The sequence below is a fragment of the Embiotoca jacksoni genome, unplaced genomic scaffold, assembly GCF_022577435.1.
Source record: "Embiotoca jacksoni isolate LCO1_2020_lvr unplaced genomic scaffold, fEmbJac1.0.p SCAF_6, whole genome shotgun sequence".
NCBI lineage: Eukaryota > Metazoa > Chordata > Actinopteri > Embiotocidae > Embiotoca > Embiotoca jacksoni.
The window spans coordinates 15,723,356-15,865,414 of NW_027185414.1; the positions used below are offsets into that span (position 1 = coordinate 15,723,356).

Sequence of the window (142,059 nt, forward strand, 5' to 3'; positions counted from 1 at the left end):
ACAAATGAGAAAGAAAGTAATTGAGATCTATCAGTCTGGAAAAGGTTATAAAGCCATTTCTAAAGCTTTGGGACTCCAGGGCCATGTGGGTTTGGATTTTTTTTTCTCCCTTAATAATAAAAACCTTCATTTAAAAACTGCATTTTGTGTTTACTTGTGTTATCTTTGACTAATATTTAAATTTGTTTGATGATCTGAAACATTTAAGTGTGACAAACATGCAAAAAAAAGAAATCAGGAAGGGGGGAAATACTTTTTCACACCACTGTATACAGAAAAGTGTATTAAAAGCTGCTCTGAAAGAAAGGAAATGGGATGACATTTGGTGATGCTACAGGAAAGGTCAAGTGATCACTAAAAACAATTCATTCTCTGGGGCCATGAATGTCCACTACAAATGTTATGGAAAGTTTCCATTAGATTTTGAAAGGTCAGATGGTCAGCGAACTCATTAGGAAGCCTCTGGGGACTATTCATAACTCTGACTACACTCACGCAGATGCAACCAGTAGTTGTTGAGATAGATTTCTGGACAGGATGGACGAGTGAGCAATCAGCTTCTAAAATTAGAGTGTAAAGACAGAGTCGGAAATGTGGTCAAAGTGATTAAGTGTTTACATCATGTATGCTTGTCAGAATAGACTCAAACGTCCTCTCCTAGTTGACTCGTAAACCACTTGGAAATTTGTGTGGCAGACTGGGAGGTTTGAGACCGATGTCGATGAACTTCGGTGCATCCTGTGGCATTTTGAAGTAAAAACACTGAATCCCTACCAGTTTCTAAACCGATGCTAACCCTGTGCCTGGCTGGAAGATAAGAGCAGTGAAATTGAGTCTCCCTAACAGGATCTATATAGTTTCACTAGTGAGTCTACAATACAACCCTTCTTGTTCTGTTGTGGTGGAGGCCTCTCTCCGATGGTTTTCAATATCCACCAGGAAAACGAAAAGTAGATGAAAAGTTAGGCATGATAGATAATAGCAAATATTATGATAACCTAACATCATTAGATGACAAGTAAAAAGCACAGAATAATAAAAATTTGCCCCACAACATTTCATAATCATGACTTGGACATTTGAGTCAATGTTGTGAAATTAAGGGTCACAATTAAAAGATCGAAAAATAAATTCTGATATGTCAGTCAAAGTTATGACACACTACAATTTAGACTTATTATGTCATTTAATATTAGACTTGTTTTATTTATTTATACAGTCTATGAATAGTTTGGCAAGTTAGGCAAAAATACCAAACTGAGATACAAATTAAATGTATTAGAGTAATTCCAATGTTTACTTGCCGTCTCATAATGTTGAATTAATAGGTCAAGCTTTTGTCCCATTACTTTCCTACCTGTACAGAGAGATGGGCTTTAATCGTTTCCTGCTTTACACAAGTGACCTTGAACTGTGCCTGACACAAATTTAAAAAAAAGTGGATATACAGAGAATATTTTGAGTCGGTCAAGAATCCTTCATTTGTCCCCGGACATCTCCATCCATTTGTTTCAGTAGTTTTACAGTTAATTATTATTAATATTATCTGATCATTATAAGTGATTGTTTTTTTTTCTGCCTGGGAAGTTACCTCATCGTCCCGTTCGGCCGTCACTCATTACAAACGCATCACAGCACTCCTTTAAACTGAAGCGCACACGTTATGCCAAGACGAGGTTGCGAAATGTTCCAGGGTGTTTTTTTTTTGTTTTTTTTTTCCTGCACGGTGACGTCGGCAGGGTGGGAAGATGACGTCGCGACAGCCCCCCACACAAAAAGCAGCTTCCGCATGACGTAGACGAACAGTCAGCATTCTTTCTTCACCGTAACCGGTAGCTAACACATCGGAGTCGTCGTGGTTCTGCTGGTTTCAACAAAAATAACAAAACCTCGCAGGTTTTAACTCGGCTTTTTGAGCTCTTATTTCCATTATCTCTATTTTTTTAATCTTTTGATTGACAAGACAACAGCTACGCTGACGTTCTTTTTGTAAAGGTAAGCTGATGCGTTTGTTTTCCACGTCCGGCTAACGTTAGCTAACCCAACCGGTCGGGGAGGAACTTCCGTTTTTGGTTGATTATGTTTCACACGAAGCGGAAAAAAACAAAACAAAATCACAATCGGGACTTTCTTGTTTCGAGGTAATTGATGTCGTTGACATTGTAAAAGCTGCGCTGAACCGGTTTTATGTTGAGCAAAAAAAAAAAAAAAAAAACCCGACCGGGAGCTGAGAGTTGTTTACAGCTTGTTAGCTTACCGGCGGCCTGCTCCACAAAACCTCCCAAGATGTCGCTGTTTGGACATCCGGTGTTTGAACAAAGACCTCATAAAACCAGCTGATGGGATTTCCCCTCCGGATTTACAACAAATACATTAATTTTTTTACATCGGATTTGATGCGGATGTCCTCGGATGATGTGAGAAGTACGTTGGTGAAATAACTGGTTTTAACGGTGTTTTAGCTTTTTTTTTTTTTTTTTTTTTTTTTTTTTTTTTTTTTTTTTTCGGCGGCTCTTAAAATATCAACATTTGAGAAGAAATCGGCCGCTCACGGACACGCAAAGTGTGTTATTTGATTTAATCTCGAGACGTTCGTGACGGATCGAGTTTATATTTCGCCTAAATTGGTGTCGAAATATTTTCGGCCTCGAGTCGAAATGTCGGACTTCTTTTCCTGCCGCGCAGCCATCCGTGATTTGGCTACGAAGCTAACTGGGTCACTTAGATAAAAGTAATCTGGGAGAGAGGGGGCAACGATATTTATTTATTTTTTGCGGTGAGGAGTGTCGGGGAGAAACGAGTGGTTTTACTGTAAAGGGAAAGTAAACGGGAGATTACGGCAACCTCACGACGACGCATCGTCGTCACCGTACCGGGCTAGCATCGCCACCGCTATCGCTTCGCGGACACACGGGAGGGGGGGGGGGGGGGGGGCACGTGTCGGCGTTCACGTGCTCAACAAATTCTCCGAAATCCACTCCGCAGTAAATGAACCGTGTTTATGTCGGGTATTATTACGTTGTGCTCGACGGTAATAACCTTCGTGTGTGTGTGTGTGTGTGCGGAGGTTCACTCGGAGCTAATCGACGTGCGTTTGTCTCGTCTGTTCTTCTTCTTCCAGGTCGCTTTTTTTTTTTCCTGCTCCATTCCCAGAACTCAATTCTTTTCAGGTATTCTTTGTCAAGCCGCCAAAGTGGAGAGTGTCGTTGCACCAGGGGGTCCTTCTCGTTTCAGGTATTCAGCATGACGACGTCAACATCTATTTACACCGACCACACTCTCAAATAGCACACACTAAAACCTAGGCTCGCATTTATGTTAAGTTAAAAACCGTTCTCCCTTTTTTTTTTTTTTTTTTTGGATCACAGTGTAGGGGGAGGAGGTGGGGGTGCACCTCAGCACTATCCCAAGACTGTCGGCAACAGGTGATTTTTATTTATTTTTTAATTTTATTTATGTTTTTAAACTCATCCTTTCACCTAAACATATTCAGTAATCTTAATTACACCGCAGATATATAAACCTCTCCATCGGGCCTTTAATCACACACCCAGATATGTAGTGTTCTTTGGCATTATCACAGAGTCGTCTAAAGTATATGACTTCTTTAGCATCTGAATCAGGTAGTCGCACTTTACTCCAAATGTCACTCATCAATGCACGAGTCAACAGGGAAAAGGCATGCTGTGAGAATTTCAGCTCCTAATAATCAATTGTGACCCTGCAAATACCACAGATTATACCACAGTGCCATTGAAAACAAAACTTAAGACAAGTTACTATATTTGAGCAGTGTTGCAAGGTTACTTTTGAAATGTAAAAGGATGCAGATTACTTGTTACCCTTTTTAAAAATGTAATTTGTAATGTAACTATTTTGATGACTCAAAGTAATGACTCGTTATAGGGGATTACTTTTGTAACAATTGTTTTAAACTGGACAATAAAGCTGAAAACCCCTGAAACTAAAGATAAACAAGGCAGTACAAACCTCCCAGCAGAACTCGACACTTATTACTGTCACACTTTAATTAAAAGTTCTACAGTAGAATTAAAGGTTAAAATGTTTTGATTTTATGTATGTCGATCACAACTGACTGCAGGGAGGGAAATTTTTTCCCATAACATCAAACTAAATCCACATTCATGTCGCCTTCATGCTGAGTGACTATAGGACTCATAACAGGGATACTGGTCTGGTTCTGACTTTTTTTAATCTCATGGTTTGAAACAACATCAACCGCCTGAGCACGGTGGTTTAGAGTAGTGCACATTGATTTGATCGGCAGACGACAGGCTGTGCAAATTGAAACAGAACCCATCGCAAACAATTGTCAAATTTGAGAACACACTGCCAAATAAAAGGTGTCTGTTTAAACATGGACAGAAAATATCAAAATCAACATGATGAATATTACATTCTACATAAAAGCGCTTTACCGAAAAGCATATATTCAGTTGTAACCCATTTGTGATCACCCAACACTTGGAATAGTAACTGTGAATTCATTATATATTGTTTGACAGTAACTGATTACCAATGCATGTAAAACATGTAACTAGTTATTCCCCAACTCTGTATTTGAGTTTCTAAACAGCAACCAATAGTGTCACATGCTGAAAAGTTGACAACACTGTGAACGCTTTTTTTCACATGCTTTAACAAGGCCTTATTTTTACTCAACCACCATCAATCAGAGCCAGATACCTGCGATATAAGACTATCTGTTCCTGGTTAATATTCCTGTATTGTACCACTGACGATGTTTTGTGTGCATTGCAGCGAGTCCCTGGGGAAAACCCCAGGTTCTAGCGTTCAGAGATGGGTACCTTCTCGAAGCACTAGACGAGATGCCAACTCCTCCATCGAGAAAGGGCAAAATGACGGAATCTTCAGGAAAGTGAGAGGGTATGTTTCCGTTTAAATCCATGTGTACTTCATTTACGCAGATTGGGTAAAAATGTTCACGGTACTATTTAGATGGTAAGCCAGGACCTGAATGTGCCATAAGAGATTGTTGATGGTGTAGTTGGTATATTGTCATTTAATGTGTGCTGTTTTGTTTTTTTTGCCCTTCCTCCTCTTCATCAGCATACTGAATAAGCTGACTCCTGAGAAGTTTGACAAACTATGCCTGGAGCTCCTCAATTCAGGTGTAGATTCGAAACTTGTCTTAAAAGGAATCATCTTGTTGGTGAGTACTCTCTTCAGCTGTGTTTTGTGTTTTATTCGTGTAACCTGTTAAAATGGGCTCCTAATTTCTTACTTTCCATTTTTCCCCTCTTAAGATTGTTGACAAAGCCCTCGAAGAGCCCAAGTATAGCCAGTTGTACGCTCAACTATGTCTACGCTTGGCAGAGGATGCACCAAACTTTGAAGGCCCATCAACAGAAAACCTAGCAACACAAAAGCAGAATACTGTAAGATATCTTTTCACAATAAAATGTACATTTTACTACTCTTGTGTGTTTCCTGTCTGGATTTTGAACAATTTCTGTTTTACAGACCTTCAGACGGCTTCTGATTTCTAAGCTTCAAGATGAGTTTGAGAACCGCGCCAGGAATGTTGAACGTGAGTGAATTCGATTTAAACCATGTGGTCAGTTACAAAATACAGTTTGGTCACGAGTTGTTCCTTGGAGTCATTTTCCTTTTTCCCCTTGTAGTCTTTGACAAACATGACAACCCACTCACCTCTGAGGAGGAGGAGCAGCGTGCTATTGCAAAGATCAAGATGCTGGGAAACATCAAATTCATCGGTGAACTTGGCAAACTCAATCTTATCCACGAATCAATCCTTCACAAGTGCATCAAAACGGTACGTTTGTTTTAATAGCTTAACATGGTTAATTGTACTCATTCATTTTACTTTAATTCTTAAGTTGTATGACCCCAAAATCAAATTGTCACGCCAACAGTTGTGTTGAAAATTCGATTGTATTAAATGCTGTTGGGTTTTTTTTTCAGCTCTTGGAGAAGAAGAAGAGAGTCCAACTTAAGGATATGGGTGAAGATTTGGAATGCCTCTGTCAGATAATGAAAACTGTGGGACCTAAACTTGATCATGAAAAGGCTAGGGTGAGTACATGGAAACAAAGGTGATAGATAATAGTCTTGTCTATAAATTATTTTGCCCTGTTAAATAACATATATTTTCCTTCCAGTCTTTGATGGATCAATACTTTGGCCGCATGCGATCCTTAACGAACAACAAGGAACTGCCAGCGAGAATTCGTTTTCTGCTGCAGAACACGGTGGAGCTGCGAGACAACAACTGGGTTCCTCGCAAAGCTTACATTGACAACGGACCAAAGACGATCAACCAAGTTCGTCAGGATGCAGTAAAGGTTAGTTTCGCGGATCCACTTCAGAAAGTGCCGTCTGTCTGTTTATAATGGAGGGATAAGAACAATGAATAACATCTATAATAATAATAATAATAATAATGGGTGCTGGTCCAGTAGGCTGTGTCCACACATTCTTACAGGAGTTTGTGCTTTGCAGGATTTGGGTGTTTTCATTCCTCCTTCAAATGATGCAATGAGGAATGAGTTCTTCATGGACAACTCCTCCTTCCTACCAACAAGGATCAAGTTCGACAGGGAAACTCTTGGTGGGCTGGCTGATATGTTTGGACAGATGCCTGGTATGTCGCAGCTTTTCCCCTTTTTATAAAAGTAATTGCTTTCAAGATGCATTAAATAAGTATTCCTCCTTACTAGCAATGTTTTGCTGTCTTGGTTTGGATAGGCAGTGGCATTGGTACAGGTCCAGGAGTAATCCAGGACCACTATTCTCCGACCATGGGTCGTCACCGTACCAACCCGCTTTATAATGGCCACAATGGAAACGGCAACGCTTCACACCAGCCTCAGTTTGAAGCAGGAAACAAGACTTTCATCAAACCAAACCAGGTACATGTGATTATTGTAGTTGTTCATATTTCTGGCATGTTAAATTTCTGCACTGATCATTGATAACAATAATTCTGTAACTCTTTCAAAGGGGCAAAGTTCTCCAGTTTTCAACCACAAACAGAATCACTCGGCACAGATACAGTCAAAGGACATGGCTCCCCGCTTCAGCAAGAAAGGGAAACTCAATGTTGATGAGGTACAAACTCTTACTTTTGGCTATTTGAGTTTTGCATGTTGGATTACCAAGGTTCCATTTAAATTGTATTGTATGGTTTGAAAATAAATGTGAATGGCTTTATATTCTAGCTGTGTGACATTGGTGTCTGTGTTTTTGCCTTTCCAGATCAGTCTGAGGCCAGCACAGTCCTTCATTTTGAATAAAAACCAAGTGCCAAAGCTGCAGCCTCAGATGATGATGATGCCTCAAACAGGTCCCCCAATGGGACAGGTAACATTTTTAGATCTACAGCAAATACACTGAGCTCATATGGTATTTACAGATTTCCAGAAAAAAACATGCTCATCTTTTGTTTTCTTTGTGACTCCACAGCTTGGCCTCAAAACTAATCCTCCTCCAATTCAGGAAAAACCTGCAAAGTCCAATAAAAAAGCTCCTCCTACAAAGGAAGAGTTGCATAAAATGACAGTGAGTTCTTTGAGCTGCTTATTTGATTTCCTTCCTGCAAAACATACTCCGTCAAGCTTACTGAATCTGATGATCTTTTTTTTTTTTAGGAGACATTAGTGTCCGACTATCTGAACAGCAAAAACATCGATGAGGCAGTCAATGCTGCGAAGGAGATGAAGCCTCCGAAACACTTTCTGTCTGAGATGCTGAACAAGATCCTGATCTATTCCCTTGATCGAGCAGACGAGGATAAGGAACATGCAAGCACCCTGATCTGTGCACTCTGCACAGAGGGCCTCGTCACTGGTGATAACCTAATGCAGGCGAGTGTTTTTACGGTTCTTTAAAATGTGCAGGATTCACCATCTGAATAGGAATATTAGTTCTTATTCACACCACATTCCTTTTCAATAGGCCTTCCTGAGTGTTCTGGACCAGTGTCCTAAGATCGAGGAAGAAGTCCCACTGGTGAAGTCGTACCTGGCACAGTTTGCAGCTCGAGCGATCATTGCCGACCTGGTCAGCGTTGCCGATTTGGCCCATCAGCTGGAGAACGGTGCTCATTTCCCTCTGTTCCTGCTCTGCCTGCAGCAGATGGTCAAACTGAAGGACCGCGAGTGGCTGACTGATCTGTTCCAGCAGAGCAAGGTCAACATGCAGAAGATGCTACCTGGTATGTCCAAGACCCCTTTGACCCTAAATTTAAACCCAACGTCATTTAAAAAAAACCAAAGTTCAATGCAAATCTGCTTCTGAATACAAAATGAAGTCTTTGGCTATTTCTGACGGGTCGTTATTTCTACTCCTGTAGAAATTGACCAGAACAAGGACAGGATGCTGGAGATTCTGGAGGGCAAAGGTCTGAGCTTTTTGTTCCCTCTGATGAAACTGGAGAAGGAGCTGCTGAAGCAGATCAAAGTAGATCCTTCTCCACAGTCCATCTACAAGTGGATCAAAGACAACATCTCTCCTAAACTCCACACTGACAGAGGGTTTGTCAACATCCTCATGACCAGGTACAGCAGTGTTTCTAATGATGATATAAAACAAGAATAATAATAATAATGCCTATTAGTTATTCTGATACCACACCGTATATCATGCTCTTAAGCGTATTAAAGTAAATGGTCCTCTTGTCTGCAGCTTCTTGCAGTACATTGCTTATGAGATCAACCCCGATGACGATGAAGAGCAGCTTGCAGTGCCCAGTAAAGAACAGCTGGATGAAGAGAAGCAGCTGATGCTGGTGTTCAAACCAGTAATGCAAAAATTCCTACACGATCACATTGACCTGCAAGTCAGTGCGTTGTATGCCCTGCAGGTCCACTGCAATACCAAGGCTTTCCCCAAAGGTAGGTCACGGTTGTGGTTCAGCGCAGCACCTTCTGTCCGTTTCTATTTGGAAACGTTGCTTAACTTTTGGTTTTGAAGCTTTCAGATGTGTAATGGTTGCTCTCTCTTTTTTTCCTTTTACTTGTAGGCATGTTGCTGCGCTACTTTGTGAACCTTTATGACATGGAAATAATTGAAGAAGAGGCCTTTCTTTCATGGAAGGAAGATGTCACCCAAGAGTATCCTGGGAAAGGAAAAGCATTATTTCAGGTAATTTTATGTACCCTAATTATTGTTGATTTTTGACATTTTTTCCAAAATCAGCTGTTTATTTGTGTTGTACTTCCACATAGCGACCGGTTGATCATAAGTAACTTGGATGTATTGTGGTTCTGGTGCAGGTGAACCAGTGGCTGACCTGGCTGGAGACCGCAGAGGAAGAGGAGTCAGAAGAAGAAGATTACTGAGGAACAGGCCAAAGCCATGTGTTATCAGGATGCAATGAGTGATTCTCTTTTCTCTTTTTTTTTTTCTTCTTCTTCTTCTTCTATTTTTTTTCTTCACGTGTCCTCCCCTGTCTAAATCTTCCCCCTCTTCTTGTAACCACTGTTACAGTTCATTCCACTATAACATGTTTTTGCCAGATCAATTGAGCATCGCCACCATCTTTATTGTATTTATGCTTTGTCAAATTTTCTATCTTCTTTGATGTCCTACAGCAGATGTTTTATACATTTCAATCATCATGGGTTATGTTTTCTTCTAACAGTTGGCAGTATTTTGCAGCAAATTGCACCAGAACTTTGACCCATTTTATCACCTTTAAAATCTGGTAGGAGTCACCAAGTGCTGCCATAACTATTTACTTAAAAACTGTTTACAAATGAGAAAAGACTCCCAACGTGTTGCTTGGAGACTTTACTCAATGTTTAAATTGCATTTGTTAATCAGTTTTTAAATGCACTTTGCTCAACACCATGAGTCGTTGCAATAGTAAAATATACTTTCCTTGATTTGTTAAAACAATCGTGAGCTGCAGTTGTTGGCTGCATGATTATAATGGGGTTTCTTGTGCTCGAAAATAGACCATTTTGTCTGAAAATTCTTAAATCCGGATTCGATTATATCTCTAGAAGTAGTGGCCTATTTTACTTGCACAGTATAATTTCGGTTACCCACATTTAGTTTGATAAATCAAGAGCTTTTTTATGTATGAAACGTTTGTGCTGTTAGGAATGAATCTGTGTGGCCTTTTTTAATTTATCAGTTCATATGGATATACCTCTAATGTATCTCGGACTATACTTGAATGTCTCGGTTTTGACATTGAGACAGCCAAAGCTTAGTTTTCCTTTGCTACGGTTGTTCACCACTCGTGGAAATTTTACGTCTGTTTGCCATATTTGTCAAGTTCTTAAATGGTCTTTTTATCTTCATGAAATTACAAAGAATGTACTGTATGTGTACACTTTGACCTTCTTTTGGAGCGCAAGCGCATGAAGTTGAGTGTACAACTACAGATCAACCTTGAATAAAGTTTAACAGTTCATTTCTGTCTGGAAGATTTGTTTTTCTGTGGCCAGAGGCCTCGTGTTCGTTCTCCAGTTGTTTGTCCCGTTCTCTTGGACGGTATCTCTCCCAACACGCTGAGCGAATGTCTTCCAATTTGGCACAAACGTAATCTGCCGAGTTTGAAGAAACGTTGGTCCCGTGAAGGATTTTTTTTTTTCCCCTTAAGCGTTGGCTTTCTCTAGCTCCGTGAGCTCATCGTGGTTGCAGAAGGACCCCTTTCCCTCACAGCTACACAAACCCGGTCATCCTTTGCTTCCTGAAGACGAACCCACGTGAGTTTTGGGGGTCGAAGGTCAAGGTTGCGGTCACCTCACGTCGTCCCACTCTTGTGAATGATATCTCGGAAACGCCTCGAGGGAATTGCTTCAAATGTATCGCAAACGTTCACTGGAGCTCAAGGAGAAACTATTTCTATGTTGGGGGGGGGGGGGGGGGTGAAAGGTTACCGTTATCGCACAAAACACAGTCGTGGCTAAAACTAGAATTTATGTGCTAATTATGACCAAAGTTCACTCGACTCTCTTGGTTTTATAACCCAAAGGTCAACTTCACTGACATCAAAATGGTAATGAAACACTTTTCTTTCCATTATTCAATGCAATACCTCAGGAACAGAAGAGATACGTGTGTTGAAATAGAATCAACTGTGTTGGCCAATTCCCTTCAAAGTTTTCACCACGAGTAGTGAGGCTGGATGTAAACTGCAACTTCACTGGTTTTCTAAAATCTGGTGGTTTTTTTTGTTTGTGGACTATTTGCCCTTTGCTCAGACTAACAGATGGGATGTCTTCCTAAAAGGCTGTTTATTTCCCAAATTTAATCAAACGGCCTGTTGCTCACTGCAAGATGATCTTAAATTCTGGTTTACTCAGATTAGGTAGACTTGAACAAAAGTGTTCATTGAAACCTTCGGAACAGCGATTATCTTGAAGTGCAGCATCCTGTTAGTACAAACTGATGCGCAGCACAACTTTGAAAAGCAACACTTCATACAAAGTTTTGTTTTTGAGACAAATGTCTGTCAGTATTAGAAGGCCCCTTATTCAATTGATCCTATCTTTCTGAAAGGACCCACATCTTAACCCCCCCAGCTTATTAATAGGGATATAAAGTTGTGTATAATGTTGGTGTGACACAGGACCAGAGCCTTACACAATTCTTTGTACTTTTTAATTTTTATTTGACATTTCATTGAAGTATCTTTCATTTTGTGGTCAGTGTCTCATCGGTTACAAGACATTTTTTTCCCGTTTTACTTCAGACCATTTTGTGTATCTTTAACAAAACATTTTCAACAAAGCACAACGTCAGTGAACGAAATTTCCAATAAGACGTGAGAAAATCATCAAAAAGCTGTACCCAAAAAAAAGACACTTTTCTAGACTAATCTGAAATTATTATACGGACAGAAATCTGCTTTAAAAATGAAAAAATGCAGATGGGTTTTCTCAGAGTCTGAGTGATTTGAAGATTTAATCACTGTCATCGTTGTTGGAGCCCTCCGGTTCTGAACCGTTGTCGGACCGGCGCGGGGAACCTTCGTTGTCTGAGCCCGCTTCAGATCCTCTGTTTGACCTTCGGTCTGACCCTCGGTCTGATCCCCGGTCTGACCCCCGGTCTGACCCTCTGTTTGACCCTCGGTCTGATCCTCGGTCTGACCCTCTGTTTGACCCTCGGTCTGACCCTCGGTTTGACCCCCGGTCTGACCCTCGGTTTGACCCTCGGTCTGACGCTGCGGCGGGCGAACCAGCCCTCGACTCGTCGTCGGATCCCGACCGACTCCTCTTGCTCTCGTTGTCCGACTGCTCCGAGTCAGACTGCCGCTGCACTCTCCTCTTCTTCACTGGACGGTCGCTGCCAGACTCGTCGTCCTCAGAGCCGGCAGAGCGCCGAGCGCTTCCCGCCTCGCTGCCCGAGCGTTTCCTCCCGCCATCGGAGTCACTGTCAGACGCGATGCGCTTCCTGTGGCCGCCCTCGTCGTCAGATCCCGAACCACTGTCTCTATTTCTGTGGGAGAAAGGGCATTCATCAACCTTCCTGTTGATTTACTAATGTTCAAGGGTGAAATTTCACTTTAAGCTTTTACCTTTCTTCAGCTATTTTCAGTCCATCTTCATCTGAAGAGGACTCGGAGGAGGAGATGATCGCCTTGGACTTGATCTTTCCTTTAAGAGACGGTGGTAGACGCTCAGGCTGGTGCTGAAATGGAAATGGCGTTAAAATTGTAGAAACTGCACCTGAAACATGTTTTAAAATGATTTTGAGAACGTCAATCAGACAGAAGAGCGAATCAAAGAAAGGACCTTTTCAATCCTCTTGCGGCCGTCTTTGGGTTTACGCTGCTTCTTGGGTCGTGATGCTCCTTCCTCATCATCACTGTCGTCATCTCCTTTAGTAGGTCTGAAACACAGGTCAACATTTTATCTTGGTATCGAAATGCTTTGCTCTGCAGTCAAACTAAACTACATTTGGTATTCACTGCCGCGGACTCACCTCCTCCTCTTCTTTTTCTTTTTCTCTCCATCCTCTCCGTCCTCCTGTTCGCTGCCGCTGCCCCTTCGCTTCCTCCTCTTCTTCATTGGCAGGTCCTCGTCAGAATCGTCATTAACAAACTCATCCATGTCGCCGCCTTTCTTACGCTTTGGGATGAAGAAGAAGTATGTTAGCTACGCCGCATTAAAGTGCAATTTTGAGTCTTCTGTTGACTTCAGCGCAATCAGTGCTGACACTCACACGTCCTCCGCCTCCCGACTTCTTCTTGTCTTTGGACATGTCCTTCGATCCCTCTGCGAAGGTGAGAAGGTTCTTGGTCTTCTCCACGTACAAAGCTCTCTGCTCCAGGAGCTTCTTCTGTTCTTCGACCTCTCTGCTCCGCTTTTCCTCCTAAACAGGGTTTGATGGAGAAAAGCCGATGAACGTGAAGCACTTTATTGGAGATCAAAATTAAATCAAAATCCGATGCAACGCAAAAAAAAAAAAGAAACCTACACGAGGCCAGTTATCACCAAAAAGTGTTTTGTTTTTTGGATGGTAGGATCATCAGTACCTGTTCTTTTAACAACTGCTGGCGCAACAGGTCTCTCTCCTGTTCTTGTTTGGCACGAAGCTCCTTCTCCTCCTCATCCTGCTTTCTGGCTCTTGCCACATGGTACTGAGCCTGACTCAGCAGGTCCGAGCACTGCCTGCGTTGCCACAGCGCAACAACAATCGCAGTTATATCACAACACACTAAATGAAAACAGCGCCAGAACGAGCCCCGTGTAAAAACAAGAAGCACTCAATTAAAAACATTTGATCAAATTGCTGGCAAACTACAAGTATCTGCTGACATCAATGTAAAAAGAAGAAATAAAAGGAACCCCTATTGAAACTGTAATGTTTGAGATTTGTCAAAGAAAAATAATAAGGAAAATCAGCGAGTGTCTGTAAATATTTCTGGTTTAAAAAAAAAAAGGGAGGTTTAGAGGCCGGTGTGGATGGAGCAACAAGTACCAGCTTCATTCATTAAAAACACAAATGCAAAAGTTTTCATAAATTCTTCTGTTATGTAAAAGCAAACAAAAACCTTCGGCATGTATTTTACTGTGATGACAATAAATCAGACTGACCTGGCTTCAGATGCAGCGAGAGCGAGGTCGAACCTCATCTTGTCTCCGGCCTTGCTGAGGTAGCTGAAATACCTGCGTGAGGAGGAGGAGGGTGAGAAGGAGATGAAACTACAGGACGAGGCAGAGGACAGACTGGGGTGGGGGTGGGGGGGCGGGGGCATAAATGAAATCTCTACCTGTGAGCCAGTTCCAGCTCTTTGACAGCACTGAGCACGGCCTTCAGGTTGCTCTTCTCATCTTTCAGCACCAGAGTGGCCAGTCTCTGCAGCACCAGGGCTACGTTGAACATCAGCACGGTGTCGCTGGGCGCCACGTGACGGGCCTTCACACATCAGGTAGACAAAGTTACTCTCCCCTCATGTAGTAAATTAGATTTAAAAAAAAAAAAAAGAAAAAAGCCTTTCATCAGTCTTAACGTACCTTCAGCAGCATCTGCTTGCACTCTTGGAGTTTCCCGCATTTGAAGAGCGCTCTCGCGAGGTACAGCAGCACCTCTGTGTTCTGATACTTGTAAAACTTCTTCAGGCAGTTCTCGTACTGTGGGGCGGAAGAAAAATACCCGACTGTAATGAGGGAAAAAAAAAACGTAAATAAAAGCAGTCCATCGGAAGCGAGGGCCTTACCATCTGCACAGCGCTGATGTATTGCTTCTGTTCCACGTAGATGTGAGCCAGATTCAGCCACACGTCACTGATGTCTGCTGTGGCCTCCCTCACCTGCGCAAACACGTCACGTGCTTCTCTGAAGTAGCCCTTATGGGCGAGGACGGCACCTGGACGAAACAACGGTATGTTCAGTGCGACAAACAAATACAGCGCAACGAATTAAAACAATAGAAGAAAGCTCAACAGACCGATGCCATTGGCAGCGTAGAGGTTCTTGGCATCATTTCGCAGGACCTGTTTGTAAATCGCCAGAGCTCGATCCTGATGTCTCTTTTCCTGTTGGGGCATAAACATTGTTGCTTCATCTGAGAATCTATTATTTCCCTTCAAACACGCACTTAAAAACAACAACCAGTCATCTATTAACTACACTGACTTTAACAGGATATGTCTCAAGATCCATCTGATTTATCTCAGCAGATGATTTATTGCCTCATGTTGAATTTGCAGTTCTTAAGTAGAGCAGCACGTTGCAATGTCACAACAGCTACAGCTGGCCCAGGTGACCCTCATCCATCCCCTTTGCTACGCTGCTATCTGCCTGGGCTGTTGTGGGTCTTCCCATGATGCACTGAGCTCTACTACTGCATGTCCTTAACTTTGTGTCTTTGTGTCTGCAGGTGTCTTCTGGTCTGCTCAACTTTACGATGGTAAGAGCACTGACATGATTTATGTTGTGAAGTAGCGTTCACTGAAGTCTTCTACTGTTTAACTTGTTCTACTGCTGTCCTTTTTCTGTCAGTCAGCTGATTAAAATGAAACATCGGTGTGCACCTTTTCTCGGTCTCTGGTGGGCTGGTGCAGAGTCTGGAGCCACACATTACCCAGCGCAAGCATGGAGTATGTGTCGTTCTGCGTGGACGGCTGCTTCAGAATACGCTCAAACTTCTTTTGACCCGGTCCCCATTCCTGTTTGGCCAAGTGAAGATTTCCTATGAGGGACCAGGCGTCTGGGTGGTCCTGCACCATACAGAACAAATGTCAGACCATGTCGCAGCAAGTTTTGCATCCATATTTGTCTATGAACGTTCACACAGCAGTGGGGGTGTACCTGATTGATCTGCAGAGCTTCTTTGAACCAATCAGAGGCTTCGTAGAAGTTTCCTTTGTCACGAGCCATCGCTCCAAGACGCAAATAACCTGTACGGCAAAAAAAAAACGTTTTAGTCTTTCACAGAGTAGAAACTGTTTCCTTCATGATCTCACTCCTTTCACCGGGTAATGTTGCACGCTTACAGTCAACATAGTTAGGATGCTCTCTGAGGATGTTTTTGTAGAGTTTCTCAGCTTCGTGGAATTCACACATGGCCTCGTACAGACGGGCCAGATTGTAGGAGGTGGTGACAGAAATGGCGTTGTAGTAATGCTCGTCATGCTCTCCCTCGGCTTTGGCTCGCTCCAGAGATGCCAGAAAATATTTCTGTCAGGGGAGGACAAGACCCAAAACCTTGAAGTAGCAGCCAAATACAAAATTCTGCACACTTCATGGCCATTAAATACCTCAGTAAAAAAAAAAAAAAGGGGGAATGGCTGTCTGTCCAATTAATATTCCACAAATCATCTAGAGCTTAGTTGATGAATTCCTACATGCATGTAGCTTCAGTAGGAGGCTGAACTGATTGTACCTTGGCCTCCCCCAGGTTGCCCAGTCTGAAGTGCAGAGCTCCAAGGTTGTTGAGGATCTCGGGGGGGACGTCTGCCTGGACCTTCTCCTGCAGGATGCGGGTGGCCGTGCCGTAAGCGGACAGTGCCCCCTGGATGTCAGTCTGCTCCAGGATCTGAGCCAGCTCGATCCACGCCTCCACATCATCCGGGTACTGCTCTGTCACCTTCTTTAAGTGCCCCTAGGAAACAAAAGCAGTGACATGTATACAGATTTAACATGATCCCTTAAGTTACCATTTAATATATTTCCACTGGCACAATCTTCAGGTCCATGCGATGAGTGAGATGAGGAAGCACAGGATACGTACTTTTGCAATGTCTCTCTTCTCCTGGTCGTCAGATGTCGCATAGAGAGACCCCAGGATTTTCATAGTTTCGTAGTTGTTGGGGTAGGCTTTTAAAACCTTTTCAAAGCACTGTGCTGCATTTTCCTTGTCCCTCCGATATACATACATCTGTCCCAGGCCAAAGAAAGGCAGCACGAAGGTGGACGAGGCGAACTGAGTGGCCTGGTAGTAATACTGAAACGCTTGATCGTAGTCCTCCTGTGGAAAAAGAAAAAGAGCAGACGTGTCACTGGCATAAAGTGACAAGCCAGTAATCACTCTGAGCGGGAACAGGGTTGGGTAGGATCGTACCTGCACGTGAAATGAGCGAGCTAACTGATAGCAGCTCTCCGCCTGCATGGCCTCGACTTCGGTGTTGTGGAAAGCATGCAGGGCGAGATGCTGCACTTTGCTGTAGTCCTGACAGAGAACAGAAAACACAGCAGTTAAATCACACAGGGTTACACTTGGGCCTGCACTTCAAAAGGACAAGTGACAAGTGATTACCTTTTTGAAGAAGAAGTGGTTGGCAAGGTGGTTCAGCACCATGGGGTTGCTGGGGTCGATGGTGTAGGCCCGTGACAGGAGCTGCACTCCGTTCTTGATGGAGTCTGCCTCCTTGCTGTTGAGCTCTAAAACTGCCAAACCCACCAGCGCTCCCACGCATTTCGAATTGAGCTCCAATGCTCGGCCGAAAGCCAAACGAGCCTTCTCCAGTTTGCTGAGTTTGACAAAGCAGTGGCCCATCCCCAGCCTTACCTCCGCTAGACAGAGACACGAGAGCGCGATACAGAAAAGATTAGGAATAATCTGTCTCAAATGTTTGACAAATCCAGCGTTAACTGGAGCACTGCTCATATATCAGCAAAAATTCACTCATCACAGGAGTTTTGCATCAGCGTTGGCAGATATAGAGAAAAAGTTAGGGAACATAAATGTTTTTAAAAAAAAATTGTATGTTTGTCTACTGCTGCTTTTATCCCTTTTTGTTACATTGTATAATTTATATATTAATTGGTGAAACAGGAAGTGTTTAAAGATATTATGTAACTTGTTTACCTGGGCAGCCAGGGTTTGTACGCAGAGCCTTTTTGTAGTACGCCAGAGCTCCTCTGTAATCCTTTTTATTGAAGGAGATGCAGGCCTTACCTGTTGAACAACATCAGTGTTATTATTGCAATCAATCAATCACAGTAGTCAAGATCCATTGTTGTCTTTTTTTATATTCAACTTACCAAGTAAAGCAGGGATGTTGTTGGTGGACTGGTTGAGGACAAAGTGGAACTGAGCATCGGCCTGGTCCATCTTGTCTCCTTCCAGCAGGCAGAAACAGGCTCGTCCCAACAAATGGTTCTGATTGAGACAGCGGCAGGTTATATTCACCAGAAACAGAGGAGTCATAGCAGCTTTCTCTGGTTATCTACTTCTCTGACAGACACGTTTCCTACCTGATCATACATGATGATCTTGTCCGCCATAGTATAGAGCAGCGTGGCCTGCGTGATGAGCTCTTTCTTGGCATCTTTGTTTTTCTCTTTCCGTGCTTGCTGGACATAGTAAGCTGCCAACGTGTCCAAACAGGTCATCTGGTCCTTCTCGTGGTCTCTGTAGTCGAGGTTTCCATCGATGCGCGCCGCCTCTAACAGCTTGACAAAATCCTCCGTTTTGCCCTGTTTGTAATACTCCAACTGAAAAAGACACAAATGGGCCGAATCTCATGGAGCTTAGCATTAATCAGGTTTCATATTGTGGATCGTGTTTTTCGACATGACAGTCAACATCATTAAATGTAGTGCTGAAACAATTAGTCAATTATCAGCTGACAGATCAATAGGTATCAAGTTTGTCAATTATCTTCATAATCACTAAATCATTCAAGACTTGCTGTTTTAAGAATATTAAATGTGGCATTTGTAACCTTCCTAATCTCATTTTTTGTTCTGAGATAAAAAAAATAAAAAAATAAATAAATTTTTAAAAAAAAAATATGTGGCCAAAATCAAACAGAAAGGTGAGAGATCTTCTTTTTTTTTTTTTTTTTTTTTAATTTTATAAACAGACTAATCAATAACTACAGACCTAAAAAATGACAGTCTGAGGTTTCTGTACTAACTCACCGCCAAAGCAATCCAAATGTGCAGCTGCGTGTGTTCTTGCTTCAAAATACTGATGACCTCATCTCCCTCCGGCAGCTGGTCGAAGTCGAGTTCGATAACCTGCACAAAACAATTCAGTGAAGTCGAGATGCATTCAAGGTCTGACAAAAAGTTACCCTGTGTATCACGTCACAGTCTCAGGATACTACCCCGGATCCGTTGACCATCTCCTGGTGCACAGTGGAAACCAACGTTGCAGAACAACTTGCAACACTGACAACACTGTGTTTTTAAGAGATTTTGGCACCGATGTGTAAAAGAGTACGTTGGGTTTGTCTGGTATCTAACTTGGACCGGAGGCAATTCATTCGTCAACAGACAGAAAAATAATGAGCAACCAGCCTGATAATATTGGAATTTTGGACCGTCATTCAAGACATATTTTCTTGGATTCTGCATTTTGACTGGCATATTTTCTTTTTGACATTGTATAGACCAAATGATTGATGCATCCCGGTCTTAATTAAGTAATCAAAAACTAATCAGTGGAGTGACACAGGCATCCCTCAGTCTCAATAGACAATGATGATGAATTGATGCTGAAAATAATAGAAAAAAGTGCAAAAGTAGTTGCATTCTAATTTAATTTGCAGAATTAATCCTGAAGAAAAAAGCCTCTGTTCATTTAATTCAAAAACTTTTCCTGTTAATGTCATAGGAAATATAAAAAGGCTATTTATTATGTACACTTTGCTTGAACTATATAGTCTAAAACAAGAGCCCTGCTGTAACAGATCCTAATTTATACAAAGAAATAATTAAAGTCATAATGTTCCGTGTTTGTTGTGAGTATTTTAGAGAGATTGATCCAACTTTTCAGTCATTTTGGAAGTTATGCTGCGATTATATTTCTAATATTCTGTCCGACATGTTAATATACACAAGACAGTATAAATACTATAAATATTACAACCATCTCAATGTATGCAGAGCAATGCAACTTAACAGCACGCAAACTACAGCCCGGCAACTCGGTGTGCATTGATATCACGAAATTAAAAAATCATATTCAGTTAAAGAAACTTTGAACCGCACATCACCACCGCCGTGAATTCAGATTCAGATGTTTCACTGTTTTAGATGCCATTTTAAGTTGACAAAAAATTAAAACGAGGCAGCAGAAAGTCAAATTAAAAAGTCAAAACCAAATATATGATAAAAGTCATTGTGGACTTTCTTCTTTGATATTATGACAATAAGTGACCTACACTTTGCACATGAGCCTCAGTTATTAAGTTCACCCACGACAACACGTCTGTAATGATCGTTTACAATTTAGATGGACTTGCAATATGCAACATTAAACTCCACATTAATCCTCGCTGAGGAGTCTCCAGACACACATTAGCTCACGCTAGCTGGGTTTAGCACTCGCGGCTAGTTGCACAGCGAGGTTCACTACGTCAGTAAAGAGTCCTAATAAATCATGTTAGACGACTTTTACCTCATCTGTGTCCCGTAAAGGGATCTCGATAGATCCTCGAGACATCTTGGATGAGCAGGGGAAAAAGTTTAATTTATAAAAAAAAAAAAAAAACAATACAAAATCTCCTGCTCGTTGTTTGTTGGTAGCTACTTCATGCTTCCGATAGGAAACAAACACACGGATGGTGCTACTGGAATTATGTTCGACCAGACTGAGCAGCCGAAAACTTTGGTTCCTTCAGACGCCCTGATGGAAACGCGTTGGTACGCAGTAATAACAACAAACCAAACAATTGCGTGAAAAGATATATTTAGGATCTTTAGGAATACTTTATTGGGGTTTTAGTAAGCCTCGTGGTATTCGGTTTCAACTGGCTTAAAACCCAAACCAAACATGTCAATTAGATTAAGAGAGCCACGAGTTTCAGTACAGTGTGCTAAATTCAACCAATTCAACGTTGAAAAAGTGGGGGGAATGCTGGTCAGACTGTGCATTTGATGGGTTAAAGCGGTGAATTTAAATTAAAATCCTGTGGGTCACAGACCTCTGCACGGCAGCGTTTTGCCAGATACGGGAGGAAGTGGGAGAGGAGAGGGGAAGGAGCGGGGGAGAGGGGGGATGTCAGCTGGTTTTGATGTGAAGCAGTGAAAACAAGCACAAGAGCATCTTGAAGACTTCATGCAACATCACAGTGAGTCAGAGAAAGGCTTGAAAAATAATCATTAAAATTAAAGTCCTAATTTAACATTTGACAAAATATTTTTCTTTGCAGAGGAACTGTCTGGATTGAAAAGTAAGAATCAATTTTTCTAACTTGCTTCTGTTTTTGTTATGTTTGATGGCTAAGTGACTGTAAGGTCATTAAATGGTCCTTGTATATTTAACTCATAAAATATGATGCTGCAGAGGTGGACATTTGATTTGATTTAGATTTTTTAGTTTTGCTAGAAAACATTTAAATCTTTTTTGTGTTTCAGAGAGGCAATTTCTCAACCTCATTGTTGGATTACAATTAGAGATAATTTGACAAGATCAACCTGCATACATTTAAACATGAAAAACAGTCAGATTTGGAGAGGAGCTGGTAAAATCATACGTGTTTTTACTTTCCATTTTTGATATTACTGGATCCTAATTAATGGTTCAATTTTAATTTTAATTTCTACTGTGAGTTTTGGCCTCTTGACATAAAGAAGGTAAAGATGTCTTCATGTATTAAATTATTAGATCATGTAGGAAGGTGACAGCACATTTACTCTCCGGGGCTTCCAGGGGAAACAAGCACAATGTCCGACGGCAATGACGGTAAGTGTTGTAGTTTGTTCTTTCATCGAAGTATCAAAGAAATGTGTGCAGTGTTCTTCCTCATGCGCATGAGTGTCCCTTAACTTTTGTCTATCTCTGCATACAAAGTGTGGGAGTCGTCCGGCTGTGGGACGAAGGACGTGCTTGAGGACAATGAACACACAAGTGGATTCTCTGAACATGAACTGCTTGATATCATGTATAATGCCTGTAATACCAGCAACACAGGTACAAAGACTAACTGCACATGATTTCAACATAATTAAGTAATAGTGTAAACTCTTGAGTCGCCCTTCTCCTGCTTCCTTCTCGTTGTTCAGGAGAGGTGTTGGCCTCCACCATCGTACAGTACCTGCAGAACATGACTGCTCAGAGCCCGCAGCAGGACAGACTGGCTGCCCTGCGGCAGCTGCTCGACCCCGACAGTCTGAACCCACACGTGAGCAGAGAGACTTTCCACTCCGCCATGAGGGAGTGGATCGCCCAGTGCAGCCAGGACAGGTGAGAGACGAGGGATCCAGATGAGCACGGTTACAGGTGTCATGCAGTGATTTATTAAAGCTTTACAATGAATCAAATATATTGTGATATATTAAAATAGCCAACAGTATGTGAAGTCATATTCAGTTTTTAAAATAAGCTCAATCCTGACTGCATTTAATGTTACCTGTGCATCCTTAAAAGCAGCATAATGGTACGTGTACTTTTGATGCCTTTGCTGGTTGTATTTATGTGGTTTTATTCAATTACAGTTTTGAATGCAGGACTTTTATTTGGAACAGGGTTTTTTTTGTTTTTTTTTACTGTTGCTTTTACTGACTGCACCTAAAACACAGTGGGCTATGTCAACTTAAATTTAGTTTCTAATGTGTGTGAGGTTTCTTAAATGTTTCTTTAATCAACGCACTGATGGAACTAAAGTAACTCCCTGACTCCTCCTGTGTTTCAGTGCTGATGTGGAGGCCAGTCATGTATCTTGGCCAGACTCTTCTAAAATGCCTGTAAATGGTGAGTTATCCCTGTTTTGTGCAGACTTCTGAGAAATGTCTTGATCAGATAAAAATCAATTCACTAAACCTGATTTCCTTTCAGGGCTGGATTTATCATTTTCTCAAAGCAAAGCAGCTTCGCCAGAGAGCCACCAGTGCTCCTGGTTAGTTCTGTCACTCCTTTCTTTACTGCTTCTGTTTGCCTCCGTTATTCAGTTTGTTGTCGTACTTCACCACTAACTGTTTGTGTGGCTTCAGTGATGGAAAAGACCTGAGCAGCACAGTGGCTGAACTGAAGCATGCCCACCGCAAGCTGAGCGAGCAGAACAGCAGCCTGCTGAAGACAGTGGCTCAGTGCGAAGACATAAACCTGCAGCTCACTCTGGAGATCACTGAGCTGCGAGGGAAGCTGGTCAGGTGAAGGATCAACCGCCGTCTTCCTCCTTCAACTCCAGTCATAGTATGTAGGATTACACTGTAGTTCCTCACATACGTACAACATTAGCTCGTTTCATTTAATTACTTCCTATGTCACTTCAGTGTGCACGTCTAACACAAAATTTAATACAAAACATAAGCTGAAAACTGTCACAACATAACACACATTTCATGATGAAAAAGGAGCAGAGTGAAAAACAAATATACACGAAGCATCAAAGATCCCACACTTCGGATCTAGGCAGGCTTTGGACATAGTATCATGTCATGTGACACTGAAGCTGCTGGTAGCAACAGTCAACAAATACACCATCAGAGATGGAATCACTTGGATAAAAAAAAGTGTTTAAGTTTGTTCAAAATTATCTTATGCAAATAAAGATTGATAATGAAAACCACGTTAAGGCCTCAAGACCAAGAAATAAATGTTGAATTTATATGAAGGAACGATGAAATCAGTCAAACTGTGATAAAACAACAACACATTTAAATACTTAATTACACAATTTAAATGTGCCATTAATACAGAAATGTGTTTTATGTTCATTAAATTTCTGGAGTTTTTAGAAATTGTAGCTGTAACACTGAAAATGTGTCACTTGGTTTAAAACTTTATTACCCCTGTCATATTGACTGATATCACTTTTTGTATTGCTTTGTTTATTTCATTGTTCCTTCTTTTGTAATATTAAGTTATTACTGGAATGAATTGTGCATCCTTAAGTACTGTGAGTAGTCTGCATAGAGGTTTGTTTCTATTATAGAAAAACTGACTTCACCGTTTCCTTCTGCCACTTTGGATATGAGCAGATATGCATCACGTTGAGCGCATTAACGAGCTCTGATGTTTTCTCGGTGTGTGCAGTGCTCAGCGGTCAGCAGTGAGAGCCAGATCTCTGACAGACGAACTGGAGGAGACACGTCGGGCGTTTAAAGAGGCCCAGGAGAGAGCCAGTCGCACCCAGAGCAGCTGCACCAAACTGGTACATTCAACTCAGCCAGCTCCAAATGAGGCTTCCTTTTAAGTTTGATTTATTTTTCATGGTAACTATTTACATATAAATATTCTTTGGTTTACAGAGCAATGAGGTTGAATGTCTGAAGGTTCATATAGGGAGGCTGGAAGACAAGGTAAAGTAGATCAAGTCCAAATGTGTCTACTTTCCATTAGAGAGCTGAAACTGATGTTCTGTAAATGTAATACAAAGTTATTTATGTTTAAACAGAATGAAAAACTCACCTTTGAAAGGACATGTTCTGAAGATAGCCTCAACAAACTGAGGAAGATCAACGCTGAGCTGAGGGTAGGAACAGATCAGTCCTGTGTTGGTCTTGACGTTATGAGTTTGTATTGTGACTTAAACATCTACATGTTCACAGACTGAACTGGAGGAAACGCTGGTTATGTTGATGCTGAGAGACAGAGACATCACGACGGTCAGTTATGAGTTGAGGAAAACTGTCATTTCCCTTTTTTTATATGGTTTAAACTTTCTTTTGAATATTTTTGTGTAGAAAGACATTCTTATGGACAAGATGAAGACCTCTCATGTGGAGAATCACAAGATGATTGAGGTATGTTTAATGCTCAGTCATAAAGCAAAGGAAATATCTTTAAACCCTAAAGGAACTTTGTTGTTATATTGATATACTGCAAACCAAGAAAGGTCATTGTATCATATTAAATCATGAAATAAACTAATTTCAAAAGTACTGCAATGACTTTGATATTAAGCATTTCAAAGTGGACACAACTGAAGTATTAAAACTAACTCTGTTTAGGTTTTGACTGTTATTTAACACTTTCAAACTGTTGTGGTGTTGCAGGGTCTGCAGGAAGAGCTGATGAGATTACAGGAACATTCACACCAAGTTCTCTTGAGGTATTTTTAATTAATGGCACTTTTATCAAATGGAACATGGAAGTGATTGTTGCTGCACTTCTCAAAAGGTTTCTCCTTGATCAACTTTGGTTTGGACTGTACCTCATGTGTACTTTGCTTGGGATAAAACCCTGTGCTGCAACTATATTTCTGTGCAGTAATCAGAGAGATTATTTATTCTCTGGTAATTCCTATTTCTCAAAGGAGCATGACAGTAGTTCGTGGATAGATCAGTTTGTGTGATAATCTGAATTGTAGTAATTTAGTAAAGCATTGCCATAAAGTTGTGAGACTCACAAAAGACACAGTAGCATCTTTCATTAGCCTGTGTCTCTAGATTTAAACCCCACACCTGCAGTTTTACTTAAAAAAACAGGTTTTCTGTTAAAGTAACAGATATGTTAAATATTTGAAAGAAAAGTTTTGGACTATTTCAATTAAAAATGAATAACAGCAAGTGAGAGGAGTAACAATATAATTTATAAAATATCTTAATATTGTGTATGAACGGCACAAATAATTTAGTGTGTTGAGGTTTGATTCTTCTGCTGCACTCTGACAGGTATGACAGACACTGCATCAGTCCTCAGAGTCTCTACAGCCGAGATCCTCCAAACCACCGCTCTCTGCAGAGCGAGATGCAGGACATGCCGCAGGTAGGTATCACTTGATGTTTGTGGGTGAACTTTTCACTGCACTGATCGTCTGTGTCATCTTGTCCATGTCTCTGTTCTCTTTGTCTGCAGCAGCATCACAAAGGTCTGGACGACATCAGCCTCCCATCCCTCCACAAACACAGCGATGATATTCAGAGCATCATCCACAGGATCAAGAGTGAAGAAATAACTAATCTCCTGCACAATAAATACTCTGAGAGGGTGAGGAGAGAGGATGTACTCGACAGGATGATTGTGATTAAACATGCAGTAAACTGTGCGAGTATAAATCGTATTTCTCTCGTGTCTTCTTTCACACACAGGACTCTGCTCCTCTGGAGATGCAGGAGAAGCCTTTTCCTGTCCACCAGCAGCAACAGGCAAGCATCAAGCAGCAGCTTGTCAATGTGTATGTGAGTTTTTTTTACCTCCCTTTCTCCTGTTATGGTAACAGACTGGCCTTGGTTGATGTTAGTCTCTGTTCTGAGAAGCTAAGCTAATAAAAAAGGTGTCTGGTTTTGACAGTGTATTTATGGGCATCTCCATTACGCAACCCATAACAGTTACTGCGTCTTGTGTGTAAGGCTCTACCAGGGCTAAGTGCAGTTTTAGTGCCCCTAGGTAACTATAGACATCACTGTGTGTAAAGGAGATGTTTATAAAACTGTGGTGGTGGTTTTAGGCTGCAGGAGCTCGAGCTGCACAAGTGTATGTGGGAGGAGAAAGGGGAGAAGGTGGAGGAGCATCGGAGAGCCTGGGTGAAGGAGCAAAAGCAGAGCCAGACTCAGATCCCGGAGGCCAAGAAGGAGGCTGTGGTAAACTGGTGGAAAGCCATCAGCGTAGAGGGGGCTAAGACCCGTACAAAAGAAACCAAGTTGATCCAGGAGCTCTCTGAGACACAAGCAAAGCTCCGGCAAGCTGAGCAGATGATCACTGACATGAGGGAGCAGGTCTGCCACCTGCAAGCCTCTCTACGATCTGCACAGGAGTGTGCCGAGCAAAAACACACCAGTAGAGTTCTTTGTATCGACAAGGGGAGCAACACTGAGAGGAAAGAGGCGGACATAACTGTGGAGAAGGTGGTGAAGGATCAGAGAGATGCAGCCGTGGCCACGGATCCTGTGGACATCACAGGGGGAACAGCTCCAGAGCAGGAACAAGCCAAGCTTCAGGTGACCGCAGACAGCCTTCTGGCGACCCTCAGAAGGATGGAGGTGATGGTCAACAACGCCCTGGAGACCGCCGAGCTGGTGAGGGAGAGCGAGCAGAGGGTGAGTCAGGTGAGAGTGAGGATGGAGAGCATCACTCAGAGGGTGGAGGAGGCGCTGGACCGAGCAGCCCACACTGATGAGCAGCTAAATGATCTGGAGGCCAGCATCACAGCTCCAACTCAGGTTTGTCAGAAAACTGTTTGTTTTACATAAGTAACACTTTATTTATATCTTTATTTATCTAAAATCCACATCATTAAAAAAGCACAAATCTTTCATCTACAAAATGTATTTGAGTTTGTGCATGTCTGTGTGTTCAGTTTTCAAATATACTTAATTTATTTTGCAAATACATGCTTTTGAATTTTGACAATATACTTTTCTTTATTGATCGCTACTTCGGTTACTACTAGGAATTTGTTGTAATTCAGCAGTAAGTCTGCTCTCTCTCTCTCTCTCTCTGTACTTTCCTGAAGTCTCCAGATCTCAGTCCGCCAGCTGATCCTGGAACAGCCACCACAGGCTTTATGGCCGAGGGGGATGTGGAGCCTGAGGACGCAGACAGAGCGCAGCATCCTCCTCCGTCTCCTGCAGTCCCTGAAGTCAGTGAGCCTCCACAGCTACCCATGAATGGTATGGTGACTGCTTTATACAAGTACATCTTCAGTGGTATCGTGGTTCTGGGGTTTTCACTGGGCGATGCTGATGAATTAAAGAGACTTCCTTTTATAATGGCGATCCCAGAGGATGTCTGAAAATAGATTGTGCAGATATTTACATTGCACACAACAGCTGCAGCAGAGCGGAGGAAGAGAGAATAAGCTCTTAGGGAGTGTATGTTATCTATCAAAGGGGGCCAGGGGGAAAATTAGGAGAGACCAGAAATAATCTTTTATGAAAACATACTGAGGGTAAAATATTTTTAGCTACAAACTACTTTTCTTTTTTTTTTTTTAATACTTTTATTCTTTGAGGGTTTTTTTTTTATGGCAAAATCATTCTTTTGGTGAGCCATTCATTCCCTGCTCTCAGAGCCTGTGGTAACGCCTGTTTTATATTCATGTTTGCTTTCCTCTGAATCGCACTGAGAAATCTAAAGTCTGTAGTTTGCAAAGTAACAGTGCAAACTTTTAGTTGCATTTCGTGGGGACTTTACAAAAGTCAAAACTCAATTGTTGATTGTAGCACAATCATTGTGACAGCCAGTTGAGAAATTCTTCGACAGATTTTTATTTGCTTTCTGGATGAGAGTTCGTTGAGAAGACTGCTACTACTTCATGGCTATACAAAAAACATGAAGCCACAGCTGATGTCCAGTCTTTATGCTAAGCTAAGCTAGGTAGCTTTATATGTAAATCATAGGATCATACCATTTGATATTCTCCTTTCACAACAAGAAAGCAATTCATATTCAAAATGTTAATCTACTCCTTTAACACATTTATAAGAATCTTTTAGAATTTTCTAATTTCATCACGTTTTTCAGCATCATGCTGCAAAAAGTGTTTTGGCCGAAGTAAGGTTCAATTTTGTTCCAACTCTTCACTAAAGTTAATGAAAAGTATTTCCACATTCTCCTTCTCCAAGAAAGAATTGTCAGTGAGGCTCAGAGGACCGAGTCTTAACATGTAATGGTTTGTTTGTGATGTAGAGGCTGCAGAGAGCCAGTGGGTGGCCTCAGAGGGGGACATTATATTTGAATTGAACAGGCAATAGTCCTCACCATGTGCTGTTGTTTGTTTATTATATAGTCTTGTGTCTAAAGTTTACATTGTCCACTGCCATTTTGCTTATCAAATGAAGCTCCTCCGTTTGAAGTCCGTTGATGTGGATAGTTTTGTATTAATCCAGTGACTGTCTTTGTGAGACCTTTGTGAGAACACCTTGCAACACCTTGCAATAGCAAAAAACATCAAACAGACGACAAAATAAAACATCACAAGGAGCAACAAAGATGGGCCAATACTAGATAATGCAAAGGTAACATGACACTCACAATACTCACACATTATCACAAACAAGACTGGAGTCCATGCTGGCAGCTCAATCGTGGTGTTCTTTAAGCTAACTGCTAGTTCTCCCAATGACATGCAGTGCTAATATGGTCATTTTAATTTCATACCATTAATCATCCCAGTTTAGTGTTAATATGTTAATATAATAATATGATATAATCATAATAATATGATATAATCAAATGCAGACATTTGAGTATGACTTGTTTAAATTAAAAGCACAAATGTCAAAGTCAACATGATTCCTCCTCTGAGGAACACGAATGTGTGTATAAATATTTATGGTAGTCCACATAATGGTGTTTGAGATATTTCAGATTATAGCACATTGGTGAAGCCAACCACTGCCTGCCATGCTTATCTAAGGAGCTATGCTACTAGCAGCTCTAAGGATAGCAGCATTATGAATCAAATAGCATTACTAACAATAATAAATACTAAGCCATTACTGTCAGTGAGTGCTGCGGTGCCCGCTCTGTTTTCTTTGTATTTTGGATGCCATCTAGGAGCACAGAAGAGAAACCTCTATTAAGGCTTGTGGATCTTTTATATGATCCTTTCACCATCCTCCTTTCACCACTAAAACATTGATATTAAATCAAGTTTAGGTACTGTAACATTTAAAAGAATAAAACCCGCCCTCAGGTTTTATGTTGCTGTTTGAAAAGAGTCACAGTCAGGTTGTGTGTAAAGATCCACTGAATGTAAATAATTTAGAAAAGGTGTCTGTGTGTGTGTGAGTGCGTGTGTGCGTGTGTGTGTGTGTGTGTGTGTGTGTGTGTGTGTGTGTGTGTGTGTGTGTGTGTGTGTGTGTGTGTGTGTGTAAGTGTGATGTCGGGAGGAAAAAGCACACTGCTGCGGGTACTTTTGTTCTCAAAGTAAAACCTGGCTGAGATGCTAGTTTTAGTGTCTGATTTGTGCTTTCCAAGATTCAAAGTTCTTGGAAGTGTCACCATTAAATGAGCGATGTAAAATCCTCTCGTGGGGCTGGTACATTTGTAGTTCTTTAATTAATGACCTTAAAAGTGACATGTTGCTTTTCAGCTGTGATGGTGCTCAATATAACCTCTTACTGTAACTGGTGTTTAGCTCTCGCCTTGTTACCATACTATTACAAACCGTTTCCCGAGAGCCCCTGAAGCAGACGACAAGAGCTTTCAACCAGCGGATCAAGCACCTCGTGTACTCAAGATGGTTGCCAGGTTATTGTTGCCCCTAGTTATAGAGGTGGGATACTTCCTGAAACAAGTAGTTCTGCCAATCAGATGAACATCATGCTGCCAGCTTCAGTCTCGCAGGACAGAAAAACCCAAGTTATTTCTTCCCTGTTTGTCTTCTCTTTCTGTCTCACGCACTCTCTCTTACATTCACACATACACATATGCACTTTTCTTTTTTTAACTGCCCCCATGACATTTGCATTGCACATGCTTTCCTGTTAAATGCAAATCAACTGTTTTCACTGTCTTTCTGTGCTCTGGCTCTGACAGGTGGCACAGGACGAGGCGGCGGCAGCGAGGTAAGGCTCCCTCTCTGTTACTATAAAATACAATATTATTTTGGTATGTAGCAGCAGAACTGAATGCTGAATGTGTTTGTGAATGAGTGTGTTTGTGTGTCTTGGATAGTTTTGGAATTGGCTTGTGTGAAAGGCTCTTTTTGTAGGTAATACAAGTGCGACTACATCTATCATACTCACCATTAATCCATCCACTGTTTGACTTTGTGACTAAGTGAATAACCAGGTACATTAGCTTCAGCATTGTATTTTACTATTATTTTAAGGGACTTTATGTAAGTGTTTCCATTTTATATTACTTAGTATTTCCACTCCACCGCTGTTATATCTTCTCCTATGAAGACAATATATTAATACAACTGTTTTGCTATTTTCTATTATAATAAACATTATCCACTCACAACTGCATTGTAATACACTTATGAATTATAAACCATTCATTATATTATATAGGGCAGTAAAATCTAATCAGTGCTTACCAGGATTTGTAGCTTATGTTGCCTTTCAAAAAACAGCAGTGAATTATTCTCAATTTTCAGATAGCAGTTCCACCAACACATAGATACAAATCATCTCATATTTCACAATAAAGTCAAAGTAGAAAAAAGTCAAACAAATGAAAGCAGGTTTGATGGACAAACTTTGTTTCACTTAATGCAGGATTTTTACTTGTATTTATAGGTTGTTGTAATCGTACTTTAGTAAAGAATCTGAATAACTCTTCCACCAGTTTCTTTAAGTAAAACAATAAGTGTCAAACTAAGTTTAAAGCTGATCTTCCCTCTGATTGAATTAAATAAGAAGAACATCTGACTTGTTGGCACAAATTGCCCCTTTCATCAAGCGAGTCCTTCACACTTAAGATCATCAGCTCATATTAATTCAAATTGTAATGCTGTAATTCGCTGTGAACGTCATCTGTGTTTCTCCAAACAATGTGACTGCTGTGCTCCTTTTTATCCACAAAACTCAAGATAATCACAGCACAGAACACAGAAGCCTCCTCACCACTGAAGAGCAGCACAAAGTGACAGAAGTTCAAACAGAGCAGTTTACCAAACAATAATGGACCTCAAGAGCTCGGAAGTGGATCCATCGATTCATCCACGTCAGCAAAGTAAACACAGATCGGACGTGACACAATCAGTCTCTCACTAACGTGCCCTCGCACACAACAATACACAAAAGAGTCTCCCACACCTCCCTCTGAGAAACAAAATAACAAATAACATACTTCTCTAACTTTCCTCAGGTTTTAGTTGAGGGCTGATCAGATGAGCAGCGCACACACACACACACACACACACACACACACACACACACACACACACACACACACACACACACACACACACACACGCACACTCCACAGCAGCCCAAAGAGGCGCACAGAGCCCTTCTCCTTAAATGGTCAAAGCTCCCAGCAGTGAAAGAGAGGTTGCTGCTGCTGCCGCTGCTGAAAAAAGACAGGGAACAGAGGGGACGGGAGAAGGAAGGAGAAGCCCTGAGGATAGAGGAGTTTTCTGAGGAGAGTGACAGTTTGACTGTGGGAAGTCAGTCTGAGCTGGAGAGAGCAGAGGGAGAGAGTGTGTAGCGGTGGACTCAGGTAATGTGCATGCTCTCTGTGAACAGGTTCAGATGATTGGCTGCGTGGAGCTGAGGGGTCTGTGTGGGTGATGGTTTAGGTGGACACATGCAGGTTCAGCTGTCAGTCCTCTGGCAGTGTCTCTGCTGCTGCTCACACTTGTGGATGAAGCTTTGTGGACAGTCTGACTTGTAACTGCTGTCGTGGGTTCATATATTGTCGTGTTTATGTCTCATCTTTGCTTCTCCTTGATGTGAGATCGTGCATTTTTGCAGTCTGTTGGATTAATCTACTCCGTCTCCTGACTCTACATTTCTCTGTGCATCCATTTCTTTTTCTTTCTCACACTTCCTCTGCCCTTTTATCTCAGATTGCGCCTCTGTGGTAACCACTTCCTCTGTACTCTCTGCTACACACAACCAAATTTTAAACAAATCTGGCAAGAGGGAGTGGCCTTATGTAACAGAGGAGGGGAGGAGGGTGCCGGTTCCCTCGTCTCCCCCTGAGGAAAGACACGGCTGGGCTGAAGTGAAAAGTTAATTCTCAATGTGATGGCTCAGTAGGTCAAATACATTTTCTGTCTTCCTCATTGTGCAGGAACAAGGAACGAGTTGTGTTCACACGGTTATCTGGACTCAGGCTTGTATGTTCTGTCCAGTTCCCCCCACAGGAAATAATCTGAGTGATTCAATTACTCTGCAATATTTATCTCAGTCTCATGGTCCGCTGGGGAAACTCTCTGCACCGCGGGGCCTCCTGCGGTGCAGGTTTGCATCTTTGTTTGGGATGAATCCTCTTCCAGTAGCTTCTCTACGTCTGTCACTGTGTCTCGTGGTCACATGAAAGCAGGATTCGAACAGCAAAAGATGTTTAAACCCGTTGAGCTGCGTTTGTTTGGTTAGTAATAAATTTTCTTAGAAATGGACCAAACAGATAAAAGTCAGAGACACAGTTACGTACTGTTCAGTGATTTCTTCATTTTTCTTCTTCTTCTAAATATTCCGCTCCATATTTGGTGACACAAAATGAAATGGAGTTTCATAAATTTAGTCAGTTGTGAGAAACACAGGTGGTTGTTACCAAAGCTACACTGAACATCAGGGGCAATTAGTTAGACATATTCAGTGACTCACTCTTGTTTTTATGTATGCTGATTTCTTTTGATCTAAATTGATAAATACTAACTGAAGAAGAAGACTGAGAAGTCAGTTCTTACTTTCAGGTGTGAGAATCAGATGAAATTACAAAACATTCATGTTTTGTCTCAACAGAAGGACAATCGACAAATCTATAACTCAATAATCTGAAGTAAAACTGCTTTTTAAAGTATCCACACGTCCGTAATAAAAGCTCCTGCAGACTGAGAAAGAGAAGTGTATTTACTCCTGTATCAGAGTGTTCCTCAAGTCAGGAAATATCCTTGCAGCTCACTGGGAGACAGTTAAACAACCCATTTCCTCCCCAGTGCCTCACAGGCCTCGTGTCCCCTATATGTTCCCAAGAACTTGTCATGTTTGTGATGACATTAAGCAGCACTCTGCATATTTTGGCCCTGAATTCTCCGTACAGTTCATGCCATACTTCTGAAATAACTAATAATTCATCACACCTTTCCCTCCACCATCACTCGTGAATGTGACTGTAAGCTCTGACAATAAGAGCAGCCACACCTGTGGTGGTCATGCATATGTAGATCTCTGTGTTTTTGTTGAAATCAAACAAATGTGCGGTACATTAGCATCCAGCGCACTCACCCCTTGTTCAGATCCAGATAGTACTGCGCTTCATCAAAGGGTTAAATCTACTCTGCAATTAGATTTGCATACATTTGTTACTAAAAAGGGGAAGAGCTGTGCGGTCAGACAATAGTTCAAACAAGTTGCACATGTAATTTTTTATTTAATAAGGTTATATTTTATTTTTGTTTAGCCACGGTGTTGATGGGAAACACAACTTCAAACGACTTAACAGCTGAAAATAATTATTCAGTTTGTCAAATGACAAAAAAAGGAACAATTTTGCTAATGGCAGTAATCACTAAATAATAATTTAAGCAATAACGAGAAATATTTGTCAAAAATATTTGTCTTAATGGGTAACTGAATATCTTTGGGTTCTGGGTCAAACAAATCATTTCAAGACTTTGAACAATAGGAACATTGATGAGATGAGGACTTTTTTTCAATGATTTAATCAATGAGATATTCAGAGGATTAAATTCGGATAATTAAAATAATCTTTACCTGCACCCCTGATACAAATGTATAATGACACAAGCTATGTTTTTCTGTCTTTGACAAATATGAATCTAATATTTCTTTGCAGGGACAGTATGATGAGCTCATTGTGCCTTATTGAAGCTCCATCAGCGCTGATCCTTAATACCAACAATATGTGCAGTCTGCATTATCCTGACTTTAGCTAACAATAGCTCTGCTGATCATTCCCAGCCTCTTTCTTAAGAAAGTTTTGATTTGATTGACGTTTTCTGTCTTCTTCTAACCGAACACTGCTTTATTTTGTTTGCTCTTGGCTTTCCACATGCACAACTCATATTTGTTTGTATCGTTTGCCAATCATCATCATTTTATGCTCTAATCTCTGTTATTATATGAATGTTTCTTCCGCCTTCAACTTTAGTAAATGAAGCTGTAATGAATTCACTATTGCGCTTTTAAGAGGAGAAACATTTGGTGCAGGCTCTACAATAGTTCTCCTCCTCCTCTCACAGTTTTTTTCCATAATTTATCTACAAGCCCCTGTGTTTGTTTTGCGCTGTCCCTCAGGAGCTCATAGCCTCAGTCAGCCTATGAGAGCAAGTTACACTGAATGGAGCCGACTTTTATAACAACCCAGTGCATCCCAGTCAGTGTTTGTGGACAAAACAGTACTGCCTGATGAAAGTCTCAGTGTGGGAAGACAAACACACATGGAAGTTGGGCTCTGCAGGCTCAGTCACGTGTTTTCCTCTCGTGAGTGTCTGTTAAAAAGGATAAAACTGTAGCTTCTTATAACTTCTTGAGTCTTTAAGAATTGAGTTCATAAAACCAAAACACAGAAATCTGACACTTTATTATTGCATTAATTTCTTTTCCATCCTCAGGTTGAAGGAAATATATTTACAAACGTAAATGCGTGTCTCTCACCAGAGTGTGCATTCTTAAAGTTTGATAAATGTGTTAAACGCATTTTCTTCCTCATTCGTCCTTTGTGAAATCTCAGCAACATTTCTGGACTTTTTGTTGTTGTTATTGCTGTTTGTTTTGTTTTTGCGGTGCATTATCAATGTACATCAGTGAAATAGAATGAATCCAACAGTGTGATGTGAACTATGTCGCCAGTGTTTTTTGCATGTGCACAATGAAAAGAAAACATGGAGCGGCTCATACAAACCTTGCTCATTAGCACTACTAGTGGTCAAACCTCCACCAGACACCTTTTAATGAATATTCATATTTTTGCAGTCAACCGCAGATGATACCAAAGAATGAGACCTCGGTCATGTGACAGAACAGAACCCCGCGCCTCACTGATGGCATCTCCCTCTTTAGTTTTGATGTCTACCTTGAACTCGGACTGGAAATGAATGTCCTTTCTTTCAAACATCTAAGTCGTAATTTCAAGGCGGATGTTTTATTCCTGGTCAGTTAGTAACAGTCTGTTGCGAAGATTGTTGCAGAGGAACAGAGAATGAAGCTATTTCTGGGTTTGTTTATGGTTTTATTAGTTCTGGTCCATCGTTTTTTTTTTTAGCTGTGGTTTGGCAGAAAGGACCTTCAGTTCAGTACTAACGATGTGGAAGAGTTCCCCTCAACAGTTACTCATCTAATGCTCGTGTGTCTACTCGTGCTTGAGTACTTGTGATGGAGTCTTGATGTGTTTGTGATCTTGCAGCTTCGGGAAGAGGACGAACCCTCACTGCAGGAATCTCCTCTTGAACAAAGTGACCGTAACTCCAAAGAGTCCTGCGACGCCCCGTGTGCTGCTGAACTACCTTTTATTTTCCCGAGCACCCGCTCTCGCCCCCCGCTGCTGCCGGCCATGCCCACCCTGCCCGAGGAGGAGGAGGAGGACTCTCCCGAGGAGCTGGACAGTTCCTCCAGCTCTCCCAGTGCAGTGAGTGCACACGCTGTCACTTTTTAAAGCTCGTGTTCTGCTTTTAGCAAAAGCGTCCGAGTCCATAATCAGTTTGGCCCCGAGAGAACCATCTCTCAGTGTTCACCTACTGAATATGTCCCTTCTTCCGTCAACATGCTCGTTTTAAATCCGCCAGTCGAAGCTTTTGATTGATCTCGGAGCACAATTTTCCCTATCCGCTTACAGATGCCCCCTGCTGTGAGGGAGGCTTTACTGTGCAGAGAAGATCAGAAAATATAAAACGACAAACCGAAATATTGGCATTTGTACATATTTTACGTTTTGTGCTCTGTACTCATATCTCCCACCAAATGTTTACAAACGTATTTCATGCTTCTGATTCCTGCATGTTTTATGAGTCTTTGAAGGCCACTTTGCTTGGCTTTCATAATAAATCTTCCAGAGAAGAGCCACCACTGAGGTTAATAAAGAGACGTGTGGAATCTTCAGCAGACCTCACTGGAGTGCAGGTTGAAGACAACTGTTTGGTTTGGTTTTTCACAAAGTACTTTTCTGTTATCTGGTAAAATGTCAGCTTTAAATCTTTTCAGACAAATTTTGAATTTTTGTTTTGGGCTAAAAATGTTCCCTTCTGAGGCTAAATAAACAACAAAAAAGACTTTAAGACTAGACTTTAAAGTTAAAGTTGAGTTAACCAAAATTTACAAAAACATGTCTTTTTTTTAGTTTTAGTTACTTTCATTTTTGACTAAAGCCTTTTAATTTAAACAATTTACAGATTAGATTGTTTTTGTTTGTTGTCTGCATCCCCTGTTGTCACCCCAATACAACTAACTCATTGAAAAATTGCATTTGAAAAATGTGTCAAGCTTACTTGAGATAATCCACAGACATCATCGTCAACCACTCTGTAGAACTTTTGACAAGGATACTTGCAACATCGCGACATTTCTCTTGAGCTTTTAAAATGCTATTTTTACTGCTTTGAATCAACAAATGACCCCCCCCCCTCCCACCCACCCACACACACACACACACACACACACACACACACACACACACACACACCCCACCGCTCTGTGAAGGCGAAAGTAAATCCAGAGATGAATATCTCACAACCTGCAGCGGACAAATCCAAACTAAATTCACAGTGACAGAGAGGAAGTTTGTCGTTTACACGAACTGAACATTTAAATTATCAACATCCCCAAGATTAGAAATATAAGTTTATTTTTAGTTCAACAATGCAAAGAGTACAATCTTAAACAGGTCAGATTCGGAATTGGATTTCCTGAACATCCCAGAGACAACACTGTGGTAAACCGGTGGATGTCTGGACCTCGGAGAACATTGTGTCCCGCTGCAGTTCCTCATAAACTCGTACTGTAGATAAGACATCTGTGCAGAATGTAATGAAGCTGTGTAATCTGATCATCAGGGCAACACTATAAAAATATCCACCTTTAGTGGAGCCCGGCCACAGCCGATCTGCAGCCTGTCTGCAGTGTTACCGTCAGAAGATTTCCTTTTATAACAAATCTATTGCAAAGATAAGATTTTAGAGGAGCTCTTAAACAATTAGTGTTGGATGTCAGTCGGTGTTTATTTACACTCTTTACCTTTGATAGTAGGACAAGAATTTCATGCTGTAAAACTGAAGTTGAGTTACCTTTCATTTCAAAAGCTGTGGACCTTTCTAGATACAAATAAAGTATCGTTAAGTATCAGTTTATCAGCACTTGTCCTCATTCATCAACAGGTGACAGACTTCTTTTTTGTTGCATTAAAGACAGACGTAAGATTACATTACACTGAGCAACAAAATCCGGACTTTTTTTGTCCCACAAGCTGCAACCGGTGAATCTAGCGCTTTTCACTCTAAATTTGAATCTGTTTTTAGATTTGTTTCTATCAGACCTGGTTTTTAAGTGACAATGTAAATCACATTTAACTTCATCCTCCTTAAGGCTCGTTGAGAGGGTTTCTGTCAAAATCTATTTTAATACCTTTGTTATGTTATTTGATATTGTGGTTCTGTGTTTATTCCTAAAAAAAAGTTTAAAAAAAAAGTTGTTTTTAATCAAATTACCACAAACAAACTGAGTGCCTTTACTGTAGCCTTGTTCTAACTCAGACACTTCATTGTGTTTCATTTTTTGCACAGTGTGCTTCAGGAGAAAGTCGAGCTGTCGTCATGACTACCCCCACCATCGTCTACTCACAGCAGGCTAATATTGTCCAACAAGATGGATGCCCTCTGGAGCAGGCCAGGTAATCCTTCGCCATAAAATTGGTTTCTCATCTTCAGCTGTAAACAGACAGTGTGTCCGAATCGCTACCGTTTCCTCCCTCAGGCCGCACAGTCCCAGAGCACGCCTGGCCAGAAAGACCTCCGGAGGACCCATCACCACAGTCGGTGGGTACACGCACGCAAACACGCTGCAGCTGCGATTATTGAAAAATAAACAGAGAACTATGAGAACAAATGAGATGTTATCACGAGCACCAAATGGAAGCCACCATTTTTATTCTACGGTGTTTCTCCAGAACTGAACTGGTATTAAGTGCACATCTGCAGCACTGTTAACACTATCAACTACATCTACTTCTCAAAGTGCCTTCTTTATCTACAACATCTTTGGTTAAATTTTATTGAAAGATTTTTTTCCAAGGATGAAATAAAAAAAAAAAAAAAAAAAAAACAGAAGTCTCCTGTAGTTTCAGACGAAGCTTCGCAACATTTAGACTAAGTTTGGTCAACTGCATCCTGACAGATGAATCAGTAGGTGTGTCCGCCCACATGCCTCAAATGCTTTCGCTGCTTTGATTGCTTTTGATGTTTAGCTTGTTGCCCTTTTTAGAGGAGAAGAGATAAAAACACAACTGACCTCACTTGGCCAGAATTCATCACCTGACTTATTGGCTCACATCCATCTTTGAGTTATTCCTCGCTGAGACTTTAGCAGGAGGAATCCCACTTAAATACCCTTTAAGACGGTGCTGACTCCAATCCAGTAGCACTCAGACCTTTTAAATTTCTTGTGCTTTAACATTTTTAAAGATGTAAAAAAAATCTACATATTTCAAAGCCTTATTTTCTGATGTTTTGTTAATATGTGGAAAATGAGGCAACTGTTTGTCTAAAAGTGCATTTTTTTTTATTTTTATTTTTTACATTTTTTAATTACATGCAGAGACATTGAAGAAACACAGAATCTAAAGTGTACTTGAGTACGTGTGTGTGTGTGTGTGTGTGTGTGTGTGTGTGTGCGTGCGTGTGCGTGCATGTGTGTGTGTGTATGTGTGTGTCTTTCTCAGACAGCACCGGTAATTTGATCGACCTGGTGAAAGATCAGCTGCCAGAGCTGCAGCTCTCTGAGGAGGATCGCCAGAAGAACCTGGAGCTGCTCAAACAGGCCAAGAAGGTCAGCGACCGCTTCCTGACGCGCCGCGGCCGCCGATCCAGCAGCAGCCTCAGTGACTCCCCCACAGGTAGCACAAGCACATACACGGCCTACAGTCAGACACTGGAGCAGAGCACATTATTCCATTATTCCTCGTGTTATATAAGTCGCATGTTGTCTTAGTAGGTTTAAATTAGTTTTAAAAATATTTCTAACATACATAGTTCTGGTAAACTTCTATACTTTTAAGACTTTTAATGTGTTTATTGCATAGATATGTTGTTGTTTTTTTCCACAGGTCTTTCTCCACCTCCAACACCATCATCCTCACCATGTTCATCGAGAAGCAGCTCACTGACCGTGGCCCCTCAGACTGGTTTGTACTTCACTCTTTGTCTGGGTTCTTCAAGTGTATTAAATTTATAACTTTTTATTTTTAATTTTTTGACAGTTTGAATCTGTGAGAATGATTTATTTGATGTTTTCTGTAGGACCCTCAGAGGCAGCTCAAGCCAGCTCCCAGTGTGTTGGTCAGGTAAAGAGATTGTTGTTATTGTACATAACAGTTGTCGCTCACAATGCCGTCCAGTGTAATGAAAACATTTCCTGTTGCATGCTCATTTTTCATGATTAAAACAGATGGCATTCATTTAATTTCTGCATTTATTTTGTTTTGAAATATTGCTCTATTTTTTTTTTTTACCTTATGTAAAACACTTTGCCTCACAACCGCATTGTCTTTAAAATACAAACCTACCTTAAGCATTCAAAATCCGCCAAGCCTGATTTTAATCAAATCAATAACTCAGTAATGATTGACCCAAGTAATACTTATTAACACAAGAAAATTGGTATGTTCTCTTATAGCATCTGGAGGTGCCGTCAGTGAGGGAACAGTGTGATGTAGCGAGCCAGGACCAAGAGGTCAGATTAACAGATGACTCACTGCATTTCTTTTTATTAACACAGATATGATAGACTTGTATTGTCTAATGGACACCTGAGAGAGAAGTTTGTCTAAGATGGAAGTCTTGAAAAGTCAATTTAGGCACACGGTCACCTTTTGTTAACACCCTTTGACTTTTCCTCTTCTCACTCCATCATAAGTTCAGAATCCAGATTTGTCCAGGACTTTTAACATGAATTTAAACATCTTAGCGTCATTATTGTGAGCCTGTTGCAAAGCTCGTGTTAGCATTTAGCTTAGAGCACATCTGTGCTAAATGTATTAAGAATCGCCATTATGCTTTTTTAACCTCAGGGCAGGCTGTTGGTGGACTGGAAGCCCACTGAGAAAAGAAAAGTGTCCTCTGGAACTCTAACGCCTCGTTTTGCTGTGCAGAAGGAGAACTGTGATCTTGCTGTGCCTAAGAGTCCTCCTGCAGTCAATAAAGCAGATGAAGTTTCAGGTCGAAACCCAAACCAGGCCCCAGCTACAGGGGTGGCCAAGCCTGTCCCCCGACCACCTACTCAGCAGGCCCCCTGTACAGCAGAGATCAAGACCATCGGGGCCTTTCCTCCACTAATGAGAGCAGTTTCCTGGGATGCTGTAGGCAGCCTTAATTCGAGAAACGGACCACCGACTTTTCCTCCTACAGTCGAGGAAACCTTCTCGGACAAACCCAGGGATGCTGTCTTCAAGTCCTCAGGGTACAAGGACCTCCCCACGCAGCCGGGGAGTGTGCAGAAATTGTCAAAACTCAGAGAGGTAAAGCAGCAGGTGGCACTTTACTGTCATCTTTCCCTCTTTTTGTAGTCAAATATCCGTCTTGTAAGATGTTGTAAGAATAATACAACATATAAAAACGCTTTCTTCGTGTGTGTGTTTGTGTACACAGGAGCACAAGCTGATGCGTAACCAAAGCGTAGTGGGATCCAAGTTACCAGACTTGAGTGAAGCTGCTGAACAGGAAAAAGGTAACAGCCTGTGATTTCCCTCCTGTCATGTACGTAAGACAGAAAGTACTTCCAGCAGTAGATTGAGCAATGTCACCGAGGGTGTGCACATCCTGAATCTCAGGGAAAATCTGTTCCAGTCAGAAAATGATGATGACCAGTTCTTGTGTTTTTTTCCTCTGTCACACATTTACTGGCAATATCATAACTTGGGAAAGAAATGCTGTTTTCATTTTCCATCAGCAGATGGCATGATTGTTAAAGCATGTGAGCCAAACACTGCTGGATGAAATGAGGAAGTTACTCTGTCAAAAGAGACAGAGATGTGTTGCATGAGGTTTTGCTTGGATTTGACTGCTTTGAGAACGGACCTAACTGAGACTTGACCACCCAAAGACTTTACTCAACGTGAGATTTGAAAGCCAATAACTGTATATATGTATTCATATGATACCAGAGTGCAGAGGTAATGAGGCATATCAAGAAAGCCTTTAGAAATGGGTTTTCCTTGCTTATGCTGCTGATATTTCAGTATTTATTATTAACACGTAACTGATATTGAAAGAAATGTGATTTTACATCAACTTGAGCAAAAGGTCTGGAATTACCTGAGACAAACAGACTAGGTAATTCTGTTGAGGCCTGATTTATGCGGCGATGTGTTGGCAGGTCCTTCCCCTTCTCCAAACTCAGCCAGAAGTGAGGCGACGAAGGAGAAGTTGGACGCCATGCCGAACATTTCAGACGTGATGATGAGAAAAATGAAAATTCACCGGGGTCTGCCGGGCTGGTGTGTAGCAAACTTTTACCATTTGAGCCACTTTGTTTTGCCTAATAGTTCACAATGTGCCCTCCTCATGTCTGACTTACTGTTTATGACTATGTACATTACTTACCTTACTAACAGTAATTCTCTGATTTCTTTCCAGTGCTCCGCCACTGACTGAAAAAGAAGTTGAGGTTGGTGTCTGATCTGTGAAGGTTATTTTCTAACATTTAGCTACACATCCACAAAAGCATAAAGCAAATCATTCCCATTCATAATGAAGATTGGAAAGTTGAGGACTTTGTTCATGCGTGCAGTAGTTGATTTTGTTTTCTCTATTTTGATGTGATTGTGTTTGCTTGCAATTTTAAGAGTTTAACATTTTTGCTATTTCAATTGTTTACTTTTTTTTCTTTTTTTTTACCAAGAGTTACATGAGAGGATGGATACCACTGTCATGTCTATCTGTTTATTATGAAGCCCATTAGTTTATCTTAGCATAATGACTGAAAACAAGGAGAAACAGAGAGCCTGGTCTGTCTCTAGGTAACAAAATCCACTTATGCACCTCTTAATTAACATGTTGTATCTCATTTGTTTAATCTGTTTAAACTTGTTGATTCACAAGAAAGCATATAATCAAATGTACAGCTATTTCTTTAATGATTCTTAAGACACTTTCTTACATGTGCTGCAGAAAAACCTGTAAAAGTAGTAAGACACTACTTATTTAACAGTTGAACATTAAACAGTTAAATAGAAAAAAATAGAAATGTCATGTTCTCCTCTCTACAGAAGACATTCCATTATATTCTCTCACATTCAAAAAGATCCACAGTTATTAACTGTACATGAGTTATAATACAAGAAGTCATAAAATTGACTCACAGCAGTAATTTGTTTGTTTTGAACAGTTCAAACAGTGGAAGCAGATGGATTGTTTCTGAACCGGTGCCACACGCAGCCCCATGTTTATAATAACTTGTTCTGTTGCTTAATTACACTGTCGTCAAAAAAAACGCCTGCCTGGGTTTGGCGGTGTTGTGTCAACAGGAAAGTGTTTTTCTGTTCCTGATCAGACCGAAGAGACTCGCAGTGATTTCCTGCGAAGAAAATGCAAACATTCGTGACGCTCTCAGGCTCTCGCTGCAGCCCCTCTCGCTGCTCCCTCTGGGATGCGTCTGGATCAGGACAGTCAGAGGTCATACATTTCCTCTCAGCTGTGTCCCATGTATGTTGGAAAACTGTGCAGACTGGCTTTGATCAACACAGCAAAACATCAGGAGGTCAAATGTCAGACTCACAGCTTGTTCCCCATGCTCGTCTCAGGGCTGCTTTATGCTCCCTCCCACGTGAGCCCATAAATTAAATATTAGTTACTGAAAAGACCTCACTGACTCTCACTGAGCCTCTCATTGTGTGTGTTTGTTGTACCTTGGGGAGGTTTTTAGGATTTATTCCAAGGACCTGGTGTGTTGCCATCCCCAGCAGCTCATCTGCATTTTAATGTGTTGCTTCATGTTCCAATCTGAGTGTTATATTGCTGTAACTTTCCCTCCACAGAATGCATTTGTCCAACTGTCACTGGCATTTCGCAACGACAACTACACTCTGGAGACAAGACTCAAACAGGCAGAGAGGGAGAGGAACCTGACCGAGGAAGACACAGAGAAAGAACTAGAAGAGTTCAAAGGAGCGCTGAAGGTCGGTCCTCGAAAACAGTAGTTGATATTAACTTACCAGAGAAGAAGAGTTCCCTCTGGCTCTTTAGTGCGCATTCATCTGTTTAATGTTTTCCTGGAACTGTCCCACAGTAAATATTTATCTGGTCAGTGTAAGAGTCTAGCACCAGGTACAAAAGGGACGTTGATGTAACCTTTGTTTTCCTGAGATTTTTTAACAAGATCCTGTTATGTTTTTCTGCAGATAACTTCACCACAGTGGCAGAACCTGGAGCAGCGTGAAGCCTATCAGCGCCTCATAGAGACACTAGCAGTGCTGCATCGACTGGCCACACGGCTCTCCAGCAGAGCAGAGATAGTTGGAGCAGTTCGGCAGGTGCACTTACACACACACACACACACACACACACACACACACACACACACAACAATACAAAAGTAGAAAATAAAGCACGGTGCAGGGACAGATGACTGCACAGCAAATTCACATTTTTGGAATAAACTCTCTCCGAGTTCAAATCAACTCTTTTTGCTTGTTACATGTGAGACCATCGAATTCACTCTCAAGCAGTGAAAGGAACTCTTTTCTTGGAGTTAATTTTTAACACTTTTCAGTTGAACCTGAACTCTGGGAGTTAAAACTCAACTCCCATGAAGAGTAAATTTTCCTTTAACCTTGAGTTGTTTGAATATGAAGTCTTTCACAGTGTTAACAGTCAACACTTAAAAGTGTGTATTATTTGACATTTATGGAGTTACAATGTCATCACACTATAAAGGTTTTAGGTAAGACTGACAACAAGATAACAACATACTCATCTCAAATTTGTATTTAACAATTATATGCAGTGTGCAACAATCAATGCTGCATGAAATCTTTGCATAACAAGGTGCAAAGTAATCGTTCCTACCTTGTAAACTTATGGTTTTGAATGATAGCCCCATTTTATTTATCATTATGTCTTCATTGAAATATTAATAAACAGCATGTTTTAACAAAACTAAATATAATTTCTGCCCATCACTTAGATTTAATTTGGTTGCTTTAGATAGAGATAGATAGATAGTTACTTTATTAATCCCACAAGGGGACTTTTTTTTGCTACAGCAGCATTTATAGATACAGGAAATAAATAAAATAACAGTAAAAAACATTAAATATAAAAATACACAGTGTATATAATAAAATAGAATAGAATAATTCAATTAAAACTAACTAAACAATAGTGCAAAGTTTTTTTATATTTTTTTATATTTAAACAACCAAGAAAACAGACAACCAACGGTGTTATTGTTGTGTGATGGATTTTGCCAGAGGTGAGTTATTGTTCAGTCTTGTTGCAGTGGGCAGGAATGATCTCCTGTATCTGTCCTTATGACAGCGTAGCTGGAGGAGTCTTTTGGAGAAAGTGCTCCTCTGTCCCTGCAGCAGGTGGTGGTTTATTCTCAAAAATTACAATGAAATAACTAAGGCATCCTGGGAAATGCTAATACAGCAACAAAGCTGTGCGGTCAACACCGGGAGTCGTGTTGAATCATGGTCCTCAACACTCAGCGAATGAACCCCAAAATATTACACAAGCTGTAGTCTAACTTAGAAAATAAACTCCCAAAATTAAACTCTTTGTTTAACTCCAGGATATTTCACTCCAGAAATGTGCTGTGTGTACTGAGCAAACATACAGGACATCTTAGGGTTAAAAACATGCTGTTATCTTCAGGATGTTTGGGGCCGCTGGATTGCCTGTTAGGCTGCGTTTGAAAAATAATGTCTGGCCTAATGTTGGCCAAAGCAAACCTCAGAAAAAATACAAATCTGCTGTTGCTGCAGTACAAAGGTCTTTAGCTATTTATAACCCTGAACCACTCACATGAATTACTTCGGTCTTTTCTTTGCACAGCTGCCCATCTATTATTAACAATCTAATTATAACGTGCTAGTAATTATAGGCTTTGATCCCTTTGATCCATAGAAGTCTACTGAATGACTTTTAGGTTTTCTTGACAACAAATGTAGAAACATTCATAATGTCAGAGCTGACAATCTGTGCATTCATGTTACGTGTTGTTTTTTTGGTTTGTTTGTTTGATACACTTCTTCAATTTCTTCATTGTGGATCGTATTTGTTGACATACTGTAGGGATATACGAGGAGTTAGGATTGGGTTAAGACCAAACCAAGAAAGTAAATTTGAGAAAAATACAATCAATTGAATTTTTCCAAGCTGTGTCAGTATTTTATGAAGACAATCATAGAAGTAGGGCTTCCATAGCTAAATGCACTATGTTTGTTAGTTGATTCTGTAGCAAGATATTCTTCTTTAAAAATCTGTAAACTGATGGGAAAAGTCAACGATATGTTGGGCAGCTGTAAATTGATAAAGATTTGTAGTAGATATATGCAACCCAATAACTTGTGTATTTTGCTTTAAATATTGTTGCGCTATTCCTGCCTTAAAAATGTCTCTGTTAAAAAGTTGTAGGTTTCAGGTAAAGAAACTCCGGTTCCTGTGCTCATACATTGTAAGCCGGCCTGTATGGACTGTGTATTTATTGTCTAACAGGAGAAACGCATGAACAAGGCCACGGAGGTCATGATGCAATATGTGGAAAATCTGAAGCGGACGTACGAGAAGGACCACGTAGAGCTGATGGAGTTTAAGAAGCTGGCCAACCAGAACTCAAGTCGCTGCTATGGAGGGTCCGTAGACACTGGAGGTAAGACCACACTAATGATCACAAAGCAGGTAAACATGGAGAATTAAACTCAGCCAACCTCACCTTATATTTTCCTCTAAAAGGGTTTCATGCTTTTAACTGTATAACTTTGACTCGAGGCGAGGGTTTGATAAAGCATGTGCTTTTTTTAGCGCCACTGCTGGCTCTCTCGGAGCATATTTTCAGCAAGGAATTTTCCACACTAACTGGAGTATCCTTCTGCTAGATGGGAAAAATACAACATTAACTGAATGGTTTCTGTATTGTGTTGTTCTTTGTTTGTCATCTGTTAAGATGATGGAGTTCCACGGGCATCAAGATCAATGTCACTCACCCTTGGAAAGGTAAGGATTCAAGTTGCTCTTCTTTTTTTTCTCAGTTTCACATGGCTATAATTTGAATATATGTTGACTTTTGACTGTTAGTCAATCAAAACAAGTAATATAAAGTTACAACCATGAACTGGCCATTTGTCACTACAGTCTGCTATTTTAAACAAATAAAGAGATAACAAAAGGTACACGTCCCATCATCCTTCTCCTTACGTATAGTACTCTGAATGACCAAACACCATCACAACAGAACACCTTGCTGTCAGAGTCCAGGTTAGCTTTGGTTCCTAGAGTTTCCAGAGGTAGAAAAGGAGGCAGAGCTCTTAGGCTCCTCTTCAGTGGGACCAGCCCCCGGTTTGGACTCTTGAAGTTTTTGGATTAGCCTTAAAGCTTTCTTATTTTGATGATTTCTTTAGTTAGGGCTGTTGACCCTGTTTTGTGTATTTATCTTATATCTGGACCAAGCATCAACTGCCATGCTAGCAGTTTTTTGCAGCTGTACTTAGGCCCAGCAGAAATTAGAGCTTAATGATCACCAGCTAAAATGTTCACAATGAAAGGGTGTGCTTCAGATACTTTACCATAAATATGAACCTCATAGTGACACCAGTGAGAAAAAAAAAACAGGGGATCTGCAAAGTTGTTAGTTAAATCATCAAATTGCATGATTGTTATCCATTGATCCATCTAACAGTTGCAGAAATAAATCGTCCTAAAAGTGCCCTCGTGCTTTACTGATATTTGTGTACTTTTGTTTCACTTCTTTCACTTTTAAAAGTGTGTAATCTCCCAATATCACCCTCGTGCCTCTGTTGCTGTAAAGGACACTGTTGCATGTTCTGTCTCCTTTTCACCTCTGTAGGCTTTGCCCAGACGCAGGGTGAGCGTAGCGGTGGTGCCTAAGTTCAACCTCCTCAACATCCCGGGTCAGACGCCACCCACAGCTGGCCCGGGCCCCAACGTTGGACCGGCAACTGGTGCCGCTCTTCCTGTACTGGTAAGTCTTCCTGTTCTGTTGTGAACTGATGGGAAATGAGGTATCAAGCATTTGATTCAATGACGCCCACACTCACAAACTGGCTGCTGAATGAAAGTTCATCAATGGGTTGGAAACATATTCAGCTCTTTTTGGACATGAATGGTTTTACAGTGTTATTCCATTGTCCAAAAGTATAAACCTTATAGTATTGCTGTATTTCACTGGTTATCATATGATTAGCTTTGAAAATGTAATGCACTAAAAGCAGAGTCTGGTTGGGGCCCCTTGTCTCGATGTCTGTGCAGCCCAGTATCACAACAAAATGCGTAATACAGTGTCAGTGTAATGTTTTGCCTCACCAAAGTATGAAAACTGCACGCACATATGACCAGGGTCGAAGAGGAGGTCACGTGAAGAAGGTCATGTGACAAAGGTCATTTGAGAAAGAGGCAGGTTGGGGGTGTTCGGATGAAACAAACCCACGACTTCCACCCAGGAGTCTGCTGTCATGGACTGAGCGGTGTATTACATGCTTTGGTGTGATACTGGTTTGGTCTGAGTTGTTATCATTTTTCCCTCTGAATTTCCAAAATGGTTTGATATAAATAACAGCTTGTTTTTCCTGTTTGAGCCTCCAAAATGTAAAAGTTAAAAATATTTCACATCAAAGATTACTTATAATTGTTTGGTTGTTAGAAGACAATAATATTCTTCAAGCTTCTCCTCCTCAGTGTGAAGGGAACGATGTGAAAGCCAGCGCCTCCACAGAGGCCACACAACCAGCAGCAGAATGGTATGTTTTGGGTGCTCATGGTGTTTTGCTCACACACTCAAACACACACACACACACACACACACACACACACACACACACACACACACACACACACACACACACACACACATAATTGACTGCATGTAAGTCACATACCACCGCTTGATTTTCAAGGCCATTCCACGGTTCTGGAAACAATGGGCCAAGAAAAAGCCTGAACCTCTAGTCATTCTTATCCAAAGCATTTTGTGCTGCAGCGGGAACTTTGGCTTGTTTGTGTGACCTTCAGGATGTGTTTTACAGTGCAGAGAAAGCCTCAGTGAGGTAGAAAATAACCCTGAAAGCATGAAAAATAATCAAACCCTGCTGCAGTCCAGGGATACGGTATCCTGGTGCTTAATCTAAACATTAGTCAAAAAGTTTGACAAAGCCCAGGCACAAGGCTCCAATCATATTGTGATTCTTTAGTGAGCCTCAGTAGACCTCTCAAGTGTCTGAGCTAGATGTTCTGTGAGGGGAATGGAAATAACAAATGTTACTTTTTGTACTTTCCGTGCTTCTGGTGGTGTCGGTAATTCACACCCCCAATCAGTCAGCACTGCAGCCTGTCCATTAAAAGACAAACCCACAGTGTTGTGATGGAACCGAACTGTGCACTGTTTAATAATGTCCACTGTGATAGTGGTGGTGGTGGTGGTGGCCAAGGCTGATTGTTCTTTCCTATCTGAAACAATGCAGTGGAAAGAGTGCGTCGGAGCAGGAAAGTGAGCCAGCCAAGCCTGCAGTGAACATGGAGGAGATCAGAGCCGAGATCAGAGCCGAGCTCAAGGCGAAGATCGAGGAGGAGTCGTACAATAAAGGGTGAGGCCTTCTCGCTCTTGTGCATCGTCATGTACACAAACAGACAATGATGACATTATTCGTGGTCATAAATCACCACATTTATTTGATGTCCTGAACATTTCAAATGCAGCTACCAAGAGGGAATGAAGCAATGCAAAGCACTTCAAGACGAGAAGCGAGAAGAGGAGAACGTGGCAGAGAAACTGCTGGAAATCAAAAATAAGGATGAAGAGAGCGGAAAGAAGCTGAAGAGCAGCAGGTAAACTGAATCTGCTCTGTAAAAAAAGAGAAATATGGAGCATTAACTGTATGTTCATCTTTGACAATAAGCACAGCAAATTCCCAGTATTCAAGTTACTTTTAAATGCAATACTTTACTCTCCAAACAGTATTTATCAGTCATCCTGCTTTTTTTGTGATTTTGCCCCCGTTTGCCCCGTGATGATGCTGATTATCAATTAAAGATACTCTCCCCCCCCCCCCTCCCCCCATGTTTTCCATATTGGACACATGTGATCACATGTATGACACATGTTTACCACATGTTGCAACATATGATAACGTGGGGAACATAAGTGGAAAGGTTTTCACATAAGAATCTACACTGGCTTCGCAGATTACAAGGCAAGGCAAGTTTATTTGTAGAGCACATTTTAACAACAAGGTAATTCAAAGTGCTTCACATAAAACCATTAAAAGCATCAAAACATAAGGCAAAAGAAAAGGACATTTAAAAAAAATTAGGAACAATGATTAAAACATTAAAAACAGTGATTAAAACATTAAGCAAGCTAAAAATAGGATAGAAGTTTAAGACAGAAAATACAGTAGTAAAATACACAAATGCAAGAAATGAATCAACATCTTCAAATCAGGTTCAGTGAAAGGCAGAAAACAGAAAAGTCTTCACTCTTGGTCTTGATTTAAAGGACACCATGAAATGTTTCACATGAAACATGTGAAAGTCATGTGGGTTTTCTGTAAGGGCTGCTACTTTTTTATATAAATCGTAAATAGAGGACACAACAACACAAACATTATAAATCATAGAGAAACTTTTTATATACTTATCAATGAATGGTAAAGCATATGACCTAAAGAAAAGGGGTGAAATGAAATTTTAAAAAGTAAAAGTGAGAGATTAATGCTCATACCAATAAATATGAATGATATCACAGTTTAAGTAAAAAAAAAATCAGTCTTCACATGGATCTGCCTTGACTTTTTTGTTTTATTAGTTTGCTGCCACAGTATATATTGAGATATATAAATATACATTATTTAAAGAAACTCGGATATCTTTTTATTTGAATGGAAATGACAGTTTCTCCACGTTCACTCACATTAGAAATGATCATTACATAATTTGGCCTCGATGCTCCAGCCTCATCACTCTCTGCAGATGTTACTACATGGAGATATTAGGGTGCCTGCAGGTGGGTGCTGCGGTGGTGGTGGGGCTGAGAGTTCAAATCAGTACTGATGAAGAGCAGCACAGTCGTCAATAGGGACGACTCTTCCGTCCCTATTTCCCATCTCTTCCTTTGGAAAGAGATGGGAAATGTTGTCAGTTTAAATACACTGGGAGGGTATGTTGGACGATTATGGAGTTTGAGGCATGTCGCATGAAGCAGAGCAGAGCAGCTCCAGTTGACTGCTTTGAACTAGATTGCAAGAATCACTCCGTTAGATTTTGACAGGAATAACATAAACCAATCAATCTTCTGCATACCACAACGTATAAAAGTGCTGCAATGCAACTGTCCGATGTGTACTGTGTACTGTATGAAGTTACTATCTTCACAGGAGGATGGAGGAATTCCTGGCTCTTCTCGGTCGGATTTGTCCCAAGATTTCCATGAGTCGACGGCTTCTTTTGATCTCCCTCACACTGTTTGTGGCGATGTGTGTGGTCATCAGTATTTTCACTTTCTTCAGTGACTACTACAACCGGCGTGAGGACACGTAAAGAGAGACAGGAACTTTGTGGTGAGACGCGATGGAGATCTTTGGACTGAGTGTAGCAGCACAAACAAAGAGCCCCACAACAGAATACCAGAGAGACCAGAGTCACCACGTCTCTGTCAGTTTACCATATCCTCACACTCGGACTCACTTGAATCACATGACCCTGACGCTTGAGGGTCAACGACGGTTTGGGAGGCTTTTTCATGGTGAACAGCCTTAAGTTATAATTTTCTTTAGAATGGAAAGTTTGTTTTCTGCAGCGAGAAATTAGATTTCTTTATAGGGACCAATTATATAGTGTGATGAAATATATATTTAATTAAATTAGATGCATATGTAATGATACATTCTGGTTCTGGTACTTTGGATGAAGAACATGGCACTTTCATTAAACGCCACAGTAGAAAAAGTGTATATTTATCTACACTCTAATGTTAAAGTATAATCTCTCAGATCCAATAGATAGTGAAGCCCATGAGATTTTGTATTCATATTTAAAGGTTGTTTTTATTTGTTGTTTAATTTCTATATAAACGATATTTAAAGACTAAACTATAAGCACATTCCAAAGTAGTTCCTTGAGTGCAATATCTTGCAGCTGATGGTTCTCGTTTGTGTCATGGATTGAGTGTTCAGAGCACTGACAGATTTTCCTCTTGTATGAGAGCACTGTTTAGATGCCATGAGGCTTATCTTTATCTTCTTTGCACATGTGTGCCTGCCTGTGTTATTTGTTCTTTGTGGATTTTATGCTCAGCCACGTCACCTTTAAATAAAAGGTGCCTGAAAATATTCTGTAGTCATTTCATAGGGACAAAGGCGCTAGGAGTGAGCGGTGGATCTGACTTGATCTGATTGGAAACCTGATCCCGCCCACTGAAACCTAACTGCACTACAGGTCTGTCAATTAAGCAGACACACCCCCAAATACGAGGCTTTTTGAGGCCTAATATCTGAGTAATGACAGGATTATTTTCAGATAGACCGCTAGAAAACGAATAAGAAGGAGTGACTTTAGCTAACAACACCAAAATAACTTTATTGACAGTGTATTTAATAAGTAAAGAGAAATGGACGTCAATGGAGCCGGAGGTTTTTTGGAGCCAACCTCTAGTGGCCCTCGGTGGTACTGAAGTTTGTGGCACTTCCACATTGGGCACATTTTTCAGACCAGGAAGCTACATCCACCTTTGTATACAGTCTATGGGTAAAGATTCTTAGTTTCAGGTGATTATACACTAATAAAAACATAATCAGGGATATTATAGTCAGTTTCTGCCAATAAATCCCCCTAAATCCCACACACTGCTCCTTTACTGTCTTCCAGCTGTCACCTCATATTTAGTGTACAAACGGTCAGGAGACTCATCTCACTCTTTGCAAGAAAGAAAATTCAAACTCCAAAATGCTGAAATATTTCTCTGAATTAATTAATCAGATCCACATCAAAGACCTATTGACACGTCACTGTAGGAAAAACACAGGCGTAAATAACAAAACACAAAATATGTCTGAACTCTATTCAGCTGCCTCTGTTTCAGAGTGCTGTCTCACTCTCGTTTTGTCATGTTTTACTGAGACACTTGAGGGAACAGAGCCACTGTTAATGTTATTATGGTACGAGGCTTATCTTTAGTCAAAATGTCTGCTGTGAAAAAAAAAAAATTCCCCCCAAAAACCTCCTCTCATGTCTCAACACATCAAAATCTCAGGAAAACATTTGATGTTAATGTAATTAAACTCCATGATATCTTTATATGACCCCACAGACACACAAACCCCACCCCTAACGAGAAGTCAAATATACATATAAGAAGAGAATAATATCCTTTTCCATAGCTCCACATTGTCGTTTATTATGCCCACTCACCTCATTGACACCTTGCATCTGATAAAAAACACTGCTGCGTCCTCATCAGCAAAGGTGCCTGCGTCATTTCCTGTCGTCAGGGCATGTGGAGAGATGTTTTTGTGGAAGTGGGATGTCGTTGTTTGCCAAGGGCTCATCAGAGGACAGCAGAGATGATAAGCACACTCATGACTGAGTAATGCCCTGAGGGAGGAAGTCATCAGGACAGGGTGTCAGGAACAGTGAAAATCCCTTTATTCAAATGTACAACATCATTATTACTGTAAGCCTTTTATTAAATTACCCTCTGTATCTTTACATCCAATAAATGTCTTGCTCATTACTTGCTAAAGTCAAGGAACATTCCTGGAACATGTGTCCTCTGCATTTTACCTTTTATTGAATTTCTTTGTCTTTGTTGGCGTGTTATATCTCTTCGTCTCCTGGGCCGTGCTCCCAGAACATATGATGGCTCTTGATGTGACCTGTGCACAGTACTTCCTACTTCCTCTTCCTGCACTTTCTGGCACTGACATAGTCCACACATCCCAGTGAACAGAATCACCTCTATTTAACCGTGTCATCTGGCTGACAGACAAATAAACCCTGCAGCACTGGTCATCCTCGGCATTCATCCACCAGTACTCTGACCAGTCATGAATATCATCTGGCTTTGGATCACATCACTGTTGTCTATTACTTCAGTCTTCTCTGATCAAAATATCAACCTCAGCCGCATCAAAGGTAAGTAACTCCAGATGATTTGTAAATGTATATATGTCTACTGTACAGGTGCAGGAGTTGTTTTATCTTTACCAACATGGTAAAGTCCAGTTTACTGTACTAAATCTGAAATTGTTTCACATGCTGTTTCCAGTTTTCCCGGCAGTAAATGAAAGTGTTACTGGAGTATTCCAAGTCAGCTACTTAAATGACCTCAACCAGCCTCAGTATGCCTTCAATGCCTCTGAAGCTCGAAGCCTCTGCTCATTTCTTGGAGTGCACATTGCTTCAAAAGCACAAGTAGAGGTAGCTCTCACTAGAGGTTTAGAAACATGCAGGTAAGACCAGAGAAAAAAAGATGCATTATCACACTTCAGTGGGATCCAATGAAAAATATCTGATGTCACTTTTTGTTTTGGTTTAGGTTTGGATGGATTGATGAACATTTTGCGGTCATTCCCCGCATCCAGGCACTTTCTAACTGTGGCCAAAACCAGACGGGCTTGGTGACATGGCGAGCCTCTGTAAGACAAAAGTTTGATGTGTTTTGCATCAGTGAATCAGGTATGACGCTTGTCATCTGCATTCTACTCTGTTGCTTTAAACTTCACATTAAGAGACAGAGAAATCAAGCATGCTGATCTTCAGGCCTTGATTTTCATTCTTTAAACAAAAAAAAAAAATCTGTTTATTTATATAATACATTTACACACAACATACGGTGACCAAAGTGCTGGACAACATCAGGCAGAATTAAAACAAATAAAAAAGCCATAAAAAACTGAATCAAAAACACAAAATCAATAACTGTATTGTAAGATGTTAAACAATACCAAGCCAAAACAGCACCCACACACCAAAAAGATAAAAAATATTATCTATTTATTCTTATAAAATAAGATAAAAAAAAATAATATTTTGGGCTTAATCTGGAAATCAGATTTTATTAACTCAGATTAATGTGAGCGAATTCTCCCCATGTAAACTTGGATTTGGATTTAGCTGTATTTTTGGGGGAATATCCCACCTTTTTTTGTTAAAAAAACTAAAATTTATTGGAAAATTTTAAAGTAAAAATGCACCAGCAGAGAACATTTAAGGTTTGTTTAAACCTCCTCAATAATGTTTTTGTTTTCTGGACAGGAGTTTTTAGTATTTTCCCATACACATCATAATCAAATGGGAGGCAGCAATAAAGAAATGACTTGCACTTTATAATGTATAACAATTATCTAATCGCTCATGGCCTTCCTGTACATGCACAGATGCAGCGACACAATTGGAGGACACAGCAAATGATAGCCCTCTGAGCAGCGGGTACTCCACAGGGCATCCTCCGCCTCCTTCTCAGACAACAGAGTCTTCCTCCTCCACTGCTGAAACCGTAGTAACTGAGGCAGGGCCAGCCCGCTTTGTCGGCAGTGCAGAAGGCTCCGCCGGAGGTACAGTACGAGACTCCTTGTCGTGTTAGTTCGTACTGTGCAGGAAATAGAGCACAACCAGTAAAAGCAGAAACAACATGCAAGCAAAGACCTATTTTATCATAACTTCTTGGTTTGTTGTTTGATGTGACTAATGTATTTTCCCTCTTGTGTTTTATTGTCTCAGGAAAAACTGTACTCATCACCTGCACCTGCGCTCTTCTCCTAACCGCAACAATCATCCTCGCATACCTGAAACTGTGAGTGGCCTTCAATATAAAGATACAAAATGTAATGCTGAGGTCAGAAAAACAGATTTGTTGTTGGTTAAATTAAACTTTATAGACGTTAGGAGTGGGTGGGGATACACACACAGTAGCAAAGAATCTGACTGTGGGCTGTAGGTTGACTGCTAAAGCAAAGACTATTTCCTTCATGTTAAATTGCAGGTACTACATTACATCATTTTTCTTGTTTCTCTTGGCGCTTACTGTGATTTTATTTCTCTCTGTGAAAAAGGAGAAAGCGGTGCCTGAAGCAGGAGGACGAGTACATCCAGACAGAAGAGTGGACAGTTGTGAAGACTATTCAGGAAACCAAGAAAGCTGTTCAGGAAGATGAGAGGATAGAAGAGGGTGACAGTGCACATTAAACATTTTACTGATGAGATATTTTTGAAGACGCTCAAAAGCTCTGTTACATTATGAAAGTAATGTAACAGAATAGTTGTAAAGTTTATTGTTGCAAGTCATCTAATGTTATTAAATGGTGCATTTTATCCACTAGAGGGCAATGTTTGCATTACAATCCTTTTGACTTTTATTATCAGAACAGTGTTTCAGATCATAAACATGCTTGTAACAGTAACTTTTTGAGTACAATTTCAACCGCTTCAAAGTCTGTATCAGTTCAAACTTGGGTATCTCCCATGTCTTTCAAATACCAATATCCCCCCCCCCAAAAAAAAAATCACTGCAGCCTCCTAAATAAGAGACACAAGAAATGTCTCAGACTACTCATCTCTGTTATCCCAGGCGTCTGTGCAGAACTCTCAATAACAAGTGCTCTTGTGTATGTGGTGTATACAGGTTCAAACAGCTGCTGTGACATACCCCCATCACAACATGGAGTGTAATGTACGATTGCTTATACATAGGGGGTTTGTTAAATGACAAGCGTGTGAATTTATTTCACACGTCTGGCCCTCCGCAGCTTTAGTCTAAACCTTTAAAGACCAAAGTGCCATCAGTCATTCAGTTCTCATTTGACCAAACTCAGTATTGCTCTTTAACTGTTAACATATTGTATTTTTTTACTCAATCATCATAGTCACTCAGTGGCACTTTTCAAAATGACGGTAAATTATATCTTGGAGGGCAGCATGCTTGCGAGGTCCTTTTTATTCGCTCTGAGAATTCATAGCTTCGGACTTCACTGCGTCTACTATGAAGCTAAGTTCATTGCACAGAGTCTCGTGTCTGTAGGCCATGCGGATCTGGGCGACGTTGGTCCGACGGATGTCGTTCCCTTCGGGTCCATCTTTCAGATAGTTCACTCCTATGAAGTGCTTCTTTTCCTTGAAAAGAATAATTAAACAAATTGTTGGAAGACAGGTGGAAGCAATGATGATTCAATTCAATGGAGATTTGTCGATGCTTGGTTTGACAGAACATTTTTAAATAGGGGCATGTCATGGTACCTGGTGGGACAATCCACTCTGTAGCACACTGTTTCTGGCTATTTCACACACATCACAGGTGCTGAGCTTCCAGAGCTGAGCTGCGATGGCGTACTCCTCCATCAGTGGTTCCTAGAATCAGGACACACAAACAATGAATACAAATCATTTACACTGGAGAACTAAATCCATCTAACCCACAGTGTAACACTGAATTAAAGAATGATCCTGACACCCTGAACCATAGAAACGCTGTGTTTCATATTTGTACCTTGGTGTAGTGGAACTGCATGGGGTCGTCTGTGGACAGGGACACACACAGACCTTTGTGCAGGAACTCTCGGAGTGGATTTTTGGAGTATTCCAGGAAGAGGCTGTTGTTGCTGAGTGGCGACATTGCAATTGGCACCTGGGCCAGGTAGTACAGGTACTGCAGCACAGGGCTCTGAGGGAAGTATGAAAAAATAATAAAACTCTGGCTGTCAGATAAACATGTACAGTACAAAGAACCGGAAGGAAGCTCAGCTACTGATATAGATGTCAAATTCTTTCTCCTGATTGAAGAGTTATCATGTCTCCTTGCATAGGAGCATTTCATCTGTTAACATGCTATATACTGTACATGCTAGCTTCCGTTCTGTAGTGGTGATCTGTGTTTTGTCTGCAGGTCATAAGTGAGACATTGTGTAATTAAAAACATTAAATGCAGTTCCAGGTTCGTTGTAATGACCACGACTGGATATTGCCTTATTATATTACAGCGCGTAGGCCTATGTCCACAATGTTGACACTTAGATACAGTAAAAGACAGTTTGATTATGAGTCCGAGGGTTAGCTGGATGAGGAGAGAGTTTTGCTGCTTCAATTAACAAAGAGGAAAATAATATATCTGTACAGTTTAGGTTGTAGATCAATATCAGCGAGTCCATGTCCTCGTCCTTTCTGGCAGTTTCTTTTGGAACACACTGTTCATCCACCAGATATTCAATACTTCAGATTTCCTCTCGTGTTATCAGGTGTTGTGTAATGAACCTCAGCGCAAACTGACACTCGGAAAGACACTGTGAAGGATGAAGCTAAAAAAAAAAAAAACCTGTCTCAAACCAGCAAAGACTTGAAAACAGTCAGAATAAATTTTGTTTTGTTGTTGATTATGTTGCTTTTTGGCCTAAAACCAGTCGAAACAAGGATAAAGAGTAGCAGAGGATGAATGCAAACCTTGTCATATCATTGATCTCTGACTGGGTGTGAGACCACATGTTATCTCCTCTCTACTCTCTCAGGGATCCCTCTCTATCCGTATGGATTCTGCAGACGGCTTCTGAATGTCGTACTGTAACAGTAGGTCTGAAATGACCCCGTCAACCAATCCAACACACCTTCTTCAAGTTGAGTCCATGTGAGATGTTGTCAACGCTGAGAAAGGCAGAAACCAGATGAGTGATTGATCCAGCTTCTCCGCAATGAGGACGGAACTGGAAGGTGCTCAGTCCTTGCTCTCTACAGAGGACACATAGAGACATAATAACAAGTCAGTCAATGTAGGAGCAAATCACAGAACAGCGTTTTAGTCTGTTCATCACTGTTTTCAGCATACTCAGAGTAGTTATCAGTACTACATGGTGAGTATTGAATTCATCAGCTATGAGTGTTCAGTACTTGCAAGCATGTTACTGTCCTGTGATTAATTCATCACTTTTTCTCCTGAGAGATCTACACGGTAAACTGTCCACTCAGTTCTGGACACACAAGACCAGGTCAGGTCCTATAATCAAGTCAAAAGATGGCCTCCATCAATCTCTCGGAGAAACTCTTCCTCCTTTAGGAAGCGTTTCTTTAAGTTGGAAGAAGGCCTTAGCTCCTATTCGTTTACCATTTGTCTGTTGCCTTGTTTTCTGACTGTCCTGTCATTGCAGATGCAGCCACTCCTACCATGTTTCGCACCAGTTAACAGCCGACCCTTCGCCACCTCCTCATCCCCCCTCCCTCCCACCTCCTGTTATCACTCAGCTCATCAGGCCCCTCCTGCTCAGATACTAGCTGTCTATCACTCATACCTCCACAATATTGTCTTTGTGTGCTCACCAGAGCTTTCGATCATAATCAGCCTGATTTTACCTGCTCGCTTTGTCTTGTTTGCGTCACTTTGTCAGTCTCAGTGAATTTCAGGCTGCTTGTGGTGCTTTTGAATCTCTGTCTGAAATGTGACACTTACTTTCTGAGGTTGTTGAGGACCATGATGTTTGCATACATGTGGAAGATGTAGTAGCTGTAGGGGGGGTTGTCATCTCCAGTCCACTGCTCTGGCTTTGGGCTCCTGAAGGAGAACATGTGATCACTGTGTTTGGACTCGTCGTCCACGCTGTCAAAGCCTGACACCTGCATGCACAAAGAAAGGAAATCTGTCATTTTTTTATTGGGATTGCTTTATGAAGTCCAGCAGGTTTTGAGGGTAAATTGTTATTTGTAATTTTGACAGAAACACTTGTTTCTACTTACAACGACCAAGTGTTTATATACTGCAGATAAATGCTAAATATTGGTAAATATAAAGTGTTATCAATTCAACGACATGATTTTTAACTTTGCTCCTACAAAAATACAACGCATCTTACATATTTGAGGAAAACGTGAAGTTCTTTGTGCTCCTGTGGGTTAACAGTGGCCTCAAAAAGAGGGAGGAAAATGTTCTCCAGCATCTTGGCAAAATTCGGTATCAGCTTCTTCGACTTAAAAATATCACTGAAACATAAAATAATATATTTTGTAGTTCACAAAATTTTGCTTCTAAAGCTTAAAGCTTCTAAAATTAGAAGCTTTTCGTTAGTTTTTTTTTTTTTTTACAGATGTGACACTCACTATATCCTGGGCACTTGAATGATCCACCTCATGTTTGGAGAGTGTACTTTGTGTTGTATAAACCACTTCGACAGACTGTCCCACTCATCAGGAGAGCGTCCGTAGATGGACAGTCGTGGCTCTGCATGCTGATACTTACTCTCCTCCAGGTCATGGGCCACTTCCTATTAAAAGGTGAGAGGGAGGTGAGGGAGAGTGTGCCAAACTGTCTCGGTCCTGACTTAAAATGTATGACACGGTACCTTTATGATGCAAGCAAAGTACTCTCCATTAATGAGGTTGTCCCCTTTCAGAAAGATGTCCCGAAGCTCACTGGCTCCGACCGGGTTATACTTGGAATTGAACTGGTCAAACCGGTGGAATGTTTGTCTCCCCTTTAAATATGGTAAATTACAACATATGATTGTGAACACAGAACTATCAGTCATGAAAAAGTACTTGTCATAACAGTGAACTAAAGTGATACAAATTAGAGGCAGAGATAGTGGAGGAATTGTAAGTATCAGAAACGCTACGGCATGAATTTATGCACTTAACCTGCTTGTTACATTCTGATCAAATGAAAAAGAATTGACAAACAAAATCTCAGAAAATTTAATAACTAAAACATGGTGGTATTTTCTTCTTTTCTTACAGCATGGACATCCAGAGAGTCCACAGTAAGGTCATAGGGGTCCATGCTGAGGTTACAGAAAACCTGCTGGAGGGTCAGCTTTTCTCCAGCCTTTTCCACAACGACACGATCCGCATCAGACTTATATGTTTTCTGGATGAAGGTCAGCAGGTGTTTCTGAGACATGCATGCAGCTGCATGAATATGTGTGTCCACCTGGGTGAATAGAAACCGTATGTTCAGCCTACTCAAATTTATTGTTTAAACAAGCACACATTTTTGGTGAAAATGTCAGTCTTTGCTGGGATTTCTTTTAGATCTCACTCTGGCCTGGTGATGGACACACACACACACACACACACTTATTTTAATTGAAAATGCTTCCAAGTGTCTCTCATCCAATGATTTTATGTTAAGCCTCACAGTTGTGGAGCTGTTACTGACTGACTGTTACTACTGGATTACACGCTACAACACTAACCTTCCTAACATTGTAGAAATCTCTGTGAGGGACACTTTTCAGTTCCTTTAGCTCAGCCATCTCATTGAGCATCTCATGGAGGTGGAACTTTGAACTCAAGAAATTTAGTCTTCTGTGACAGTAGGTCTTCCTGAAAATTAGAGTGGAACTCAGTTTATATGCTGAGTAACTCTGACTATTGTAATCAGCACCTGCATAGGTGGTAACAACCGGTTTTTCAACCAGAATTGCTGCGAAGTCTTTTTATTTTGGCAACTTACGTGGGTCCATCTGTAATCATTGCCAGCACGTGACTGAGGTCTATGGCGAAGGTCTCCAAGTCTGGGTAAGGAAGGTCAAGGGGTTGTTGTTTTCTGAGAGCCTCTGCATCATCATACACATTCACTATCCCGTCCTTCATCCTCAGTTCATAGTTCAGGTTCTCTGGGATGTTGTCCATGCTGTAGGGATCCTCCCCATCGACTGGACATGGGCACTGGTCTGGCAGCCACGACATTGTGTTGTTATTGTCATATAAATCACAATAAAACATCTTTTCAAATACCATAATACATATACACTTCATACCTGGCTGAACCTCGTCTTCCTCGCGCCATCTCATGTTCTCAGCACTGCGGAGGAACTTGCTTGTGGTTCTACAGAATCGGTGATAAGCTAGCTTTGAATATTTCTCTCGAATAATTAGCGCTTTAAACAGACTTTTGGCTGCTTGTTCGTAGTCTTCCACTGTGATCTGAGAGGGGAATACACATTACACATAAATTCTGTCTCATCTAAGCCATTTGATAATTGTACAAATATTCCATGTTCTTTAACATGTTTTGAACATGACAATATTTGGATGGAAAGTTATTAAATAGATAACATACAGCTGTGAAAGCATTAATTTCTCTTACTTTGATGCCCTCAAGTTAATGCTTCCGGCCGTAGTACTTACTCCAGCACAATAATCACCACTAATAGTAACCCTCTGGTAATCAGGGCAGTTTTCTGGCACCGATGAGCAGGTGGAGCTGGGAGACAGGAACGGTGTCACTGACACTGAGTGTGTCCAGTCTGCATTGACCGGGATCTGCAGGGACATCGACTGGGAACGAATCATCTTGAAGCTTTTCTTCCTGAAACATTAGCAACACGATTGGCATTTAGTGCAAAGATCATTGAGGCTGCGGTAAGTTTACCCAGAGTCTTGACATAATTATTTCTTTATTGGCATTAGGATCCTTTGTGACATGATACGACTGATGTGTGGTTCTGTTCCAGAGCAAGGGCAGAGCCTACCTCTTGGCACTCTCCACTGACTGTTGCTCTGCCAGCTCCTTAAGGAGCTCATGTTCCTGGGCTTGCTTGAGGCCAATTGGGCAGTCCTCAGGCAAGGTGAACATTGAGGAGGCATCCTTGTTGTCTTCTTCTTTTAACGCTGATGCATATACTTTCTCTACTAGCAGCTGCGTCTCCTCCTCCGCCTCACTCAGAGTTACCTTTGGGAATTGACGAGGCATGTCTGGAAGAAGGCAGAGGCTACGGTGAAGTGAAAGATAACGGTAACGTGTAATCATAGACAACACAGAGAACCTGCCCTCCTCATACAAACTTCACTTGCTCCAACCAGTTTGCACTGTTTGGTAAACAAGAGAATTGACTTGTGTACAGATTTGGGTGCAGGGCATCCAAGAACTGATTATGTAGGCACAAACGACAATAAAGAGGGGGAGTATGTCACTGTTTTTTATAAAGTTGTTTCTCCTTAAAAAAAAAAAAAAATGTCAGTGCCACAAATAGGCCAAGACACAAGATTTTAAGGTTGTGAATGTGATGTAGTCACGTAATAATGCTTATTGTGATGGCCGCAGCCACTGATTTAAAAGTCGATGGCCCTCTGACATTCATACTTACTTCCATTCTTTGTTTTATATTTGTACTTCATTTGTCCTAGTCTAGTTTATTTTGGGCTCAAGACCTTAACAGTAAAACAAATGACATGACATTATTCACCATAATAATAATAATCTATTTAGCCGTTTTTACAGCACATTCGTTCCCTATTGTAGCACGTGAATGTAGTAACACGTTGTGAAGTCAACACGGTGTTTATCTAACGTTTTGAGGAACTGTCCTGTGGTGTAGTGACAGTGATACCTCTTTTGTTTCCAAATAGTCTGATCAGCAATGATCCCCATTGTGTTCTGTTGAGTGAGTTTGGTATGGTCAGTTGAGTTTCATTTAGTTGACCTCTTATTTTATATCTTTCTCATTTTAAGCAAAAACTTGTTTTAAAATGTGCTCCAGCTGTAAAGTCTATTATTATCATCAAATGGCTGTATAGAGATGATGAAATATAAGCACTAGCCAGGCCTGTGGAACATTCATGCAATCACCACTATATTTAAAGCTGGAAGCATTTTGAATTGGGCACTGGTTTAATGACATTAAAATATATATATATATATATTTGAGCTATCCAGATTTGGGACCCTTTCATATGAATGCGTGACTTCCTGAATTATTCTTGACATTATATTATAGTGGCAGTCTCCTCCTCCTGTTTTAACAACAGTACACTACCCTGTTTACAGTCATTCATAAGGCTCACAGACCCATACAGTACAGCAGCTCTGTCAGGCAGATAACTGCTCGTGGAAGGAGGTGACCTGGATGAACCGACCGGGTCTTGTTGATATTCTTAGTGATGCAGGGTACATTTTGATCACTTCAGTGCTGAAGCAACAACAGAGAAAGGCCACGTTGCACGGTGTAATCTAAGTCCGTGTTCCGCTCTGCCAGGGTGCTTCCAGGAAGCTTATCATTCCGGACACACAACACTAACCCGACAACAGCTGTGTGCACCACCGATGTGGAGCTTTATGGGCCCATGTGCACACTGTGGGAAGAGAGCATGACGCTGTATCGATTGGGAATTGATGGCCTCCATCCTCTTACCTAAATCATTTCAATAGAGCCAGTACTTTTATTTCTTATTTTGCTTTTTCACCAGTGTGCGCGCACACGCACGCACACACACACACACATACAGAAAAACAAATCCTTTAAATAAAACGGACTAACGCCATGAGTTGGACCAGACCGGACCGAACGGACCGAACCGGACCAGACCGGACCAGACCAGACCAGACCGGACCGGATCAGATCAGACCGGACCGGACCAGATCAGATCAGACCGGACCGGACCAGACCAGACCGGACCGGATCGGACCGGATCGCAGCACTCACTTCTAGCGGTTAACTCAGACTGCATGTAAACGTTAACTGCAGCTTTTCGTTGTGAATGAAGTTAGATAGTCGTAGTTTTAAACCAAACAGCGTTGGCTAAGTTAACCACAGCATTAACATATATTATAATAATGTATAATAAAATAAAACGTGATGCTAAAATGATACTTGTCGTCGCTAGCTGCTGACCTGGAGTCGTAGCCCTGGTTTTCCGCCGAACATGTTTCATCCTGCCAAACTTCTGCCCCTGATAAGTTTATTTCAGGAGCTCTGACAGCCGTTTGGGTTTATTAGTCTATATAAAATCTTAATTTTTTTTTTTTTTTTTTAGCAGAGACTGTATTTAGTAGAAGTCTTCTCTTCTGAGGTCGGCTAACTTTAATTTTGTTTTCTCTTAGCTTGTAGCAGTATTTGGCGGTAACCATGGCAACAAAGACAGTTTCACGTGGCTGTAAACATGGTTGGGATGAAGACTTTTTTCAAAAACTATGAGCATGATGTCCAAATACTCTTGCACCCAGGTGAAGCCTCACATTTTAGCTGTTGTTTTTTTTCCCAATTAAATAAAATTGTATTTAAATGATGCCAAATCAAAACATAGGTAAGGTCATAGTAAGGTCAACACCTTACAATGCAACTCAGAGATATCATGACAAGGTCCTGAGGCCCATTGTCGTGCAATTTATTCACCACCATTGCCTCATTTGGTGTTACATGTGGCAAGATTAACAACATAGATGCATCACACTCAGAGGCAGGTACTAACTCAAAAACAAGCTTTACTTACAAACTATGGCAATACAAGACTCAAGGAACATAAAATCCAGAGGACCAGGCATAAGGAAAAAAAGTCTTCAAACAGGAGAGGATAGGATGGCGCCCTGACAACCTAAATGCTTGGGGAATGGGGATAATGCAGCCTAACCTGATAGATTGGTCAGAGCCGTTGCAGGTGAGGCAGATTGGGAACTGAAAGCAGGTGAGGTGGGCGTGACAAGCTAGAGACGGCTCTGAGAGTGACTGGGGCTGAGGACCTCTGGTGGGGGCTGAAAAGTCAAAAATCATGACAATTTTGCAGCATAATTACATGGCCCGATGTTGCCCAAGGGTCTGTGCAAAATTCCTGAAGGCTGACAACATCTTAGTTATTGCATGGCCTGTGTGTTTGGGATACTTGGGATTGGCGTTTATAACGGCAGTGTGTTTGAATTCCTGGCAGTATCCAACAACTTCACAGCCGATGAGGAGTGGACCAGCACTCAGCAGGCCAAAGTCAACAATCTGAACACCTCTTTGCGAAGGCGATGTGTCGCAATCCATGAGGCAAATGGTGGTTACACCAGATACACACTGGCTTTCTGCCCCTTTTCCCCTAAGAAAAAAAGTAATATCTTTAGCTGTGGGAAATTGTGCCTAATATTGAAAAAGACAAAAAAAAAATCAAGATAAAACTGTACTTTGCAGAGTGGCCTTTTATTGTGACAGCATCTGGATGTGACACCTGTCAGGTGGATGGATTATTTTGGCAAAGGTGAAGTGATTATTAACATAGATTTAAATACGTTTTTAAACAAAATTTTAGATATGAACTTTTGTGTGCATACAATAAGTCCTGGATCTTTTACTTGAACTTGTGAAAAATGGGAATGTAAACAGAATCTAGACTCTTTTTGGGTGTAAGTTTGCTACTGGTCAACTTCTTTCTATTGATCATGTGCCTTGAATTATAGCAGATATGCAGTGAGAATAGCCTATACTGTACTGTAAGTTGACTTAACAACCAATTGGCTTGTTGTGCTTACCTTCAGTGATGCTCATAGCCATGTCTGAGGGTGTTGTCTTCTTAAATTGGACTCGGAGAAGCACTCCACAGATTTAGTGGTATCTCAGAAGATTCTGTCGGCAATCTGTGACTCTATGGTGGTACACAACTAGTTTTGTTTTCCTGACTGCCCATCTCTCTATTTTAAGGAGCTAACGGCATCATGTTGACAGAGGTACTAATCCTGAGAATATGTCAAAACTGGCTGTCGACAAAGAGAAGGGCCTCGGTCAGAGTAGATGCAGCTTGCTGTTCTACTTTTCTCTCTCAGAGACTCAGGCACAAACACATAGCGCTCCGTCACTCACCTACATACAGTACACTGTGCACACAGAGGGGGAGAGAAGAAAAAACACTACTTCTGTGGCAAAGAGGCATCCCATCAGCTAGTTGTCACAGTTGTCCTTTTTAGTCACTAATTCACGCGCTGCTGTGTTATTTTCTTAAGCAGTTTAAGAATAATGCAAGTGTTTGCCTGTTTATTGTAATTCTTACTGTTCTCTCCTTCATTAGTATTTTATCTGGTTTCTGACCTGTTTTTTTTTTTTTTGTCTGTGCACAATCTGAAAATTAGGCCACACGATACGATGTTATCACAGCACTTAAGTCATGATACAATGCTGTTGTGATTTTAAACATTTTGCGATATGCATTGCATTATTGTAAAAACATTTATTATATTTTTCAATCACTTGCTGTCACTGCACTGTAACAAAGTATAAAACTCAGTCAGTAAAATGATGTTCATACTGTGGGATTCGGGTGCTGTTTAACCAGCGGTTAATAAATGAATATAATAATGGCCTTGCTTAGCTTACTCCCACCATGACCCAAATATTTGGTGGAAGATGGATGGACATTATAATAATGTATGTATAATAATACATGATTTCCTCCTGATTCTCCCAGAATCAACAAATTCTTTGACTATGACTGAATTAAGTTTTTTTTTAAGGTTTTGCTAAACTTTACCAACCAGGCAATGTTTTATATCAGCTTATTTTAAGATAGATAGCCGCAGTATGGCAGTAAGTCAAAAGCACATGCTCCATCTCTGCACGCTTAAATTTCCCAGTGAAGCCATATTTTTATCTTTTAAAATAGATGTAGCTATAAGCACAAATTGCTGTTTATTTCCTCTCGACTTTTGCAGTTTTCACATTTAGGAAACAGATCCTTTAATCATTATGCTGACTCAATATTTGCAATATGAAGATGACAATAAATATGAATGCCCTTGCTAATTTTCCACCCCATACTGTAGTGTGATCAGTCAATCCCTAATAGCATGAATGTTTCTCAGTCTATATTGGGAGCTCTCCAACACTGCACTACAGTAACACTATGTAAAAATATTTCATTCAACATTACAGGAGCCTTTAGATTATCTGGTTTAGGAAACAGTGCTATGGTGTAGGTCTGCACAGAGCAATATTAGGTACTAATGTCAGGAGTATCTTAATGGTGCTCATTCTAGGTTGAGCTAATGTGGGTTTAAGCACCTTTGTGCTTGTGGGTCTGCTTAAATGCTCTGTCATGCGGAAATTTTGAGCTGACCATATATCATCTCCATGGTTACTTTAGAGAATAAGGATCATCATTCATTATTTCCCACTCCCTTTGTAAATCCCATAAGAGGCGTCATGAAGCCATTACTGGACCACTCAAAGCCCTATCGGAAAGTCTTGCTATATTCTGCTGCTTTTATCTTGTCTTTTCTGTCTTCTCTCAGACACCCCCGTGCTGTTATTGGCTGAGCCCCCTGGTCGGCTCTTTGTCAAAGTCATATCAGAGAAAAAGGTCAACAACACAAGAGAAAGCCATTTACCACATTACAGAGTGATAGTGATGAGAGAGGTAAAGAAAGAAGCTCACTCTTTCCCAAGCAAGGACTTGACTGCTGCTTTAAAAGAGGCGTGTCTCCTCTTCTCATCTTTCTTAATATCCAGGGCCTAGAGAAGAGTAAAGACAAAAAGCAAAGGAAGTGCACTCACCCATGAATGCAAACCAACCTCCCTTGCAGATATATTTTTAAATACATGTCTGATACAGTAGGTCTAGATGTGTAATTTTTGATATTGTAACGATGGATAGGTTTAAATCTTGATACACATAAGGTTACACAGTTTCAAAGTCACGGCACATCAGAACTATAAATAACAAGAAAGGTAGAGACATTTGATTGGATATTTGAAGACAGAAAGATACTTAAAGTGATGTTTTCCTCCCATTGTCGGTGATCAGTAGTTATCACTGGTCCTACATTGTTATGTCAAATAAGTCCACTCACCTCTTTAGGCTCCGCTGTCTCTGAAGTGTATACAGACTGTGCACAAGTTCCCTAAGAGAAACATCTACGTCATGCTGTCGTCTTCTTGTGGAGAGAGTATTTGAAATCTCATCCACAGCCCTTTAGCTCACATCACTCCATCTTTAACTCTTTCATGACCACAGTGTGGCACCAGGACAACAGCTGAAATCAAATACTGAAGTCCACCATCATGGTCACTTTGTTGCTTTTCCAGCTACTAAAGAAGGCTGTGGTAATTATGTTCAATGTGGGTTACCATGTAAATCATTCATGTTTTTCCTGCTTTCTCTCTTCTTTCTTGGAGGCTAACCATGTCCTCTTGTGGTGGTTTTGTTCCTTTGCAGGACACTTTGCTCAGCTGTAGCATGAGCAGACTAGAAAGTAATTAGAGCAATGTATAGGTTGCATTGATTAGATAAACAATGAATGTGCAAATAATACAACAGTTTTCACTAACAAGACTAATGTTTTGAAGCCTAAAACCCTGCTCTCACTTTTATATTTGTACTTATAGGTCCTCAACACAGCACAATTGCAGTGCATTCACCCAGATTTACCTCCACGATGGTCACGATCAAGGCAAGAGTAAGTGTTTCTGTTATTTCATGCATTATGTGTACTTTGCAGAGGAACTAAAATTCCAGACTGTCAGTAGCGTCTTCACACTATTTTCTCTGATACCCTTTCAGAGCAGAATAGGCAGCCTTGCAGTACATCATGGTATACTGCACAACTGCATCAGAAAAGGACCCCGATTTACTGCTGTGGCATTAAGAAGCTGGGGGCCCACAGTCCCTGATTTAGCCTGACAGTGTTCGAGATTATGAGGCTAATCCTCTCAGCTCAGGTTATCAGGGTATTTTAGAGTTGGCTTTAGAGGCCTGACTCTTACTCCTGCGCCAGTATCCATTTCTCCTCTCCTCTCCTCTCCTCTCCTCTCCTCTCCTCTCCTCTCCTCTCCTCTCCTCTCCTCTCCTCTCCTCTCCTCTCTTCTCCTCTCCTCTCCTCTCCACTGTGTTTTTTTTACCATCGTTTTGTTACCAGGGTTTTTTGTGTTTTTTTTTTGTTTTTTTTTATAGAAACTTGAATTCCATTGAAATTGTATGAACACATGCAATTTAATCAGCCACTAGATGGCATATTTGTTTTTGTTTTAGATTTGTTCGTGACCTCATGCCATTTAGTCATTTGTGGAGCAGGTCTCATTTTATTGACATTTGGTATCTGCTATATTTGATGTGGATTGAATTTGGGTTATACTCTCTTTTCTCTATGAAACTGTTCCTACTCACGATATAGAATGAGCGTGAAGCAGTATTTGCTTACTGTGTATTTTAAGATGAAGATAAGTTTTAATAAGTATTCATTAATTATGAGCAAATGTTATATAATTATTTTAAAGCACTTGATAGAAAGCTGAGCTGACAAGCAGAACTTAAATTTGTAACCCAGCAAACTAATTCAATGAATATTTCTCACTTATCATTGTTTGTGCTTTTATAAAAAAACAAAAAAAACAAAACATAAATCCGGCTGTCAAATTTACATGAATGGATTATACCAAGAACAAAACTGCAAAATTGTGTTGTTTTACCCATCCAAGCTCTCTAGATGGCAATAGAGAACACATAATTACAGTTCTGACCTTCACTTTGTTTCTGTATAACCTGCTCACAATCATTACAGCAGTTTGAACAGCTGTAATTGGCATTTCTGGTGAATTAAAACCAAAGCAGAAACAGCCTCCAGTCAATAGCTCAAATTACAAGTAGTGTTACTAAGGATCTTTAAATAGATACAAAGTGTTGTGAGCTTTACAATGGCCTAAAGTCATACATAATTTTGTTCCGTTACAGGCATATCTTTCTTTCTTTTTTTTTTATCAACTAATTAACAGTGTCAAACAATTAATAGATTACTTTAATCTGGTTAGTTTGACTTTATACCGTTTAGTTACCTGTTTTTATCTATTGTCGTATTTATGTGTGAAAAAAGTTTACATTTCATTGTAAACTCTGCTCCATATGTTTCAGGTGGTGTGGAAAGAAGGGGTGTTAATGTGTGAAGTGAGTAGATCAGCAGTATTTTAGTGCTGTTCAGTCCTGGGTGTGCTTAAATGTGAGGGCTTTGTTGAAGTAGGTTTTTTCTCTTTTTTTTTTTGTGATACTCTCGCAGGAATGTTAGACCGGAACCCCCTGCATCAGATCTCTGGTGCCCTAACCAGCTCCCATTGAATACAGATGGAGCGAAAGCCTGATGGCTTTAGGGCTGCTCTGTTGTGTGTGATGAGCCAAATATGAGCTGAACCTAGCCGGAATGCGCCTGGCACCTTGTCTGCCCATTTTTGGGGGGTGGGAGGTGGAGGGAGTCATAACTAGGGGAATGTAGTTTGAGGAGGGGAGACTCTAATGAGAACCTGAAATCACTTAACAGAGACCAGGTGCTTTGTGTCTTGCTGCTCAGTGTGCCGCAGACAATGGAACGCCACTTTCAATTTACTAGAGCCACGAAGAAAGGAGGTCTAAACGAAGTCTAGATTTTGTATGCAAAATGTTTATTGAATGACAATGTTATTGCTTCGACACAAATAAAATAGAACACATTTACAAATATATAATATACTTATAAAACAGATATCCTATTACCACAGTTTGCAAAAGAATAATGACAAATAGCTACAATGCCCATATATATTTTTTCTTCCTGTACAAAAATAGTTCTATCTGCATAAGTACTTTAATGTAACCTCTATATAATATTTAAATAAAGGAATTCATATATACACATAACTGTAATAAAAACAAATATAGATTGCACATGTTTTTGTACAAACAACATTTTCAAGTATATTTCAATCCATTGTGGATTGGCACAAATCTCACAGAATCTAAGGCATTTTCCCTTATACAGTGTCCAAAACTTGATATAAACTGAGAGCGTCACAGCTCTGTAGCCTCATACTATACTATGTCACATCATGTTTGGCATTGTTATGAAGATGTCTTTTCCTGATGATTCATTTGACTTTAAGTCCAAATGGAAAAGTGCAAACAAGTACTGACAGTCTGATGGAACCTTATGGTAAAATCCTTGGAGGATAGCCCTTATCAAAGTCCTGACCATGAGGAATACATGTATAAAGTCCCAGAATGTTAGAGGAGAGTTCCCTCTTTAAGCCAGAGGATGTGTCCTCTTTGCCAGGTATTTGCACTCTTCCTTTCCCTCTGCCAAGCAGAGAGCAGCACCGGTAGTTTGCTCCACACTGTGCCATCCAGTGTCTGTAAGCCAGCTGCAGTTGTTTGCAAGCTCTACATCGCTGAGCTGCAAAGATCAGTCTCTAGAGAAACTCAGCCACAGCCAGTCTTCCTCTGACTCAGTCCTCATGCCTGGAACAAATGTGCTGGAGAATACTTGGCTGGAGTCTGAGGCATTTTGAGAATTTAAGAACAGAGCAGTAAGGACACTAACTCTGAGTTACTCCCTCGCTTTTGTTCCCAACTCCACTTGCAAAGTCCCGCTCATGTCCGTCTGAGGAGAGCCTCAAGCTTGTGAATTTGTGAGTCAGTTGTGCTCCACACAGGCCTCAGCCTGCCCTGCTCTAGCCCCAGTGTGACTCTGTGCACTGGGAGAGATCGACGCCTCCGGCCGTATCCCTGTGGCTTGATCTTGTCAATAGGGGCACTCCCGATATTCAACTTGTTGTTGAGTATGTGCAGCCGGTGTGCCAGGTCGTGTATTGTGCAGGTGCCCAGCGAACAACCTTGTCTTCTTGACTGGTTGCCTGAATATTTAGACCTCTTGGTTCGCACATTGATGTCAGTGCTGGAGGACAAAAGGAGAGGACATTAATCCACGCTGTTCATTCCTGAGTTGTAAATGACTTAAATATGTACTTCTCAAAATTATGTTCCCTTTTAATGACAAGCATAATGCATTTAAATGTAAAAAGGTATATGATAACCAATTGGAGACAGTTTATAGATTTTCAGGATTGTGTCATTAAGTATCTTACCTGGAATGTGGCAGCAAAGTATCCCTGGTATCTTCTGGTCTGACAAAGTGCTCAGACTCTGCCGTCCTCTCCACTGATACACTGTCAAGATCCCGTCGCCGTCTGCTCCCTAGCCATATGCTCAGCCTATTAGTGGAGAAAAAAAATACTCCATTAATCTTAGGCAGATAATGCAGTAGACAGGTAACTGCTGTCTCAGACTTAATAGACTATCACACCTTGTATCAGATGAAAACATTTTGACTATTAGATGAGTCACTCCTCAGAAACTCACCTTTTTTTCAACTCGGGATTAACTTCAAGTTCCACACAGTGTGCTACTGTTGCCAGTAGACAGCAATAGAGGAAAGACTGGAAGATCAGTTTCATCTTGACTCCTGTGGAGAGTAGAGAAAACATTTGATAGTTAAATATTTATGCTAAAAAGTAATATTTAACAATTTTTCTACCCTCCTTCTTGCATGTAAAATTCCTTCATACAGTATTCGCTCAAGTGTCACAATTGTGCTTGCTTGCACAAGAGTCCAAAAGCCAAGTTATTTGCACATATCATTCATTTATTTAAAAAGTTAAGTTAAGGTCAGATTTTGCTCCGCTAAGTAAACCTACAACCATGCTTTGGGCTGCTGGCCAGTAATGTGAAGGACACAGCCTGTCAATGACGGGTCCAAAATAGGCTCAGCTCAGTCAAACAAAAACTAGAAGGTTTTTCAACTTAGCCACCTGATTAAAAAGTGCAAAACACAGCAAAATGACTTGCTACTAATATATGATGCACTGCCTCTGTTGGATGCTTTACACCTTGAAGGGAATTCCTTCACAGCCGCACACATTAAGAGCTGAACAGCTTATATAACCAGACAGATACCCTGTCCTTGTGTCTACACTTGTGCCCTGACCTCGAAAAAGCATGGATAAAGCCATCAGCTGGGTACACAGCAAATCACAGCCATGTCATCTTTAAAAGAGAGTGCACATACCTGGTATTCTCTGACAATCAGGTTGGATGAGAAAGCTCTTCTTGTAGAGTCAGCTGTAAAAGAGTACTCCACAGGTTTCTTGAAATTGCCACTAGTTCTGTAAGGCAGCTGTGTCACTCTGCTAATAGTTCCTACACACCAGACAGGGAGCCTTTATACAGAAGGTGGGAGGGGCTCATTGACTGACACACACAGTCTCTCATCCTTTCCCCCCCACCCCATCCAGTGCACTTCTGCTGTGTGCTTCATGTAGTACAATAATAAGTAAAAATATTTTCAAGTAAAATGTGAAGGAAGTGATTGTTTTAGAGCTCACAGAATAAATGCACTGCTGCCAGTGTATCGTGTTTTTATGATTTCACTGAGAGATAGCAAAAACTTTTTTACACCTCAGTTTAAAATTTTTAAATGCTCATAAAAGATTGTTTGTCTTTTTTTTTTACACTATTTGTATATAATGGAAACAAATAGATGGTCATCAGTTGTGTAAGTCAATTACTACACTCGTCCCTGTAAGGGTACAATATGTTCATCTCATATGATTGTGTTTTATAGGGGGTGTTATAGGTCTAAATAATCAGTAAAGAAGCGGTTTAAACATACATTTTGTAATATTTGAACTTCAAGGTCAGTGAGGTATAGTTTTTTGTTAGTTCCTTTCAGTCCAACTGGCTAATTGTATAAAATGAAATTTAAGGAATGTTTCCACAGTCTGCTTTTCAGGGCACTCCCTGATGCAGTAAAGTTCTGTGTTAGCTTGAAAATACACTGGATGATGAATCTGAGATGTGGAAAGAGACAAACATTGAGTAACTGATTAAATATAGTAAGTATGCCCAACTGTGAACACAATATGTTCAATGTATTTGTTTGTACAAAGCAAATATTTGACTCTGGACGTACCATTTAATTTATTTTGATATTTTGATAAATGAGAAATGGAATTTTACAATTATCTAAAAATAAATCTGGAGTCAGAAAATGAACTTGAACAATAATCTATGATGTATGAACAATATTGACTGAGACATTTTTAAAATAACTGATTTCTTGCTGTTACAGTGTATAAGTAATTTGACTTTGCGTTTTGCCTTAGGAATGCACACACAAATCTATTAGGTGATACTGGGAGAGCCATCAAGTCTGTCTGTACCTCCTCACATTATTTCACATTATGTCACTCTCAACCTGCATGCAGCACTTTTTATGTGACCACGCTTTTTCCACGTGTGTTCATATTAAAACAAAACAACCTAAAGCAACACAAAGAATGTAAGATGTGGCAGATGTGAACCATAAGCCCCTTAGAGGAAAAGTCCACAGAAAATGGGATCAGAAATAACTCATTAAGGAGGTCACAACTTTTTGCTTGTCACATTCTTAATTTCACTGATCTTTTAGTGGTGATATATGTTTGTATTTGAGATGAGCATAATGTAATAAAGAGATAATCTAAACCTCAGAAACACTGATGAGGAGATTCCAAAAACATTGAAATCATACACCCTCGCACTCTGTGTATGAAATGTTGTAAATACCAGGAAAAAAACATTTGATTTTATCAGCGAAGAAATTCCAGTTTAGAAATTTCCACGTGGCATGGTGTAAATTAGTTTTACAGAGCAGGCCTAAAGTAATACTTTCTGTTTTGATTTTTGTTTCAGTTTCAATGAAAAGGTGAAACGGTGCCTCTGGTTCTTTCAACATAGTTTTTAGGTGTACTTCACACTTGAAATTCCACCATGGCATATAAGTACGCTATAATTCATATTTTATTATTATTACAAACCCTTCGTGAGTTTATTTATATCTCATGCGACCTCATTCCGCACATGGTGTCATATTTTAAACTCAAAAAATACATAAATGGCAAACACATGTGCTGTAAACCAGCAAATGTTTTGTAAGCACTTTGTAATGATAATTGCCTCCAGCAGACAAGTGATCCCCTTACCAGAGTTTACACCAAGAGATGGTGCAATCATGACAACAAAATTCTTCTGTTGCCTTTTGTCTCCTTATATAGAAATCTTTTGCTCGTCCTCTGTGAAGTCCTTGTCGTTGGATGAGTGACAGTTGTTCTACAATCGTATTTTTTCCGTATATCAGGTACGTGTGGCAGGAAAGCTGAACACCGGATGTCATGTTTGCCAGGAAAAAGAAGCTTTGATCCCCGAAGAAACAAATTCACGATTATTGTAAAACTGTGGTCAACGTAGAAATGTAAGTTGTGTTGTTTAGGGCCACATGACTTTCCCATCATTCTTGTGTTATGATACACAGTACATGCAAACACACGGTCTGTAGTTCATGTTTTGGCACGAGTCCAACTCTTTGAATATTCCTTTTACTAGCAAACAAAACCAGTATGTGGCAAATTAGAAAGACATTGAAAGCACAGATGAGGAGTGAGAGAAAATACTGAGGAAATCACTCGCTGTGTTCCGGCTATTGTTGACAGTGACGGTGGTTTGTGTGTTCTCTCACAAATTAGCTTGAGTACTGATCTCCACGTGCTATAAACTGTGACAGCTTTTCCTGTTTTCATGCAGTTAATATTTCATACTGACCACAAGATTTAAATCATAAGCACATTCAGCACAATATTTAAGACAAAAAACAAAACAAAAACGGGAGAGGGGAAGTTTTTATTGTACCATCAAATTAAAGTTACAAAAAATTGTGCAAGAAATGTGTTTATGGAATAGTCAATTTTAATGTTGCAGTTGGGGCAGCTTTGCAGTATTAAAATAAAACATGCCTTCCTTTGGGTAAGCATTGTGTTTTAATATGATTAGTATTCCATTGTATTGGCGACAGACTTGATTAAAGACTAATTTGTAGTTAAAGTTGAGGACTTGTATGTAACCAAGAGGTGTTGAAGTGTCCCTGGCACTAAATACCTTCGTAGAAGCCGTGTATTGTGATATAGTCATATAGTAACCTCTGCTGATTACAACGCAGGTGCAAATATACTACATTACTTATCTTTGCATTTATTCATAATATTCTGATCTTCCATTTCCGTAATTATGTCTCTTTTATCTTTTTTGAACAGCTTCGGGAGTTCTTGGAAAGCTCCCAGGGAGCCTCCAGCAAATCCAGGAATGTTTCAGGCAGAACTCAGCGTCATATCAGGTCTCCCACTGGGGTATATATATATATATATATATATGTCCTATATATATTCCCTGCAGCTATAGTAATATATGGTATCATTCTAGTGTGGTGGCTGTCTGTTTGTCTGTCTTCGATATAAAAAGACCCTGTGCTGCAGGGCCAAAAAGAGGCTCTGTTGTGACACAGTGCTGTATTTGTAAACTCAAGGGCCCACGCCCATGGATGTATCCCGCTCCGGCACGCAAGCGCAGTGACACTCCTTCTGTCAAACATGGCTGTGCTTTGGGAGAAGGAAAAATGCTGAATTGTGTTGGTATATCTCGGGGAAAGCAGCAGACATGGCTAGATTGGCTGACTATTTTATTGTCGTGGGATACGATCACGAGAAAGCCGGTAAGTGTGTTGTCGCGGTGACTCGCAGATTGACGCGCGGGGCAGAGCTTCGTGTCCAGGCCGTCAGTCAGTGTGTGATGATGTTAATGCTACATAGCTTTGCTCTTAGCCTAACGCTAGCCACACGGCTACCAGGCGAGACTGGAAACCCTTTCTGTTTTCTCATTAACCGGCCACATGCCGAATATCAGGCGGCGGGCGTGTATTTACAGATCAGTCACGCGCCTGGTGTTAAATCAGCAGTGGATGTTTACACAAGACGCTTTGCGATGTTTGACTTGGATCAATTGAAACTTCTCGTGGGTTCAAAATCTATATCCTGTCCATGTCGAGCGTGCTCCTGTCAGGTCCGGGGGGTCATCTCGCTGGAAGCTGATGGCACACAGCAATACAGCTCACATTAGGTCATATAAAAACCCAGCCAGGCTCCTCCTTTATCATATGTGTTTGCTGACTCAAGCCAGGTCAGGATTGGTAGCCAGTGTTTGCATATTTGTGTTGCTTCATGTTGGTAACGGGGGGGGTGGTGTCTTGCACATGGTCTGTCCTCCATGCCCTGTCAAGGGGCTGTTTTTACCCGCTGCAGACTCACTCCTCAATGTTTTGTTGTGTTCAGTTTATTTTTGCCGGTCATGAACAGTCCTCAACCTCTTCATGATGGGCGTAACGTTATACAGCTGCGACGAAAGGCAGTCCGTGTGCACAGCCAGAGCCTCAGCCAGAGCCTCGGCCCTCCTCTCCACTGTTCTGCAGCGGGACAGGAAGCTCCTCATGCTTCCACTTACATGTTCTGCCTCAGGTTCAGCCACACATTCTTTTCATCCAAGACAGGAAACGGCTTTACACACATATCTAAGCATTAGATAAATAGATGAAAACATTTTGGCTCTGCACGGATACACATTTGATGGATGGTACTTTGTAAATAGCTCAAACCTCTGCAATTTATCGCCACTCATGCAATTGTGAAAGTCCAGTAAGAAAGTTGCTTAACGAGCAGCCTGGAGAAAGTCAAAAATATTCTGCTAATCTACCACATGGGAACAAATTAAAGTTCCGAGCCTCTTTCGGTGGCCTCCATCCAGCGCCATGTGTCAAAGAGGGGCCAGAGCAGCTGAATCCTCTCAGTCACCAAAGCTTGCTATGCACAATAGGTAAACAGTGCCTTTCATCAACTCTTTGCACCCCAGCGCAAACTTGACAAATGAAGATTTTGTGCTCCAGGGACAAAATGTTCCTGGTGTCACGAGAACAGTCTGAATGAGTTCACATTCAGACAACCTACCCACAAGAAGGTGCAGGGACATTGACTGAAGTTTTTTTTTTTTCCTCCACTGATGATGATGAACTTGATTGTGGGGAGGTAAGCAGTAAAAGTGTGCCATCTCAGATTGTGGTTGATTAGGGTGCTTTGACAGGCTTATGTCTCATCTACATGTAAGCCTCTAAGGAGGACAAAAATGATCCCCCCCCCGCTCCTCACTCAATTGTATTTGTCTGCTTTAATGATGTTTTGCCGAGTGTAACAAAGCATATCAATTGTTGGTTTGGCCAGCAGCCCTGCAGCGATGCCCTTGTGGGAGTAACTTTCCCAGAACTGGAAAATGAAAATGAAAATGACTTTTCCTGTGATCTTAGATACGCAGGAAAATGATGAAAGACTCCTTTTTATGAGTCTTCAGAGAAAGGCCTTTGCTCAGTAAAGTTGGTCTGCTGAAGGCGATGTATGCTAGTCACACTAACTGTCATCTAGACAACAGATTTTTCCAGTCCTCCTTGGTTGTTAGTTAAACCAGGAATCCCTACGTGGATCATCGGTGAGCCTCCTGCACTGTGCCGGCATTTGGTCCACTTGCCTGGCCCACTTCTCGTTGTTCGATTACTATGGATGGATCAGTTGAAAATAACACTAAGCGTGCAATCTGTTGAGGAACCGACTCAGATCTAATTTGTAGTAAATCAGAATTACTCTGTAAAAACTGCATCAGCCCCCTGTGACTTCTGAGTGTATACTTTTAGCAAACTGGAAGTAAAAGCTGTTAATTTTGAACTTTGTAATAATAAGAAAGCGCTGCTTTTAAAGTAGGACAATGCTTGTGTGCAGCTACAGTCAGAGGAAACAGTTTAGTGGTGATGAAGCTTCTCTCTGGGTGACAGTGGATGGTGTGGAAGTAGGAGTACAGGCACATACAGTACAGTGGGCTTGAAGCTGCAATACCATATAGTAAAGTTGAAAGTACACCACCATAAAATACTGTGCATTGTTGATTCTCTTTAAATGCTGTCATGATTACTTCCTTCAAATTGCAAGACCCAGTTTCATTCACTTGCTAACATTGCTCTTTTCTTTCTTTACTTTGCCACGTGGGAATGAGTAAGGCTTTGTGTCTCCAGAAAGAAAATGTGATATTTTCATTGAGAGACCATTGACCTATTTAGAACATTTTATTGAAAGACACATGTCTAATGGTCAGATAACTGTGCTAGGTGCACCATACAAAAGTCATTTAAAACAATCACCAAAAAGTGGAAGTGGGGCCACGGTTTATTGTAGATGGTTCCACACTGTTTATCATTTAAGTGCGTCAGATATGTGAAAAATAATATGCAGTGGTGAGCAGGATAAAAGGGACTATGACCTGAGAGCTAAATTCCTCTAATAGAAATCTGACCGGAGTCTGGTTCCCCGGGGGCCAATGTCACTACCCACAAACCTTGGAATTATTTTCATGAATAATGTTGGAAAGGGGAAATGCATGGTTTTGATGGATGCATGGTTGAACCCACACTGCATTCTGCATTCTCCTTTTTGCAGTCTTAGGCTGTTTCTCTTTACTGGCAGGAGTTTATATATGGCGTGCTGTTCGGCATAAACTGCAATTTGCCAGGTAAAAAAGTAGAATCTGCCCAGCTGCTTTCCTCAGACAGTTTTTGGATGGATCACTGCTTATTGAATCAAACTGCTTTTGGCATGTCTTTCACAGACACCATGCCCAATCCCTACTCTGTGTGACTTTATGGTCTGGATTTTCTGATGTGGACTTGGAGAACAGCTTATTCAACGTAGCACAATCCTTCAAAATTACAAAAAGATACTTCCAGAGGAGCAAAATACTTCCATCTGCAGATATCTTTTGACTTGACTGATTGTGATGTCACTAGAAGTCTTCCTGTAGAGATACAAGTACATAAGCTTCAGATGTGGAGTAATTTCTTGTTACACCTGTAAGTTTATGAATACCCTTTAAGCATTATCTTAATAGGTGGACCAAGAATGTGTCCATGACCGTTTTTGTCCAAAACTTTCATGAATTGGCTTTTTTGTTACAACTTCTCAAAGAGTGTTTGTTTTTGTGCTGGTTCTCTTGGCACACCCACAAGGAAAGTGCTTTGGCAATAAAACAACCCTTTCTTGAACAAAAACAAAAAAAGTTTTGTCTGCTATTTCTGCTCACTTATTTGACCCTGTTGGAGATGCTATGGAAACAGCACATGTTGGGGCTTCTGTGGTTTGCCTTAATGGCTGTCTCTCTAAACTTGTACGTTTAACTTCGTCATTAGACCATTTCTTGCCTCTCATTGTAGGCCGTAAAGTGGTTTTCAAGTTTGGTGTTGATGTGCACCAGTTGGGGTACATAGTTTCATTTACCGGATCTTTTTTATGAGCTCCATGTACTAAAACTTGAAGACTCCTCATTGTGCCTGCTGCAAATTCCAGACTGCAGAAAATATTGTGCTTTTTCTTGCAACATATTCTGTTTGCAAGTTCTTGAAATCCTTCTTAACTTCCAAAATAAGAAAAAAAAATGACACACTATATGTTACTAAAAACTAATGCTAGAAGATCACCATGCTGTTTAAGAAGTTGCCTGGAACCTTTACCAGAAGGTTACACTTTTATATTTACAAACTCTCTTAACAAATCTTTAACATCTGATAATCAGGTCAAGATCATTTCCAACAACTGTTTATTTATTCTAAGGTGATGGCTGAAAGCCGTATATTAACTTAGCAAGTATTAAATTAGGCAAAATAATTCCATAAAGTAAACATTGTTAGGGTGAAGCTCTTCCAACAGCTGGAGATGTTGATTTCATGTTGTAGATGCCAGATCTTGAAGTGCCGCCATGTGTTGTTGTTGTTGTTGTTGTTGTTGTTTTTGTTTTTAAATCCTTTGTTATTCAAGTCAAGTTGTCTGTTTTGTTTTATCAGCGGTAACATAAACACATGTTAAAGTGGTGGCTGGCTCAGCGTTTATGGGATATGCTTTTGCAAAGTATGTTTTAACCAAATTTGTAGTAAAGTTAAGTGTTAAGAATCATTTATGTCAAAATTAGCAGTTTGCAGTAGTTTTTACCATTTTTCTCAGATAGGTGATAAACAATTTTTGTCTTAACATCACCCCTTATAGCTCAAATAGACTTACCTGTAGAAGCATCTTAAAACTGCAGCTTTGAAAATACATGTGATGTATGTAATTGACTTGTACCTGAGTACATTACAAGACAAGTTGTTAAATGCCTATTTAATCATCTTGCATTTATTGCTCAAACATTGGTAATTGTAGTAAATTTTGGATTACAGTGTAAAGTTTCTGGCAATTGATAATTTATATGAGCTTAAAGTATAGAAATTATGGTAGGAAGCTACACTTTAAATATCTCCCTTTTTTCCTATGTACTTTAGTATTGTGCATAATTGTTCCCCCACATCTATCCAATGAGCTTTAGATGGTTATTGGGATTCAATAGAAAAAGAAGCTCTTCATGCATCCTAAATGTCAGTCTTTGTATTATTTCAGCATCAACTGGTTTGACATGAATGTTGTTCCCCTGAGTAAGTTGGCAGATGTTTCTCTTGTGTTTTACATCTCGGATTGGCTGCCTGCATTGATTGTTTTCTTTTCAACTCCACATTTGGCAGCTTCTCGTTTGGATTCAGACTTTGTGGTGAGAGGCATCCTGACCACAATGGAGGAGTTCCTTCCTCTCTGTTGTAGTTTAAAACTGATATGTAGGGAAACTCCACTGGCTGCTGTTACCATAGTCACGGTCTGTTGACAAGGTGTTACACAGTCAGAGCATTGTGATTTTTGTGGTTATGCAAATTGAGCTAAAGTTCATGGCAGGAAGCATTTTAGTCATAATATTTTAAGAGAAAGCATACTATGACAGATGAAATAGGTTGGTAAGATACAGCTGCAACTAAACTCAGTTGTGTAAAACATAGATCATGAATTTACTTAATCTGATGAGACTTAACGACTGTGTGACTAATATCTATATCTTAAAAACGGAGTATTGAACCTAAATGAACTCAGGCTGGATGTGTTGACATTGTTCTAAAGTCAGACCGTTCTGAATAGGATTAATGGAAGTGGATCTACAGATGTAACCAGGGGTTGTAAAATGAATTGCATCTAATAATCTGCTGAAAGCTGGAAAAAGGCGAGTCATTTTTTGGATGAGCTGTTTGCCACCATATGAACAGGGGCTCACAAGAGGATGGAGGAAGGTTTCAAACCACTGAGTGATGATGACTATGGCATTGATATTAGTGAGCAGCACAGCTTTTGTTTTTCATGAGCTGAATAGAAGAACATGTGGTGAAAAGATGATTTGTTGGTTTATGAAAGGGTTTTAAAGTTGTGGAGACCCACAAGTCTGTGGAATGTCAAAATTAGTCTCATTTATTGTTTTTCGTGGAAAACAAAGCTGCCTATTTCTGAACATCAGCCAAACAGAGGCTGTGTATGTGGATGTATGTTCTTTGAAGCTGCTCTCCTGGCTGATTTTCTTCTCTCCTGCATGCTGCCCTGGGCATGACCTTAGTGCAGTGTCTCTGCTTTTACCCGTTTGTCCTGTGGCTGTATTTGGAGGCTGGAAAACTTCCTGAATTAGATATTAATGACATCATCAGTGGGCTAATCTGTGGTACCTTTCTGCTATGCAAACAACTCCACACCTTATTCCTTTGCATATAACCCACACAGAAAATCCACAACTGTTTAGTTACCTGATGATTTTCCCTCTGGAGATTCGACTCCGTTTCCCTGTTTCAGAAGTGATCCTTAAGAAAAAAAATATGCTCTCTTACAGAATTTAAAGACACATTTACATACTATACAGTTCCGCTATGGTTTGTTAATTTTGAACACATCTGTTCTTAAGATTAACAGTGAGTGAGGGACCAAAGTGATGATACTCTCCATACACAGTGACTGATAGAGCCAGTTAGTAAAGACATCCTTGATGTCTTAATGCTGAATGCAAATTCTGAGTTTGAGTGGATTTTCTCTTTATACTTGGATCTGGTGGAAATTGAATAAGCAATACCTGTGAACTTGTTCCAGAAGATTCCACCTGTGTACATATCAGGGCCAAAATCAGTTTAGAGTCTGACGTGAATGTTACGTAAACTGGCAGAGTTTACTGGTGGCCTGTCCATACATGGTAAAGTAAGCATTTGGAGGATTTAATCAACAGTAACAGCAGTAAGATAAATCAGGAAGATGAATTGAGCTTTTTTTTTCCAAGAGGAGAAACATCTGCTCCAATCAAGAAAGATTAACAACTTTTCCTCTGTGCTTTTTCACTGGTTGTTGAGATCACGCAATTCAGTAATAAATTATTAGGTTAATTCAATCTAAATCAAATGTGTGTGTGTGTGTGTGTGTGTGTGTGTGTGTGTGTGTGTGTGTGTGTGTGTGTGTGTGTGAGTGTGAGTGTGTGTCTACTGATTTACAGTAATGGCTCAAGTCCCACTAAAGGTTGCTCAGAAAGTGAATATTAAATTTTGTAGAGCATCTGCATAAATTTTGAAAATATTTTTATGTTCCACATTTTTACTGGACTGTCTGAACTTTTATTATGTTATTAAAGGAGCAGTGTGTAGGATTTAGTGGCATCTAGCTGTGAGGTTGCGGATTGCAACTACTTGAATACCCTCACCTCCCCCTTACTATCTAAGCATGCAAGAGAGTCAGGTGTCCACAAAACTCACAATACATGCAAAAGGCCCACTCTATTGCCAGTGCTTGGTTATTTAGTATACACTTCAGGGATTACCACAGCTGACTGATTACATTTGTATAAAACATTGTCTTGTTTTACGTTATACGTCTTCATCTCTTATCAAGCGAATCCCTTGGCCTTTTATTCACATGGGACTAAATCACAAGGTAGCCTGATAAAAAGTGTTGAAAACTTAATAATGCAGTTTGAATATTTTATATCTGACTGATATTTTCCCAGTGGTTGTTTTATAAGCTGTTTCATGGCCTAGAACTTGGCACAAACCTGTGGCAGGAATTTGCGGGCATCCTGGTATTAGTTTACGAGATTTACTGATCACTCATACATTTTGTTTCAGCTTTTGTTCAGTAAAAAGAAAACTTTGATAAATCCCACAAAAGTTCACAACTATTTTTGTTTATTCACAAATTAATATAAAATCTGTGCATTCAAGTGTGCATAAAAGAGGCCCAGTGTTCTATTTCTAACAGCACCTATTAAAGGCTGATTAGCAGTAGTTATTGTTCCTAATAAATGCTCCTTAAGATATTTACGAAAAATCTTAAATATGTAGATGTACATCAGAAGACTGAAAAACATTGCTATGTTGCTTTTTCAGTCCTATGGTTCAGCTGTGCCTCATGCACATTGTTGTGTATTGAGCTGGAAATGAACCATTCTATTACTCATTGACACGCGCGCCGAAGGCTCAGACGGGTTTGGTTCTTGTTGTTTCAATAGTTTCTGCCAACAAATAAATAAATAAACCTGAGTTTGGACTTCATTCCCCTGGTGTCGTGCTAGCGGATGTTCAAATTAGCATGTTCCTTTTCAGGCCTGGGTTCTATTATCCTCGCTGATGGGGTTCTTTATAGTTATCAGGGGGGTCGTATTTGAAAGCACGGCTTGTTTTAATACAAGAGTGCTGCCTCGTGGAATGTGTGGAATTCTGTCATTTACTTTCATCCGAGGTTGAAAATTAGAACTTGGAGTACTCGTGACATGTGATTTCAATTAGAGGAGCTGTAAAGACCTCTAGACACGTAACGGTCAAGACAAACTGGTGTTGTACAAGCAGCAGTCTCCGTGCTGTGTCTGGACAGTCACGTACGCCTCTCCAGGTGAACCGAGGCAAAAGTATAATCGGCATCCAGATTTTCTCTCTTAAAATAACATACAATACCGTACAAAGGTTTTAGATACTAAAAATGAAGCGAGGATGCTTTCAGCAGTCATGCCATAGTATTTTTTTTTAGTGTTGTAAATGGAAAAACTTAAATCAAATCAATATTTGCTGTGATCATCCTGTGTCTTTAAATGGTACACGTGCATAAGGCACTCGGCCGAAAGATGATTCCAAGAATGTTGTTCTCCTTTCAAACTGAGGTTAAACCAGCGTTGTACCCATGTTGATTTTATGTTTGAAGGTGTCAGCCCGTGTTTGACCATGGTCAGACAAAGGTCAATTTAACTGTGAATGGCACCTTCCCAGACACTTATAACCAGATAATAATGATGTTATTCCAACAGAAAAGTTTTTTATTTTTTTTATTTTTTTTTAATACAGTACATAACGTAAATGTAGTGAATAAATGACGTTTGAATTATTATGTTTTAAATCAAGAGGCAGATGACCGGAGGGGTGTACTCCGAAGCAAGTTCAACAGACCCAGGCTTTCTTTGTCTGAGCTGGCTCAACAAAGTGGAAATTCGCAGTCAGGGATAATTGGTATATATATCAACTTTTTCTGTTAACTCAGGCTTTCTGCTTTAGGCTCTGAGCACGTACACATAACAGGGGAGGTGTTCATAGCCAATGATCAATCACAAACATAGACAAGTGTATTTACACCAGAGCAACATATTTTACAAACTCAAAGCAAATTATAATAAAAAAATTACAATATGAGGAAGTTAAACAGAAAAACAGAGCTGAAAGCAGCACAGCTGCAGCTGCTGAATGCACAAAGGATTTGCAAAAATAAATCACAGACTGTGAATAAGTTGCCTAAGTTGAGACTTATATTACCTTACCATAAAGTGCATAGGAAGAACTCACTGTAGTTACATGTGCATAATTCATTAGATTTGTGTATTCTTAGATGTATTCTCATGATGTGTATGAACGTTTTAGTCTCATCCTTTCACCTGCAGCCCTAAAGCTGTCAAACAGACTCAGGAGCAAATCAATAAATATAAAAACCTAATTCAAAGGGGTAGGTAGGTTTACTCTCACATCTTATAAGTACAAGTGCAATGCTTTTGTGCTTCAAGCAGTCTCTGTTGTTGGATGATGTCAGTTTAATAACATCTCATATTCATATCTCATAAAAATCACCAGAAAAAGCCATTGAAGTTTGTTTGTCTCTGAACACCGTGCCCCCCGTAGAGGACTGTGTCACTCCGCGCACTGAGCTCCACGGGATCGCCTCTGATTGGTGATGACATTTTCTGAGAGAATTGATTGGTCAGTAGGCAGTGCTTTGGTATGTATATTTCGAACATAACCTGCTCCGCGGTGGGTTAAGTTTGCAGCATAAGTTACCATGGTGATCTAGCCAGGTTAAAAGAGAGCCAGCGTTGAGACACCGACAACTCTGGCTTTAGTCTCAACATACCTCGCTAACCCGCTAATCTCTCTTTGAAGTACACCCCTCGGGATGGTAAGGGACAACCTCGTATATGCAAACATAACAAGGCTGCAAAATACCTCTTAGGTTTGTCATTCATCCAGGTCATGGTCAATCTTAAGTGTTACCAAAAGACAGCTGGACTTGACTGAAATTCTTGACAAAATTTCACCTCTCCGAAAAGCTTCCTTGCGGATCAGTCTTTTGGCCTTTTGATAACACTTAAATAAAGGCTGCTGAAGCAGAGATTCACCTACCGATCTCAAACATTGATAAAAGCAAACGCAAGAAACATTAAAACACAGCAAAAAGTGAATGGACTGACAGTACTATGAACTCTGCAACAGGGTTTTTTGACACAATGCTCTCTCGTTCTAGCCTGCAAGTTGATTGTCTTTCATTTTTATCTGAATTGTCTTGACTAGGGATTAACCCCTGTTGACTGACTTGTTTGAAATTACAAAAAGAAGGGTTGACCATTGGTTGAATAGCCCTGGTCCGACCCCGGTCATTGTTTTGGATACTTTCACAGTTCTTCGGTGGATTTAGACTCGGTTTCCTCTGTTTCTTCACGTGATCCCAAATTGACTCAAAGATGTTGAGATCAGGGCTGTTGAGGCCCTCGCATGTTGCAGGACTCTTTCTGTTGCCAAAGATAGTTTCTTATGACAGTGGCGGCCTATTTCTGTATGAATCTAAAATTTGAAAGTGCCTTAAAAACATCTTCCGGTTCTGTACATACAGTATGCTCCTGAACCAAGGCACATCCCCACTCGAGGCCTGTAGAGCTCATCATGATTGATTAGTCGCTCTCTTCAACAGAGGTTTCAAGGAGTGGTTGACAGCAGGCTTGAGGCACTTTGTGCAGGAGGTCTGCAGACGGAGCACCTCATATCATTCTGATAATGTGGAGCAGTTCATTCTCCTGTGTACTCAAGGGATTCTCCCTCCCTAGTGCCTGGTATCTGACCTCTGGCAACTGTGACATAGTGTCTTCATAAGCTGTCTGCGCAGGAGTGTGCCGAGTCATGACCTCTGCCTGTTTTGAGTTAGAACTGCTGAATAGCAACAATTAATTTAACCCCACCTTTGACCAGCTTCTATCGAGGTTACTCCCCGTTGGTAACGTAGCTGCTGGTAATATTAGCAAGCCTTGAAACGCATCAGTAAAGGGCAATGTTGCACATGAACATGCATGTTCTTCTGTGGCTGTGAAACAACACTTGTATATGCAGATAACTGAGTTATATTCAGAGTGTCATTTGATATTTAGGGTGCACAAACAGAAATGTTTCTCTAAACACAGTAAACAGCTGGGCTACTACTATGTACTGGTTCCTTTCAATGATAAATATTCACCTGGATAGTCTCTTATAGGGAAGGAGAGCTGCTAGCCTATAACTACAACATAGGTACTAGGGATGGGGCATGAATTTCAAATATTCGAATAGTCGTTTTAATCTACAAAATATATATGTATATTCGATTAAAAAAATTAAATAGTAGTTTTGTTTGAAATGCCCATCCCTAATAGGTACACATACACAAACTATCTCAATGGGTCATAATGTGACTGTCAAAAGGCCTTCCGGTCTTTCCAGGGAAAACAGAGCTGGAAAGTTTCTAGTTTTTTTTTTATCTCTGACTTCCACCAGGGCCACAATGCACATATTACTCTTCATGTTTTTCTTGTACAGTGTGTCCTCACACCGTCTGATATACAATACCATTACATGTCAAACACAGTCCCTGTATGCTTTTTTTTTTTTTTTAAATATTTTAATAGTCTTTAGCCAAAGCTATTGGATACAAATTATGTTTAAAAGGCGACACAGCATCTGACAGGGTATGTTGGTTTTCATGTCTCTGATCAATGTAGTGATTTCACACGGTTCTGGAGCTAGCCAGTTCTTACGTCATTCTTTTCAATGAGAGTAAATCCTAAATGCTGTTTAGTTGAGCATCAACTGCCTGCTTTTTTGCCTCGGTGTAAATTTCAAAATATTTGTATGTGTATTGTTTCATAAAAACAGATGATTTAAGTCTAAAAAGATGAGACGATCCACGTCATATGCGACAACAAAAGTAGTAGTTAGTTAGTCTGGTGCGAAACTAAACAATTTCACTGCGTGATTATATCTGGTCTGGCAACCCTCCACAGAGAATCGTTTGCAGACACTCTGTCCTACTGGGCGTAGACCTCAGGTTAGTTTTAACCAATCAGCTCACACTGAAACCGGGTGACACTGCCACCGCTGCAACTATCTACTGTGTCCACCAAAGCATTTTTTCCTGAGCACAGCGTATTTGCCAGAACGTTCAGCATTTTTTTTCCGTTCCCCGAGAGTTCACCAAGACTTATGCTCGTCACTGTCAGCAGCTATCCAATCACAGTGAAGGAATGCAGTTAACCACCAACACTGGTTGCTGATTGGTCCGCCCCTCAGAGTGGCTGTGCAAATGCTAATTTATCACAGCGAAGAAAACTGAAGCTGTGAGCCACAGTCGGCACAGCCAGGCTAGTATTTAGTAGGAATGCTCTGAATTGGGAATTTGGGTTTATATTGATTGCATAAATATAATAACCCCATATTTCTGTTTAGTAATATTAGTTAAATGAATTGCAAGAAATTGGCCATATGTATTCAATTTCTGTCTCACTTGACTCTCTTGACAGGAGGCCATTCTCCTTTGGCTGACAAAAAGAAAGTCTGTCCCAACTGTCAAAAGAATGACCAAGAGTTTAAAATAACGTTGAGATGAAGTCATGGGGTCGGACAATGCATTGTGACAAAGTGCATATTGTGAAACAGACCCAAAAATGCTGTTATTGGCTGTTAAATGAATGGAATCTTTTTTTAATTAGATAAAAATGTCCTTTCTATTCACTTTCAAGATTGCTAAATAAGAATGTTGCAGTCATATATCAACTCTGTATACGTATTCTGTTTGCACTCATGTTGACATGAATTATTACACCTAATTTAGATTTCAGGGTTTTGCAAGACTCGGCCATATGAGATCTTTTGGGAAATCTATGAGGGTGTTTTTTTTCACTGATAAAACTTTTGATGGTCATACTCACTCATCTGTGTGGCTAAATGTGAAGCTCACTACCTCTGCTATAGATCAGTATCCAGCTGTCTCTCAGCTTAGACTACATACTGTAAGGGTGCACTGCATTGATGGTATAATACTTTATTGTAAATGCTGTATCACCATGGTGTATTTTGGCAACTTAGTTCAGTTTAATCAGGAATTTCAGCCTGTTTACTTTACATCACTGTGTATTGTATTTGATTTAAACTACTGACTTTGGTGTGGAGCAGTGAGCATTTTGTAATGCCAATTTGAGTGGACACAATGTCCACTGTATATCTTGTATAATAATTATAATTACCCATGTTTTGTGTGCTTTTTCTTATCATGAATGCATACTGACAAAGAATTTAGGAAATACTCATGAACACAATAGTATGGGACTTGGTTTGATGTTTGATTTGGTCTCAACAGAATAGGCAAGGTACAGACATGGCAGATATCAACGATGTACAAAGATAAAGAAGTGGTGTTTCACGTTTAGTTGAGCTCACACTTGGGTTTTGTGACTAAATGATTGAGGAATGAAGACCTTTCACTTCTTGGTTTCGCTATGAATCGGTCGATCCCTCAAGTATTAGCGAGTATGAGCATTATCACTAAGAAGTGAATGGCTTCCTCGTGTCTGTGATCTGCTTTGTGTTAGTGGTTTAAGTTCAATGGCTCACACTTTTCAGCCACATTCCTCCTAAAATATCCTGAGGTCCTCCGTCCCCACGGGATCTTTCAATTATTCTGGCTAAAATAAAAATGTTACCATCTTTGTCGAAAGGAAATTCTGTGTCCAGCAAAGCATTTTCTGATGTTATTACTGCAGTGATGTCTCCCAAAAAGATTTGCTTTTAGGGCAGCTAGTGTTTACTGACCAAAATTTAAAGGTAAAAACAAATGTAGATAATATTTCATTTAACTTAACTCATTGTCTACTAATTAAAGAACACCTGATTGAGAAGATGCCTTTTGGGCAAAACGTAGCTATTTATTAGGCATTTGTCTGAAGTTGCTTTTTTGAGGCTACTATGTGTTGTTGTTTCACCTTTGATTGTACCTGTGGCTCACAATACTTTTTTTTTTTAAAGATAAATCGTAATGCTCTGAAGAATTGGCTTGCATTGTTCATATTTTTTCATAAATTATGTAGGTTATTGATAAAATTGCAAACTTGGACAATTAAACATTGAACATTGAATAGGCAACAGCACAAAGTCCAGGAGGGGCTGATCTTAGCCAGCCTTAACCTATTTGACTGTTTATTTCAAGTGTCACATTTTATTTTGATTTACTGTCAACAAATTTATGTCTCTCTTCCTTTCAGTTTCAGCTTTTTCAGTTCCTCTTTAGTGAGATTAGCTAAATTTCACCTCTGTCTTAGAAGTCAGTTCATAACCTTTTCAAACAAGAAAACAACAACTAACCGACATGTTGTTGCGCAAACCCTGGATGTTTAAAATCAGAAAGTCAGTACCACATGACATGTAGACACTGACACAGTTTATGCTCCCTCTAGGGGCAGACATCATTCAACAAGACATTATTGTTTGTGAATTTACAAGTATATATTATGTATGTTGCCTTTTGTTTATAGGACAGTGGGTTGTCCCTTTAGTTGTACAAATAGATCTAGAGTATTTCTACTGGCGAAACATAAAGCAATCTGCTGTGGTTATATTTACACTTCACTATATTCAGATGGTCCTTACTTTAGTGAATATGACTGTATCCCAGTTAAGAAAACTCAGTTTTATTTAGTTAATCGTTAATTTATGGCCTGCATGCTCACATGACTGATTGACTTGACCTGGGATCTACACGTGTCAAATTAGTTGTCTGTATGAGGACCTTCTTGGTGACATACTGAACCCTGCCTCATAAAGACATAGTCAAAACATAATTGAACTTAATGAAATGGCTGTTTTTAGGGTACATCTATTGAAATTGTGAAAGTAATTCGAGCCATGTTGACTCTCCCTATTAGATGTAAATGCATGAACTAATTGTCTTGTGTACTGACTGATGTATTTTTTTTTTTTTATCTTCAGGTTCAGGGGAGGGATGTGGAAAGATCATTCAGCGATTCCCCAAGAAAGACTGGGAGGGAACGGCTTTTCATCAGGGGGTGGAGATGGTGAGTTTTAAAAGGCTGCTTCTCAGTCAATATCCCACAAACTGAACAAAGCTATATATTGAAACACAGGATCCCAAAGGTTGCACCCCAGGTAAAACAGAAAAAGACATCTGCTGACACATGGATATATTTTGGTGGTTTAGGATTCAGACTTGCTCCATCTTTGCCAGTTAGCATTGCAGATTTTATGAACAAAACAAACAAGAATTATTGCTTCCTCGTTCGAAAAGTTTCAGAACAATCAACGATTGACTAATCCCTGAGAGACTAATCAGTAAGAATATGCTTTATTTTTATGAGTATTTGGGTCATGTTTTGGAAAAAGTGAGTGTCAAAAAATCAATCACTCCCTTTTTTATTTTTCTACATGAATATTACATTGCACATATTTATTTAAGAAGATTTTGATATTTCACCACTATTCATTCTATTCTGTGTTTAACTTGACTAGTAGAATGTGCTATAAAACTGAAATGATTGACAGACCTGTGAATGGTTGCATCACTATTTAGACTGAGATCTTTCCTGTCGGCAGTACAGAGCAATAACAGTTGTAAGGTGATGTGTGTTTTCTAGTTAGGATCCTTGTTCTAACAGCCTTTACTCATTGCCAGCATCCCGATTTGATGTTAACAAATGTTTTCTTGAGGAAAAAAGCTCAGTCCATTGTAACATCTGAGAATATTTGTCTCAGAAATTTGCTCGTCATTTTCTGTGTTACAAACTGATTCCACGCCAGGGAATTGTTTTTAAAGATCATTTGTAGATGGAGCTTGTGCAGCAGATATTGGCATTTCCTGTTTGAGTTGAATTCATAATGATTGTTTCCTAAAGTTTGTTTTAACCACTTTCCACGTTCACTAATTGGGGAACCTCTTTCCTCACAATCCTTTTTCAAATCATGCCCAGCTCATTATCTGGTTCCCGTTGCTTTCTATCTCCATCTTCCTCCTCAGTAAGGAATAGGGTAATATTCGGGAATAGTCGCTTCTCTCGTTTCCCTCCCTTTCTGCAGGGTGACTTTAAGGGATCCTTGACAGGGGGGCTGTTGTCCCTACATGGACAATGGAATGGATGGACAAATATTTGCTTATCAGGACTGGGAAAAACTGTCAATCTCCAGGGTAACATCAACTTGACAGTATCATACTGCACAGGACATTAGCGCCTGTGTAATATCTGTTTTCGTTCATTTATATTGGCTACTCCAGATAAGCTTTCCGTGACGAAGCAGAAAGGTTTTGGCAGTCGACAAAAAGGGGAAAATAGCAAACTAACTCTAATCCCAACACAGTTCTTGGTCCTTTGAAAGTGCTATCCAGTCCATACTTCTGTAAAATAAAGAACTCTTCAATGCTATGTCATTAATTATATGTAGAATTCCAGCGATCCTTTATCTTTCTGTTCTAGTGAAAACTCGACTTAAATTGAGGCAGTCGAGTGCTGTGAGCGATTGGAAGTGCTCTGCCAAAATATATGTTGCATGTGTTCCACTTTGCAGTTGAAGGTATGTTTTGTGTTTCGTGTTTGGCGGAGGTCATAGGTGTTCAGAGGTCACACCTAGGGGTAGCTCATTTAGGGGCCAAGTGATACAGAGCAGAGCAACAGCAGGTGTAGAGGTCAACAAGTTGCATAATATGGGTCAGATATCTAAGCCAAGATAAATGTAGAGCGCTAATCTAAACATTTAGAAATGACTTACCAACTTTAGATTGATGTGATTTAGATGAGGTCATATCTTTACTTTATAATTTATATTGTACCATATCAGGCTGTTTTGAGTTATTGCTTAAAGTATTACCGATTTAGAAGTATAACTGAAAAAAGCCTTCGGTTTGAGCTTTTTTAGATGATTTGTGAATTAACATTTGCTTGTCTTTTAATAATTGATAAAAGCAGGCCAAGAGTTATTATAACTGCGTTTGAAATCGCTCTGTGCAGACACGGTCAAGAAGACACTATGATTTAATTACTCTTGTTTATATAGCAGCATTTATAAGGCAGTTAATGGGACAAGTCAGGCTGTTATTCCAGTGAAAATAGACAGATTGTGAGTGGGTGGATTGAATGGCATGTAGATGTCTTCCTGTGTAACTCACTGAGTCTGTTGGTGGCCATCAGGAATGTCTTTTTGGGAGTTTACTCAGAAGACATGGAGACGAGCAGCGGTGTGTCATAGTGCAAACATCGTGCCCCTAAAAGCCAACACATGGTAATTATGACTGATGAAACCATGAAGAATTGAAAATAGAAGAATGGTTTGTTCAGACAAAGTGTCTCGACATTTTTTGAGGATGACTTTTTTTGATAATGAGGCTGAAAACCCCTGTTTCCTGTCAGTGACTGATGGATGAACCTTGGTGGGTTAAATATAGAAACACTGCAACAAGTTTAGCTAAATGTATTAGCTTAGTGTTTCCAGATGTCATTGAGGACCTGCATACCATTTTTTGTGACTGGGTGTGTGTGAATATTTGGTATTCCATCTTGCTGAAGTGATCCTACCAGTGTCTTCATCATATGTCAGCTTAGACTGAAATTGAGACATACTGCAATCCCCAGGGAACAACTAAAGCACAAGGGATGATGTTTGTCATTGAAGACGCTGAGCTTCAGATGAAACAAGAGGATGCATTCAATGCAAGGCCTTGTTTTTAGTTCTTTGTGGCAAATGCCAGCATATTTGCTCCACAGATTGTGTTCTTCTGAGATACGTTTGAATGGGCACACTGTTGAATAACATGCTGAATACGTTTCAAATGTTGCAATCTTGAATTGTCTTGATCAAAAAGCACCCAGAGGAATAAGCTAGGACAGGAAAGAGGGGGCTGTTCCAGAAAATTGGTTTTCCTACTATGTGGTGTGTGTGACAAACTTTGGTCACAAGCCAAATGACTGAAATTCCGACTTTGAAGCTTTAATGAAGATACACCATAGTGTTTAACAGACCCAATAAGCAATTTGCATTTTGGCTCTGTTTTGCGCTGGTATGTAAACCATTATTATTTGCACATTTTCTTGACTCTTTTACAAACACTAAGGAACACATCTGTAGAAAACAGTGGATGAAGCGGAGCACGAAAAGCATTTTGCGGTCGCAACAGGCCCCCAGCAAACTAAATAACCACAGATGAGGAATGCACCAAGAAAAAGCGTTTACAACTTGTGCTTGGAAAAATGTGTTTCTAATCTTTCCAGGCAAGTGATGATGATAGGAACCAGCTTAAATCCTCATCTGTTATGGATGAGTATGGTCTGTAGATGGAGGTCAGTATTTGTGCATCTAGTACATTTCCTTCATCTCGCCCTCCCGTATCAAGGCCCAGTTTTTGTGGTACACTATAAATGGACAGAGGTTCTGAGGGCAGTACTACTGTGGGGTCACGTAGGTGTTTTTTTTATGTTTAGATTCAATACAATTTCAGAAAAAAGAATGGCTATTTCAAACTGTTTTACTAACTTAACAGGAGTCACATTCTTTCCTGACTGGCTGAACTTTTTTTTGGTTTCTGCCCACTTCTATCACAACAGTGGTTGGACAAACGTATTCCCTCCACCATCACAAGCAAGGTTTTCAGATTCTAATTCACTTAGTTCTAATTTATCTTTTACTACTTAAGGATTACTGTGAGACTCATGTGCATCACGTAACAGACAAAAGTAGCTGACCTGTGTTTAGCTAAAATGAATAACAAGGTGACAAAAAGGTTAACTTGAACTTGAATATTGTGATACATGAAAAGCAAATTGTGACTTCTGTGTATGATGTATTGATTTTAGGTTATTATACTCAAATGAATATGGTGATCTCTTGCTCTGATAAGTTTTATAGTTATAGTAGCAGACATTAATGAGCCCATTAATGCCTTTAGTTACGGTGTCTCTGGTTAGGTGATCTTAGTCACGCCCTTAGAGATGCTGCGTCATTAATTCTGGAAAAACCCAGAGACATAGAAATTCTCAGTTTCTGCTGTTTTTTTTTTTTTTTTTTGGTCTATTTTTTGTACAATTGAAGGTCAGTGTCTGGATAGAATAGTTATTAAAATGGTGTATTTAATTGTTCTTGTCTTTAGAGGCTGCTGTGTGGGTATATCTTCGTGCCTGCTTTGGACGTGCAACAATATGCATGTCCAAAGCTTTTGGTGATAAAAGCACAAGTTTAATGTCAGTTGGGGCTGACTGCTTGTCATGGCACAGCAGTTTGATTGTCTGTTTTCTAAGTATTGCTAAAGTACCGTCGCCATTCCTTCATAGTTGGTATACAGTAAGTTAGTGTTTCTTTTAAAGAAGAGAGCAGCTGCGGTCACCATGAATGAAGTGGATTATCTTCCTTTTTAAAAAAAACTCCAATGCAAATCGATTTTTAAACTTGTCCATGTGTTGATTTTTATGTTAGGGGACATACAATGAGTGAAATAAGCAGTCAGTTCCATTGCTAAGCGTTTCCACTTTGTTAATGCAGTGACAGTCTCAAAAACATGAACTCACACAGCCGAGGTTTTATACGTCACATACCTGAGGAACCAATCCCATCAACTTGAAGGGGGAGTTTTGCGTTTGATCAAGCTGCCAACCCAAGCAACAGATGAGCGGTGGAGTGTTGGGTGGAGATAGAGGCAGATAGGATTCACATTTTCATAGAGTTACACGTACTGAATGAAGGCAAAGGTGTCGAGTCACATCCGAGCTACTTAAAGGGGTTAGAGGAATTTTTTCACAGAAAAAACTTGTGAGTAACTCAGATAAGTTTAAAGGGTTTAATATATGCGAGGAGAGGGACTTATAAAAGAGAAACTTGATTAAGTTTGTAACACCTCAGTGCTATGGGATAGTGTTATATACTGCAGGGCAGATTATTTCCAGAGTGATTCTCATGGAAAAAAACAGGCATGTGCGCAGTCGGATTATTGTGTGTGTAAAAATATGAACGAGCGCATTATGTCAAATTGTGTAATTTTCTAGTCTTGGATCTGTCCAACATAGTTGTTGCCGCACCACTTTTCCCCCGTAAATGCTCTACTGCACGGTCATCATGCTCTATTTAATAAAACATGTTTTTGGTTTAATTAAAGTTGGACAGTAACAATGTATATTTTGTTATCTAGATTTACCACCAAATATTTCTGGGCTAAGAAATGAAATATGCCAGATAAATGCCAAAAAGAATTTTTGGAATTGCTTTGATGTTCACTGTTTGCTTGTTTGATTCCAAGTACCATGTGTTTAATTCTTGGCGTACGTAACATCCGCTGCTTGCAGACAACATATTGGTATCAAATGTCGTTTTTTGTGCTCCAGACTCGACCATTGTTATTCCCTTTTCCTCCACATGCACTTGTTTGTTTCAGATGTGTTTTCTTGTTTAATGGGCTGTATCATTTCCGCCTCCTGAGGTGTGGGATGGTATTACGACACAAGACGGGCTGGCGCTAGCTGGTTTACTTTAATAATTATCTGTGTTACACAATACATATATGTCTTTGTTAAAACTGTTAATTCTTCACATCAGGTGGATAATTTTAGTTCATTTTTAAATATTTTTAACTAAACATCTGAGACATTGCATCTTAAACTGAAATGGACGTCACCATACACTAAAGATGACCTGAACTGCATACTGAGAAATGGATATGGATGGTTGTTTGTGTTTATGCTTTCAGTCTGTATATGCATGTTGGGTGAAGAGCAATGTCTTGAAAACTGTGCCCGAGAGGTCAAACACATTCCAAAGCACCACAAAGTTCAGTGTATAACACGAGGGTCAGTCCATTACGTGTAGCCTGCAGACAACGGTCTGTCAAAAGACTCATTCCTGCTGTCTCTTCTGTCGTCATAATTCATCGAGAAAACAAAATGAACCTCTGAAGACATTAGTCTCATTCGATCATATTTAAAAAACATAGCGTGCAGTTATGAAGTTAAGACCTCTGTCTGTACAGGAAGTTATAGATGGGAAACTTGTCTTTAATGCCAAAAAGTGAAGGTTTAGTGGTACTTAACTCAGTGCTGAAACAATTATTCAATTTGCATAGAATTTCTCGGTAGCACTTATGATAATTGATTAGTAAAATATGCTTAATTTTATGTGCCGTTATATGTAATGCGTTTTGATTTCTGACCGATTCATCTGAAAGCATCATCTTGGCCTTAATTGGCAATTGTCAGTATTTTCTGATATATTTCTATTGATCAGTTTTGTTAGTGGCTGCTCTAATCTAATTTAGCCTTTATTTGTTGTGTTGAAGCTTTTCACAGCCATAATTGTTTGAGTTGGTGTGTGTCTGAATATTTACTGGTTGTGAGCGTCACACATTTTTTGAAAAAACGCCTCGGTCAGCAGTTTGAGAGTAACAACACAGCAGCGGAAACATCCTCAAAGGATTTGTTGATACAGACACCTTCCATTCGTCTCACCTCCCTGACGTAATTCTTAGTTTGTTTTCAAAGTTTGTACGTGACCTGTCCTCCTCTTTAAAGCCTTGTAGCATTAGGTGTAAAAGGTGTGTGACGGTGAAAACGGCCTCAGCCTACTCAGACTACTGTCCACTGAACAATACTTATTCTGTATCAGTCCACTCCAACGCAGTGTGGGTTTTCTGTTCCACTCAGTCAGTGAGGCAAGTAGGGTTGTTTCTATGACCGCATACCATACTGGTCATTTGCCTTTTTTGTCCCATTACTTACTCGGTCATATACTGGTAGCCATAATTATTACTGAGAGAAAGACATTTACACAAATGGCCCCCATAATAGCCCAAGAATTCAAGCCAATTCAGAAGTTCCTTAAGATGTAGATCCACTAATGGCTACTAGATTCTTCCATCTACATTCTTTTTTTTACCACCAGACATTATGGTCTCCCGAGATAATTTCATCTGTGGTGTGTGTCTTTATGGTCTTGAAAAGTTGAGGTTGATTTTTTTTTTTGTGTGTATGTCAAAGATGTCACCATTCTTTGCCCAATTTTAGAATGATCTAACCCTAATAACTTCCAAGGGGTTGGTCTCTGGTAAACCCCAATTCATGCTTCAAAACAGCCCCAGAAAATGAGGATGAAAACATAGGCGCTACATCTGCGCTTCTCTACTACAGTAATTTAATGAAAGCGTTACTGCATCCTATTGATTATAGCCCTCTTCAGGGGGCTCCAAATTTTATGATATGGAAAATAAGTTTTGGACTCATTGCAACAAGTATGCTTTTAATCTTATTACCTGATTGTAGATATAGATATCTATAGATAGATAGATAGATAGATAGATAGATAGATAGATAGATAGATAGATAGATAGATAGATAGATAGATAGATAGATAGATAGATAGTACGGGGCAAAAAAATTGAATATAATTTTTTACAAAAATGCACATTCTATACAATAAAATAATATTAAATAAACTAAACTAACCTAAACCTAAACAACAGTGCAATGGATTAGAACAAAACAACATACAAGACAGCAGTGCAAGGGTGTCATTGTTGTGTGATGGATTTTGCCAGAGGTGATTTATTGTAAAGTCTTATGATTTGTACCTGTTAACAAACTCTTCCTATTGTCATTACAAATCAGAGCTATTTTCAAGTTTGGCTACTCAGAAACACCATCATTTGGTATGTTTAAAAAAAAAAATGTTGATACAGTTTGATACGTTTGGGGCTTGTTTGAATGTATGTCCACAGGTTTTCAGCACGTTGTATATCAATGGAGGAGATAGTCGTTTTTGTAGAGATATGTCTTTGGTAACTCCAAACAAGTTGCAGCTTTTCATGGATTTTGTCACCCAGTTTTGCTTCATTTTGTTTCCCATTTTTCATTATCATGATAGCTGTTGGTTCAGTCAGTGAGCTGTGGACTTCATCTTCTCGTGGTTTCTGTGCCGATTCATCCTGTTTATCCTCAATTAACATCAGAGAAACTGCTTTCAGTGGAAAGAGAGTGTTGTGTAAAATGAATGCAGCAGTATGTGAATGATCTGCTCTCTGGTTTGAATAAATTTTTATTCTGACAAGTGCTGTAACTTCGAAACATAAAGTTAATCAGGTTTAAAAGCTTAATCATGATATGGAACTGTAACTGCCGCTTTCGGTGATTAGGGAAGGAATGCCGGTAAGTGATTTAGACCCTGCATTTTATTTTATTTATTTTTGGCTTTTTTCATTAGTAGTTCATTTGTGAGTTGTTTCTTAAAATTCACGAGAAGCAGTATTCTAATACACATGGGGCACTCACAGGCCAAACAGCTCTACAATGAGTCCCTCGATAACAGAAAGGAGCTCGGATTGTTGAGAGGAAGGTTGTTGAACTGTGCTGTTTGTAGTAGGCATTGTTTAACAATAGTACATACAGTAAATACACACACATAGACAGTACACACACTAACTGCACAAAAGTGAATATTCTGTGAAAGCATCCTGCATTACAACAGACACTATTATTATGTATTATTTGTTATTTTATATGCAATGCCATCTTACTTGCTTTCTTCTGACAAAAATGTTCAGACATGAAATTTAAAAAAAAAAAATCCAGATGAAGGAATGTGACCTGACTTGACCAGACTGTAAACATTTCTGTCATTTCTCTTGCTTAGAACTTTGACTTCTTGAACTCCTTCCTTTTCCCCCAAATCACTGCTGTAATGTAATGTAATGTAATGTAATCCTGGAAGGATGCTGGAGGTATTCAGAAAATTAGTAAACTGCTGGTGTCATGTGTTGATATGGCTACTGGCCTGGAGTCCAAATGTTGAAATGTTATCAAAAATTCTAATAGAAACCTTTTATTCTCATTGTCTCAGAAAAACACGCCAGTAAGACCTGAGCCTCTGAGGTCAGGTTCAGTTTACTTGAGAGAAGCTGTGAGGAGTTATCTATCTTGCCTTGTTCTCTCAGTAGGTTGGATAAGCAGATCATGACAAAGCTTAACTGCATTGTTCATAATCAGCAGGCCGGGTTCGTCAGATTTCGGCTCCACGCCAAACCACGGACTCCTGAAAGATTGTAGCCTAATTGTTTCACCTAATGGACTGACTCAAGTGACCATAACTCGACATGTCGCATTGCACGTCGGTCCTATGATGTTTGTAAAACTATGAGAGAAAAGCTAAACAGTGCATTCCAGATAGCAGGAAGCCGTTCCAGCCAGGGGGAGAATGGGATCATGTGTTTGTCAGGAAGATCCACAGATGAGTAATCAATGCTTCATGTGCCAGTGAGGCTAAACACATCAGGAAACAAAGCTGGAACTGTCAGGCAAGCAGGACTTTCCATGCTGAAAAGTACTGTGAGCTAACCAGGAAATGGGAATACACAGGATGAAATCAAGCCACAGTGCACATACTCAAACTTTAAGACAGAATACAGTAGAAGCTTTTGGACTTTCCTAATAGACCAAAGTAACTAAATGAAAAGTCCCCCCCCCCCCCCCCCCCCAAACAAACAAAACACAAACGTAATGATGACAAAGGATCAACTCTGGTCCTCGGTGGTGCCGGGAGCTGGGCAAAAACATGTAGTTGTGAAATGGTGCCAGGTGAGCAGACCCAGGAGCAAAATTTTGGGATACCTCGGCTATCCTGTACGTTTCCTCCCTCCCATCTACAGAGCTGTCTGGCTCCAGACATCCTGCTACATGGCTACTGGTGAATACCACAGTTGCTAGTAAAAATGTGCTGACTGCTGCTGACACCAGGGCCTGTGGCTGGTGACATAATTTGCAACCACAAAGTCATTGTTTGTATGAGGTGCATCCACTAATTGCATCTATTTATTTCAGGAGAACTTTTGAGATATACTCTTTTGCCTTCAATTTTACTTTTATCATCGAAATACTGCAGTACTCTATGATATATGCAGTTTTGCAGATTTAGTTTCAGGCATGTGATGAGCTACTTAATCATTTAACAAAGTTTTGTTGCAATGGTTCTCTTTTGTGCTGGTAAAGTAGAGCTATGACCCAAACTGCTGTATGCTAAGCCTATTTAGTGAGCTGAATATCAAATTTTGAGTAAAAAATACTGAGATTCTTTAAGAACAGTCCGCCACTGACAGAATAATGACAGGTTGAAGTAATACAATACATTACATTGCTGTTATTCATTGATGTGTTTAGCCTTGATAGTTCTAAAGAATGTGGAACTCCAAGGATGACAGCGCTGGGTGGTTGTTTGTCTCTTTTAGGGTTTGAAGAGCAGCAGGTCCTGTAGAGGCTGGGTTGCACAGCTTTTAGAGTTATGTCCTTGATTAATACAGTTTCTACGAGAAAACTATATTCTCCTGGAATCTGCCTCTTATTGTCCAAACAAATGCAAACAAAATGCCTGCTGAATATGTTCTGGTATCAAGGAGGATCAGTGTCGCCAGTGATGTGAGGTTGGACATCACATGAAAGGTACGTCACAGATAACATCCCTTGATTATGTTTTAGAACAACACCATATGTGGAGCTCCTGTGGCCAGGTGCCAATAGTACATGTGTGCACATTAACCTTCTCCAGTCAGAGGGCTCGCTGCTCTTGTCCAACCCAATCCAGTAGTAGTAGCTGTTTAGTCTAAAAGAAATGTTTGCCATTATATGGGCAGGTCACCATCCAGTAGTTTGTTGAACAGGAAGTGTTATACACAGGGAAGCTAATTAGACCCTTCTGTGTTCAAACTCACTGACACGTACTTCACAGTTTCACATATACTGTTCACACTACGTTAGTGTATAGCAGGAGAGGAACAGAGGTTGTTTGGGTTTCAACTGAGCTTACTAAGGGCAGAAGTGAGACCTACGGTGAGAACTGTCCTGTTAGCCAGGGCCCCCTCAAGTCGGTGGAGGAAGCACCTGTTCCGTGGTCATTATCTCACTGTGCTGTGAAGGGCTCAGCAGTCTGAGGCAGCACAGCCATTGTACTGATGTACGACGTCGGGACAAAGCTGTTTACGCTGCTCTTTCATTCATCACTCCATGTGCTCAGAAACGTGTTTTGATGTTTCGTGTTTACTTTTTACAGATGAAATAACACAACAACCGTGTTTACCCACCCTCAGCTGATACAGGTTTAAAAAGGGCTGAAGTAATGTGGTCATGATCAGAAGTGATATCAGAAAAATACCAGTGAAAAAATGTCAAAAATACTTTATAAAAAAACAGATGCAAGTCCTAAGAATTCATACTTACAGTATGTTATAATTTAAGCGTCATTGGTGTCGAGGACCATTAGTACCCCCAGTAGTCAAACAAAACACTGGGGCAGACAGGAATGCACACTGCTAACCCCCCCACAGATCTGACCTGGTGACACGGGGGCCATTCAGTCTACGTTAGGTGCCTCTTATTTTACTCTATTCCCCAGTGCATTAGTCACACAGATCCTGTCATATTCATACAGATGCAGGTGAAGTGTCCAAAGGTCAAATTCACATCTGCAGACAGTCTAGGTTCAGAGGCCAGATGTGACCTTGAAGCAGGTCCTGGAGAGACAAATCAGACAGAGACCATTTATTTGTCAAACAGTTTGCTATTATGAGAGACACAAGCACAGAGGTGACTATCGGTGGGTTAATAATTTATCAAAAGAATAAAAAGCCAACCTAATTCATTCAGTTTAATCTGATTGCTGCATTTGCCACACAAATTACTGAAAAGCTGTTTGTATACCAGTGTGAGTCTATACCGAGTAGGACACTCGTGTTTGTGTTGTTCACCACAGCTGTCACAAAATCTGAATCAGAAAAGGTCGTTATGGTCTGTTGATTTCTGTTTTCGTTTGGCCCTCATTGGCATGTGAAACCTGAGAAATCTGACACTGTCTGTAACTCTTTTACATTTCGCTGGCTTTTGGTTTAAATCTTTAATTTTACATTTATGCGGTGTCGGCAGTTACAGCATCTGCCTACCTAGTGCAACATAATAAGTGCTGTACTCAGTCGTCATTGTCTACTATTACTTATTTACAGAGCGAAACCAGCTGCACTAATTTATTTTTATTATAAGACAGCTCAAATGAATTGCGAAACTGTAGTTATTACAAGGCTTTGACATTGAATTATTATTATCTAAAAAGTACGGTGTTGATAAACTGTCAGGCTATGATTAACTGAGTAGTAAAAGCAGGTGTGTTCAGGTCCGTCTTTAGCACAAGTCATGAACTTTTTTTCCCCAAATACCTTAAGATTGACACAATTGATTTTACTGCTTCAGTTTTATCAGATTCCATCCCAGCAAAGGGAAAATGTATTAGATTATGATTGTTTTTATACTGTTCAAGTGATTTCACCATTTGAACCTACGATTAAACAATGTGGGGAAAATCCATGGACTTTTCTTGGATTCTGAAAGGGAATGTTTCTATTCTTGAGTATATTTCACAGAAGACTCTTTCCGCAATTATGATTGACCTCATTTATGCTTGGAAGATACAGTATGGTGTTCATTAACCTACTTTTGACAGGTTCGGGATCCCCTTGTCAACCGTGAAAATCACAGATACTTGAGGTTTAGCTGAAGGAGTAAGGTTTTGAGTCAGGGTGAATTAATCTGACAGTTAAGTGATTTAAGCATAAGAATTTCTAATTCCCCAAAGGATCCTTTTTATTTGCCTCTTTCTACATTTCTGTTTTCAAGTTGCATGTGGTGAACTGGCCGCATGTTTTTAATTTATGCTGTGTTTTTGAATACCCAAAACTATTTGAACAAATCCCCTTAAGGTATGTTGGGGAGACCAATGGGGGGTTCAGCAGAGTTGTCTTTTAAGACATTGATGCTGGACGGTGTGTGTTTGAAAAATTACCCTTTACATTTTTACTAAAAATACATGTTGTTGTAGTTTCTTTTTATGGTGTTACATTTCCTACACATCTGGCATTTATGAAGCTCGAAATGTTGTGTAGAGTATTGTTTGCAATATTTGGTAGATGACTCTTCCTTCCCTGCCTGACTAGACAATTCTTTCAATTTACTGTGGTCCATCATGGTCATCTAAAAATATCTATCTCTAAAATGAACCATATGTGCCTGATATTGCGTAACCGATCAGCAATTGAAACCAGGGAGCAGAGTTTAGGATTAGAAGTGGAGACGAGATGCCACCTCAGAGACTTACGAGATGGAGCTCAGCTTTGATGAGGAAATTAAACTTAATGTAATCACTATCTCTTTAACCATGCCACTGTGGTCATTTTGTTGACAGTTTTGTTTCTTGTTATCATCATGCGGACCTTGATTGTGGGGGTCGTGGTGCAAGCACTCGCATGTTTGTGCACCAAACCTCTCAGCTGGATGCCGGTTGTTTTGTCCGCTGCTCATCCTGCAGACCTGATGATGGTGGAGGGCCAGACAGGCAGCATGCAATTGACCTTCTCACCCCCAGCCAGTCACTCTCTGGCCCGACACCTCGCACTTCACTTTCCGTCATTGTGTTGTCTTCCTGGCATGCGACTCTTGCACGTAAATGGGAAAAGAACAAGGTAGAAGGAAGAGGATGGTGGAAGTACATGGTGTTGCACAGTTTTCCTGACCACATTGTCTTAGGAGTCACTTGACATGCAGGCTTAATAGGTTCACTGTCATTATCTGGAAGTTTGGAAAGTTGTCTGTTTTTTCTCCATTATTTCCTTCTCGTAACACCTGCTCTAAGATTTGTACTTTCAGGTTTGCATTTATTTGTATGTGTATGTTGTATAATTTCTGTGTTGTATGTTATGCTTTATATGTATTGTATACATATTATTTTCCCTCATTTTCGTCACAATAAATTCCCCAAATTGTTTGTTTAAAGCAGAAAAATGTTGTACTGCATATTGTTGTCAGAGGAGTCTTGAAGAAAACATTTTCTTTTTTTACTTATTTAATTAGTCATTTTTGCTGATGCTCAGATTAGAGGAGTCAGCTCAGTCTATGCACATGTTATTGCCATGGAGAAAAAACATGGAAGAACATTGGTGCCTGATTTCATTTAAATTTGTAACTCAACCAAATTATGAAATAATCTCTGAAAGGATTTACGGGCCTGAACTCATTTGTGGTACCACGAGCTCTTTTAAAGGTTTTATGATCCTTCGAAGTCTGTTTATATTTCCCCAAGTACAACACTCTTAAATGTTGTGGTCATAATAAAACACTCTAAACCTCTCCCCAGTCATGCTTCAGCTGCGTCATACCAGAGCAAAACAAAGTTGACTTTATGGAAGGATACCGTTGTCTCTGTCACTTTGTCCTTAGTCATCTTTTGTAATGGCTGCCGCCCCAGTTATAGCTGACCTGAGCAGGCATTAATGCCTTGTCATAGCATAAGAATGTAGGCCTGTCTTGTTCAGGCAAAGCCTGTGTGTTTCTTTTTTTTTCCTCTTGATGGGTGCTGCTCCTCGAGTGCTCTGCTGTGACGATGCTTAGCAGGTCAGACTGCATATCCAGTGTCACCGGCTGAGTTGGTGAATAGTGCGGTCGGGAGTCAGTCATGCCAGGCTGCAGCACATGATGCAGTGATGAGGGTTTAGCTGGAGGGCAGCAGTTTACTCGGCTTTGACATCAATACAGCAAGTGTGTCCCAGAGTTCCTCTGTCACTTGACTGTGGTCTAATTTAAGAATAGGAGATGTCCTTTTCTCTCCGCATGCGTGTATGCGTGGTGTATAAAGGCTATGTTTCGTACGTGTTGACCTTTGCACCTGTTGCACTGCAGTGTATGTCTGTGTCATGCTATAGATGGATATACTGTACAGCTTGTGTCTGAATCTGTCGGTCAGTGCCTTAACTTGTTCCCTCAGCACTGCTGCGTACTGATAATCAGTCCAGAAGGACACAAGTATAATTTCATACAAAACTTTACATAGTTCTCACTGTTTTGCAAACTGACCTTCTGATAGACATCTTTTGATAGAAATGCCTTTGTGTCTCCTTCTTTATAAACATCTTTATCGATTCTGTCTGCTTTGACTAGCCTCTGAAGTGTGGCCATGCATGTTTATATCCACACAGAGTTCTGTGTTTGACTGAATTGCAAATTACATAATTTCTCAACTTGGATGTTTAAACAAATAGCCTAAGCATATTTTCTTTGTTTACACATCACTGTACATAGTTAAATTTAAAATAACATTGGCAAAATGCAGCCCTTCAGAAATCATCACAACACTCAGCCTGCTTCAAATAGTTTATTCACAGTCTAACACCTGTAGGGGGGATGCATAGAACTCACAGGAGATATAAGCAGATAATGTCGCATCAAAAAAATGTTGAAAGCCATTGTAACGTACCACGTGTTTTTAGAAAAAGGTAGGGTTACAAGGAATCAGTATTTTTGACTATGTTCTTATTCATTTCCTTGAACTGCCCCATTTGTGAAGGCTTTATTTGATTAAGCTTCAACATTTACAGTGCATCCAGAAAGTATTCACAGAGCTTCACTTTTTCCACATTTTGTTACGTTACAGCTTTATTCTAAAATGGATTAAATTAGATTTTTCCCTCAAAATTCTACACACAATACCCCATAATGATAACGTAAATTTAAATTTTTGCAAATCTATTAAAAATAAAAAATCCCATGTACATAAGTATTCACAGCCTTTGCCATGACACTCAAAATTGAGCTCAGGTGCATCCAGTTTCCACTGATCATCATATGTTTCTACAACTTGATTGGAGTCCATCTGGTAAATTCAGTTGATTAGACATGATCTGGAAAGGCACACACCGTCTATATAAGATCCCACAGTTGACATGTCAGAGCACAAACCAAGCCATGAAGTCCAAGGAATTGTCTGTAGACCTCCGAGACAGGATTGTATCGAGGCACAGATCTGGGGAAGGGTACAGAAAAATGTCTGCAGCATTGAAGGTCCCAATGAGCACAGTGGCCTCCACCATCTGTAAATGGAAAAAGTTTGGAACCACCAGGACTCTTCCTAGAGTTGGCCGCCCGACCAAACGGAGCGATTGGGGGAGAAGAGCCTTAGTGAGGGAGGTGACCAAGAACCTGATGGTCACTCTGACAGAGCTCCAGCGTTGCTCTGTGAAGAGAGGAGAACCTTCCAGAAGGACAACCATCTCTGCAGCACTCCACCAAGCAGGCCTGTATGGTAGAGTGGCCAGACGGAAGACACTCCTCAGTAAAAGGCTCATGACAGCCCACCTGGAGTTTGACAAAAGGCACCTGAAGGACTCTCAGACCACGAGAAACTAAATTCTCTGGTCTGATGAAACAAAGATTGAACTCTTTGGCTTGAATGCCAAGCATCATGTCTGGAGGAAACCAGGCACCGCTCATCACCTGGCCAATACCATCCCTACAGTGAAGCATGGTGGTGGCAGCATCATGCTGTGGGGATGTTTTTCAGCGGCAGGAACTGGGAGACTAGTCAGGATAGAGGGAAAGATGAATGCAGCAATGTACAGAGACATCCTTGATGAAAACCTGCTCCACAGCGCTCTGGACCTCAGACTGGGGCGAAGGTTCATCTTCCAACAGGACAACGACCCGAAGCACACAGCCAAGATAACAAAGGAGTGTCTTCGGGACAACTCTGTGAATGTCTTTGAGAGGCCCAGGCAGAGCCCAGACTTCAACCGATTGAACATCTCTGGAGAGATCTGAAAATGTCTGTGCACCGACGCTCCCCATCCAACCTGATGGAGCTTGAGAGGTCCTGCAAAGAAGAACGGGAGAAACTGCCCAAAAATAGGTGCCAAGCTTGTAGCATCATACTCAAAAAGACTTGAGGCTGTAACTACTGCCAAAGGTGCTTCAAAAAAGTATTGAGCAAAGGCTGCGAATACTTATGTATGTTATATTTTCCTTCTTTATTTTTAATAGATTTGCAAAAATTGTAAACATTATGAATTATCTGATTATTTGTCATTATGGGGTATTGTGTGTAGAATTTTGAGCAAAAAAAAATTATTTAATCCATTTTGGAATAAGGCTGTAACATAAAAAATGTGGAAAAAGTGAAGCGCTGTGAATACTTTCTGGATGCACTGTAAGCTACGCAGTCATTCCTCTTTCAGTGTGACAGCCATAAGTTTGTAAAACGATGTCAGAAGTCTGTCCGGGTGCATTGGTCCCCGAATACAGTGAAGTTTACTAAACACTGAACTCCCTAAAGTGTCTTTGAACCTGTGCCAGCACTCAGGTGTCTCTGCAGACCTACAGGCAAGATAACGGCTAAAAGGAAAGACTCATTGGATATCATGGAGGTGAATTAATCTCCTCACCATCGTTCCTCCATCTTTTCTGTTTTTCATTGTCCTTTACAATTAGTCCCTCTCTCACACATGCATACACTTCTATGGATACACACACACGCACAGGATGTTATATCTCCTCTGATCTTCTGAGCTATGCAGTCGCAAATGTGTTTATCTCTTTTTTGACAACAATGAATGGCATAGTTGGAATACTTTAGGACAGGATCACAGTTATCCACACTTGTCCTTGGATCCTGTCTGGCCTCAGTGTGCACGCACACACACACACACACACACACACACCTCACTACAATGCAGGTTTAGCAGATTTCCTGTGGACTATTGTATCTGCTGGAAGATGGTGGCATCCTGGTCCAAACCTCCAGCTTGACCTAGCCATATCCCCCTTCCCTCTTTCCTCCCTTAATCTCCATTTTCCTGCTCTTTTCATCTGAAACTCTCTCTTCTCCTTCTCTGTTTCTACTCCTCTTCTTTTTCTGCCCAGGAGACACTACCTTGCCAGTATATTTGTCTTTGGCTGTACACAGATCCATCTATCCGTTGATCCATCTGTTTTTGCCCTCACCCGCCCCTCCTCAATGTAGTCTCCTCTCTTCTTCCATGTGTCTGGTGATCCCCTGTGTAACCCCTCGAGGAGCAGTCTAAACACCATTTTCAGAGCCAGGGCCAGTTGGGCCTCCAGCAAAAACAGAGAGAGACCAGACACAAACACTCGGCCCAGCTGCCTCCCATTTTTTGGCCCTGTGCTTTCTTATGTGCCACTCTCATTTTCAAAGTTTGTCTCTCAAATAATAATTCATCCGTTTCTCCATACCTTGACTGGGTTGATTATTGTCTCAAAAAAAATTATCAAAAGGGTTTATGTGAAAGCAACATTAATAGCAATTAAGTGTCCACCTATAAAATTATTTTGTTGATAAACTGTATAAACAAAACAAAAACATCATCAGAAAAAAAAAAAAATTCACACTGCAGATGTTTTGTGTCAGGACTGGAAATTACTCACAATGTTGCTTTGAGACCTAAAACCTGTTTAAGATGCTTTTTATTATGGTAACAGTGTTTCTGAGTTCCTCTGCCCGCAATTTTCTAAAAATGGCTCAGTTTTGTCATGCATAGAAAATTCTTGATTTGTGTGATTCTCACATCCTCAGTAAACAGTGTTTGGAAATATAAATGATCAGTTTTTCCAGGAAGAATTTGGAAGAAGCAGAATGGAGAATCGTAATACACGTCCGCTTCACTAACTTGTATCCAAAATTCAGCAAGTTTGACTATGAATTTTAAACTGAAACCATCAGAATATGTGAAACCCACAAAGGTCAACCTTTTCACACGTTTTTATTTCTTAATTGGCAAAGAGTACAATTTGGTTATAACAGCAAGATAAATAAACATTGATTTCCAGTTTGACCTTTTTTTTTTTAAGATACTGTCATTAACTATAATCAGTTTTTGTGTTGCTTCATTCCTTAGTATTTTTCCATTGGTTTTTATTGAAGATGATTCTTTTAATAGTCAAAGAGTTCATGAGATGAGGGTTCCTTCATTGTTGAATTTCCTGGAAAAGAAATCGTGAATATGGCACTTCCCACTATGTGCCATGTTCAGTGCATGTAATTGCAACCCTGGAACAGGACATCCTGTATGCCCTCTATGCAGGCATTGGGATTAGCTAGGATTTATTACAGTAATTTGCTGATGCTCTGTGCATTTCATGTTTGAATGGTTTCCCACCTGAAAGTTTCAAGGGACTGTTAAGAAATTCCAGTCCTTGGTAAACAGGGAAATTGTTGTCTCTGAAATGTTTGAATGACTAAAAACATGCTGTTTTACTGAATATCTTTTCAGTTCTGCCAGCCTGGGGGTTGGAGGCTGTCCAGGGATCGGAAAGCACCCACCTTCTTCACCGTTGTGCTGACGGATATTGAATCAGACCGACACTACTGCTCCTGCCTCACGTTCTACGAGGCCGAGGTCAATCTGCAGGTAAGACTTTAGCACTGTCGTTCACACACTCTACCCTTTACTGTATTTGTGTAGGTGAGTTTTCTCCATCGAAAAGAACATAGAAATATCATGTAACATATACAGAGAATGAACAGAGCCGATGCAGCCATGATACAACAGTGCTGAGCCACTGTTTTCGCCTTTTTAATCTTGTTGTAAAATCTGTTATTGCAAATATTTTGCTTTTGCCTCCTTTAGAAATATGTGCTTCACATCACTCTGAGCAGCAGGCATTTTGTCCTCCCTGTAGGGCTCTTCTAAGATCATCACCATGATAATCCTGAGTTTGTGGACTCTGGTTATGACCATGAGGTCACCGTCATCCTTGTGTGCGTCTCATGACTCTTAGAAACCCTCAGGGATATCTCAGTTGGGCAATGTGGTGGTATTCATTTTCTGTTTTCCATTTTAGGCTTATTTATTTGAATATTTTTACGGTCTTTGGCACTTTTTGTAACTTTTAGGAATGCTTGTCGCATGCATGTTGTCTTCCAGAATTTCAGGCATTACAGAAAACAACAGCCTGCTTGGATCCAGCCTAATAAATTGTGGGCAGGCTGAGAGATTCTCTTATAAAGGAAGGAAAGGACCTGTGCTCCCCTCCAGCTTTTTACATTTGATTTATTCATGCAAACAAGATTGTGTTTGATTACAGATTAGTGGTCACAGCACAAATTTTCAAACCCCCCCCATAAATATTGATTACCACAGATTTGTTTGGATGGGATCAGTTTTACTTTTGAGAATGATCTTGTTAATCTCTCTCCTTGCCAAAAGCCCACAGAATACCAAGCTAATTGTTTCACTGTGTTGGCCTTTGTTGGAGCCCTTAAATGACTCCTGCCGCTCTGCCCACTGTGACTTCACATCATTTCACATGTGGAAGGCAGTCGTCACTCACTCTCCAGTTAGATGAGCAAAACATTTTCAAGTTAAGTTTGAAGTGCACTTGTGTGCCGGAAAGGTGACAGGCTTTAAAATGGTGTACAAATCACTGTGGTGGAATGTCCAAGTTGTGCATCCTTTCCTAATTACTTAACCATTTCAGCTTGTTGTGTGACTCAGACCATAATTACACAAACATTCCTGTTTGCATAACCAGGCAAATTATTCTGCCTTGGTTCAAAAGAATCAAAGGAGGAAGGATCTGGGCCTAATTGCCACATCAAAGAAAGAAAATAAGCTAAATTAGCCCAGTTTTTAGTTGTTAGTTATTATTGAGTGTCTTTGAAAGAGCCAATCAACAGTTTTAATTCTCATTGTTTGTCACTGGCTGGTGTTGTCTCATCGTATCAGCTAAGCTCAGTGAAGCTAATGAGTTGTTATTAAGAACAGATTTTGACTTTCACCCACGTTTCATATTTAATATTTATGTTAGGTTTTACGGATAGAAGAAGCTGCTAGGATACTATCTAAAACAAAGTGTAATTGTTGAATGATCGGACTTCTACCGTACATGGAATACTAATTCTACTTGATTAATGTACGTTCATATGTTTCACTTCAATGTGTGTAAACATATGGACAATATGCTCCTGTAATCAAAGTTAACGTTCACAGGATTATTTATCAGGTTGTGAAAGTTACACAGATTTTTTTTTTGAATTTCTTTTACATTTTTAAAGGCCTATAAACTGTTCTGTCAGTCAGACCTGCGACACCAGGAACAGTAAGTTGTACTTAATAGTCAGTACAAACTGCTGGAATTTATGGTCTGTCATGTCAGTGATGCACTACGAGACATACCTGACTATACATCCATTTTTTTAAAGACTGTGTTCACTGGTTTTAAAAGTACGAAAATGTTGAAAAAGAAAAGCTTCCCAATATTAAATCTGTCCAGAGCATTCTGATTTGCATAAGTAATAAAAAATACATTAATACAGCTGTGTTGTTTTTTCTGTTTGTTTTGGGGTATTTTTTTTCTTTTTTGCAGACTTTAGAGACTCGTGTCTCTATTTTGTGTCTTTAACATTTGACCGAGACACGTGGCTACTTAGTGTAGATTACCTACTGTCATTTTTTCCCCATTCACATCACCACCTTACCTTTTTTGTCAGGCTCAAATTAATCATAAGATCAGGCTATATTTGGCCTCATCCAGACATCATGCAAACAAACACACATTCCAGTATTCACTTTATAGCCCTGAAGATCTTCTTGAAACGTGAACATGTTTTGATAATCTTTGCTCTCTAAACTGTCATCCTTATCTGCTCAGCTGGATTTCAGGGAGCGTCCAGACAGGCGGCACAGGAATGTATTTTGTTTAATAATTGAACCAAATCCTAAGAATAATGGAGAAATGTGACCTTCATCTGAATGGGATATTTTGACCCCACACTTCTTGGTCCTGAGATACTTCAGCACTTGTGGCATGTTTTCACTGCCTGGAGAAATATACCGGATTGCGATAAGGGCTTTAGAGAGGAATGAGTGCTGAGAGGCTGGTGTATCTCTGTTGTAATAGAGCTCATGGATCCACAGTAGAGGCAATTAGAACCATATTTGAACCGTAAATTAAATATATCTTGATAAACATAATAGATACTAATATAGCCCAGATATAAGCATCTTTGGTATCATCATTAATGTCTTTGATATTTTGCATCTGCTGTGTCAGTATGTGACTCTGGGAGGGAAGAAGTATTGACTTCCTAAACTCATTCTGGCTTTTCTCTAAGAAAATCCTCTCACATAATCTTTGTCTCTTTTGTAAGCATCTTTATTAATTTTATTGTTATTTATTGTGTTCATGGAATGTCTCCATTGGGATGAGCAACTGTACTGAATCATGACAGATTGGGAAAGGGGATAATTAATATTCTAAACTTTGATAAATGTGTCTCCTCCTCTGTCTCCTCTTAGAAGATACAGGAGCATTTTTAAGATTTTTGGAGGCTGCATCTACGAGTTTCTGATGCAAGACTTTCATCCTGGCTATTTTTTTTTTTTTTTTTTGGAGGAGGAATTCAAGTCACTTACCATTATTTATACTTTGAAGCTTATTTTATTACACACCCTTCCAGGGAAAATGGAAAATGGAGGGTTATAATAATTAAAAAAAATATATAAACCTGTGTGCAATTGGTTTATCAAACTAAATTTCTGCACTTTTTAGCACTAAACACTCTTGATGTTGAAGCACAAGTTATTTCTGTCCTGGAAAACACTCAAATAACGCTTGGTGTATGATACATGGCTGATGTGTGCTGGATGGTGTGATAAGTTTGAAGCACACAATGTATTCACAAGCTAAACCAGGAGCTCAGTGCTGCTGACGTGTTCTGCAGTCTGTAGTCCATGGCACTGTGTTGAACTCTTTGCCCGAAATAGCTTCTTTTTTTAATGTTTCAGGGATCAAAGAATATTGAGGCTGATGGAGATGAAGATGAGGAGGCAGAGGAAGATGGCCTGATCCAGCCAGCTCAAGTGTTTGCACCAAAAAGTCTCATTCTTGTGTCCAGGCTGGATTATCCTGAAATATTCCGGGTAATAAGACACTATATGATTAAATCTTGATTAAAAAATATTTTTCTGTTTGTTCAGATGAAATTCTCTGAATTTTTGTCAAATGATGCTTTCATCTTGCTGTCCTGAAATGATGCTAATCTACTTTGTGCTATCTGCAAAACAGGTACACATAGAGTAGACATAGAAGCAAAACAACCTCTTATCTTTTCATTACACTTTCATTACGGTCAGTTTATGTAGACTCAGAGTCAGCATGCTATATGTGGTAATAGCTGCTCTGCTGCTATAAACTATACTACCAAATGCTACCTAAATGTCACAGACTAATCGAACTAATCCTTTTTATCTTACCACCCAGACAGTGTAAATGCAGACAATGATTAACTATCCTGATGACTTCTACAGTACATACAGAATATCTAGACTCTGTCTGATGTTGTATTCTGCATGTTGTCCTTACAGGGTTGCTTGGGACTGATCTACACAGTGTATATCGATAGTCTGAATTTCCCTTTAGACGGTCTGGTGGCCAACCTCTTCACATTCCAGGTTCCTGTTGCTGGTGGATCCCAGGTAAGTCTGACCTGTGGCCCAGCATGCCCCCAAGTACCACAGTCTGCAAGACACCTCACAGTTCTGCTGCTGGCCTGTTCATCCTAGGGGGCCATAGCCGGTCCAGATCAGATCAGATCAGACCAGATCAGATCAGATCAGACCAGATCAGGCACTAGAAATGGTTCGTGTCAACCTTGCTCTACTGTTAGCCAGTGATTGTATGTGGAAAGGATGGCTGAGGCTCAAAGGTGCAGCTACTAAAAAGATTTATGTTTCCTGCGTAGCCAATCAGGAGCACCGTGTTCATGTTGTGCCAGAGATTGTTGTCCAGCCACAGCAATTAATTTTCTAATAGATCATTTTAATTTTCCCCATCATGTTACTTGGAGCAAAATACCTGTCTGAAATGGGGCAAGACGGCAAAGCTCTTAAACTGTGTATATAGCAGTGTAACCACACACCTCCGTTACCTATGCTGCGGACAGTATTTGAGATGTGGTGTGATGAAGGTGCCAAGGAGAACACATGGTTTTGTTGGATATATTTATTAGTGGACTGTGGATGCTGGGAGCCATGTGCACGGCTGGGAGACGGGGTTGTTCCTTTTGTTCTCCCTGGGAACAAACAAATAGACATGTGCAGTGAGTGACTGATTGAACAGACCTGATTGTGATCATGTCTCATTAGTTATGTGACAGAACAACAGAGTATATAGAATGCCAAGCTAAAGATAAATGTTAATATAAATATTGCAACAACTCACCTCTGCCTGTTTCCTCTTCCCAGGGTGTTCAGACAAAATAGTTCCCCGGGGGCTCAAGCACCCATTTACAGTTCCGGGAAGTATCAACCACAGGAAGCGGGTTTGGGGGAAGTCAAGATATGTGTTGCTCTGCTTATTTAGATAAATTATGTATTGATAATTTCCTTTATTTATAGGACTGTAAATAGTGGTAAATTATTATGGATATCTTTGGGTTGGGGAAATAATGTACATTTATGCTACATATATTGTACCTGTAGATGGTAGGTATGGGCTAATTAGAGGGAGCAGGTGTATATAAGGAGCTCAGTTTGTGTCTGGTGGGTACTGGTGGGAACTGGTGGGGACTGGCAAACCTTTGGTGGACCTTTGGTGTGGTGTTAGAATGTAAAAATAAATGAAGCTTCATCTGAAACCCCTCCTGGACTCCTGATCTGCTCATTTGCCTCCATGGCCGCTCGGGCATGTTAACAAGCAGTTAGGAGGGATATATATTTATTTTATATATCCCATTACATGTCACTACATTAAGATGCCTCATTCTGTAAAAAAGCATTTTGTTTGCTGCAGTTTGGGGGCCAAGTGTCAGAGGTTGAGGCTGTAAATGTAATGAACTCTGGAGTAGATTACACACACCTTTTTTTTTAAAAAAAACTAAAAAAAACCTTGAGCCAAAGTGTGTCCCAATCATTCTGGAAAATCACTGTTTTCATTTGTCTGCGAATACATTCTTATCAGTGAGGTGAAGATCAGATTTTATGTGGTGGTTAATGTGCTGGAAACTGGAAGAATTTGGCCCGTTATCTATTCCCAGCAAGACGCCACTTAAAACCTAAAGTCTTCAAGTGTGCCTTAAGGCAGACCCAAGCAGACTTGTATGTCAAAACACCACCAGGTTAAACAAACCGGTATGTTAAGAATTGTATGACTGGAGACTGTATATTTTTTTCACTTGATTGAAGTACATTAAGAACAATATTATTTTCGACATGTTAAAGAGCTCTTTTAATCACTTTTCCCTTGCCAGCACCCTACAATATGAACAACAATCGCTTTGTGAGACTCAAATATTCAAAGCACAACTGCTGGATCACCAATTTGACTTGACTAATCAAAGTCAAAGCCTATTTCAGCAGTAAACACACATTACGGAAATATGTTTAAAAAAAAAAAAAAATTCTGATCTTTTTAAAGGATTATGTGATATTGCTGCGGCTGTTCATTGTATAAATTATATTTTGGTGCACATATAATTGAGGGTTTTTTTTCGGCTGATGACAAGCGCACGTATTCAGATGGTTAATTCGGTCCTGCAGCTGCAGTGTCTGTGTAGCCCTGAAGAGCATGTGTCTTCTTTATTTGATGCAGCCACAGTGCACTCAGCTATAAATCTGAATAAATGACTGTCAGTTGAAGTACCGCTTAACCCTGTAGACATGATGGTCGTAGAAATTTTCCATGACTGTTTTTTCTGACCTTTACTGCTTTTCTTTACAGAAACTGTTTAGCCTGGGAGCAGGAGACCGGCAGCTCATCCAGACACCTCTGAACGACACATTGCCTGTCACTTGCAAGAGTGTGGCTCTGCTCTTCCAGCAGCTGGGTAGGTCCCTGCACTTTGATAACTACTAACCAGTAATCATCAGTCAGAACATGATTAGTTTATGACTGTATTACTGTATCTCCACTTCTATATATGACAAGCCTAATGACTAAATGTCTTGTCATTTTTTTTTTTTTTGCTAACACAAATCCTGTTGTAGAATTTATTCAGACACCTATAGCTTACTGCCGCAGGTTGTCACATAGTTGCCCATTTAAGTTTAAGAGTGTTTCAAATTCTAATAATCTGACAGCAGACAGTCAAAGAACAATTGTCTGAAAGTATTACTTGCAATATTGTCTTAGTAGATTTAATAAAGCACCTCAATGTGTGTGACGTAATTTACCATTATTCTTATCAGGTTTTTTGAGGCTCTACTTTGTTAATCACATGGTGGTAAACGGCAGTGCTGTACAACTTTTACAGTCAGGAGACTTTTGCAATGAGCCATTCAGAGTTTAGATTAATTCTACACTAAATGTGTCTGAGGCAAGATTATGTGGTTTTTACTGTGTCCCATCAGTGTTTCTGTAATTTTGTTTGGGCTAGAATGAGCACGTGATGGAGCTTTGCTGCAGTTTGTTGGTTTCACGTTGCCGTGTTCGCACAATATCTTCATGGCTCGGACTTAAACGATTTGCACAGGCAATACATGCGTTGTTAAAGATAAAACGTGCCTGATTTACCATGACTCATGCAGTACATGGAGTATTTCAGCCATGTGTGGAGATTCCTATCACTTTCCTCAGCCCTTAAAAATGACACTTTGGCATAAGTCATTAGCTGAGCTATTGTACATTACATTTTAAGACTTTGAGGTCATTTTTTGAAGAACTAGGCTCAATTCACTTTTTGCAGCATACATCTGTGAGCTGAGAGTGAAATTAAATATAATTCACCTGAAATTTTGTTTGTAATGGAAAGTTGGCCCTGATTTAGCCTCATTTGATTAGAAGAATGTGCTTCTAATCAGAGTGGCCTCATACTTCCTAAGTGTATTAACACCATCCTCTTTTTGTTTGGACAGAGTGGAAAACACGCACATGGGGGGTACTTACACGATACATGTGATCGGGGTCATGTGGAAGTTGTGCATTTGGGGCCAATCTGGATACGCAAAGCAAAACAATGTTGAAGTAATATCCAACCACGGCATGTCAGTGTTCATAATCCTGCTTCTATTAATCAACACTACATTATACTGGGCTGTTTGTTCGTGGAGCAGCGATGTGGCTACAATACATGTGTGTTTGAAAGGTGCTCAGTATGTGTTATTGTTTATCTTGTCCAGTTCATGTTAAAGTCATGTCAAAAGTGTAAAATGTTGTAGTGGAGACCTTCAGGCTGTTAAAGGGCGTCACTGACAGGTGTAATGAAACTGAAACTGTGTTTCCACGCTGTAAAAATAAATTTCTGTGACACTGCAGAGACAAGCATGCTGTTTCCCACTGGTTTCAGGCTAAGCTCTGCCAAATGTCTCATGACTCTAAGCCTCATACTTAGTGTACAGACATGGTATTGGTATCATTCCTCTCATTCAACTCTTGGCAAAAAAGTAAGTAATCATATTTCCCAAACTGTTGAACTATCCCTTTAACTGCAATTGTATTCTTCCATCTAGTTATGTTGAATACATATTGCAGAGGCTTAATGTAGGACCATAGACATTGAAGGGCTCAGTTTAACGTCATACAAGTTCAAAAGAAAACAAGTTCAAAACAAGTTGTTTTTGATTGTGGAGCAGCATAAATGTGTAGCATAGAGAAGGAAAGTGACTCACATAGATGTTTGCCGTTTTAATCATTATTTTGTCCTTAAAAACGTATTTGTCGAGAGGCTTGCAGGAAGGTAAATGTCATAAGTCAGCCGAGAACAAGGGTTTAGTTTACTCTTACTAGGTCATCCATATAAGGATCCATTTAAGGATTGGCTGGTAGCCGCACAGACAGGCAGGTCGGCACATCATTCTGTGTGCACAGGTCACCGAGTCACCAGAGAGGAATGTGTGTTAAACATGTCACACTGCACAGGAAGTACATCCCCCCCGGGAAGGAGATAAAACCGGCCATCAACAGCCTTGTTGTTTGTTGCCTGTTGCCTTTGTCTCTTGTGTTGTCCGGGGTTGTTGCTGTCACTTCTTATTTAGGGCTCGGAAATGTGTAGATGTTTCCATTAGATAAGTTAACACCTAAACCTGAGGTGTGATGATGAAACCAGAGCTAGTTTGGTCTCTTAATAGATAAAAAAAAAAAAAAAAAAAAAAAAAAAAAAAATGCCACCAAAAATACATAATTTAGACCCTTCGTGTCTAATCATGCCCATTCACTTTCAAAAGTCAGATTTTGTTGAGGCTCATGGTTCCTGTTTATGACTGAAGTTCTCCACTCAGGCAGCCAAACATCCAGACCCAGCGCCCCCTGTGGTGCGGATATGTCTGCCAGTGTTCCTCTCTCCTTATCACTCCAGTGTGTGATAAATTGGTCTGACAGTTGCTTGATAGGAAACAATAACAGGAACTGTAAACTTAGAATTCTTCCTGATTGTCACATTGGTATTTGAAATATTATTTATACTGCGCGAGAATGTGTAATTTCCTTTGTTTTTCAGAGATGAGTTTTCCCATAGGTTTATATTCAGTGATTAACATAAACTGCCCCACTTGGTTGTGTAAATGTATTATTTTGGTCATCATGAACCAGCAGGTTACATGGCTTAAAGTAGCAGTGGGCAGCTTGCAGATGTGCAGTGATTCTTACCCTTGTTTCTGCAGCTGCTGTGATCGATCTTTTTTATTTTAGATTAAACTTTGTGCAGCTGCAATTAAGAGCTACGCCACCTGTGGCAGAAATCTGAACAATACTGCAAGAGCAAAAGTAATTTGGCAACAATTGAATTAAATGCAAAAACTTTTTTTATTATTATTCTTAATATCACTCATACTGCTCTAGTCTAATTTTAGCTCCATATTCATGTCTACATGTATTTGCCCTGTCCCCTGTGAATCAGAAAGGCAGTGCAATGCCCACACGCCGAACACAAAGACACACTGTGGTGGCTTCATTTACACAGGAAGTTGATTCAATAAAGCGCTAAGGCTTCAGTCAGCTGGGCAGACAAAGTCATGCTCTCTTCTGAAGTAAAGTGAGAGGTCCCATCATAGTTTTAGTCTTCTTCCTCACCAAAGACCTGGCACAACTCAGTGGTTTGGTTGCAACACAGGCGGTAGTCTCTAACAATGCACTTCAGTTTGAGAACAAATATCAGATTGGCGGTAACACATTGTGGAGTCATGCAATACCATCTCCAGCACTGACAAACCAAATTTCAAGAGACTAAACACCCAAACACTTCCACCCAGTCCATACGTAGCTACAACCGTCTATATTACCATTGTCTTGTTTGGCTTGCAAGGAAAAGACGAGTTTGACAGAGTCCTCTATGTTTAGAATTGCAGTAATCAGTCTTGAAGCAGTTTTGGATTTTCACAGAATGGATGTTGTTTGTTATATTCTGTGTTTACGTTTGCAATCCTTCACAAATAGCCGTGAATGTTTGATGAACGATCTGGAACAATGTGGTCGTCCTATTCCAACAAATACCTCATCAGTTTTATCCTCTGTTGTTTGTCTCGTTTCAGGAATCCAAAATGTTCTGAGTCTGTTTTGTGCGGTTCTGACAGAACACAAGGTTTTGTTCCACTCCACCAGCTACCAGAGGCTCGAAGAGGCGTGTCGCGCCCTGGAAGCCCTCATGTTTCCTCTTAAATACAGGTGAGTGAGCGTTTGACCCCACAGATAGGACAGATTCTTATGTGACTTTGCAATAACACTTAACTGATGTTCTGACCTCCATGGTTTGTGATCTGACTGACAATTAACTTTGTTCACTTTATTCATTTCTAGAAATGGCTATAATTATTGCATAAATTCACTCTTTAAAATCACATTTAATCTTGTATATGTAATAACCTCAGAGGATTTTTTTTTTTTTTGTTGCTCATTGCTTCTCAGGATTCACTTCTCTTAGAAATGCCTTTCACTGGTATAGTACTTAACTTCCTTCCCTTTTTTTTTTTTTTTACAACGGATGTATGCATTACTATCTTTTTGTGAAACCAATAGAGTTTAGAAGAAGTTTTTTTTTTTTTGCCAACACTTCATTTTTACAAATCATTTCAAACCACAGCATGACTACATTAATCTTTAAAACAGTTCCCTGTTCTTTTTTTTATCAAGAGTCAAACATAAAATGAGGGACTCAAAAAATCCAGACTAACCCACTAGAAATACAATGAGATAAAAGGCCTTTTTCTCAGAAGACACTTTGATGTCATTGTTGGAACATTATTAACACTTGTGCTTTTTAAATGTGTCATGTGTTTATTATTTATACCTGGGATTTTCCAACTGTGACATGTCAAAATGTCTTTATGTGAAAGTGTTGACTGGGTTAACGGCTTAACTCTTAGGACTGGATGGGTTTGTGTGTAATGTAATTGCATCTAAAAGAAAACAAAGGTAATAATTTAATATAGGGCACAAAATGAGAGAACACATTTAGATGAAATGTGGAGCAGTTGGGGCTGGCACCAGCAGACAGTGCTTTGCTGCCAAAACTGGACAAAGCACCTCCCAAGGGCCTATTTTAAATGTGGCTCGGTGCTGTGGATCGAACCATTTTCCCTGCAATTGAAGGAGAAATGCCCTCCACCTCTTGAGTCACAGCTGTCATGGTATTACTCCATGTAATGACAGTGTAAATTAAGTTTAGTTTATATTTTCCTGCCTCATGTATTGTGCACTTGGGTTTATTTCACCTGTTTGCCCATAGTGACAGTATCAGTACCTTGTGGGTTATCTGCTTGTCTTACCCAATGTAAGTGTTCACTAAACTGTTGTAATCACGAAAATCTTGGTGTAATTTGAAAGTGTCATAAATTGCACAGACGCACGATGGTGTCTTTTTTAAAATTTCATATTTAAAAACGTGCTTTTCAGTGGTAACAGCTGACTGGTATAGTCCTAGTCCTGTGTTGCAGGTATGATTTAGAATACTGTATGTATGAAATACAGTGGGTACAGAAAGTATTCAGACCCCTTTACATTTTTCACTCTTTGTTTCATTGCAGCCATTTGCTAAAATCAAAAAAGTTCATTTTATTTCTCATTAATATACACTCAGCACCCCATCTTGACAGAAAAAAACAGAAATGTAGAAATTTGTGCACATTTATTAAAAAAAGAAAAACTGAAATATCACATGGTCATAAGTATTCAGACCCTTTGCTGTGACACTCATATTTAACTCACATGCTGTCCATTTCTTCTGATCCTCCTTGATATGGTTCTACTCCTTCATTGGAGTCCAGCTGTGTTTAATTAAACTGATTGGACTTGATTAGGAAAGGCACACACCTGTCTATATAAGACCTTACAGCTCACTGCATGTCAGAGCAAATGAGAATCATGAGGTCGAAGGAACTGTCCAAGGAGCTCAGAGACAGAATTGTGGCAAGGCACAGATCTGGCCAAGGTTACAAAATAATTTCTGCAGCACTCAAGGTTCCTAAGAGCACAGTGGCCTCCATAATCCTTAAATGGAAGAAGTTTGGGACGACCAGAACTCTTCCTAGACCTGGCCGTCCAGCCAAACTGAGCAATCGTGGGAGAAGAGCCTTGGTGAGAGAGGTAAAGAAGAACCCAAAGATCACTGTGGCTGAGCTCCAGAGATGCAGTAGGGAGATGGGAGAAAGTTCCACAAAGTCAACCATCACTGCAGCCCTCCACCAGTCGGGGCTTTATGGCAGAGTGGCCCGACGGAAGCCTCTCCTCAGTGCAAGACATATGAAAGCCCGCATAGAGTTTGCCAAAAAACACATGAAGGACTCCCAGACTATGAGAAATAAGATTCTCTGGTCTGATGAGACCAAGATTGAACTTTTTGGCGTTAATTCTAAGCGGTATGTGTGGAGAAAACCAGGCACTGCTCATCACCTGCCCAATACAATCCCAACAGTGAAACATGGTGGTGGCAGCATCATGCTATGGGGGTGTTTTTCAGCTGCAGGGACAGGACGACTGGTTGCAATTGAAGGAAAGATGAATGCGGCCAAGTACAGAGATATCCTGGAAGAAAACCTCTTCCAGAGTGCTCTGGACCTCAGACTGGGCCGAAGGTTCACCTTCCAACAAGACAATGACCCTAAGCACACAGCTAAAATAACAAAGGAGTGGCTTCGGAACAACTCTGTGACCATTCTTGACTGGCCCAGCCAGAGCCCTGACCTAAACCCAATTGAGCATCTCTGGAGAGACCTGAAAATGGCTGTCCACCAACGTTCACCATCCAACCTGACGGAACTGGAGAGGATCTGCAAGGAAGAATGGCAGAGGATCCCCAAATCCAGGTGTGAAAAGCTTGTTGCATCATTCCCAAGAAGACTCATGGCTGTACTAGCTCAAAAGGGTGCTTCTACTCAATACTGAGCAAAGGGTCTGAATACTTATGACCATGTGATATTTCAGTTTTTCTTTTTTAATAAATTTGCACAAATTTCCACATTTCTGTTTTTTTCTGTCAAGATGGGGTGCTGAGTGTACATTAATGAGAAATAAAATGAACTTTTTTGATTTTAGCAAATGGCTGCAATGAAACAAAGAGTGAAAAATTTAAAGGGGTCTGAATACTTTCCGTACCCACTGTACTTTAACTCTCCACAATAAACCGAATAAGAGAATATCCTAAGATGTTAACTTTTCTCCTTCAAGATTTTCATGAGACTTTTTCAAACTTTTAAGTTCATATTACTAAAAGCTGGACGCTCACATTTATCATGTGTGGTGCAGTGTTGTGCACGCATATTTATCTGTTACGCATCACAATGACAGAGCAGTGTTTTAAAAGTGCTCTGAAACATTAACAAAGCAAAAAGTTGAGGAACATCCAAGTTGAAGGAAGGCAGTGAACGATGCGAGCCTGAGGCAGAATAACTTCAACTCCTCACATTCAACACGCAGTTGTTAAAGTTTCTCTGCTGTGAAGAAGACAGGAAGTGCCTCAGCTCTTGATGAGACAACACTGTGATTAGACTAAGGACAGAATAAAAGTTCTGCAAGTCTTCCAATCTGAGCAAATGTAGCCTGAAGTCCCATTCATCTGACTGCCTGTGCATGTTGGCGATTAATTAAACCTGGAGACAGTTTCCTGCAATGAAACAAAGAGTGAAAAATTTAAAGGGGTCTGAATACTTTCCGTACCCACTGTACGTGATGTCCATTACAAAATAATGCAATGTTCCCTGGAGTTTTGTCCATTTCACACAATTTCTGGTAAAAGATGATGAGAAAAGTAAAATTTCCAAAGCGTGTAATGATTTAATTGCTAAATTTAAGAATGTTATCTGAGTTTCACTGGTTTCTTATCTCTCAATATAAATTTCCTCATGCGAGTTTCAATTTCATAAGAACATGCCTGAAAGGAAGTATATTTTAAGCCCTTAGCTGCCCACGCATTTCATAATTCTTACTCATCTGTCTTTTACCAAGTTTGTACATTTTTGTGTATCCATTTTTAATGTCCTCACATGTTTTCAGTTATCCGTACATCCCTATTCTACCTTCACGGCTGCTTGAGGTATTGAGTTCACCCACTCCCTTCATCATCGGAGTACACTCGATGTTTCAGACTGAAATCCAGGATTTGGTGAGTGCAGATGCGTCACAGGCATCCAGCAATCTTTATTAGCAATCTTTATTACTTGCATGCAGAAGTTGAAGATCATAAACAGTTGAATTTTTTCTGACACGTGTGAATTATTAACAAATATTAGCCTTTTAGAGTTTATTTTTATATCCTTTAAGTATTCATGACATATTTTTACAGACCAGGAACATTTGAATTTCACAGGCCTTTAGCTTTCTGGAAGTTTTTACATGTTTATTATTGAAACTGTTTTCAGTTAAATCTCATCAGACATACGGTAGTTGTGCCTCAGTGCTCCCTCCACTTGCAATCCAACCACCTGACCTGTCTGTGTTTTGATCAGTTGGATGTTATTATTGCTGACCTGGATGGAGGAACAATAAAGATTCCTGAGTGCATCCACTTGTCCCTGCTCCCTGAACCTCTGTTGCACCAAACACAGACTACCCTGTCCCTGGTGAGCACAAACACACACTCACATGTGCACACACACACACATCCAGGTGTAACAACACTATTTATATTATGACAATATGACTGAAGACCACGCAAATATAAATACATTCAGGAAATCATTTGACTTTGAACACCAAAAACACATATTCCAGTGTGTCCTTGTTTATCATTAATGCAGACAATCACATTAATACACACCTAAGTTATTACTAAAGTATTTTTTGGGATTCTTATACTCACACTTTTTCAGTTACTGCTGATATAATTGATGCACTTTATTTTCTTTATAAAGTCACTTGGTATGGTTTGCTGTCTTATCTGGTCTCTCATTGTGCACAAGCATTGTTCACTCATGTTGATCTTTGAATTATTGTAAGTTGCTTTACATAAAAGCACAGTTTAAATGAAGACAAATGAATTTGGAGATGAATTCATTTTCAGGTTCTGCACCCTGACTTGGAGATAGCAGACAATGCGTTCCCTCCGCCGCGCACTGCCCCCTCCAACCTCAAACTGTTGGTAAGTCAGCGTCATTATCGCATTGCCTCCCTTCACTCATGATTCTTAGGGTGTCTCATTGTAAGGAGTGATGTCCTCCTCATCCCACATGAGGAGGACAGGCTGTCTTCATCACAACAAGGTTGTTATCGCATAAAGGTTAACGTTGGCCACCAACTGATGGTAACCCATCACCCTAAAGACAAATAACATGTCTGTTGCATAATTAACTTATCAGACTGCATTTGTGGCATAGCTGTTTGATGAGTAATGAGTTAGTGTGTGTGTGTGTGTGTGTGTGTGTGTGTGTGTGTGTGTGTGTGTGTGTGTGTGTGTGTGTGTGTGTGTGTGTGTGTGTTCGTTCGTGTTCCAGGACAAGGAGGTGCGGGCCGTCTTTCTCAGGCTGTTTGCACAACTCTTCCAGGGCTACAGGTCTTGTCTGCAGCTCATCCGCATCCATTCTGAACCTGTTATTCACTTTCACAAGGTACGAAAACAATATTATGGAATTCCTACTGTTAAAATGAAGTTTCATTTTACAATATGTGACCTTCGATTAACTTCCTTAAGCAATTGCTCCTCAGCAAACCCTATTGTTCTTTTAATCTGCCAAGAATGTTTTAGTCAGCAGTGTGGGTGGAATTACACATAAAGATCTGATGGATAAAGTTGTCAGAGGTGCATAACGTGTGTGTTTGTGTGTGCATGTGTGAGTAAGCATGTTGTTTTAAGTGTGTCACAGAGGCTTCATCACTCTTTCGTGATGCTTTCCCTCTGTTTATTTGCAAGCTTCGGACACAGCCTCGTAACCTTGGGCAAAGCCCGGCAATGAGCCATATGAAACGTATTAGGTTTACATTTTTGTTTTGTGCCGGAGATTTAGTTTGTTCGTGTCTGTGGTGTTTCCGTGGTAACCCATCAGCACATCACCCTCAAAGTACCCCACATGGATCACATTATACACAAAAGCTCAGCTTATTTGCCTGGAATTCCTGAGTGGGGAAGGCTTGAGTGAACTGTGTTTTATCTCCTCTACCCACACGCACAAATAATTATGTGTAAAGTAAATTAAATTCATTTGCATGTACTCATTTATAACTAGATTAATATGCTTTTGTGTCCATGATGACGAACTCACCCATGTTTTCAACAATAAAAGGCCCTTTGCAGAGATATTTTTGAAGATTTTGTGATCGTGTTCTAAAAATGGTTGTGATCACGATGCATGTTTTTTAGTCTGTAGTAATTCCATATGAACAAGATTACATTGCTTCCATCTGTGTGGGATTGTAACGGCTCTAATTCTGACATTATCCAGACTGCCTTCCTGGGCCAGCGAGGCCTCATTGAGAATGATTTCCTGACCAAGGTTTTGGATGGCATGGCCTTTGCAGGCTTTGTTTCAGAGAGAGGTCCATCTTACCGAGCCTGCGATCTCTTTGATGAGGTACTGCACCACGATGCCCCACTTAAATCCTTCACTATTTAGTTATGAATAGAGAAGTTCATACCCCACCTCTCTTATAGTGTACATTAATATTTTGTTGCGTTTTATTTGTTTGTTGGTTGTGTGCTTTGTAGCTGGTGGCCTTAGACTTTGACAGCTTTAAGGAAGAGGACATCAGCCCTGCCAAGCTGCAGAAGCATATCAGGGAGCTCTCTGAGCAGCTGTACAAAAACGTAAGGCTTCATGAAAGTAACTACAGCTACGTCTCCTCTGGTGTATTGGTCTTTTGCCGTATAATACAGATGTCCTTATTTTAGCAGGCTCTACATGTGTGTTGCTGTTTGTCCACCATATAGACAGCCGTGTATCCTATTAATACATGTGGTTTCCTGTCGGGTGTGCTATAGGAGAACCCAAACCCCCACATGGCATTCCAGAAAGTGCCTCGGCCATCCGAGGGATCCCACCTGCGCGTACATCAGGTACCCTTCCCCTTGCTGGATGACCAAAAGGTGGAGAAGATGCTGCAGGAGGGTGTAGCAAAATACAGCAGCATACCTCCTTCTACACGACCTGAGAAGAAGTGTGTTGTTCCTGCTGGACCACCTGTTGGTATGAACCACTTAAAATAGCTGTAATGTGCAATACATACTTCCATAATGCCGTGACCATTCATTAAGAGTGTGTACATACCTGCAGTGGTTTGTTTATGTTAAATCTTTCCCATAGTGATGGATTTAACATACCTCATACCTGCGAAATAAGTCATTGTGGCATCTGCCATTTTAACCTGCAGGGATGTCTCTGCTCTTCTGTCTTTCTTGATTCCAGTGTCCATTATGGGTAAGACTGGCTCTGTGTTTAACAGCGCTCGCAGGCTGGAGGTTGTGCGGAGTTGTATTTCCTTCATCTTTGACAACAAGACTCTGGAGACTGAAAAGGTGATGCACACTGTCTTTCATCAGAGCAGCTAATCAACCTTTAAACAAGCTCATTAACCGAAAGGCTTCCTTTTGGGTTACATTACTCCAGCAGGGTGTTGCAGAGCAGCAGATCTCTCCTCAATCTCATCGTCCTAATACCTCCCAGCTGGCACACAGACAGAAATATATCGGGCATTAATCAAACACTCTCTGGATTCGGGTTCCAAGCTGACTTGCTAAGCAATAATATAGTAATTATTACAATAATTTTTGTTCGAACACGGTTCCTGTTCCTGTCTCTTGAGTTTGCCTCTACAAGCATCTCCACTCTTTACTCAGGTTTTTCTTTGCCGTTGTCTGACCCATATGAGGCCCAAGGTGGACAATCTGTCCAATATGTGTCCAGTCTGTTCGAAATGGGATCGTTGCCAGTTACTTGATGTATCCCTCTGGCTTTATATAGGGGGTACATAATCCAGGCTTGCATCTCTGTGCATAATGTCAGAATGCATAACAGGCATCCTCTGAAGCCCAATGAGCCTGTAAATCCTTGACTGCCAAATGGTCAGCTGAACACCATTAGCCACACATCAGATGAAGAAGCTGGACGTTCTGGTACAGTTGGTACAGAGGGTTACAAAAAGTAATGTTAGGAACAATGAAAATGTTTACTTTTCAGCAATACACAATATACATTTGTTGAACCATCTCAAATTGCAATTGCTTTGTTAACCAGCCTCTCTTGTCAGGTCAGTTACTTTATTCATCCTCTTTGTTCACTTTTCTCTTTACAGACGCTGCCGGCTGCCCTGCGCGCTCTGAAAGGTAAGGCAGCCCGCCAGTGTCTGACTGAGGAACTGAGTCTTCATGTCCTGCAGAACCGCTCCATAATGGACCACCAGCAGTTTGACTACATCATTCGTATGATGAACTGTGCCCTTCAGGTTAGTGACGTGCAACACAATCCACAGACCACCGCATCTGTACTTTCAACTGATTCCAAACACGTAGTTATACCACACGTTTTACAATCAGTTAACACATTTTTTTGGTTGATTGAAAATTGGTTAACAATAACTTATCAACAAGTTAATCAACTTCTTGTTTAAATCGTTTATCAAGTGAATCATTGATTTGTTGCAGCTAAGAATGTAAACATCCGCTAAGGCCAATAGTCCATTCTTCTATGATATGAAAATAACTGTGGTGATGTTACAGTTGTACCGGCTCTGGTTCACCCTTGTGAAAGCACGGTTCCTGAGTGCTCCGTAAAGACTGCTTACTGTATTAAATTTAAGCAAGTACATTTGTATGCCAGAAGATTACTGGTACTCGTGAATGAGGACTATGACGTGAAATCATCGTATTTCTAGAATGGCCTACGTTTTGTCAGTCTTGAACTTGACTGCCACCTACTGGATTTTAAGATGTATTAAGATGTAGGACAAATGTTCTATTTCACAAATGTTTGTGAAAGTGAAAAATAATTCACGGATGTGCCTCGTGATTCAGATCTGTAACAAAATGTAATGGGTTCTTCCTTGGTCCAGGCTACATCCATCTACTAGGTTTCATGAAAATCGGGCTGGTAATTTTTCCATAACAAAACATTTCCTCCTTCGCAGAGGTAATAATTATTATTTTTTACTAAAACAAGTTTATCTAAAAATGACAGTGACACATATCTGGTTGAATATGTAAATATTTCAAGTTTCTTCATTTACAACAATCTAGCAGCACGTCATAATACGAAGTTCCAACGATGGCCCTCGCTTATCAGATAGTGTGTTTGTCTGTTCCTGCGTGTCCCTCATGTTCCAGCTACTTGTCAAAGTGAGTAAGTGATGTGTTTTTGTTCAGCTCATAAAGAGTCGGTGAAGCTTTACTCAACCAGAGCAGCCGGGTCTTTATTGGTAGTTCCTCATGTTTTACTGCCTTCAATAAGCCCATTCCAGGGATTTTAATAATTTTAAACAGTCTGTACAGAGTGCAGCTTTTATGGAGCGACTTTAGATTCCAGTCATTCTTTTTTTCCCCCAAATGATAGAAAGCCAATTAATCCCACCATCTGCCTGCTGCAGGGACATGCAAGGTCATTTGACGTGTCATTTAATCCACAATTATTCATTGGTACAAAAATTAGGTGCAGTATTGGTGACTTGGGCCAATATTGTGTCTTTTTGTCAAAGATAATGTAAAGCAAATGTGGTCTTTCCAAGCAGAGTGACGTAGAAAGGAAGATGTTCAATCATCCCTTTTGTGCTGTGCACTGTCTGACTGTCATTTCCAGGAGCAGCAATGAACACTCAGTTGTTTTCACAGTAGTTTATCACTGGTTTGTAGTTGTTAAAGAGCCAAAAAGTGGCTAGTTGATACTGCAGCCTCTTCAGTCAATACTTAGACTGTGTTTTAAGTCTAAATTGATGCAAACCTACATACTGTTTCCATTTCCCGTTAATGCACTGTTATCTGATAGCATCTTTTTGTGTTGAAATGAGATTGTGATGTTTTAGATGTTGCTGTAACATATGAGTTATAGGATTATTAAACAATGTCACAAATCTGAATATATGTTGACAATACAGATGTAATCTTTATTTTATCTGCTGTTTCCAACATAAGGTGGTGAACACACCTAGGACGTAACGCTGACATTTTGTATTCGTCGGTCTCTTTTTCAAGTAGACTTAAATCTCTGTTATCACCGTATAGTTAAAAGTAAAAGTGTCCAAGTGAGTTTTAAAGACTAATTTGCCTCCCCTGATTTCCTCGGGCATGCTTCTGAAGAACCAATGAATCAAAGCCACACGTGTGGAAAAAAAGTAATAATTAACACATGGAGAAGAGATTTGATGTGGTTTGCACTTTTGTCAACCCGGGATAAAATACGGCCTAGTCAGCCTTTCTCTGATGGCTTCTTGTTTTTTTGTTTTTTTTTATTTTATTGTGTATTGTTTGTCATTTAGTCTTGATGGCAGGCAGAAGTTCCTGGCTTCATTTCTTGGTCTCAGCTCAGTTGGGAAGGATATGTCTCAGATGATCTGTGAAAGGAGTATAAATAGTAAATTGCAGGGCCAGTAATTATTTTCATATACTGCACTCTGCCCTTTCTCTCAACGCCCAGCCAGAACCCCAAAATGATATTATAGAGTGCACTACGGCCAGCCGTGTGTGCGCATGTGTGTGTGTGCGTGTGCGAGTACATGCATGCATGCGTGCGTAAAAGATCCTTTCGGGCTTAACAAACCCAAAGTGACCTATTCTTTAAAAAATGTTGCTCTTGCTCTTGGTCTAATGACAACATAATGCCTTGTTAGAATTTCTGGCACATGCATTGATGTGACACATTGATTTGCAATGACATCACCATTAATAGGCCAATTTCAACATTTACTGTTTAAGCGTCAACTTCAGGCTGAGGGACAGTTGTGTTATCTGGTAACAATCAGTGTTTTTCTGTGAAAGGTTTGCAGGGAAAAACAGCCCCAGGAAGTGCTATGTAATACATACAATGTACAATAGGTTAAAGGTTAGGACATTAAAATCAGGTGGAACTATACCTTGTCAGTACTAGTTTTTCTTTTGTACATCTTCTTTTGTAATTCACAAAACAGTGTTGATACATTAACTGGAATGGGTTGAAATGGCTGGAAAATATTTAAAGTGACGCATTTTTCCTGTTTAAACATCTGTTGTAATCCTTATATGTGCCGTTTCCTGCCATGAATCTCACACAGTAACGACACTCATTAAGGTATTTGAGTTAATTGCACATTTGTTTGTTTGTGAATGTGTGTATGCACTGGTCAGTGCTCCAGCTTTTAGAAGTAAACGTTGCGCAAGCCATGTGGGGGAATGAGCCCTGCTGTGGATGTATCCTGGCATCCCAAACATTTCCTGTCAGATAGGATTATGAGCCCCCTGTGCTCCGCTCTCTCATGGCCAAGGGCCTCATGATGGTGCTCAAAAACACAGTCTGAATGGCAGTTTACTGTGAGAGGGGATTAAGACTGGAGGTCCATGGGAAGTGGTCACAACGGCATGGAGTCCATGAGTTCTGCATGATCCCGAGCCCCACCGTCTGATGTGCAACACTGTGCAAGAGCACACGTTACACACAGATGGTGTTGGAAAGGATGAGGCGCTTTATCTGACTGTCCTGTATGAACTGCCGACAGCTGAAGTCCAAGCTGATGAACTGGAGCGCCTACCAACTGAGTCTGTAACCATCGTCCGTCCATCCGTCCGTCCCCCCCCCTTGACCCCCTGGGGCATGAATGCTGCCTGCTGCATTTTAATTACTTTGAACTTTTCCTTTAATAGTGTATGGAAGACTTTATTACATTTTTACATTATTCAGATCATAAATTATTCTCTTTGCTGTGAGAACATGGCCCCTGTCTGCCTTAGTGGCCTTGATTGACTGCCTTGCGTAACATGGTCACTGGGAATCTGTGCTGGGTATCATTCCCATGTTCAGAAAGCTGTTTCTTGGAGGATGTCCACCAGTATGGACAGGTAAACATCTCCGTTAATCAGATTTCATGCTTTCACGATGAAACCTCTGTTTGTTACTCATCTGGGTAACATAGAGGTCAACTATGTGGCTTATTCTTCTTCCTATTAGTAATTCAAGAACCAAATAACAGCAATAGACAATGAGTATGAATTTTCTGTTTATCTGTAGACATATAAGTCTTGATAAAAGCATGCCATATGTGTCAGTTCACCTTGCAGCTTTCCTGTAAAGTGCTAACTTCTCTGGAACACACAGGAAGTTTCTGTTTGTTCACATCCTGCAGAATTTCTGTCACAGGTTCAGCGTTCTTGTTTTTGCTCACTGTATACGTGTTTAAAACAGAATAGCTGTGTTAGTCACCCTTACTATTATAGCGCCACCAGCTTCAAGAATGAAGGAAAATGGTGAGACATGCAGTAAATAATGGAAGGAAATGAAGACTGCAGGGTGTCCTTCACAAACAGAAATGTGGGATACGCAACAACCTCCTCTCCCTCCATTCTTCAGGTTAACATACGTTCTCCACCCTGTACCATGTGGATCTATTCAGTGCCATGACAATGACTGAGTCTGAAATACAATACCATTACCTTCTCAGCTTTCGCTTTTCATTCAGTCTAATCTCAAACTTGCTGTAGATTTCACCACTGTCTGTGTGCTTTGTTCGTTAACCTCCGAAGCCATAGAGCCTCTTTGTTTACTGACAGGAGAATAAGGGGGAGGTTTTTAGGTCATGGATGTAGCTTAAGTAAAGCTGATAATGTCCACTTTATATGAGATATGGTGTGTTGAAGGAGCCTTTGAACAAAGGTTGTGAAATGTTCTTAATCTGATGAAGGGCCGTGGCCTTTTTAAGGCTGAAAATGTTTGTCATCCTGAGTTTCTGTTCCACAGAACCGATAACATGCATTGCTGAATTTCCGTCTTTTTGTTGGAATAATACTGGTTTGTTAAATATTCACACTTTCTGTCTGTGCATTTCCACTTGTTGTTGTATTTTGACTGAAGTCCATGAACTCCTGTGACCTGCAGCATTGTTAAGGATGCTGGTAAACAATGCTTTGGTGCCGCTCCAGTAAGCTGGAACATTTTACCGCAGCCCAAATAACTGCAAAGAAAAGGACTAGCGACAAGAAAAATATAACAGAAACTATGTTTCTTAGTCGACGGGGGGCCGGCCTTTCATGTGTTTTGCATTTTCTCCCCTCTGTACATTCTTGTGTGTGCGTGCATGTGTGTGCATGTGTGTGTTTTTTTTTCGAGGAATGGCGGTAACAGAGGCCCTCATTACAAACCACTATTGGAAAGCTCAGCATTCATCTGCCTATCTGTCCCGCCAAAATAAAAGTCTTTGATAGTATGATGCAGTTTTAGAAAAATGCAGCCATGCACGTAAGGTGTGTGTGAGTGCGTGTGGGCGTGTGCGCTTTTTATGTGACACTAAAAAAACTTGGTATGAAAAACATAAAATCAAATGTTTGTGATACACACATTTTATGGCTGCAAGCTCCCACTGAGGGTCATGAGGTGCGGCAGCAGGTCAGAATCAGTGCTGTTGTTCGTACATGTCCTTAAATCAAGTCTCCTCTGGCCATTCTCATTTACACAGTTCAACATATAAATCCCAACACAGCTTACCTGAGATAAGAACCAATTTCCTGTGAGTGAAGTACTTTTTGAGTCCAACTTGTGTCTTTTTGTCTTATTCTCCTGTTTTCATCATTCTGTGATCTCTGGAAGAAAAGTTTAGTTTGGGCCCCGGAACCCCTTGCTGTAAGCCTCTTAATGTACTATTCATCTTAATACAGTTCTCTTGAAAGCACCTTTTAGGACTGCCTCCTTGACTCAAAACAATTCCCACTACAAAGACTTGTTTCCATGGTGTGCAAGTCCTGATTTTGACCAAACAAATCAGTAAATGAAACATTTTTATAAATTAAATTTGCTTTCTGGCCAGTTGTGGTTGCTTGACAAATAGACACAGCCTTTTATGGCTAAAATGACTGGGTTTTACGCAAAACCTTGTGATTGTCTCAAATCAGGGTTTTGTGTGGCAATCAAGCTCAAGAATGCAAATCATAAGATTATCAATAAATTAAAGACTGATGTGCTCTGACAATTGTATCAAGGCAAAGATTATGTAAGGCTATTGAAAGCATATGTCCTAATAGTGAAGTAGAGCAGAGTGAGTAGTTTTGGCATGCCTTTTTAGAGCATAGCCCTGACATTTAACACGACTGATTGACTTTATGTAACAGGACGTTACGTATGCTGAAGATAGATTCTTTGCCCCCCACTGGTTTCCCTGAATCACATCTCTCCATTGCTAATTTACAGCAGTTCATCAGCCATGAGCTGAAAGGCAAAGTTTCTTTATATATCTTATATTTTACAATAGATTCAGGAGATGCAGCAATGAAATGGTTCTTTAAGTTACAAAACTGTTTCCCCTTTGGCCCCTGTGTATGCGACCTCGGTTGGAAGTGCATGCTGCTTGTTTAGGGGCTCCGATAAAGACAAGGTGTTCACAGAGCTTTGTAATAAGTCTCCCACTGTGTCCTGTCCTGCTCTCACCTGTCCCCTGTTGTTTGACCCACAGGACTGCTCCAGCTCAGAGGAGTACGCGGTGGCTGCTGCACTGCTGCCCCTGTCGACAGCTTTTTACAGGGTAAGGAAATCGATTGTAAAAATGTATCCCTACTCAATGTGAACCTTTTGTTCCACTTATTTTCCTCATCATGTATACAAACTAGTTCTTGATCAAGTATATAGTGACAATATACCACCCTTGTCAACTCCCTGTTGTTTCTAAGCATGCAAATACTCTTCTACATCCACTCGTGAGTGTTTCTACTACTAGCTGAGAAACAAGTGTCTCTGCAAACCACTCAATACATTTGAGGTGAAGGATTTTTTTTTTTTTTAAGTGTTCTCACTGTTTTGAGGATCTAAAAAAAAAGTGAATAAAAAGTGAATTTGAAAAATTTCTGAAAAACTGTGCCTCTGCATTGGAGGCCTTAAACATGTTTGCCAACAAGACCATGTCCACAGCGAGAACCACTAACGGTACCAGATCACCTCGGCTCCACTCTACTTGATTCTTTTTGGTTTTCCATTGTCCGTGTTATTTGGTACCTGGTATGTTTTTAATGTCCCATCCATCGAGGTTCCAAGCAATTTGAAACAATTCTCTTATTTAAGGGTGCACACTCATAGAAGTTTGTGTCCTGTCCCTTTATCACTGGAAGCAGATTATTTCAACATTATGCACCCACTGACTGCTACTCATGAAGCCCAGTCCCGTGTTTAACTCTGTTCCCCCAAGCCCAGCCTGTCTGAAAACAATAAAGTGGAAGCACGTTCAGAGCAAAGCTCGGCCCTGAGGTGCTGTGCTCGTACAACTAGAGTCCTAAGAAGAGTCACGAAGCCCAAGCTTAACTTTATTAATCATGTTTGCCTGTGGATTGTTCTACTGTGGAAGTGAAAAACGATTTTGTTGTTGTTGATGTTGAAGATGATGTCACAGAAGTTTCATGTGGCTGGAGGGTTACTATCCGCGTAGGAAAACAAAATCCTGAAAAGGACATGATACCAGAGGCAAGTAGAGTCGAGTAGAGCTGTTACCATCTTTGGAAATGAAACTTAACAGCTGTAGGGTTAATATCCATCAGCAGTGAAGTGTTCATGGTCTAAGTTAGCTTTTATTGCAGATATTTTGGTTGTGGTTCACAGTACATGGTGGCCGCAATGTAAAGAGACAATTGAAATCATGAAACACTGTGTGTCCATTGCACACTATAGCCGCTCCAGCAACATGCACTTGTATTTTGTCTTTCAACTATAAAGTGCACCTTGCAGGAAGTTACTTCTTATAGTCCTAATTGTTTAACAAATACAAATTAAAGGGTAATTTCATCAAAATTATTTGCCTGTGTTCATGCAAAAATGCAAATACCAGACACTAAATTGTTGTTAGATTTTTGTAACTCAAATTCAGTTTTTGCCTGAATTTGAAAAAAATCCAGCATTGTTTGGATTTAAGTTAACACTGCACCATAGAAACATTTGTGGGGGGAATAGACAGAGGAAAGACATCTTTCTCTACCTTTGACCTTTGTTGATCCTGGTGCATTTACATACACAGTGAAGTGTAAACAACCGGCCGTGGCCTTTGCTTTCCAAATCATATTATCAACACTGTTTAGCTGCAGTTTCCGCCACAACTATGTCCTTGCAGCTTGTGCGTTGCTATGAGAACAGACACAACTGTCCGCACTGGCTTTTTGTTGGATCCCAGTGCCATACCCTGATGGGCTGAACTGGGACCTGGCTCGCTTTCTGCCACCACATGACTCATCTAGTTCACATGCCACAGGCTGATGTAACTAGATGAGTCCTATGTGTTGCTTTTCTTGTTTCCCTTTTAGGCCACCAGCACTGAAAATTAATCAGTTCTGTCAGTGTGTCTTAGCTTAGTGCTTGTTAAGTCGTGGTAACAATTACATACCACCACAAAGCAGTTTTTGTTTCATAAGCATTTTCATCAACCGTAAGTCATAATTACAACACACTGCATTGATTAAGATTGAAAATGATTTCTTGTCTGGCACTGACAGCTAGTTAGAAGGAAAGATATTTAGAGAAGCCGATTTGTCCTGGTTATTTACAGATGCTTGGAACTGGTGACAAGCTTGAGCTCTGCCTCACCCAAAGGGTGAAAAGTAAAGTGAGGTCAGGAGGGAATCTGCCAAAAGTATCTCTGGTTCAATGGCGCAAAGATCATGCAGTGGAAATATGAGAAAAACAAAGCTTGGTAATGGAGTACCGCAGCAGCTGTCATCTTAGATGGAGATTGAGGCATCCTGACATCTCACAATTTATCCACCATACCCAGTTTCACATCTTTCCAAACACGTTTAATCAATTCTTCCCACAATAAATGTGATGGATTTCATTTGCAAAGAATAATTAGTACCATGACACTGAGGCTTTAAATAGCGTGCAGTTGCTTTTACAAGCTGTTACGTGTTGCCCTGGGCCATTAGAAAAGGGACATAACACAAGCATTTAAAATATCCAAATAATACATGAACGATGCCAAGATAATATAGTAATAAAAAAAGAGCGAACTCAAGTTAGGAACTTCTCTCACCTCTGCATAGCTGGTCAGTCCGATGTGAAGAGGCTGATGATGTCGAATCATCGGTTTCTGAGTATTAAAGGAAATGAGACCCCCATCAGAAGTATGTAGTCAACATTATTTCCATCCTACATTTGTTACTTAGTCATCATATATCCACACTTTTCAGATGTGTGACCCTTTATTAAACCCAATCACATGCAGATGAACCTGATATTGCACGTATGTCATTAGACCTACATGTGTTATGTTCCTCTACTGTATGACAGTTGTACTTTAGAAGAGGTTTGATGGTGCTGCAGTAAAGTATGACAGAGCGGTAGCACTGTCGCATTGTGTTAGGAAGGTTCTGTTCGTAGAAGCACCACTGGAAAACTGATTTCAACGTTTTTCCACGTCAGCAGGTTGTTTGTACTGTGAAGCAAATCTTCAGTTCTTACAGTGACCCACTTAACTGTGTGTTGACATTAATCTTGAGGCACTCTGCAGGAGCAGAGGAGGTATTTTCCCTTTTCATTTTCAATCTTTTCAATTGAAATTATTTTGAAGATAAATGAGTTTCTGGTATTTGTGGTTTGAGTCAGAGGTTTAAGCATTGCCTACACGTTTTAGTCAACAGTGCATATTTTTCACTGTGGAAGAAATACATGTTTTTTAATGCATGCCAAACTTTGGGGGGGGAAGTGTCTTCCTCAGTTCAGGCAGTGCACTTTAAAGACAGTTGGTTCAAGTTCAGGAGTCAAACATTGGTCAGGTTCCTGTTTGGTGTTCTTGGCTAGACTTGGGCAAACTCACACTGTGTTCATGCTGACAGTGGCTTTGTCCCCACGGCCCTTTAGTCTCCAGGTCGGGGAACGTGGGAAGCTCCTTCACATTGCAAATCTCTGCTCTCAGAATGTGCTGCATGGAGGCCGTGTTTAATTTTATGGCTCGCCAGTCTGGATGTTGACACTGAACAACTTGCGCGACTGACCCAAATTCTATGTTCAGTTGTTTTGCTTTCTCATTTCTTGGGTTTCCCCTCAGCATGACCGTCCCTGAATGTTTTGCTCAAACCAGAGCACTTATGGAACAGTATTTGATACACGTTAGTTGAAGTGTCAGATTGATGGAGTGTATTTGCAAAATATCTGAGTCTAAATCTTGCATGGATGGTGTCATTTAGCCTGCGTAGGTAGAGTTTATCAAAACGCCACTCAACCTTTGTACAGTGGCCCTTTGTTCGAGGTGGGTTTTTACATTTGGTTGCGATTGTCTAATCTGCGGACAGTTCCTCTGGCATTCACTATCGTGTGAGGGACGGGTTTATCAGGAGATGAGCAGGTGTCACTGACGTCTAAATCAGCTGTTATTCTGCCCTTTCCCACACGATATGTCTTCTTACATTTGAATGTGTCACCAGAGTACATGTCTCTGAACGGGGAAAACACAGATTGAATACAGGAGCAAGTGGAAAAACCCAAACACAATTCTGGATGACTTACACTTAACTGTTTGCATTCTTCTTGCCACAGTTTACGAATGGAAGGACTTAGCAGCTCGCTCTATAAAACTGATCTCTACCATGTCCTAACAAGGGAGATGACGTACTGGGTGACCCTTGTGTATCTCAGAAATGTCAAGCTCTTGACTTACCGTATCTGTGTTTACTTCGTTTGGGAACATTTATATTGCTTGTACATTGCGTTTTTGCACAGTTATGGCCTATGGATACCATGATGCGTTTGTTTATTAGTTTGACTTTCAACATGTTTTTCTCTGTTTGTTTTTTTCCTGATGGAATACTATGATTACATCATATGAATACATGCTTTTTCATAGTTTCAGGATTTGAGTAGTTTTCCTCACGATCCACTGACTCATGTAGAATTGCAAAAGTGAGGAGATGGATTGTGCTCAGGTCAGACGTGCATTCTCACTGATGACTCGTCTAGAAATAATGAATGTTTTTGTATCAACAGTTCTGGAATGCTATGGATTTTTCCAAAACATGTAAATAACATTCCTGCCCAAAGGCTGGTGACATATCAGATACAGCGGTCATCACTCAGTGTCTGCATGCATGTATACACTCCCGTCACTGACAACACGCACCGTGTCTCAGTCTCCGAGAGACACATTGGACATGTGTGATGCTGTATGGCTGTTCAGCTGATGTTTGGAGGCTGTAGTCAATCATACTGTGGACCTCTGGATCAAATCCCAGAGTTCAAAACAAGATCCCAAATCCTGATAGCCTCATTCCTCTGACCTGTACAAAAGTATGTTCTCCTCTCTGTCTCCTCTTGTGTTTTTTTTGCTTGTTTTTCACCCTTTCTCCCTCAACCCTGCATTCCTCTTCACTGGTCACACGGCCAGATGGGTCTGATAGTGGTATACTCCCTCCTTCCCTTTCATCTGTGCTTCCTACCTTCCTTTCCTCCTCCCTTTCCTCTCCTTTCTCCTCTCCTTCCCTATCCTCCTCCTTGCACATCTGCCCCTGTAAGCTTTGTGTATTATCATATTAGGAAGCGCTGACCTCGGTCAAAATGACCTGAACATATCTGACAGGTCAGAAAAGTACAGCCAGGCTGAGTATAGACATCGTTGACAAATCACAGACACACACAGACCCCCCGAACTCTCCCCCCCACACACACACGTAGGGACACACCCACACAACATCTGCTGGAAGACTTAACACTCAGCAGGCAGATAGGCAGGTATTAGAGTACTATCAACAGGGCTGCACTCCTTCTTATTATATTTGTCACTATTTATTAATGGCCGGGTTTCATTCAGCTCCATCACTCCATCCCCTGCAGAGTTTGACCCTTCTGCACCGTCACCCCAGAGACCATGTCTTCTCCACAGTCTGCAAGTTTGTTATCTTTGAGCTGTGCCAAGTTTGGTTACATTACAACCTTTCTTCAAAGCATTTCTTGCCACACCGGATTTTCCTTGGTCATTTCATCTAGCGGTCTTTGGCCTAATTCCCATGCTCAAATTAAGGCCGTGTGCTTGATTCCTCTGACGATAGCAAAGTGAAGAAAAAAATCTTCATCTAAACATGCTCTCATTAAAGTCATCCTGATGTTGGCTGTGATCTACTTCAAGGCTGCACTCTGGCACACCACGTCTGCATGTCAGGTCGAGTAACAGTGGTTTTGAAGGAAGGAGAGGAGGTGGGTTTATAGTTTATAACTGAGGTGTCATTTAGGATTGATTGACAGAGAAAAGCCTCCCAGAAGAGCCAACAATAACACTTCAGTTAAACCCAAATGTTTTGGTAGTAGGTCTCGATTAACACTTTGGCATTGCCAACATTATTTTTAGCTTACCACAGATATATCAATGCGGCCGTTTTTGCCAGCCAAAGGGGGAAAAAAAGATGATCGTGATCACATAGTTTATCCACCAACTGTTTATCAGCTGTATTAGTGGTCATGCTCTTGACATGGCAACGACAGAAGGTCCAAAAATCTGTTCAGTCAGACTTATAAATCTCAACCACCGCTATTTAGATTACCATTAAATAAATTGTCCGTTTGACCATCAAGTCAAAACTTCTGTTATTTCAAGACATCTTCTCATGGTTTCTCCATCAGCCTTCACTGTACTTTGTGTTTACGTCTAACTACAATGCAAATATTAACATGGCAACATGATGAGCTAAGATGGTGAATATAGTCAGCATTAAACTCGCTACCTATCAGCATATGGGGTGGATGCCACATAACCGCAGTGTCCATGTTTTAATTGCTGGTAAAATGATGTACTTAAAACATGAAATAAATTCGGGATGATAATTTGAAATAGTGACCACTGTGTTTATACCTTCAAGCACCCCTGACTATTGTTGCACATACCTTCCCTTAATTGAGATCATTTAAATGTGTTTCTTGACACCCTCTGTCATTAGCCAGCAGGATATCCTGGGCTCTCTTTTTAAACACTTTGAAAACTCTAAAAAATATGCTAAACTCAGTGGTGTCATGTTTCCTGAAAAAGTGTTTTCATACTGGTAATCTAATATTACAGAAGGAGAAGAGCAGTGGGAGGCTCTTGCCTCAGTTGTGTAA

At 40.4% G+C, this 142,059-nt stretch overlaps 7 protein-coding genes across 14 annotated transcripts in view; 4 read left to right on the top strand and 3 right to left on the bottom strand.

The window, feature by feature from the left end:
- The first annotated feature begins 3,121 nt into the window (after positions 1-3,121).
- On the top strand, positions 3,122-10,426 carry LOC138212930 (eukaryotic translation initiation factor 4 gamma 2-like). The gene is made up of 19 exons (XM_069173638.1): positions 3,122-3,234; positions 4,783-4,908; positions 5,092-5,194; positions 5,289-5,420; positions 5,506-5,572; positions 5,667-5,818; positions 5,968-6,078; positions 6,165-6,347; positions 6,505-6,646; positions 6,751-6,914; positions 7,006-7,113; positions 7,261-7,365; positions 7,468-7,563; positions 7,653-7,868; positions 7,960-8,218; positions 8,357-8,561; positions 8,689-8,897; positions 9,026-9,147; positions 9,279-10,426. The coding sequence occupies exons 6-19, from the start codon at positions 5,735-5,737 to the stop codon at positions 9,342-9,344; spliced, it is 2,070 nt and encodes a 689-aa protein (XP_069029739.1). The 5' UTR covers positions 3,122-3,234; positions 4,783-4,908; positions 5,092-5,194; positions 5,289-5,420; positions 5,506-5,572; positions 5,667-5,734; the 3' UTR covers positions 9,345-10,426.
- Positions 10,427-11,613: 1,187 nt separating this feature from the next.
- Positions 11,614-20,451, bottom strand: ctr9 (CTR9 homolog, Paf1/RNA polymerase II complex component). Its single transcript, XM_069174128.1, has 23 exons — positions 20,314-20,451; positions 18,831-18,929; positions 18,162-18,401; positions 17,949-18,066; positions 17,773-17,862; positions 17,221-17,477; positions 17,026-17,133; positions 16,696-16,932; positions 16,348-16,566; positions 15,959-16,142; positions 15,774-15,862; positions 15,497-15,682; positions 14,911-14,998; positions 14,681-14,829; positions 14,478-14,594; positions 14,234-14,379; positions 14,058-14,129; positions 13,496-13,631; positions 13,183-13,332; positions 12,943-13,088; positions 12,753-12,849; positions 12,536-12,648; positions 11,614-12,456 (listed from the first exon to the last, which is right to left on the bottom strand). Exons 1-23 carry the CDS (start codon positions 20,356-20,358, stop codon positions 11,922-11,924), a joined length of 3,621 nt encoding a protein of 1,206 aa, XP_069030229.1. The 5' UTR covers positions 20,359-20,451; the 3' UTR covers positions 11,614-11,921.
- Positions 20,452-20,926: 475 nt separating this feature from the next.
- Positions 20,927-53,563, top strand: LOC138213140 (inositol 1,4,5-triphosphate receptor associated 2-like). 6 transcript variants are annotated; one of them, XM_069174033.1, is made up of 40 exons: positions 20,927-20,986; positions 21,068-21,088; positions 21,523-21,600; positions 21,709-21,828; positions 21,921-22,101; positions 22,550-22,608; positions 22,693-22,753; positions 22,848-23,006; positions 23,893-24,010; positions 24,108-24,158; positions 24,254-24,331; positions 24,408-24,464; positions 24,543-24,602; positions 24,855-24,910; positions 25,473-25,566; positions 25,657-25,788; positions 25,890-25,975; positions 26,249-26,960; positions 27,254-27,410; positions 30,283-30,311; positions 35,791-36,012; positions 38,159-38,265; positions 38,349-38,410; positions 39,313-39,486; positions 39,697-39,774; positions 39,890-39,933; positions 40,266-40,322; positions 40,660-41,106; positions 41,237-41,315; positions 41,964-42,084; positions 42,224-42,254; positions 43,624-43,764; positions 43,987-44,118; positions 46,307-46,460; positions 46,755-46,804; positions 47,655-47,789; positions 48,503-48,564; positions 49,285-49,407; positions 49,520-49,648; positions 51,196-53,563. In XM_069174033.1, exons 3-40 carry the CDS (start codon positions 21,582-21,584, stop codon positions 51,356-51,358), a joined length of 4,740 nt encoding a protein of 1,579 aa, XP_069030134.1. In that variant the 5' UTR covers positions 20,927-20,986; positions 21,068-21,088; positions 21,523-21,581; the 3' UTR covers positions 51,359-53,563. The 6 variants fall into 6 exon arrangements, with proteins under 6 accessions (XP_069030134.1, XP_069030138.1, XP_069030139.1 ...); XM_069174037.1 differs by having other exon boundaries at positions 25,660-25,788; XM_069174038.1 differs by lacking the exon at positions 40,266-40,322.
- A 189-nt stretch (positions 53,564-53,752) lies between these two features.
- On the top strand, positions 53,753-56,010 carry lyve1a (lymphatic vessel endothelial hyaluronic receptor 1a). Of its 2 annotated transcripts, XM_069174439.1 has the most exons (6): positions 53,753-53,950; positions 54,084-54,267; positions 54,354-54,493; positions 55,195-55,371; positions 55,538-55,610; positions 55,870-56,010. In XM_069174439.1, exons 1-6 carry the CDS (start codon positions 53,863-53,865, stop codon positions 56,000-56,002), a joined length of 795 nt encoding a protein of 264 aa, XP_069030540.1. In that variant the 5' UTR covers positions 53,753-53,862; the 3' UTR covers positions 56,003-56,010. The 2 variants fall into 2 exon arrangements, with proteins under 2 accessions (XP_069030540.1, XP_069030539.1); XM_069174438.1 differs by having other exon boundaries at positions 53,886-54,267.
- Positions 56,011-56,114: 104 nt separating this feature from the next.
- Positions 56,115-68,392, bottom strand: ampd3a (adenosine monophosphate deaminase 3a). The gene is made up of 16 exons (XM_069174437.1): positions 68,325-68,392; positions 67,910-67,986; positions 62,263-62,485; positions 61,919-62,099; positions 61,549-61,714; positions 61,242-61,461; positions 60,982-61,111; positions 60,522-60,716; positions 60,130-60,261; positions 59,888-60,051; positions 59,644-59,770; positions 59,244-59,407; positions 58,408-58,528; positions 57,300-57,473; positions 57,050-57,160; positions 56,115-56,926 (listed from the first exon to the last, which is right to left on the bottom strand). Exons 2-16 carry the CDS (start codon positions 67,965-67,967, stop codon positions 56,750-56,752), a joined length of 2,343 nt encoding a protein of 780 aa, XP_069030538.1. The 5' UTR covers positions 67,968-67,986; positions 68,325-68,392; the 3' UTR covers positions 56,115-56,749.
- Positions 68,393-70,878: 2,486 nt separating this feature from the next.
- adma (adrenomedullin a) lies at positions 70,879-73,441 on the bottom strand. The gene is made up of 4 exons (XM_069173911.1): positions 73,338-73,441; positions 72,632-72,734; positions 72,358-72,483; positions 70,879-72,167 (listed from the first exon to the last, which is right to left on the bottom strand). Exons 2-4 carry the CDS (start codon positions 72,724-72,726, stop codon positions 71,864-71,866), a joined length of 525 nt encoding a protein of 174 aa, XP_069030012.1. The 5' UTR covers positions 72,727-72,734; positions 73,338-73,441; the 3' UTR covers positions 70,879-71,863.
- Positions 73,442-76,724: 3,283 nt separating this feature from the next.
- Positions 76,725-142,059, top strand: part of sbf2 (SET binding factor 2) — a 93,458-nt gene continuing 28,123 nt past the window's right edge. For both annotated transcript variants that reach the window (XM_069173351.1, XM_069173352.1), the window contains exons 1-17: positions 76,725-76,850; positions 91,632-91,717; positions 110,761-110,898; positions 114,277-114,411; positions 114,856-114,966; positions 117,209-117,314; positions 120,952-121,084; positions 124,907-125,015; positions 125,359-125,472; positions 125,913-125,990; positions 126,343-126,456; positions 127,288-127,416; positions 127,551-127,649; positions 127,824-128,028; positions 128,248-128,357; positions 129,134-129,283; positions 135,458-135,526. In XM_069173351.1, coding sequence (XP_069029452.1) covers positions 76,796-76,850; positions 91,632-91,717; positions 110,761-110,898; positions 114,277-114,411; positions 114,856-114,966; positions 117,209-117,314; positions 120,952-121,084; positions 124,907-125,015; positions 125,359-125,472; positions 125,913-125,990; positions 126,343-126,456; positions 127,288-127,416; positions 127,551-127,649; positions 127,824-128,028; positions 128,248-128,357; positions 129,134-129,283; positions 135,458-135,526 — 1,941 coding nt within the window. In that variant the 5' untranslated portion in view covers positions 76,725-76,795. The remainder of the gene's footprint in view (positions 76,851-91,631; positions 91,718-110,760; positions 110,899-114,276; positions 114,412-114,855; positions 114,967-117,208; positions 117,315-120,951; positions 121,085-124,906; positions 125,016-125,358; positions 125,473-125,912; positions 125,991-126,342; positions 126,457-127,287; positions 127,417-127,550; positions 127,650-127,823; positions 128,029-128,247; positions 128,358-129,133; positions 129,284-135,457; positions 135,527-142,059) is intronic.

Bases quoted from the DNA above. Each gene is read 5' to 3' on its own strand.
- LOC138212930 (XM_069173638.1), top strand. From the start codon at position 5,735: ATGCTGGGAAACATCAAATTCATCGGTGAACTTGGCAAACTCAATCTT. The intron at 6,079-6,164 runs GTGAGTACATGG...TTTTCCTTCCAG, and splicing joins TTGATCATGAAAAGGCTAGG to TCTTTGATGGATCAATACTT. The intron at 7,114-7,260 runs GTACAAACTCTT...TTGCCTTTCCAG, and splicing joins GGAAACTCAATGTTGATGAG to ATCAGTCTGAGGCCAGCACA.
- ctr9 (XM_069174128.1), bottom strand. From the start codon at position 20,358: ATGTCTCGAGGATCTATCGAGATCCCTTTACGGGACACAGATGAG. The intron at 12,649-12,752 runs GTCCTTTCTTTG...TTTCCATTTCAG, and splicing joins GCCGCAAGAGGATTGAAAAG to CACCAGCCTGAGCGTCTACC. The intron at 12,457-12,535 runs GTAAAAGCTTAA...TTTCTCCCACAG, and splicing joins CTGAAAATAGCTGAAGAAAG to AAATAGAGACAGTGGTTCGG.
- LOC138213140 (XM_069174033.1), top strand. The intron at 25,976-26,248 runs GTATGTGAGTTT...TGGTGGTTTTAG, and splicing joins AAGCAGCAGCTTGTCAATGT to GCTGCAGGAGCTCGAGCTGC. The intron at 30,312-35,790 runs GTAAGGCTCCCT...GTGATCTTGCAG, and splicing joins GACGAGGCGGCGGCAGCGAG to CTTCGGGAAGAGGACGAACC.
- lyve1a (XM_069174438.1), top strand. From the start codon at position 53,984: ATGTCTACTGTACAGGTGCAGGAGTTGTTTTATCTTTACCAACATGGT. The intron at 54,268-54,353 runs GTAAGACCAGAG...GTTTTGGTTTAG, and splicing joins AGAGGTTTAGAAACATGCAG to GTTTGGATGGATTGATGAAC. The intron at 55,372-55,537 runs GTACAGTACGAG...TTATTGTCTCAG, and splicing joins TGCAGAAGGCTCCGCCGGAG to GAAAAACTGTACTCATCACC.
- ampd3a (XM_069174437.1), bottom strand. From the start codon at position 67,967: ATGAGAAGAGGAGACACGCCTCTTTTAAAGCAGCAGTCAAGTCCTTGC. The intron at 59,771-59,887 runs GTGAGTGTCACA...TTTATGTTTCAG, and splicing joins ATTCAAGTGCCCAGGATATA to TGATATTTTTAAGTCGAAGA. The intron at 59,408-59,643 runs GTAAGATGCGTT...TTGTGCATGCAG, and splicing joins TTCACGTTTTCCTCAAATAT to GTGTCAGGCTTTGACAGCGT.
- adma (XM_069173911.1), bottom strand. From the start codon at position 72,726: ATGAAACTGATCTTCCAGTCTTTCCTCTATTGCTGTCTACTGGCAACA. The intron at 72,484-72,631 runs GTGAGTTTCTGA...CTCCACTAATAG, and splicing joins AATCCCGAGTTGAAAAAAAG to GCTGAGCATATGGCTAGGGA. The intron at 72,168-72,357 runs GTAAGATACTTA...TTTGTCCTCCAG, and splicing joins ACTTTGCTGCCACATTCCAG to CACTGACATCAATGTGCGAA.